The sequence below is a fragment of the Pinus tabuliformis genome, chromosome 4_2, assembly GCF_031772625.1.
Source record: "Pinus tabuliformis cultivar Carrire ecotype Pingquan chromosome 4_2, CPIR1, whole genome shotgun sequence".
NCBI classification, from domain to species: domain Eukaryota; kingdom Viridiplantae; phylum Streptophyta; class Pinopsida; order Pinales; family Pinaceae; genus Pinus; species Pinus tabuliformis.
In genome coordinates, this window is record NC_142304.1 from 1080831721 (window position 1) to 1080975899 (window position 144179).

The following is a 144179-nucleotide window of genomic DNA, read 5'->3' on the forward strand; positions in this document are numbered from 1 at the left end:
CTGCCAATCTCCCCTCTTTCACATTTCATAAAGGAAGAAATCATAATAGCTGTATTCGTTTATTGCTAAGGCGTTGTCACACCTTAGGTGGATAGGATCATCCTAAATAGGCATTTTTCCCCACAACAAAATTGGCGACTCCACTGGGGAGGAACTTGTTTATTCATTTCATTTGTGTTTCCGTCATTTGTTTACTTCATAGACTTGACAGGAATTATTGAACTGCATCTTTCCCGGATGCAAAGTAAAATGTTGCTACTTTGATCCAGTTGTTGGACTTGTCTATGATCTAAACTAGATCCACAAATGATTTGATGATCCTTGTGATAGTCTTTAGTACCCTCTCAAAGCATCCATCTGTTTATACCTTGCTTGTGTTTCTGATTTGGCCTGAAACAGTTGATTTTTGAGCATTTTGTGACCCAGAAACCAAGAGAAACGAGAGTTTCTCTCTTCAGCGCAGGCACTGTGAAGGCAGTCTGCATTTCAACGCAGGTCCCGAAGGGGCTACCTGCGCTAAATGTCAAACTGACAGTGTTGGACCTGTGCTGAACCAGTGTGGCCTTGAGTAGCTGGGGTTCTTTGTCCTTTGTTGCCCTGTTTTGATCTCTGTTTTTGCAGCCTTTAACCAGCATAGGTACTAGCCTGATAACCCTTTCCTTTGCCTGAATTCTGCCCCATTTTTGTACAAAAAGATTGTGAATGTTTTTATGTGTTTGTGGCATCATTTACAGTCTTCCTTTGCATGAGTAAAGTAGTCTTTTTGTAGCCTTTGATTCAGATCTGATTGAGATTGATCTTAGAAGAGAGTTCATTGGTTGTTTGTTCAGATTGATCATAGTTTTACTTTTGCTTATTGGTTTGAGTTTGTCTTTTCAAAGTATCAAAAACGAGTCTTTATTTCGAAAATCGCAAAGTGATTGTAATCTCTTCTACCCTTGTTGATTTCGAAGAAAGAGAACTTGTTTATTTTGATCATTGTAAAAGCAAATTCAAAGTTGTGCAAAAAGCTTTCTTTGTAGGCGTTTATACTAAGAAAGTTGAAAACAAACACCTGCATTGTGCATTTTGCATTTGATAAGTTTGCATGTTGGATTTAGGGAAAGTGCATTAGAGTGTGTTGATTGCTCTTTGAGAAAAGATAGTCGCTCTCTTTTCCCTTAGTAGCTAGGATTTTCAAAGTTGAAAGATTGTAAAGCTTGCTTATCATCTTAGACTGCATTTAGGAATTTGTATCATACATCTCGTGGTGAACCTTGAAAGGCAAACTTTAAAAAGATCAACCCAAAATAAACTGAATGAACCTAACAACGCTTTGTAACATAACGCACAATAGAGTTCTAGGCTAGAGACGTGTTCTGGCATCGTTAAACATAGTGACTGTCGATCTCGAAGAAGGTGGGTGATTCCTCCTGAGAGTCGGTAGCGCTAATATGGATTGTGCTCCCACGTACCGTCGCGTATATATTGGGAGACCCCTATAGGCATATATCTTTTATCCTTAGGAAGCTGTGTCGGCCGCCCTACTGATCGCAATGCAGTGAACACAGCATTCACGAAGATCGACCACCCGTACCGTAAAACGTATTCTGTGGTTTTGCGAAAAGTTTGGCACACCCTCTGCCTAGATCTCCAGAGCAGTTTCTTTTGGCCTTTTTCAGACTCTATAACAGAAAAAGTCCATCCGAGCATTTGTCACTTCGGGCTTGTTAAAACATCGAAGGAGACTAGAGTCATCTTTAACTTTTTCTCGACTCTTTAAAACTGAAAAAGAAAGTTGTGTCTAAAGCGTCGTTAACAATTTATTTTAAACGGAACAATCACCCTTTATTCCTGCGTTGATCTTCGAAGTTAGTCTACCTTCATCACAAAGTTCTTGTAGAATCGCTAGGAAATCTTTTGGATAGACTAAATATGTCTGAACAACCGTCGACATCCAGGACTGTGTCATCCGACACAGCAGCGACAAAGCCTCCTGCTGCTACTCCAACGATGTTCGCTGGTATACCATCTGTCCCGAAAAATTGTCAACAACAAGCTGGAGTCTAATCAAAGACTGTTTCGACGAAATGGTTAGTTCCTATTTCTTCATCTGGATTATCATCTGGTATTTCTTATGTTGAAACTCAACAACTTGATCCAATGTGTCTTCAAAGGCCAATCTACCCTTTAAGCACTGGATTGCCACCATATGGAGGGCAGTATGCCTTTTCATTGTTCCCCCCTGGAGAACAACCATATGGGAGTTTACAACAAAGTTCAGGTCAAACTGGAATTACATCCAGCGGATGGGTACCAATACTGCCTCGGCAACCAAGGGTTGCATATTCAATGCAACCAGTCCACCCTGTGTCCAATGTTGCCACTATACCTGGTATGTTGATTGTGTCACAAGTACAAGCGCTACCTGTTATATGTCAACCCCAAGTTTCTCAGGTTGCCATACAACAGCCTCTTGTCTCGACAACTCAATCACAACCTCCAGTTAGTGCCTCCTTATCTGGAGCGACTCAGGCTTAAACAAGTACTATGACTCCTCACCTTGGTCAATCATCCAGCATTGGACAACAACAAATGTTCCAACAACCGGAGCTGGTTCAAACTCAACAACCGCAATTCCAGCAATCATATCAAGGACCCGAGCAACAAGTCTTTGTAAGTAATGGGCAACCGTATAATAACGGTTATGCCCATCAAACTTGTCAAAGTTGCCAACATCAAATACATTATGCTGGTATGCAAAGACCCACTGCTCAGATGATTCCATCTTATCCTGGGTATGCTCCGCCTAACCTGAATCAACAGTTGCCCTTTGTAGCAACTCTAGAATTACCAGATCTAAACCGGCTGACGAATGATCCAATTGCTTATGCCCCTTTATGGCCAGCGATTCCGCATAAACTTCCATCAGATATTCCTAAATTTAATGGAAATTTGGGTGAAGACCCATCGAATCATGTGATGACATTTCATCTGTGGTGTTCATCAAACACACTGAATGATGATTCGATAAGGCTTCGCCTTTTTCAGAGGACGTTAACCGGTCCAGCGGCAAAATGGTATATTGAATTGCCTAGAGCTTCGTTCAACAACTTCAGTACCTTAGCCACAACCTTTTTAACCCATTTTCAGTTACCGATAAGGTATGAGATGGGAACAGAACTCCTTACCAACTTCAAACAAAAAACGGCCACTCACATATCTGATCATATACATGAGTGGCGACGTCGTCGTAGGATGGTAAAAATGTACGTTCCCGATCGGCTATTAGCTGAATGGTTTATCAAGTCTTTACTTCCTACAATCACGGAAGATGTGGCAAAGGGGGGAGTCATAACGGAAGAGCAAGTCATCGCTCGTGCGCAATATCTGGACTTGGTCTATACTCAATCTGGCACGCTATACGAAAAAATACCTGACGCCCCTAGACCGGAATTCTCAATTCCTCCTCCTCCTAAATCAAACAATGACTCTCACACCGGCGATGGCGTGATTGGCACGACAAACACGAAATCAACAAAGGCTATATCTAAAAAGGCCCGTAAGATTTCCGGTCAAAATGAAAATGAGGAACTTCTTGCCTCGGAAGTAAGTGCCGTGTCAGACGACAAGGGCAAAAAACTGAAGCAACCAGGGGGCAAGAAGAAAAAGAAAGGGAGAAAAAGGAAACCCCCTACGGGGTGTCATATATGCGATGAGGATCATTGGACAGCAGATTGTCCATACAAAACTGAGCTTAAGAGATTCTTTAAGAGTTCGAAAACCTCAGCTGTGTTGACTGATCCGTTTCCAACCCCGGGAGCCGAACTGGTTGCTAATCAAAATGCTTCCCGATCCCAAGTGCTTATGTTGTCTGTATCAAAGCAGCAAAATGATGCTTTGACGAGGAATAAAGATTACAGGAATCCAAAGATGTCGAACAACAAGGCTAATAAACAACCTAGTAGTTCGACAACAACTTTGACCGAAGTTGTGCCACCCATCGTTCCTAAGCCAATGATAAAGTCGCAAAAGGGAGCAGTACACAAATCGACATTTAATCCTTGTGCGAAAATAGCATAGATAGAGGACCTGGCCCAATCGCCGTCCGCTATGTCGACACTTGAGGTACCGCAAAATTGCTTCTCCCAAGACCAAGCTTTATTATCAGCAATAGGTGGGATTGACCCAATGGATTCCAATCTTGTGGCCTTTGATCATAAAGGATATGACCCTCAGTTACCAGCACAACTAGCTTTCCTTATTCAAGTGAAATCCCTCAACAAAATTGTTCATCGAACAATTATTGATGAGGGGGCATCTACATGCATTATGTCGATGAGTCGCTGGAAAACTTTAGGATCTCCAACCTTGTCAAGGTCTGCGATGATGTTAAAAGCATTCGACGGAAGGACATATACCCCATATGTTATACTAAATAACTTGAAAGTTGAACTAGAAGGAAAAACGGTAGAAATAGATGTTGAAGTCATCGATGGGAATCTTGATTACAACATCCTACTAGGAAGACCATGGATATATGCCATGGAAGCTGTTGTGTCGACCTATTTTAGGAAGATTGCATTCCCCTCCCAAGGAGGAATTACAATCGTTGACCAACAAAATTTTCTCTCCAACAGTTCGCAAGTTACGGGAAGCATTCCAATGATCCATGGAAGGAATCATTCGCTCCAAAATATCGGAGTATGTCTCCTAAAAGACCCTGCCTTAATGGGTACTTTTGCCCTACCGCCTTCGAGTAATCTGGCGGAAGTGGCCACAGTGGAATATGAAACCTTCTACATCTAATGGATTTGGACGCCGAGGACGGTTCTAATCTCGTGTCAACCTCGTTAAAAAATGAAACAAGAAGTCATGAGGATAGTTCTTTTACTGTGTCAACCTCATTTAAAATAAAAATAAAAAAATGAAACAATCCCCTTTCCAAATATCAAAGGTAAACCTTCATTCCAACCACCAAGTTGAATGCAATGAAGCTTGGGGGGCATGCACCTCGATTTGCGTTATTATGTTGGGGGCATGCAAACTTATATCGAGCAGTTTTAGCACACAGTTCATGCTCGTTAAAAAATAAACGCAAGATCCGAGCAGTTTTAGCACATAGTTCATGCTCGTTAAAAAATAAACATAAGATTGAGCAGTGTTTTGGCGCATTCAAGCTCGTTAAAAAATGAACCCATCCCGGTAAGTATGTAACCTGATCAACCATAAAAGCCTTGGTCGTGTTTGTGTACCGTCACCTCCACTTTTCATTTGGCCGATCGTTTACCTCCATATGATTGTTTACCCATTTTGAGGAACAGCTGTGAAGAGTGATTTCACCTCGCCATCCTTGTGACACTGCCGTGATTGGAAAATTCCAAGCTGTACCTGGAATTAGCTGCTAACCCTGATCATCACTCGTTCCTCGAAAGATGAGTCATCTTTAAGCTCTTTTCTATTGACTCGTAAAATATGAAAAGATAGCCGAGTTTTGGCCTTCCAGCTCGTTAAACGACTGGAAGAGCTATCCCTCCTCTAGATTTTAATCTTTTTGGACCTGAGGGATTATTGCACAAAAAGATCGAGCGCTTGTTTTGTTCGGCTCGTTAAAAATACCGAAAACTCATCCCTTCTGTATTGTTTTATACTTTTTCAGACTTAAGGGATTAGATGACGAAAAAGGAATTGTGGAGTTGACTTTATGTGTCTTTTTAGACTCTCTAAAAATGAAAAGGACCGAGTTATCCTTGTCGTTAGACTCGTTAAAATTGTTAAATAGCGACAAACTTGTCTTTAGATGAGAACGAGTTTCCCTATCGCTAGGCTCGTTAAAACATAGCGATGGGCTTGCCCGAAGGGCAGGTTATAGAACAAGCATATATTATCCTCCTCAAGCTTGACAAAAATAAAGAGGTACTGGTCAGCAATGACTGGGTAAAAATTGGGAAAAAATCAAGAAAACTTTGATGGTAGCAGGTCGCTCTTGAACATGACACTTTTCCTCCGTACCACATTCGGGTTGGGTTGTTTCATTCACCGATCACATCACCATGGTCTCACCATACCATCCGTATTTGGGGTAATGCTACCAATCCATCGTATCAGTGTCGCCATATGTTCAAGAGAAGTCGTTCAGAAAGAGTCAACCGGGTCCCATCCACTGCCATACATTATCCTTCATCCATCCATGACCGCCACCCTGAATCATATGTCACAGATCGTTTTCACCTCCATTAAAATCATTAGCTCCGTTCCGTGTCACTGATGTGGGATTCATTAAGGCCCTCCTGTGACGGATCGCTTCTTGTCGACATCAGCTCATTATCCAAGAAGTTGATCTAGGAACAACCCCTTCAGTACTTTGAAGCTTACATGCCTCAATGGCAAGTTTCTCACTTTCGGCGACAGGTATACATCAATGACCTTCGACCAGAAGATTTTGCGTGGTGTTCGACGCCAAGTCCTTTATTCACACCATGTGAATTGTACTGCAGTACCTTGAGGGTCATTATCATTATCGGTGATTCCTCTCGCGCTTGTTAACGGTTTACATCATTGACCGGTAATCAAGCGATGTCTTTCCATGTTCGACTTCAGCGCAATTCTCACATGGATCGACTTGTACTTAGAGTGAAGATCGAACGAGTTTGAAGACCCCGGATCTAGTTTCATCCATCCGGGCTGCGATGTATATTCAGGAAAGATAAAGACATTTGACATGTACATCTTTGCAGCAGATGATCATCCTACTCAAAGGATGATAATTTCACCAAAATTATCAGTCTACCATCAGACGATCGTCTGTTCTATGTACAAAAATGAATTTATAAAGCTGAGCATGGGAATGCCCGCCTCAGCTAGATCCTGAAAGCAGAATGAATCATAATGTATTGTATTGTATTTTATTACAGGTCTCCTCCCAGCAGATGGATGAACTTCGGACCCTCCTGGATAAAGCATTTCACCCGATAAACGGCCTCATACTTTAGGGGGCAACTGTTATAGACATTTTTGTGCCTTGCATCAGTGAGCATGAAATGTCGATAATCAAGGGATCCAAAGTCCCTAAACATGTTGTTCCTACCCCTAGAGGAACAAGGCCAAGTAACCACAGCAATTCACAGAAGTTCTCCACCTGAAAACACTCAAAAACAAGCCAATTCTGGATCATTTCAACTGCTCCACTGAGCATCTGCACTGAATGTCAACTACTCCACTATCTACCTGCGTTGAATGTCAACTGCAACAAAGGCTACCTGCGCTGAGCGTAATTGGACAAGTGGCAGGCTCATTTCTCAAGGTGTCAATGCCCAGGAAGCTTCCAAAATGACACTTGTATCAGGGAATTCGACTGGTGATGAGTAAGAGGTTCCAAATCTCCAAGTGGAAGCAAGAACCTCCAAGTGGACTCAAGAACTGATAGAGGAAGAGGACACTAGTCAGATCTCAAGCTGACTCATCCTCTCTCCAAATAACTATATATAGATCTCTCCTCCATGGTGTTAGCGCTTGGAATTCACCTAGGCTGAGATAGACAAACTCTCAAGGCTACATCAAACCATTTCACCTCGTAGCTAGCCCTACGAGGTATGAGAAGGCTCTCTCGGGTCAGATTCGATAGATCTTTCAATATGATTAGGCTGACCAATTAATAATAAAGATTTTAGGCTAGTAAATTGATAAGGGGGTTGATTTAATGATTTTTGGGGTTTTTGGTGGCAATTGGTGGAAGTGCAATTCAAGGTGCGGGGATTGAGCACAGTTTTCACAGGGGGATCTAAGGGGCAAGGTAGGAATGAGTGCTGATGCCTTAATATGAGATGGATGATCAGATATGATATAGGAGAAGCTAAAGAGGGCAAACACACAATTCGAATCCTCTCTAGACAGTAGAAAACATTAAAATTGAACAAACTAAAAAGCTGAGCATGTCAAAACATGAATTCAAACTTTACCACTTCATCTGTCCAATTTAGAAGCATAAGAGAGATGTGAAACACATAAAAAAACTTACAAGAACATGTAGAGAACACACCATCAACAATCAGATCCACAAGAATCCTCAAAGATGTCTGTAAAACCCTGGCTTTCCTTGCCTTCAATTGCAGAAATAGATGCACAATATACAATAAAGCTTCCTTACACAAGAGTCCAACCATCAAAATGAGAAAGAGAAGGCATAATATAGAAGGTCAAACCTCTTCCCCCACCTCTAGGGGTCGAGCTCATCTTCCTAGGAGCTGTTACAACTAATTCTAAATCAGTCACTAGATAATAGGCCAGCACAACAACTTGCCTCTAAAAGTTGGGAAGCCTATCCATGCATTAAATATTAACTATTTACATCAAAGAAGCTTCTAGAAGAGTAAAGAAAGATAAATCCTATCAAAGTGCCATGAAAATATTACATTCATCCATCATCTACAAGTAAAAATGGTCAACCATAGTCAAAACAGTGTTTTTTGACCGAAAATGGCAATTCTGGCAAATCTGGAAGTTCTGGTCGCGCCCCTGGAAGTTCTGGTCGCGCCCCTTTACAGCTGTTTTTGAGTGAGTTCCACTGGTCCAAATCAGGTGCAAGATGGCTCATTGGAAAGCTTGGCCCGTCTACTTTCCATCCCAAGTGGACTTTCTGAATTTGGTGTTGATTTGACCCCTCAAAACCCATTTCTCCCAAGGTCACTTTCTGCAACTCAAAAAGTGGGCAGAAAGTCATTTTTTAGGTGTATTTTGAGCTTTTGGAGGCTCAAAACTCAAAATCAGGCTTCTCCCAAGTATTGGTAATTTTTCTTTTTGAATGCCCTTTCCAAAAATGCCAAGTTTGCAAAATTCCGAGCAGCCCTTCAAACTGGTCTCACCCGGGGTGAGACCAGTTCTTGGGAAAAACCTGTAATTTTACCAAAAATTTTCAAAATGCTCAAAAATCTTCAAAATTTTCACATTTTGGTGCTGGATCAAGGCTGATCAGTACCATGATGAGTGAGGGAGGCTTCAGCCAAGATACGGAGCGGATTTGTCCTTTTCCTCCTCTTCCGGGCCTCCGATAGCTTTCTTTGGAGAATTTTCATTCTCGCCTTGCAAACATGTAATCTTGCCCAGTAGTGTGTCTTCATGTTCCGGAGCAGCTCTTTGTCATGGTTTGCCTTGTCTAACAGTCCCTCCAAGTGCCAATTTGCTCGGATGAGCAATAACTCTCTATCCTTGGGCAGTGGGTCCCCAGGCCTCCTGCGGTTGATGACTCGGTCGAATCGAATCCTCCATAACTCATCCAACTCCTTCTCGGTCTCCAGCTGTTTGTTTCGCTGCTCTAAATAAGTGATAGTCCACTGAGCCATCTCAAGCTTCCGCTGCAACACAAGGTTCTCTTCCTCTCTCTGCCTAATGAGCTCATAGAAATCTGAAGAGGAAGGAGAATGAGCATCACGACCAGTGAAATCATCATGTGCCTCGCCAACTGCCTCATCCTCAACCATGGGCTGCTTGCCCTCTCGTACTGCCTGTGCCAATGAAGAAAGCGAGGCCACTTCCACCTGGTGTGGAGATAACACTCGCTGCTCTGATGATGAAGACGAGACCCCTTCCACTGGCTGTGGAGAAAGTACTCGTCGGGCTGCTGCAAATAAGGTCCTGTGACCTCTCTGATATGTGATCCGAGGAGAAAAAGCCATATGTCTAGGAATGCTGATCTCAGGCTGATGTGATGGCCCTCCCTCCTCATGAACTGCCTCCGGCCCTAAATGTGGCTGTGTGAAAACATCTCGGGAGATGAAATCCGCCCAAGGGATGCCCTGCTGGCTCAGCTGATGGGAAACTACTAGCTGAATAAGACCATGATGGCATAGGCTCCGAAGCTGCTGTACTGGGGTCTGTCTCTGAAAGGTAGTGGCCATCCTCTGAATGTCGTAAAATAAGTATGCCGAGATGTTCATCATCCTCACTCTGGTGAAGTGCATCATCATGCGGATATGACAAGAAAATACTCGTGAGAATCTCCCCTCGCATGTGAAGTAGTGCATAATGAGTCTCATGGTGTCTATATACTCTGCTCGGAGGAACTTGATAGGAAAGTTCCTTGACAAGTGATGCACATAGGCAGGCCTAACATATGGCTCATAGTATACCAGGTCCAGCCACTTGCGCCTTGGCCATACCTCACCCACATTGGGTATCCCGGTAGCATCTGTGATAGCCTCTGGAGAAAATACAAAATTCACCCCTGCAAGGGTGACCTGCCTGTCATGGAGATGGAGGACAAACAACCGGGCCAAGTCCTTGTGATGCTGGATGTGTGACAGCCTCTCACAAAACTGAAAACAAGCCATATGCTGAAAGCAAGATAGTGCCAACGGGCAAGCCTGCAACTCTGTCAATGATATAGGCTCCTCCCTCTTGTGGTGACCACCCTTGCCTCCCCTACGAGGCCTCTGCTGTGTATGAATCTCAGAAGATGATGATCGGTCATCACCTTGCTCATTAGTCTCAGTGGTTGACATGGTGTTATTGAGCAAGGTGGAAAAAACAAGTCAAATTGACCGCTGCCCTGCCTGCAAAATGCTGTGAAGTATGTTGTTTTCAAGGGGAAACATCATGAGGGATATGTTAGGGGAGGGAATTTACATGTAGGAAAGGGAAAAATATATACATAAACAGGGAATTCTGAAGGAAAACATCACATAATGCTAAACATGTCATTCCATCTTTCAACATTTGCAAATTAATACCTTATTTAGGGAAACTGTGATTTTTTAGCACCAAGGGAAAGGACAATAAAAATCATCATGATGGAGGGGAGGATGTCATAAGCATAGGGGGATAAGGCAGCATCATCTATGTACAAGTAACAGGCAGCTCATTTCAATTTGTTTTGAATGTCATTGAGGAGCATACTCTGTTTTTCATAATTTCAAAATGACCATTTGATGCTTTGGGAAACAGGGATTTAGGGTTTCTGATTGTAAGAGGAAGGGAAGGGGTTGTTGTGATCATTTTACAGTGGAAGGGAGAGGGGATTGTATCTTGGGAATGAAGGAAAATAGAGGATATTAGGGACTAGGTTTAGGGGGACAACGGAACCCTCAACAAAGTCTGCTGCCAATCAATTTTTGTAACAGCAATTCATTTAAAACAGAGGCAGCCTTATTTTTTGATTTGCCATGAGTAATTAAGGTTTCACTGTGTGATTTGATCATAGGGAGGGATATTCAATTGCCTAGGGAGTTTAACTGAAGGGACAAGCAATTGAATTAAGGTTTACATAGGGAATTAGGTAGGGGAAAAAACAGAGTTTTGAGGAGGGGAAAAAGATACCATGTTACTGCAAACCCTAACCACAGCAAGTCTGATTTCTTTGATGACTATGCAAATGAAATTTTGTCATGACCTTATTTGAGCTTTGAAGTCTTTGACATATACACAAGATGACATTTTCCTTTATTTTTCTAAGGCTATGCAAAATGGCAAATTTCACTGTTTTTACAATTTTTTGAGTGCATGCCTTGTCATCACTTTTTTTTTATTTGTTTTTTATAATGTTTCTTTTCATTCTTTTGCTGTACATTTACATAGGCATTTTGCTGTGTTACTAGTGCTTAGGGTTTGATCATTATACATGGGGAAAAGGTAGGGTTTATAGGGTTTGAAAGGACTAGGGTTTGCAAATGATTTAGGGGTAGGATTTGTATAAGATTGGGGGTAGGGTTTGAGTATTGTTTGCAAATGAGATTAATGATAATGACATTTTAACACCTGTGATTAATCATGGGAAAATGAATGGAAGGGAATAAGGAATAAAACACCTTGAATAACAAACAAAACTACCAAAGCATATGCTTGCAAAAACCTCAAGCCAATTTAACCTATTCTTACATTGACTTCTTGCATGAATTTTATGACCATAATCCACCTTTGAAATCATGACACATTTCAAAACGATGTGATGGAGGCATACCTTCAAACCCACGAGCAAAATTTGGTGAAATTCGGGAGTTTGGGTGAGTTTCTGGGCAGACAGAAGTTCTGGTCGCGCGCACCTTCAGACTGGTCGCGCCCCTGTAACTGGTCGTGCCAGTGTATTTTTAACACTGTGCGTTGGGCTGTAACTAGTCGCGCGCACCCAGATGGTCGCGCACCTCCTCAGAATGGTCGCGCACCACTCCAAGTGCTGGAACTTGCAGAAAATTGCCATGAATTGCCTCCTTTGCCTCTAGCACGAAATTTTGACTTTCATTTGCATAATAAGAGTGATTTGAGAGGGAAATTAGCTTTTTATAGGGTCACTTAAAAAAAAAAAAAAAATTAACTTTAGAACCCACTTTCTAATGTTTCCAACTTGCTTTTCTTTTTTAACACTGTTTAGAGTCTTTTTGTCCTGAAATGAGCTCTCTTGATGCGTTTGACTCCATTCTTTTTGCAGTTTGACCGCCTGATGAACTGTAGCGAAGGAACCAGGGTTATTGCCGGCAATTTTACAAATTTTTGAGAATTTCTTTATTTTTTCAAATTTCCACATGGCCTTGGACTTAAAAACAGGGTTTTTAAACCCAAGGCATAAAATGAGCTATAGCTGAAGAAAATGATAATGAAACGTATGTACAAGACTCCTTCCGGCTTGTTGGGCACCTACTGACCATGACTCATGACCTTGAAATGATTTTGACTCAAAACCCTAGACCTAAGACCATGGGACCTCAAGACAAAAACAAGAACAAGCCTGACTCAATTACATTGTTGTATGACCTGATCCAGCAAAGCCAAGAAGGGAACAAAGACCAGCTCCTCCATTCAGTGTTATGGCATGCCTAGCGGGATGCAAAAATGACACTGATGAGACACCTATAAATGCATATGCAAAGAGTTATTGATCACTGATGGAGGGCTCAAGACCGACACTAACATTGGCTCCAATGGGGATGGTAGCTCCTTGGAGGTGCCAAGAACCTCAGACCTCTTGGGAGAGCAGACCAGTGCTTTATTCATTGGGCAATGGAGTCAACTAATAGAAAAAATAACCAACTCAAAAAGAATTTATTTGACTTGACTATAAACTGAAAACTTTGAAAGGACTATGACTCAAACAAACTGACTTTTTGCAGAAAATAAACAAACTGAAATCCCACACCAACCAATCTTCATGCTTGGAATTATAGCCTTCACTTCGGGCCCCAAACCAAGAATGAAAGATCGATTCACGCTTGCTGTAGTAAAGTAAAATGATATGTACAATGAAGATGATTTAGAGCAGTATTGTTCAAACATGATATCTCTTGAGAAGCCGGCCATTCACCGACCCACCGGGACATTCATCGCCATTCAACTCCTTAAGAAGGAAAGCATTAGGACCACGATATGCATCAATCTTAAAAGGACCTTTCCACAGATTATCAAACTTACCGTGTTTACCTTTGTCCTCGTTTCGAGCATCCCATCTCAAAACAACATCTTCTAGCTGAAAATTTTCTGATTTTGCCTTCTTATCATAAATCTTCTTGATACGTTCTTGCAGCTTCAAAGAGTTTTGGAGGACTTCTTCCCTTGTCTGCTGTAGGTGGACCATTTGACTGATTCTCCGTTGCATTGGATCCATGTCTTCTCCCGTTTCTTGGATTAACTTTGCGACCGGTACACTAAGTGATGTAGGAAAAACTGCATCAACCCCATAAACAATCTCAAATGGCGACATTCCTATTGATCTCTTTTGGCTCACCCGATCAGCCCACAGTGCATTGACCAACTTCTTGTGCCAACTTTTCTTGTTGATCTCCAGCATCTTTTTGATAATGTTTACTAGTGATTTATTTGATGATTCGGCCATCCCATTACCTTGCGGATGATAAGCGGTGGAGTGACCCAAACTGATATTGTACTTATAACAAAAATCCACCATCTTATTTTACTTGAAAGCAGCTGCATTATCCGTGATCAATTTGAATGGACAGCCAAAACGGGACAAGATATTAGTTTCAAGAAAGTAGATAATTACCGAGTCTGTGGCCTGCCGAGTAGGAATTGCTTCTATCCACTTGGTGAAGTAGTCGGTAGCAGTCAAAATCCATCTATGCTGCCCGGATGAAGCTGGGTGTATTTCACCAATGAAATCAAGGCCCCGCTGCTGAAAAGGTGCACTAATTTCCACCGGCTTGAGTGGCAATGGCTGCAATCTTTGTTTCCCTTGAAATATTTGGCACTCATGGCAGCTCTTCACCGCTTTGTATACATCAGAAAAAAGGGATGGCCAATAGAAACCAGCTCTCAAAATCTTGTTGGCTGTAGTTTTCCAAAATAAATGACCTCCACAATCACCTTTATGGAAGTCTTCTACCGTTGCTTTCGCTTCTTCTTCAACCAAACAATTCAGTAGGATGCCTCCGGGATCTTTCCAATACAATGTTGATTTCATGATGCAAAACTTAGCGGCCTTCAATTTCAAAGTCCTTTCTTTGTTCTTTGACATTCCAGGAGGCGCGGACACATTCTGAAGTACATACACTATATCAGCATACCAAGGAGAATTAATGAAAATGTCTGATACCTGAACCGCTGAATTTTCTCCTTCACCATCGGACAAGGCTGCAATCAAGTTGATGTCAAGCGCATGTAGGTTTGTTTCAGCCATTAGTTTAGCAAGTCCTTGTCCTTTAACCAGCTTGGTTGGCTTGATTTCAACATCATACTCCAAGAGAGCAGCAATCCACTTGCCTCTCCTACCTTCCGGCTCTGTTTGTACCAAGACATCCTTTACCGCTGCACTAGGAACATAAGCTAAGACATGAGAATGAAGAATATAAACCCGGAAATCTTTCAATGCCTTAATCAGGGCCAGCGCTTGTTTCTCAATGATGTTATATTTTAATGCCCCATCTCTAATGATCCGGCTAAAAAATGCAATTGGCCTTTCAACACCCTCTCTTTTTTGCATCAAAACTGCTGCTAGTGTATGCTCGGAAGCGAAAGAAAACAATATGAAATCCTGAGTATAATCAGGGCTGATTAAGGTCGGGGCTGAAGACAAGATTACCTTGATTAAATTGAAGGATTTGACTGCCTCCTCAGTCCATTTGATCTTGCTGTCCTTCCGAAGCATGTTGGTCATTTCTCTTAAGTGCTCTGCAAGATTAGGAATGAAGCGACGCAGAAAATTCAATTTACCGTTAAAAGATTGTATCTCCTTCTTATTTCGGGGCTGTTCTAACTGCTGAATTGCCTCCACTCTTGCGGGATCAATACGTATACCATCTTTGGAAATGATATGTCCCAACAATTTACCTTCACTCATGGCGAAGAGACTCTTTTTTGGATTTAAAGAGATGCCATATTTTCTGCATTTTTGAAAAACTTTCGTCAAATGAAAAAGATGCTCCTCATCGGATTTAGAAAATACCGTTAAGTCATCAAGATAAACAACTAAAAATATGTCCTTTTCATTTGCAAAAGCCATGTCCATAGCTCGCTGAAATGTTGCACCTGCATTCTTTAAACCAAAAGGCATTTTAGCATAATGAAATGTTCCCCAAGGTGTAGTGAAGGCTGTCTTATCACGGTCATCCTCATGGACTAGGATCTGATTGTAGCCGGAGTATCCATCCAACAATGACATCTTGGAGGCACCTACTACTCGCTGCAATATGTGATCCATCTTTGGCAGCGGATAGTTATCTTTGAGAGATACCTTGTTCAAATTTCTAAAATCTATGCATAACCGAATCTCACCGGTTTTCTTCCTTACTGGCACTAGATTAGAAATCCAATCTGAAAAGCGAACGGGAACTATAATTCCGGATTGATAAAGTCTATTTACCTCTTTTTCAATCAAGGGCAGCAACTTGGGATTGATCCTCCGCAACTTCTGCCGAAAAGGTTTCTGATTTTGTTTGATTGGAATAGTGTGTTGGATTATGCTTGTATCATAAGTCTTTAGATCTGAATAATCCCAAGCGAATACATTAGTAAATGATGACAGCAATCTAATGTATTGATTCTTTACCTTGGGTGGCAAGGCCTTCGATAATTTCACCATCTTTGGATGTTCCACTGTCCCAAGGTTGACATCTTCCACACCTTCTTCGGTTGGCATCAAAGTTGGCTTGCGAGCCACATCGTCTTGATCAAAAAGCTCTTCTAAAGGAATCAGCCCCTTTGGAATATGATTGTCTTTCAGCTGCAAAACATCCATTTGATTTATTCCTTCAGGCTCCATGTCAATTGAGATTTCTTCAAACTTACCTTCTCCATGCAAGAAGTCTTTGATTTCCTCATCATCCTGAAAGACTTGCCAATTCCTTTGGTTGTCCGGGATTGTGGGGCGGTGTTTTACATAGATTTCAAACTTGTTACTCGAATTCATTGGTATCTTTAAATTTCTTGCTGCCTTAGCCAAAGCATCGGCAACTCCATTTTGTATCCGTGGTATGCATGTCAAAGTGTGCTCTGAAAACCGCTTCAAAATATCCAAAACATCATTGCGATAAGCCCTCATACGAGGATGTTTAGCTTGAAATTCCCCCTTTACTTGTTTGATCACTAACTCGGAGTCGCCATAAATTGCTATCTTTTTTGCTTTTAATTTCCGGAGGATTTTCAAACCAGCTATAAGGGCCTCATATTCAGCTTCATTATTTGAACAATCAAAAGCCAATTTATAAGAGCAAACTTGTACCTTACTTGGAACTTTTTTAGAGACTGAAAATGGGTTGCGGATCCATACGCCAATGCCTGCTCCATCGCTGCCCACTGCCCCGTCAAAATCCATGGTCCAAAGACCATCTTCATCATCATCCAAGGGCTGTACTTGTGATGTTGTTTCAATCATGACTTGCTGTCCATTTATCTCAGCAATTGACTTTATGACAGCAGCCTTTTCTTTGCTTTCCGTTCTCAATACTTCTCTAACATCTTCAGCAATGCCTGGGATATCTTCTATCTGAACTAATTGACTATTTACTTCATTAAAACTATCAGCAAATAAAACATAGGACTCTAGATCTGTCTATACATAGTTTACAGGATGATTTACCGGTTTTTCCTTGCTTGTAATCATATACTTCATCTTTTGCTCTCGATAGACTTTCCTCATTTGTCCAAACACCGGAATAGTGGCATATGAAAAGTCCAGTTGTAAAGTGCCTTTGAGTTTTGATCCCCATGACCTTGAAAGAAGCATGCCAAACCTTGGCGGAATGTCCGCTACTACCACATCCATCAAGAGATTCTTTGCGGGAATTTGATCCAAGCTAACAACTAAATCTTTAATCAGACCGATGCATCTAACTCGGCTGGAATCAAATGAGTATAGATCATGGTAGTTACGAGTTATATCAAGTCCCAACTTCTCCATTATTGCCTTGGCATTAAATTGTGTGATGCTCCCGAATCGAACATAGCATTATGAAGCACATAATCATGAATTCTCAAGCTGATATAGAATGGTGGGACATCGCTTTCCGGTGACTCACCATTGAGAGCTGGCCCAAAGATCAATTCCGGCTGATCATCCTCCACATTAATCGCATCTAACATTGGATCAGTATTGAACATCTTAGAAATTTGTGCTCTGTAAGTAGTGTTCTTCATGACTTCAGTAAGTGGAATGGACAATTTCAATTTTGAGACTTCATTCTCAATGCTGAACGCTTGACTTCTTTCACTTTCTTTGGCCGGATTATCTCTTTTTTCTTCTCTATCTTTAGGTACATTTGATGGCTGATCCATCTTGTTTGCTGGAGATGTTGGGGCTGATGAAGAATCCATGATTTCTTTACCTTTTCTTTGCGGAACAGCAGCACCATTCTTTGCCGCATTTTCTGCCTTCTTTTGAAGTGGATGTATAGGTACTGTTCGGTTTCTCAGCTGTCTCTCTTTGCCTTGTTGAGCTGATAAGGCATGTAGATAACCTCTTTGATATTCCTCAGACTCATCTTGAAGTGCCACATCATTAGATAGAATGTAATGCTCATCTTGAGGTGCATAAGCATTACTTACCAGCTCATCTTCTTCCATGATGAAAGTCGGCATATCATCGGGAGTGAAAAAATGATTTTCTTCACCGGGACCTTCACCCTCATCTTCAGATTCTTGAGTGACATAGTTTTGCTGAAATGGGGGTTAGATCGGTTGCTGTACTGCCGCCTCTTGTCCTCGTGGCTCCCGTTGTTTTATCCTATATTGGGGCTGTTGTTGTTGGCCTCTAAAGTTCGGATTTCGAACTTGCGGTTCCGGTTTGCCAAGACTGAGATTTTGGAGTGCCTTTGAAATATCTTCAACTTTCCGAAGAACTTGAGAAGCAGATGGAATATCCTCCTTGATGGTGACCTTCTTTTCCGCTTTCATTCTTGCTCGTTTATCATTCAGATTAGCCTCTACACTTACCGCAATTTTTTTCATTTCCTCCAAAGGAGGATCTCGGTCCCGTAGCGAGTAGGCCATTTCCGGATCGAAACCATCCGGGAACTTCAGCAAGGTAGATTTTCGAGATGGCTTAAGATCATCTGGTATAGCATTATACACTGCATTAAATCTTATGATGTAGTCTTGAACGGACTCACCCGGATTTCTCTTAAGGTTGTTATATTCGGCATTGATTTGCAGCGGATCCTTTCTGATTTCCCATCTGTCCAATAATTGTGTTTGAAGTGCTTCCAAAGAGACAATACTATTTGCTCTCAACCCTCTGAACCATTTCCGGACCTCTCCTCCAAAAGTCTGAACGAACAACCTCATGGTAACATCTTCCTCATCCAATTCATACAAATCAAAAAAGGTAGTCATCCGGTCAACATGCTGCTGAGCTAGGACACTCTGTGGAGTGCCATCAAACATTGGTATCTTGCTCTGGTAGTTAGCTGCCATGTCATGAAGGTTTGCAGGGAGAACAAGGGGAGCAAATTGGGCAGCCATGACTCTAGGCGGGGGAGGTGGAGGAGTAGAAGGAGTATGAGGAGGAGGAGGTGGAAGTATAATAACAGGGGTTGTGATAAGGGGAAGGGATGTTGGCGGAGATAAAGGTGATGATGGAGTTTGAGGTGTAGATGGAGGTGAACCAACAGGGGTATCGGGAAGTGTAACTATAGGTGAAATAGGTGAAATATAGATGAAAGGAGGGAAAGAAGCTCGATGAGCCGTGAGGGAAGTTTGAAGATTTTCAGCTTGATCAATAGTAGACCCAATATGATCAGATATGTTTTCAATAAAATCAACAAGAGTTGAAGCATGTATACTACTTTGAAGATGCCACAAAATATAAGATTCAACCACTTTGTTATGCCTTTCGAGGTCAATCACAGCTGCAAAGTCAGGATCAAGAACCAAAGTATCGAGTGCACTTTCATATTTAGATTTAAACAATGACAATTCAAAATCCTCGTCGAAATCAAGATCTTCAAAATATTTAATTACAGCAGGCGATGAGTTAGATCTAACAATCAATTTTGAATCAGAAGCCAGCTTGTAAATACAAATAAACGAGGAAAGAAAAAAAAAAACACTCAGCCAAATGGAAACTCTTAGCTTATCATCTGAAGCTTAGAGTCCATAATGATACTGGGATAAAGATGTCACTGAAGCGCTATGTTCACAAATCCCACGGAGATAGACTGAAGCAGCGTTTATCTACTAACGCTGATGTAAAACAAGAGCGTTTTCGAAGGCTTCTGGCGTAACTTCAGGCTCCGTCTAAGACTTATGAAACAACACACTCAATGAGCAAAGATTTAGATGTTCTTCCCCAGTATGGTCGCCAATATGTTAGCGCTTGGAATTCACCCAAGCTGAGATAGACAAACTCTCAAGGCTACATCAAACCATTTCACCTCGTAGCTAGCCCTACGAGGTATGAGAAGGCTCTCTCGGGTCAGATTCGATAGATCTTTCAATATGATTAGGCTGACCAATTAATAATAAAGATTTTAGGCTAGTAAATTGATAAGGGGGTTGATTTAATGATTTTTGGGGTTTTTGGTGGCAATTGGTGGAAGTGCAATTCAAGGTGCGGGGATTGAGCACAGTTTTCACAGGGGGATCTAAGGGGCAAGGTAGGAATGAGTGTTGATGCCTTAATCTGAGATGGATGATCAGAGATGATAGAGTAGAAGCTAAAGAGGGCAAACACACAATTCGAATCCTCTCTAGACAGTAGAAAACATTAAAATTGAACAAACTAAAAAGCTGAGCATGTCAAAACATGAATTCAAACTTTACCACTTCATCTGTCCAATTTAGAAGCATAAGAGAGATGTGAAACACATAAACAAACTTACAAGAACATGTATAGAACACACCATCAACAATCAGATCCACAAGAATCCTCAAAGATGTCTGTAAAACCCTGGCTTTCCTTGCCTTCAATTGCAGAAATAGATGCACAATATACAATAAAGCTTCCTTACACAAGAGTCCAACCATCAAAATGAGAAAGAGAAGGCATAATATAGAAGGTCAAACCTCTTTCCCCACCTCTAGGGGTCGAGCTCAGCTTCCTAGGAGCTGTTACAACTAATTCTAAATCAGTCACTAGATAATAGGCCAGCACAACAACTTGCCTCTAAAAGTTAGGAAGCCTATCCATGCATTAAATATTAACTATTTACATCAAAGAAGCTTCTAGAAGAGTAAAGAAAGATAAAGCCTATCAAAGTGCCATGAAAATATTACATTCATCCATCATCTACAAGTAAAAATGGTCAACCATAGTCAAAACAGTGTTTTTTGACCGAAAATGGCAATTCTGGCAAATCTGGAAGTTCTGGTCGCGCCCCTTTACAACTGTTTTTGAGTGGGTTCCACTGGTCCAAATCAGGTGCAAGATGGCTCATTGGAAAGCTTGGCCTGTTTACTTTCCATCCCAAGTGGAATTTCTGAATTTGGTGTTGATTTGACCCCTCAAAAACCATTTCTCCCAAGGTCACTTTCTGCAACACAAAAAGTGGGCAGAAAGTCATTTTTTAGGTGTATTTTGAGCTTTTGGAGGCTCAAAACTCAAAATCAGGCTTCTCCCAAGTATTGGTAATTTTTATTTTTGAATGCCCTTTCCAAAAATGCCAAGTTTGCAAAATTCCGAGCAGCCCTTCAAACTGGTCTCACCCGGGGTGAGACCAGTTCTTGGGAAAAACCTGTAATTTTACCAAAAAATTTCAAAATGCTCAAAAATCTTCAAAATTTTCACATTTTGGTGCTGGATCAAGGCTGATCAGTACCATGATGAGTGAGGGAGGCTTCAGCCAAGATACGGAGCGGATTTGTCCTTTTCCTCCTCTTCCGGGCCTCCGATAGCTTTCTTTGGAGAATTTTCATTCTCGCCTTGCAAACATGTAATCTTGCCCAGTAGTGTGTCTTCATGTTCCGGAGCAGCTCTTTGTCACGGTTTGCCTTGTCTAACAGTCCCTCCAAGCGCCAATTTGCTCGGATGAGCAATAACTCTCTATCCTTGGGCAGTGGGTCCCCAGGCCTCCTGCGGTTGATGACTCGGTCGAATCGAATCCTCCATAACTCATCCAACTCCTTCTCGGTCTCCAGCTGTTTGTTTCGCTGCTCTAAATAAGTGATAGTCCACTGAGCCATCTCAAGCTTCCGCTGCAACACAAGGTTCTCTTCCTCTCTCTGCCTAATGAGCTCATAGAAATCTGAAGAGGAAGGAGAATGAGCATCACGACCAGTGAAATCATCATGTGCCTCGCCAACTGCCTCATCCTCAACCATGGGCTGCTTGCCCTCTCGTACTGCCTGTGCCAATGAAGAAAGCGAGGCCCCTTCCACCTGGTGTGGAGATAACACTCGCTGCTCTGATGATGAAGACGAGACCCCTTCCACTGGCTGTGGAGAAAGTACTCGTCGGGCTGCTGCAAATAAGGTCCTGTGACCTCTCTGATATGTGATCCGAGGAGAAAAAGCCATATGTCTAGGAATGCTGATCTCAGGCTGATGTGATGGCCCTCCCTCCTCATGAACTGCCTCCGGCCCTGAATGTGGCTGTGTGAAAACATCTCGGGAGATGAAATCCGCCCAAGGGATGCCCTGCTGGCTCAGCTGATGGGAAACTACTAGCTGAATAAGACCATGATGGCATAGGCTCCGAAGCTGCTGTACTGGGGTCTGTCTCCGAAAGGTAGTGGCCATCCTCTGAATGTCGTGAAATAAGTATGCCGAGATGTTCATCATCCTCACTCTGGTGAAGTGCATCATCATGCGGATATGACAAGAAAATACTCGTGAGAATCTCCCCTCGCATGTGAAGTAGTGCATAATGAGTCTCATGGTGTCTATATACTCTGCTCGGAGGAACTTGATAGGAAAGTTCCTTGACAAGTGATGCACATAGGCAGGCCTAACATATGGCTCATAGTATACCAGGTCCAGCCACTTGCGCCTTGGCCATACCTCACCCACATTGGGTATCCCGGTAGCATCTGTGATAGCCTCTGGAGAAAATACAAAATTCACCCCTGCAAGGGTGACCTGCCTGTCATGGAGATGGAGGACAAACAACCGGGCCAAGTCCTTGTGATGCTGGATGTGTGACAGCCTCTCACAAAACTGAAAACAAGCCATATGCTGAAAGCAAGATAGTGCCAACGGGCAAGCCTGCAACTCTGTCAATGATATAGGCTCCTCCCTCTTGTGGTGACCACCCTTGCCTCCCCTACGAGGCCTCTGCTGTGTATGAATCTCAGAAGATGATGATCGGTCATCACCTTGCTCATTAGTCTCAGTGGTTGACATGGTGTTATTGAGCAAGGTGGAAAAAACAAGTCAAATTGACCGCTGCCCTGTCTGCAAAATGCTGTGAAGTATGTTGTTTTCAAGGGGAAACATCATGAGGGATATGTTAGGGGAGGGAATTTACATGTAGGAAAGGGAAAAATATATACATAAACAGGGAATTCTGAAGGAAAACATCACATAATGCTAAACATGTCATTCCATCTTTCAACATTTGCAAATTAATACCTTATTTAGGGAAACTGTGATTTTTTAGCACCAAGGGAAAGGACAATAAAAATCATCATGATGGAGGGGAGGATGTCATAAGCATAGGGGGATAAGGCAGCATCATCTATGTACAAGTAACAGGCAGCTCATTTCAATTTGTTTTGAATGTCATTGAGGAGCATACTCTGTTTTTCATAATTTCAAAATGACCATTTGATGCTTTGGGAAATAGGGATTTAGGGTTTCTGATTGTAAGAGGAAGGGAAGGGGTTGTTGTGATCATTTTACAGTGGAAGGGAGAGGGGATTGTATCTTGGGAATGAGGGAAAATAGAGGATATTAGGGACTAGGTTTAGGGGGACAACGGAACCCTCAACAAAGTCTGCTGCCAATCAATTTTTGTAACAGCAATTCATTTAAAACAGAGGCAGCCTTATTTTTTGATTTGCCATGAGTAATTAAGGTTTCACTGTGTGATTTGATCATAGGGAGGGATATTCAATTGCCTAGGGAGTTTAACTGAAGGGACAAGCAATTGAATTAAGGTTTACATAGGGAATTAGGTAGGGGAAAAAACAGAGTTTTGAGGAGGGGAAAAAGATACCATGTTACTGCAAACCCTAACCACAGCAAGTCTGATTTCTTTGATGACTATGCAAATGAAATTTTGTCATGACCTTATTTGAGCTTTGAAGTCTTTGACATATACACAAGATGACATTTTCCTTTATTTTTCTAAGGCTATGCAAAATGGCAAATTTCACTGTTTTTACAATTTTTTGAGTGCATGCCTCGTCATCACTTTTTTTTTATTTGTTTTTTATAATGTTTCTTTTCATTCTTTTGCTGTACATTTACATAGGCATTTTGTTGTGTTACTAGTGCTTAGGGTTTGATCATTATACATGGGGAAAAGGTAGGGTTTATAGGGTTTGAAAGGACTAGGGTTTGAAAATGATTTAGGGGTAGGATTTGTATAAGGTTGGGGGTAGGGTTTGAGTATTGTTTGCAAATGAGATTAATGATAATGACATTTTAACACCTGTGATTAATCATGGGAAAATGAATGGAAGGGAATAAGGAATAAAACACCTTGAATAACAAACAAAACTACCAAAGCATATGCTTGCAAAAACCTCAAGCCAATTTAACCTATTCTTACATTGACTTCTTGCATGAATTTTATGACCATAATCCACCTTTGAAATCATGACACATTTCAAAACGATGTGATGGAGGCATACCTTCAAACCCACGAGCAAAATTTGGTGAAATTCGGGAGTTTGGGTGAGTTTCTGGGCAGACAGAAGTTCTGGTCGCGCGCACCTTCAGACTGGTTGCGCCCCTGTAACTGGTCGCGCCAGTGTATTTTTAACACTGTGCGTTGGGCTGTAACTGGTCGCGCGCACCCAGATGGTCGCGCACCTCCTCAGAATGGTCACGCACCACTCCAAGTGCTGGAACTTGCAGAAAATTGCCACGAATTGCCTCCTTTGCCTCTAGCACGAAATTTTGACTTTCATTTGCATAATAAGAGTGATTTGAGAGGGAAATTAGCTTTTTATAGGGTCACTTAAAAAAAAAAAAAATAACTTTAGAACCCACTTTCTAATGTTTCCAACTTGCTTTGCTTTTTTAACACTGTTTAGAGTCTTTTTGTCCTGAAATGAGCTCTCTTGATGCGTTTGACTCCATTCTTTTTGCAGTTTGACCGCCTGATGAACTGTAGCGAAGGAACCAGGGTTATTGCCGGCAATTTTACAAATTTTTGAGAATTTCTTTATTTTTTCAAATTTTCACATGGCCTTGGACTTAAAAACAGGGTTTTTAAACCCAAGGCATAAAATGAGCTATAGCTGAAGAAAATGATAATGAAACATATGTACAAGACTCCTTCCGGCTTGCTGGGCACCTACTGACCATGACTCATGACCTTGAAATGATTTTGACTCAAAACCCTAGACCTAAGACCATGGGACCTCAAGACAAAAACAAGAACAAGCCTGACTCAATTACATTGTTGTATGACCTGATCCAGCAAAGCCAAGAAGGGAACAAAGACCAGCTCCTCCATTCAGTGTTATGGCATGCCTAGCGGGATGCAAAACTGACACTGATGAGACACCTATAAATGCATATGCAAAGAGTTATTGATCACTGATGGAGGGCTCAAGATCGACACTAACACATGGGATCTAGGGGCTGGAATTTTGTGAATGTAAAGAATTGTTGTTGGTTTGTGGTTGGATACATTGGGTGTTTATGCTTTGAAGGGAGCTGAAGAGGGAATTCCATTCTGCTAGGAAGGAGATGCTGGATTGGAGCCCCATGGGTTGTATCTCTTCCTGAACCCTGTTACTTTCAATAAAGCTATCTTGATTCTTTCCTATATGCTGGTGTACTCTGTATGATTGCATTAGTGTATTTGATTTACTTCTAATCCTGAATCATTTATGAATATGTACATTTGTCTTTGTATTGTGTTCTTCTCTTGTCGCAAGTAGCTGTTCTCTTGTCACAGGTAGCTGTTCTCTTGTGACCTCGTGGGATTCAAGTAGCTGTTCTCTTGAGCAAGCGAGGAGGCGAGTAGCTGAAGACACACAAAGGGGAAGAGGATCTAGATCGAGGGACAACCGGAAGACGACGGTAAGTCTGCCAATCTCCCCCTCTTTCACATTTCATAAAGGAAGAAATCATAATAGCTGTATTCGTTTGTTGCTAAGGCGCTGTCACACCTTAGGTGGATAGGATCGTCCTAAATAGGAATTTTTCCCCACAACAGCTGCTAACGCACGTTCCACATTACGAGCTACCTTGCAAGCCTCTGACCATGTGTGAGGGTGGTGTAGTTGGACGTGGGCTTGTATGGCCTCTTTAAGACCACTGATAAAACATTCCATGTAGAACGCATCTGAGAGATCCCTAGTGCGGAAAGCTAAGGCTTCAAAGGCTGTAATATATTCATCCATTGTGCCAGTCTCTCAGATCTTAGTGAGACGACCCAAGAAAGAAGATTCCTGGTCAAAGCGCTCTGTAAGAGCTTTTTCGAAGGCGGCCCAAGTCAGAAAACTTCCATTGCAATGTTGATGCCATTCCCACCATTGCCATCTTTCATTGTCCAAGTACATGCTCCCCACCATATGTTGAGTCTCATTATCTAAGATTTTATTCAGATTGAAATACTACTCCATTTGTGCTATCCATGCGGCCAGGTGAGAACCATCAAATTTATGCATATCCAACTGGGGAGGTCGCGGACGGGATTGTTGGTGGGTGCCCCAGAGGTGAAGAGAGTGGTTAGACTCACCCTCACGGTGTCCATTGCCAATATACGCCTCCTTGCGGGCTTCCTCCTTGCCCTTAAAGAGTGTGTTAGTTAGTCTGTCAATCTGAGCTTGGAGGGCTTGCAAGGATTGTTCAAGTTTGTCGATCTTCTCATTGGCCATAGCTTGCGCTCTAGTTTCTACCATGAACCGATCCGATGTACTTGAAATTTGGGACCGCCTGAATTTTTTTCACTAACACTTGAATGGTACCACCTTGCTCAGCTCGTTGCCCTAATTCTTATGGGCTAGATCATGCCCCGGTATAGGAACCCCACACAACTACTAAGATCTGGTGGATCTGAGAGATCTGAATGGCTGATTGGATAGCTCTGAGTGGCAGCACCGATTGTTGCTGCGAATCTGATGGATCAGAAAGGCTGGTCTGCTAACTCGGAACTGTGGGACTAATGTCTGTTGCTGCTGCAACCCCACTTTCCAAATCTGATCTGGCAGAGATTATGCGTGATCCTGAGGAATCTATGGTCTCGAGGAGTGTCAGGTGATACAGATTTCAATATACATAAGGGTCTGACAGTAGTACTTGGCCCAATGTTTCAGGGCTCTAACTAAGGAGGATCAACCGTACCCTTAGCCGTACAACCTGACTACCCTATCGTATGGGCGAGTAATCTCTCCGAGTGCTGTTCTCAGTGTACTGTAGCAACAAGGCGGCCGACGGTTTATCTATGGCAAGGTTTCAAAGGAGCTAGGGGGCTTCCGATATACCCAGAGAGTACTTGGAAGACAGTCCGTGCGCAGTTCTGTCTAATGCGCTACTACTCGAAGGAGTACCCACAAGGGTTACAAGGGAGTCCAACAAGCGTGACCACCTCTTGTATTTCATACATGCATGCCTCCCCAAATCCGCAGGTTTATGCGCTCAACGACAAATCCCGTGGTTTAAAGACGCCGGAAAACGTCTCTAGCCAAAAAAAAAATTGCTAAGAAATGGAGATCCCACCGGCCCTGGAAAAAGCTCTGATACCACTTTTTATTCTCTTAACTTGCAAGACGATACCGGAATATAGAATATGCGAAGAAATATACCCAGAACATAGAATAGTGAGAAACAACAGCAAGTATTTTATTATTCAGAAAGCAATGTTCACTTGCCTCTTCGAGGGGGCAACCTCCAATAGAGCAGAGCTCGATTACAAAATAAGACACGATGCTCCTCGCAGGGAGTCTCTATCCTTTATATATGACTCATACATGCAATACCATGGATCAATACCATGGTTCTTATTAATACCATCTATCTAATACCATGGCCCATTTGCAACTAACTGTGGTCCCATCATTAATTGCGGGTTAACCACTTACAATTATTAATATGGGCTTTATTGACTCCTTACTTAACTATAACTATGACTCGATCCTACTACATAAATAAGGGGGTTAGGGTGGGACCCTAACAGGATTAGTTCCAAGAAACGAGCCTCTTCCTCCAAAGTTTCAGGAAGTAGATCGATTGCGAGCTTGAGAGATGAAATTTCACACTGGATCGGTAAGACAGCTTCCAGACCATACACCAACTGAAAGGGCGTAAATCCGATCACATTTCTCACTGATGTCCTATATGCCCATAGACCTGAGTACAAGATTAAATGCCAATTCCGTTTGTGGACTCCAATCATCCTTTGCAGCAGGCACTTCAGGACTTTGTTGATGGACTCAACTTATCCGTTAGCTTGCGGATAATATGGAGTAAAACTATCGTGGGACAGTCCTAATTTGGCAGTTAATTCAAACATCATGTGATTGCGAAAGTACGATCCATGATCTGTGACTATAGCTTGTGGAACACCAAATCTAGAGACTACATGATTGAAAAAGAAAAGAGCAGTTGTTTCGCCGCTGTTGTTTAATGTAGGCATTGCCTCGGCCCATTTTGTAAAATAGTCGACAATGACTATGATATACCCATGCCCCCCGACCAAGGTGGGGTTACATGTCATGAAATATATGCCCCATTTTGTGAATGGCCCAACAATGACTACTGGATGCAGCGGTGCAGGTGGTAATCTGGTTTTGCGATCGAAAATATGACAAGCATGGCAGCTTCTAACTGCAATTATGCAATATTTGAATATAGTCGGCCAAAAGTAACATGCTCGTAAGATCTTTTGTACAGTAGCGTAACCAGATAGATGCCCCCCATATGCACCTGAATGACAGTCATTCAAGGCTTTTTTGGCCTCCTCATGCGTGAGGCACCTTCGCAGAACTGTATCGACACTACGATGGTAAAGTGTATCACCGACGATCATGTAGTCTTTTCCTTAGTATCGAATGCGTCGCTGTTCAGAGCGAGAGGTGTTAGGCCTAAAGGTTTGGGTTTGGAGATAGATCAGTATATCTTTGTACCATGGATCGCTTGACGATATCAGAAACAAAGTTTCATCCACAATTGATGCTTTAAATGTTAAATCATTCGACGACGATGGGAGATCACAAAGTAACTCGACGAAGACTAGAGATCTCTTTGATTTGGATTTGGTGAACTCCATATCAAACTCTTGCAAAATGGCTATTCATTTGGAATATTTGCCCCCTAATAATTGACGTGACAGAATGTAGGTCATAGGGTTGCAATTTGACAAAATGGTAGTTTTGTGAAAGATTATATAGTGTTGAAATCTATGTACTACTTGAATAGCCACTAAAGCTAGCTTTTCAACATAGGAGTACTTGGCTTCTGTATCATTTAAGTTGCGGCTTAAATAATACACAGTATTTTCTATTCCATTGTATTCTTGTACTAAAACCATGGCTATGGTTGCATCTGTAGCGACGAGAGACAGGTTAAAGTCTTTTTGATAATTAGGAGCATACATTAATGATGCTTTTACTAGGGAACCTTTTAAAGCATCAAAGGAAGCTTGCGTCACCTGATCCCAGTTGAAGGGTAATTCCTTTTTCAAAAGACATGTATAACCTTTAGCAAGCTCAACATAATTTGGGATGAACCTCCTTAGAAAGTTTTCTTTCCCTTGGATTTTCTCAATCTGAAGCAAATTTGAAGGTGGAGGCATGTCGATGATTGCCTGCACCTTACGTGGGTCAAGTCGAATTCCATCCTTAGAAACTACGAAACGAAGTAATCAACCAGAACCAACACAAAACACACACTTGTGTGGATTGAGTCGTATCTTGTAGTGTTGGAAATGTAGAAATATAGCTCTCAAATGCTGCAGATGGTCAGTCCACTTTTGCAAATGAGTCAGTAGATCGTCGAGATACGATTGAATGATGTGCTTGATGTCATGGACGGCGTAGTTCATTGCCCTTTGAAAAGTTTCCCCTGTGTTTTTCAAACCGAAATGTAGTTTACGGTACGTGAATGTGCCCCACGGACATATGAATCCAGTCTTCGACTGGTCCTGTGGGCAGATATTGATTTGGTTGTATCCGGAAAATCCATCCATGAATGAAAAGATTTCACATCCAGCACATTCATCAATTATCTGGTCGATGAAGGGTGTAGGGTAGTTGTCCTTTGGACATGCTTGATTTACATCCCTATAATCGATGCACACTCTGATTGTTCCTTGCTTTTTCATCACAAGAACAATATTCGATACCCAATCAGTGAGAGGAACAGGGTAAATGAAACCAGCATGCAAAAGTTTTTCAACTTCTGCTTTTATGGCAGTGGCTTTCTTCGGGTATACCAGTCGAAGCCTTTGTCGTATTGGTTTGACATCTGGATACATCTTGATTTCATTTTCAACGATGTTTGAGTCAATGCCTGGAATTTCTTCGTGTGACCATGCAAAGACATCTCTAAATTTGCAAAAGAGAGCGTAATATATTTCCAGTTCTGAAGGAGAACAAGATTTGACAACATGAATATTCTCTACAACATTAGGTTTGGTCAAGATATTGATGGCGATAGTTTCCTCTATATTGGACAGGTTTCGCTCGGAATCCACTGTATTTACAGTATTTGATAGAAAATAAAAAACTGAAGGATGATTAAGGTCAGTGGAATAATCTTCGTTGTTATCTTGAAGATGGGAACAATGGTGGTAATCTTCCCATGGTGCCTCTCCTATCATCATTGACTTAATGATTCCTTCGTCTGTAGAGTGTATACGAGACCAAGGATTGGAAGAGGTGCCATATTCTAGAGACCTATCTATCCAAACACTTGCTAAGTGTTAATTTGGATTTGCTGCCCAGGCCCAGAAAATTGATTACTACAAAATTTCTATGGGGTTTGAGGGCAACAACTCGTGATGATCCATAGTATCAAAATGGTCAGAGTTCTTCTTAATCTTTGATGATGTAGAATATATCATATGACAGGTTTCCACTGTGGCCACTTCCGCCATATTACTTGGAGGTGGGAGGTAAAAAGTACCCATTAAGGCGAGGTCTTTTAGGAGATCTACTCTGACATTTTGAAGTGATTGAGAGCTTGCATGGATCATTGGAATGATTCCAGTATCTTGTGAACTGTTGGGGAAAAAGGTTAGTTGGTCAATGATTGTAATTCCATATTGGAAGGGAAATGCAATCTTTCTAAAATATGTTGACACAACAGTAGCCATAGCATAAATCTAGGGTCTGCCCAGTAGGATATTGTAGTCTAGGTTTCCATCGATGACCTCAACTTCAATTTCTATTGCCTTGTCCCCCATCTCAACTTGCAAGTTACTTAATATCCCGTACGGCCTGTATGTTCTTCCATCAAATGCTTTTAATGTCGTTGATGATCGAGACAAAGATGGTGAACCTAAAGTTTTCCAACAGCTCATTGACATTATACAAGTAGATGCCCCCTCATCAATTTTTGTTTGATGAATAGTTTTGTTGAGGGCTTTTACTTGTATAAGGAAAGCAAGTTGGGCCGGTAACTAAGGTTTGTATCCTTTATGGTTAAAGGCCACAAGATTGGAATTTGTTGGGTCAATCCCACCTATTGCTGATAACAAAGCCTGCTTTTGGGAGGGACAACTTTGCAGTACTTCAAGCATCGACATAGAAGATGGCGATTGTGCCAGATCCTCCACTATATTATAATTCTGTGCTGCTCGGGCATGAGGATTAAACGTCGATTTATGTACTACTCCCTTTGGTGGCTTTATAGTTAATTCAGGAATGATGGGCAGCACAACTTCTGACGAAGTTGTTGTCGAACTACTGGGTTGATCTGTAGCCTTGTTGTTCGACATCTGTGGATTCCCATAATCTTTAGTCCTTGTCAATATCAAAGCGTCATTTTGCTATTTCGAGATGGATAACATAAGCACTTGGGATGGTGAAGCATGATTGATAGCAACCAGATTAGTTTCTAGGTTCAGAAACGGATCAGTCAATACCACTGAGGTATTTGAAGTCTTCAAAAACTTTGCAACCTCAGCTCTGTGTGGACAATCTTTTGTCCAATGGTACTCATTACATATGAGGCATGGTTGACTAGGTTTCTTTTTCTCAGCAGGATTTTCAAAATCTTTTTCAGGAGTCAAATATTATTATTTCTTCTTTTTGTTTTTCCCTTTCTTCTTGTCCCCTAGTTGCTTTGGTTCTTTGCCCTTGTCAGATGACACAGCATTAACCTCCGAGGAAAGAAGTTTGTCATTTTCTTTTTTATTGGCAACTGCAAGGGCCTTACCTGATGGAGCCTTTGCGGTTTGTGTACTTGATGTACCAATCACACCATCGCCGGCATGAGAGTCCCTGTTTGATTTAGGAGGGGGAGGAACGGAAAATTCTGGTCTAGGAGCATCGAGAATTTTGTCGTAGAGCATGCTGGACTAAGTATAGATCAAGTCTAAATATTGTGCATGATAAATGACTTGCTCTTCAGTGATAACTCCTCCCTTCACCACATCTTCAGTAACAGAAGGTAATAATGACTTAATAAACCACTCATCTAGAAGCTAATTAGGAACATATGTCTTTACCATTCGATCACGACGCCGCCACTCGTGAATATGATCAGATATGTGAGTGGCTGTTGTCTGCTTAAAGTTGGTAAGGAGTTTCATTCTCATTTCTTACCTTATGGGTAACTGAAAGTGGGTTAGAAAGGTAGTGGCAAGGGCGTTGAAGTTATCGAATGAAGCTCTAGGAAATTCAATGTACCATTTCGCTGCCGAACCAGTTAGCATTCGCTGAAAAAGGTGAAGCCTAATCGAATCATCATTGATGGTGTTAGATGAACGCCACAAATGAAAAGTAATTACGTGATTCGATGGATCTTCACCCGGATTTCCATTGAATTTAGGAATATTATAGGGAAGTTTATGAGGAGTCGCCGGCCACCAAGGGGCATAAGAAATTGGATCATTCGTCAGCCGGTTTAGATCTGGTAATTCTAGAGTTGCTACAAAAGGAAACTGTTGATTCAGGTTTGGCGAAGAATACCTAGGATAAGATGGGATCGCCTTAGCAATAGGTCTTTGCATACCATCATAATGTATATGATGCTGGTAACTTTAATAAGGTTGATGGACATAACTAGTATAGTATGGTTGTTGATAACCGTTTTGAAAATGTGGTTGCCCATTGCCTACAAAGCCTTGTTGTTCAGGTCCTCGGTAAGCTTGTTGGAATTGCGATTGTTGATATTGTATCGGCCATGGTTGTTGGACCATTTTCTGTTGCCCAATACTGGATGATTGACCAAGATGTGGAGTGATAGTACCCATTTGAGCCTGAGTCGTTCCAGTAAGGAAACACTAACCTGAGGTTGTGATTGAGCCGTAGAGACAAGAGGTTGTTGTATTTCAACTTGAGAGACTTGAGGTTGACATACAACAGGATGTGCTTGTACTTGCGACACAGTCACAATAGCAGGGGTAGTGGGAATATTCGACAGAGGTTGAGTTAGTTGCATTTAATATACAACTCTTGGCTGTTGATGTAGTATTGGTACCCAACCATTGGATGTAATTCCAGTTTGACCTAAATTTTGTTGTGAACTCTCATATGGTTGTTCTCCAGGAGGGAACAATGAAAAAGCACACTACCCTCCATATGGCAGAAATACAGTGCTCAAAGGATAGATTGGTCTTTGAAGACTGGGTTGTCCAAATTGAAATTGGTATGCAGGATCAATTTGCTGAGTTTCAACATAAGAAATGCCAGATAGGATTTCGGATGAACAAATAGGAACAGACCAGGTTGTCGAAACAATCCCTATGTGGACTCCATCTAGTGATTGATAACTAGTTGGGACAGATGGTATACCAGCAAACATCGTAGGAGTGGCAGCAGGAAGCTCTGCTGCGGTTGTATCAGATGACGCAATCCTAGATGTTGATGGTTGTTCAGACATATTTAGTCTATCCAAAATATTTCCTAGCGATTCGACAAGAACTTGCAATGAAGGATGATTAAAAGAACTAACTTCGGGAATAGAAGGATATAAGTGGATCTCAGTTCCAAAATGCAATGGAGTACTGGATGGAAGATCCTCTACTATCTCCTCTATGGCAATTAGTCCAGGTGGAAGAGGTAGACCGTCAGGTTCGTAAAATATTTCTGGAGCTGAAGAAGGTATAGCTTCTGTAGTGACAGATACTAGAGGGGTGACACCTTTTGAATTTTGGAACTCAACTTCCAGATGTTCAGGTAAGTGAACTTCAGTTTCTGGATCAGCTCTTGTTGGAATTTGTTTAGGTATGGAAGTGCCTACCATTACACTAGGATCAGTTCTAATGTCCTCTTGTAACTGTGGAACTTATTCTGTAAAGGCAGATGTACCAGAAATAACCAGAGTAACTGTAGTATATGATGATGTTGAAACGCAAGTTTCAAATAAACCAGGAGAATTGGACTCAGTTAAACGAGACCGTTTTGCCTAGAATGGTTTCGTTTCCAGAGTCAAAGACGGTTGAATCACTAGTCTCCGCGAACGACGGGGTTTGATTGAATTTCTTCCACGATTGCGGATTACTTGATCAACTCAAAATTCAAAAGCGGAAAAATGTTATTCCGAATTAAATAAATTTTAATGACGCTTTGACACAACTTTGCTTTTCCAATTTTTAAGAGTCGAGAAAAAGCTAAAGATGACTCTAGTCCCCTTCAATTTTTAATGAGCCTGAAGAGATAAGTGCTCAGATGGACCTTTTCCTTTATGGAGTCGAAAGGAACGAAAGTGACTACTCTCGAAATCTAGACAAAGGGATTACCAAACCAATCGCAAAACTGCAAACTACACCTTGGTGGTAAATTAAAGAGAAATTACCAAGGACTTATGTACGGCAGTCAATCTTCCCAAATGTTGTGTTCAGTGCATTGTGATTGATAGGGTGGCAGACATAGCTTCCTATGGATAAAGGATATCAGCCTATTGTGGTCTCCCAATATATACTCGACGGTACGGGGAGCACAAGTCCGTACTAGAACTTGTCATATCAAAGAGGAGGAATCACCCAACCTTCGATGAAAATGATAGTTACCAGGTTTTACAACGCTGGGACACATCTCTAGCCTAGATTTCTAGATGTGTTGCGCTAGGTTCCAAAGAGTTTTTATGTTCATTGAGATTTATTTAAGAGTTGATCTTGTTTAGAAGTTTGCCTTTCAAGGTTCACCGCGTGACGTAGATGTAAAATTCCTAAATATGCAATCTAAAATGATAAACAGTCGTTTATTTTCTTTTAGCAATGAAAATCCTAGCTACTAAGGAAAGCAGATTATGATTCTTTCAACAGAAAGAAAAGAGCACACACTAAATGCACTTTTCCTAAATCATTTTCCGCATACAGTCTAAATGCAAATGCAAATGCATGTATTTTTTTTTTTGTTTCCTTAATGTGAGAATGCCAAAAAGGAAAACTATGCACAGATCTAAACTATTTTCTTCAAAGTGACACTTCGACAATTTCTTTTCAAAATGAAAGGAAGACTAAAATGACCCTTTTCGATTTCAAATATAAAACCGCTTTCGACACTTCAAATATTAACAATTCAAATCAAATACAATGGCAAAAGTACAATTGACTATCTAGAGGAGGAAGACTTTACGACACTCTTCTTTTTTACCCAAAATGACAGTTACGACACATTTTGCATAAAAAAGATAGTTCAATTTAAGCTACTTTTGACGAAGGACTGTAAATGATGGACAAATACATAAAAAAATTTACTAATCCTAATCAATGGAGGCTGAACAACGTAAAGGAAAGAGGCTTCAGCAATGAGGTTGATGAGCCCCAAATTTTGGTAACAATTTGGGCTCATTTGGCCTACTTACCTTGCTCAACCTTTCAAATTTTATCACTTATGCATCATTTCTTAGTATATTCGTGTTATTTGAAGGAAGAAGGGCAGGAATTATATCTATGTGGCTAATACATGATGATTTCAGGTTTTTTTGGCATTAAAAAGAGCAGAGACCACGCAAATGGAGACAAGGAGACAGCCAAGGTGACATTGCGGGTTTATAGGGAGGTTGTCCACAGCCTTGAATGACCTCCCTCGTGATCTCCACCCCAACTCCGAGCTCCAACAGCTATCACCACTGAGCTAGAAGGCAGCCAACGGATTCTACAGGAACAACAGTTTACTTTTAGTTGGACAGCCAAGCTCCACTAATTGAGGAGGCCAGCTTGGCCCTCATCGTGTATAAATATTAAGGTTGTAGCCTTCGATGAGACTCTTGAACTTTTGTTATAGATTTTCGATTACGAGCTGTAGCTCTGTTTTTGCTCTTTGTAAGCCAATTTTTGCATGTTGTTAGACTCATGATTATGATCTTTTAATAAAAGGCAGGGAGATTTGGATTCGATTCTGAGTCCTTAGGGGAGCTATAGCTCTTAGGTTAGGGCCCAACCTGAGAGCAATAGACCTCCTTTCCTTGTATTGTTACTTGTCTTTCTTTTATCATTGCATTTCTTTCCTTTACATGCACTTGAAAAATACAGTTTGCTGAGTTGACTGTTTCGGTTTGGTTATATAGGTTAGTTTCATGAATGCAGTTGTTTTAGTAGTTCAGAATTAGCGTAGGGAGATTGACGTTACGTTGAAGTTCAAAAAAGGTTGAATGCATGCTCACTTTCACCTCTGTTTGGGGACCGGAAGTGTAGACCGTGCCAACTGCCAAACAACACTGTTTTAACATATGCATGCAAGTATTGATGTAATGTTTTCGATTGAAGAATTGTCCATGCGATTATATCTTGAGTAATGTGTTAGACCCCTATACTATTAGTATAACCCCTTATTTTATTAGTAGAACCCACTTATTATATTGATGTACCCATGTAATGCCCATATTGTTACTATTACACCCCATAGAAGCCCACTATTGTTATTATTGTGCCCTTACATTATTATTGTTATGTAGGCTCTCATTATGTTATGAGCCCTTAGACTCCTATATATAGAAAGGAGGTCTTTTCATTTGTATCATCCAAGAATTGTTCATTTATGTAATGTAAAGGAGGTTTCCCCCTCGAAGAGGCTGAATTCTAAGGCGTGGATCTCTCTTTTCTATCTTTTTTTGAGCTGGTTTCATAACATTTGGTATCAGAGCTTTGGATTCTAGGGTTTCGCCGCTCCAAAAAGGTCATCGTGGAATTTTCGCTATAACTTTTTTTCTGTGACGTTTCAGAAGTCGCAAAAAAAACCCATTTGAGAAGAATTGGCGCTGAACCTTGGGTCCGAATTTCAGATCTTTTTGCGCGATATTTTCGGAGATATGATCTGCGGACGTTGGTCTTTTTGCAGACTCCTGAATTACACTCAAAACAGGTGACCTGGGGAAAATCGTCATAACTTTCTTTCTGAGCATCGGATTGAAATTTTGTAAGAAGATACAGAAAGAGGACGGACTGTAGTTTCTGTTTATATATTTTTCAGAGTCAAAGGATGAAACAGTGACACGTGGCACTTCATACAAGTTTGCTCTACTGAACTAGTCTATAATCAGGTCACTGCGGGAGATTGTGCATAACTTTTTCTTGGAGAATCCAATTTGGATCAGACTTGTGGCATTGGAAAGAAGAAATAGAGGGCTACTACAGGTCACAAGTTCAGAACTTAAAGATCCGAAAGTACAGAGTTACAGTCGTTTCAAGGTAGATCTCCTAAAATCAAGAAAAAGCAAGATGAGGAAGTTTGATGGCAAGGATCCGGTAAATTGGATACTTCAGATGGAACAATATTTTGATATACATGGTGTACAACTGTTACAAAAGGTATGTATTGCATCTTCATATTTAGAACCAGATCAATTTTTATGGTACAAAGGGCTTTGTTCTCGTAAAAAACTTGTTACGTGGTCAATTTTCACAGAGGAAATGATAGCACATTATGAGGATATAAAGAGCAACACCTTCTTTAGAGCAACACCACAACAATTGGAAAGAGTAAAAGGGCTTTGTGACATAATGGAAAGCAAAACTATGGAAACCGGGAAGCATACCCCTCACAACTATAAAGATGGAAGTGTTGTTTCTCCCAGCCTTCCACAACCTACAAGGGTTACACCACAACAATTGGAAGAAAAAAGAGAAAAAGGGCTTTGTTACAATTGTGATAGCAAATGCACTAAAGGTCATAGGTGTGCTGAGAAGAAATTATTTTACATAGAATATGAAGAGGAGGAAGAAAAGGATCAAGAAACATCAAAAGAAGAGGATATACGTCAGGACACCACCCCAGAGAAAGAAGAAATGAATCAGACCATATCTTGTAAATCATTGGCAAGAATTACCACTCCTCAAACTCTCAAGATAGAAGGACATATCAAGAAGAAAAAGGTGCAAGAAGTGAAAGATCACATCGAGAAAGAAGAAATGAATCCAACCATATCTTGTAATTCAATGGATGAAATTACCACTCCTCAAACTATCAAGATAGAAGGACACATCAAGAAGAAAAATGTTCAAGAAGTGAAAGATCACACCGAGCATCAAGAAATGAATCCGACCATATCTTGTAAAGGACTCGAAGAAATTACCACTCCTCAAAAGATAGAAGGACATATCAAGAAGAAAAAGGTTCAAGTAGAGAAAGATCATATCGAGCATCAACAACAAGTTCTCCAACTTTTAAAGGATAACACCACTTCGGTGCAAAATCAAATGAAACAACAAGTAGATCAACATTGTAGTGAAAAATGTTTTGATTGGGTATTTTTACTGCTACATCTCAAGCAAGCTATTTACGAGAAGGAAATGTTGGCAATACTACATGCACTTAAAAAATGGCGACCTTACCGAATTGGAAGACTCTTCAAGGATGAGGATATCAAAGCATTGTTTTGTGCTATTTCTATTATCCAACCAGATTGGATAAAAGAAGCAAAGGATGAATGGAAGAAGGACGAAGAAGCATGGCCACTTATTCAAAAGTTGCAAAAGATCCCAATATTGCTAGAAATTGAAGAGGAAGGGAAAATCGTATTGGAACCTGGAGCAATCACAGAAATAAGAACCCGACAGCTACGAAATCAATCAACTTCAGAGTATCTCATCAAGTGGAAGAACTTACCTACTGAAGATTCCACATGGGAGGACAAGAATTTTATACAGAAGCATCAAGAACTACTCAAGCGTTGAGGACAACACTTTTTGAAGGAGAGGGGGATGTTAGACCCCTATACTATTAGTATAACCCCTTATTTTATTAGTAGAACCCACTTATTATATTGATGTACCCATGTAATGCCCATATTGTTACTATTACACCCCATAGAAGCCCACTATTGTTATTATTGTGCCCTTACATTATTATTGTTATGTAGGCTCTCATTATGTTATGAGCCCTTAGACTCCTATATATAGAAAGGAGGTCTTTTCATTTGTATCATCCAAGAATTGTTCATTTATGTAATGTAAAGGAGGTTGCCCCCTCGAAGAGGCTGAATTCTAAGGCGTGGATCTCTCTTTTCTATCTTTTTTTGAGCTGGTTTCATAACATAATGACTCTTTGGTTCAGCAGCATGCACGAATTCCCTTCAACTTACATTGCTGTTCTTTGATTCCTAATAAAACAGTTAGAATAGGTTGGTGAACTTTCGTTTACATGCAAGATAAGGGTGATTTGTTTCCTTTACACTGCGCAACACCAGTTCATCATGTTCTTATCCTTTTGAACCGTGCCTAAGCCACCTACTCATCCTCTGTTCAGCTCATTTGCCTCCCAACCCTTCTACTGTCCACGTTGCTCAATCTTCTTGACCTTCCACTACTCTACCCTTCTATCGACCAACCAGCTCTATCCACTCTCTCTCCATCTCATCTCTCTATCCATAGGTCATCTCAAGCTCCTCTTTCATCTTACCCATCCATCCATACAGCTCCTTCACTCCTCCATCACCCAAAACTCCGACTGTAGGACATCCTGTAGAAGTTAACAGACTTCCTGTAGAAATCCCGAGTTTCCTGTAGGATCCCCTGCAGACATCCTGTAGAAGCCTACAAACACAGTTTCCAAGCACCTGAACGTTGTGAGATTCTGTGGAATGATGTTAGAGATCCTTTGGAACCTCTCAGAGTCCTCCTGACCTTTCCCAAGCCTTCCTCCCCTTCGAACTACCCCTGCACAGTCAAGACCCAGTAAGAAGCATAATCATAATAACTCCACCCACTTGAGAAAAAATACAAAAACATGTTCTCTTCAATGGAAGTAGTTTAAAGTCATGCATCTCATCTCACTAGAAGTAATGGCATCATTTCTAGAAGTTGCATTCTCACCATTGCATCATAAGGATTAAGCTAGTCAGATTAGGGTTTACTAGGGTTTCCATGTTTGGTTGGCTTTTAGTTCATTCTTGCAAAGTAGGTTAATTTCCATTGAGATAGCCTTCGTTCATCATTTAGAAAGCTTCTTCTGAGAACATATAGAAGTTGGCTTGAGCCCTAGCGGACTTGTGCCAGCTAACCAAGTGACAGCTACGGCAAGAGCTAGTACTTGTGCATACAGCACCGTCACTTCCAAGTTTGTTACGAACTACCGGGTTGATAAAATTAGAGAAGGAAGCTCCAGGAGTTGTAGCATTATTGCTACAATACTGGAGCCCACCATATTTTTGGCGCCGTTGTCGGGGATGCGTCAGAGTATTAGTAATTTTTGCTTTTCTTCTATTTTCCTACTCTCTCATTCTGCCAAGTAGTTTATTTCATTTCCATTCTGCAAAAGTAGCATAGACATTTCCTGCTTTCAAAGGTTAGCATTTCAATTCCGCTATTTCAATTTTGCAAGCATAGATTAGCCTTTCAATTCTACAAGCGTAGACTAGCATTTCCATTCCTGCAATTCCATTTGAGCAAAGTAGATTAGTCCTTTCCTGCTTTCATTTCAATTCTGCATTTTTATTTCAGCAAGATAGTTAGTTGTAGATCAATCTGTTTCAGTTTTGCAGGTACCAAAGAAAAAACAAAAGCAATCAAAAAAGTCTTTCCATTTCATGCCTCGTAAGAACCGATATAAATCAGGCAAATTCCTACCCAACACCCCCACCACATCACTGAGTCACCCTTCTCTCTTCTTCGGTGACAGTGATCCAGAAGAACCTATAGGTGAACCTCCTGAGATATACGAAGATCCTATAGTAGAAGAAGAATTAGAGACCATCCCATCTGAAGCTATGGCTGACAATAGAAGAGAAGATGAGAGAATAGAAGGTGCCTTCCCCATCCGAGAAACCAATGGAGACATGAAAATAAAAAACATTAGTCCCTCCGCTCTACCTCACTTCCATGGACTGACTACTGAAGATCCTGATACCTTCCTGTTTGAATTTGTTGTCCTTTGTAGAACCTATGACTATACTGAAGATGAGCAGAAGTTGAAACTCTTCCCTTCCACTCTTAAGGATGCAGCATTAAGCTGGTTCATGGGCTTACCTGGGAATAGTATCACCACTTGGGCTCAGATGCAGCAAGCTTTCAATACCAAGTACCGGGACTACTGTAGGTCCAAGGAAACCAAGGGAGAAATCTTTCGGATGACCATGGGAAATGATGAGTCCTTAGAGGATTATGAGGAGAGGTTCCAACTTAGCTATAAGCGGGCCAGGTGCACACTTGACCCTGAATCCCTCAAGTTGGTCCTGCTCCGAGGAGTCCCTGAAGACCTTTTAGATACCCTTCACATGTTAGCTGGGGGAGATATTTACCAACTGCCTCATGAGGACATCAAGATTGTGTTCAAAAACCACTCCAGGGAAGCCCGGAAATGAGGTAGAGGAAACCTCCTCTCAGCTGGTATCCCTTTCTCCAAGCATGAGTTTGCAAATCAATTAGAAGATCTTAAGAGTGAGGTGAGACAGACCATTGCCATGCAACTGGACACATTCAGGATCCAGCAGAAGAAGGAAGAAGCTGAGAGGGCCTTGGCTATCTTCTGCCCTAGATGTACAAGGAGACACCCTAAGAACGAATGCCCATTGCATTCGGTTGAAGTGTGCTTCGTTTGTGAGGAGGACCATCCCACAAATCAATGCCCAACCTTACCTGGATTTAAAGCTATGTACCAAGGGACAGAAGCTCCCACTGAACCTCTCTATTTCCTCAACCAAAGGAGGCCAAAGGGACCTAGACCTTACTAGCAAGGGGCACCTCAAGCTTATTACAGCCCCAACCAATCGACTCCTATGCCTTCCTAGGGTCCCCCTACTCATCCTTCCTGGTCTATGCCTCCTCCATGGTCTTATCCACCTTAGTACCCTACTCAGCCCACTACTCATTCTTATCATTCACATGCCCAGCCACAGCCTCAGTGGAATGCACCTCAGTCGGGGTGGAGGCCCCAGTACAACACTCCTCCTGCCATTTTGCCTCCACCACCAGTTCAACCTCAACCATTACCTCCTGCTCCTCCAAGGCAACCTCAAATGCCTGCTCAACCGAACCTGAACCCCAACAATAGACAGGCCCAGTAGGTATACACTGGGGAAACATCATGCCCTACCTATGCTGTGGAGATCCAGGAGATCAATCTTCAATCTGGAAAGACTCTTCCAGATCGCCAACCTCCTCCCCCAGAGGACGAAGAGGAAAAACAGGAAAGTGAACCAAAGGCTATTCCACCCTTTCCTGAGAGACTAACAGCCTCCACACAACCCAACCCAAAGGAGGATGAGCTTCTGGGAGAGCTAAAGTAGTTGCGTGTGAAAATTCCACTTCTCCAAGCCATCAAGGATGTGCCAATATACAACAAACTGGTTAAGGAAAAGTGTTTTAAACACCCAGGTAGGCGAAAGAGAGATGCTTCAACCATCAATGTCTTAGGACAACTGTCTGACCTTATGTTAGGACAAGTCATCTGCCCAAAGTACCTAGATCCTGGGAGTCTTGTAGTAGATGTCCACATCAATGGCACCATCATACCTCACACCTTGATTGATCTGGGGGCTGCCATTAATGTGATGACCAGGGATACCATGCTCAAACTCAATCTTCAGGGTTCCTTGAGGAAGACCTTGACAGTACTGCAACTAGAAGATCGCTCCACTGTGACTCCCGAAGGGATTGTGGAGGATGTCTTGGTCTCTGTCGACTCTTGGGAATGCCCTGCAGATTTCTTGGTTCTGTAACCCAAGGCAAAGCTTACTGGATATCCTCTTATTTTGGGAAGGCCTTGGTTAGCCACTGCAGATGCTTACATAATTTGCCGTGCAGGAAACATGACCATCAAAAACGGTCCTATGTCCAAGTAGCTAGTCCTATATCCTCCTGCCCAACCCTCCTTAGAGCATGACTTACCACTGTGGTTGGAGGAAGGAGAAGAGGATGAGGTGTACTCAGCACCTTTGTGCACCCTAGATACCACTAGAAGAGACCCCCCAACCGAGGATGACTTGATTGAGACTTTGATCCAGAATCCACCTTCCAGTGCACTATCCTTAGAGAAATTGGTGGAGGACGCCCAATCCAGCACCTTAGTGGACCTTTGTGCCACCAATCCTGTCACTCCCAGAGTCAAGAATGTGGAGTTCAGCCCTGAGAGAACGTTAAAGATTAGCTCCTCCCTATCTCCTTCCCAGGAAAAGGAGCTGTGTATCCTGTTGGCTAGTCACCTAGATGCTTTTGCTTGGAGCTATAAGGAGATGAGAGGAGTCCATCCCTCGGTCTGTACCCATCACATATACATCAAAGAGGGTTGTAAACCGGCTAGGCAACCTCAGAGGAGAATGAATCCAGCCCTTAAGGACATTGTCAAGGAAGAATTGCAAAAACTGTTGGATGCCGGATTCATTTACCCCATCTCAGATAGTGAATGGGTGTCCCCTCTGGTGTTGGTTCCCAAGAAAAATGGGAAGTGGAGAATCTATGTGGACTACCGAGAACTGAACAAAGCTACCAAGAAAGACCATTTCCCTCTACCTTTCATAGATCAAGTGTTGGATGGACTGGCAGGAAAGAAGTTCTTCTATTTCCTAGATGGGTTTAGCGGGTACAACCAAATCCAAATCAGCCCGGAAGACAAAGATAAGACCACCTTCACTTGTCCTTGGGGTACCTTTGCCTACCGAGTCCTTCCCTTTGGGCTATGCAATGCTCCTGCTACCTTCCAGAGAGCTGTCTTGAGCATCTTCTCGGAGTTGGTCCATGATGCGGTGGAAATCTATATGGATGACTTCACTCCTTATGGGTCCAACTTCCAGGAAGCATTGTCAAATCTAGGAAAGGTCCTAACCAAATGCATTGAGATGAACCTGTCCCTTAGTCCTGAAAAATGTGAGTTCCTGATGACTGAAGGGATTGTGCTAGGCCATACCATTTCTTGCCAAGGGTTACAAGTGGATGCTAACAAAATTGCTCTCATCAAGAAGGTTCCACCTCCCCAAAAGGTAAGGGATGTCCGGAGTTTCTTAGGATTAGCAGGGTATTACTGGAGATTCATTAAAGACTTCAGCAAGTTAGCCTCGCCATTGTTTAGTCTATTGGAAAAAGATGTGGAATTTAAATGGACTGACGATTGTCAGAGGGCATTGAATGAATTAAAGGACAAGTTGGTGTCAGCCCCAATCTTGAGAGGCCCGAACTGGGCCCTACCTTTCCACATCCACACTGATGCCTCGAACAAAGCCATAGGGGTAGCTTTAGGACAAGTTGAACAGAAACTTCCATATGCCATTTACTTTGTTAGCAAAAACTTGTCCAAAGCCGAGCTGAATTACACTGTAACCGAGAAGGAATTCTTGGCTGTGGTCCATGCATTGAACAAGTTCCGACATTATATTACTGGCTATCAAACCTTTGTACATATGAATCATGCTGCAATTAGATATTTAATGAATAAACCAGATGTGAATGCTCGTATTACTAGATGGTTACTTTTGTTGCAGCAGTTTGATTTGACCATTGTTGACAAACCAGGTAAAGAAAATGTTGTTGCTGAATTTTTATCTAGATTGGATTTGTCTGCAGATGAGGATGGGACAGTGGATGACCAGATGCCCGATGAACATCTGTTTGCTATCTCAATACTCTCTCCATGGTTTGCTGATATAGCAAACTACCTTGTTTCAGCATAGTTCCCTCCACACCTATCTTCAAGAGAGAAGCGCAGAATCATCAGAAAAAGTGCCTCATTTACTTGGATCGGGGGCAATCTGCTAAAGCTTGGCCCTGATCAGATCTTAAGGCGTTGTGTAAGGGAGGAGGAAGTCTTTGATATCCTCCTCACCTGTCATGATGGGCCTTGTGGAGGAAATTTTTCAGCAAAGAGGACTGCCTTCAAAATCCTGCAAGCAGGCTACTATTGGCCCACACTTCATGAAGATGTCAGAAGATATATCAGCCAATGTGACCGATGCCAAAGAATGGGGAAACCGACTCCAAGAAATGAGATGCCTCTCCAACCTCAAGTGACTCTTGAGCCATTTGAGAAGTGGGGTATGGATTTTGTGGGTCCAATCAACCCTCCTTCGAGGCAAAGGTCTTACATCATTGTGTGCACTGACTACCTGACAAAGTGGGCAGAGACTAAAGCAATCAAGGCAGCAACAGAAGAAAAGGTGGCTGAGTTCTTAAGGGATAACATCTTCTACAAATTTGGCTACCCAAGAGAGCTGGTCACCGATCAAGGGAGCCAGTTCACATCCAACTTGATTGAAGACCTACTAGCTCACCAAAAAATCAAGCATAGGACTTCCACCCCCTATCATCCATAGGCAAATGGGAAAGTGGAAGTCACCAACAGAGCTTTGGAAGGGATTTTGACTAAGGTGGTGAGCAACAGTAGAAAAGATTGGGCAGATCGCCTGGTTGAGGCCACATGGGCTTACAACACCACCTGGAAGACCACCACCAACTTCACACCTTATGAGCTGGTCTATGGGAAGAAAGCTTTGTTGTCCATTGAGTTTGAATACAACACTTTGAGGATGGCAGCTCAGCTAGATCTAGATTTCAGCCATGCACAACAAGAAAGGTTATTGCAGCTGAATGGACTGGACGAGCACTGGATGCAGGCCCTCCTTCACTCAGAAGTGGTTCAACTTCAGAGAAAGGTGTGGCATGACAAACATCTCCATGACAAGCAATTCCAGCCGGGAGATTGGGCCTTGTTGTATGACTCCAGATACAAAGATTTCAAGGGGAAGCTTAGAACCAGATGGCTAGGACCATATGCAGTGGAAACATGCCATGACAATGGATCTGTTCTTATTCGAACCATTGATGAAGAAGCCATCCCCATGCTTGTCAATGGGCATCGCTTGAAGATCTACAGGAAGCCTCTCTCAAGACAAGAGTTCATCAAAACTATGGAGAAATCAGTGTTGGTCATAGATAGGGGTTCTGCCTCTGCTTTGGGCATACCCTGAAAGATCTAAAAAAAAAATAATAATAATAATAATAATAATAAAGATCCTTGGGTGAAAACCTTTCTGAGGCTCCCAAGGCAGGTGGTAGGGGTGAAAACCTCATTGAGGCGCCCCTATTGTCTTTAAAAAAAAAAGGAGATTTGAAAAAGATCCTTGAGTGAAAACCTCTCTGAGGCGCTTAAGGCAGATGGCAAGGGTGAAAACCTCATTGAGGCGCCCCTGCTATTTTTCAAAAAAAAAAAAAAGGGAAAAGAGAAAAGAAGACAATAAGCAAGAAGATAGGGACATCAAGTTTATGCATGCAGGTTGCAGGTGTTCTATGAAGGAGAGGAGGTCTTAATGCAAAGCCAAAGATCCTTATCATGCTGCCAGGAGACCTCACCAGCACCTCCTCCAAGAATACTCATGTTCTCCAAGGTATGTTCACAATTTCATCATGGCTTGAGCCTTCTACAGGAAGATGCAGACTTTCTACAGGAAGGTGCAGACTTTCTATAGGAAACGCAAACTTTCTACAGGAAGTTCTGTATTTCTACAGGAAACTTCCTGTAGAAGTTCAGGACGGGCCAGAATTCATTTTATGAGGAGATCTAACGACCAAGGATCGGTTTGGACGCATGCAAGCCACTGTTGGCACCCTTATACACTGCTGTCACCTCTTTCTACCATCCCTGTCGACATTCAATGAAGTTACCTGCACCATCAAAGCAGATCATTGAGTTATCAAGAGAAAAGCAATTTTTGGGATGAAAAAAACGCTGAGATGTCATACCATATCCATCCCAGCCATCCATGAGCTCTGTGAGCGTGATCGTGCGGCCATTGCCTTCGTCGTGCAGCATGCACCCGAGGAGGAAGAAACTATTACAGGACATCCTGTAGGAGTCCCGTAACAGTTAAGCCCGCTAGAGTGCACACCATATACAATGAAGACGCGGGCGCATGCAGCTAAAGCCTCAAATCCATCGTCAGCGACCTGTGAATACAAACCTCAGGGCCTGTGCAAATCCACCAGCAGCAAATAAATCCACTCATCGTCGTCCAAGAGCCTGAACAATCGTGTTGCGGCCGCACAGGTAAGTGTCTCGACCCTTTCTTCTGACGAATTGCATGAATTTTACTTTGAAAATGTTTGCAAAGTGTGAAATGGATGGGTTGAGCGGTTGTATGGTCAATCGATTGGCCACGTCGACTAGTCAGCTGGTCGAACCGGATGTGTGAATGGTGGCCGTGGAAAAAACGGGTAGTGGACACGTGAGAACCGTCCACTCGGGGAGAAACGAGTTCTAACGAGAATGGTGGCGGCGGATCTGCGGGGAATGATGCAGCAGTAAGGGAACTTGCAGACGAATGATGGAATGACGTCATCCAACGGTCCGGCAGGGACAACTCAACCCCGCGCCACGGATTCTGCCGATTCAAATCTAATCGGCTCGATTGCCACCCCATGCATTTATCATTCACCGTTTGAGACTCGAGTGATCATCCGGATCCCTCTGCAGCTCGATACTCCGAGTCTTTGGCCATCAGAACGCATGTGAAGCAACCCCAAGAGCGCAGACCCACTGCAGTATCTCCCGGAAATCGCGCGCTGCTCCTACAGGAAAGTTGTTTCTACAGGAAATCGGGTTCCTTACGTCAAAAAGGTGGCGAATTAAAAAGGTAAGCCTGAACTCTCCATGCAATTGGTTTTTGAAGGTGGCAGAATCATTGTCTACAGTCTGGTCGTCGAAAATTGTTGCAAGTATTGTATGCCGTGCATGAACTGTCGTCCTACAGGATGTCAGTGTAATTAGCTGTGTTAAGGTTCTCAAGGGATAAGCTTTGTGAATTATGTGCATGATAGAGGCGTAGTCCTACGCTCTGTCCCAGTAGACCAAATTTCTTCCGTATTTGCCACCTCCAGCTAACGCAGCAATTTTTCACCATGCCGGGTGGGTTCATCATAAGGGAGCTCACTGATTCAGCGAAGTTAAGAGAAAATCCTGAGGTGGTGGAGCTCTTCACACGAGCCCAATGGATATCCTTCTGTGACAAATTGCAGGGATATGATGACGAAGTGGCAAAAGATTTTTTGCAAGCTCTGAGGCCGAAATCTAAAACGTTGGCCACCGTTAACTTCAGGGGTCTAAGCCTCAAACTCACCCCTCAATTCATCAGCCGAGTTACGGAGCTCCCAATGGGATTACCATGGGATAAAGAAGAAAGGAAATTGAGCCAACAAGCTAAGAAAGAGTTCTTTCCCCCAGAGGAGGGATTCTCAGAAGACAAAAATGGGGTTCGTAGGACCAGTTTACTGCCACCATGGAATGAAGTGAGCCTGCAAATTATGAAGTACATCACCTGCGAAGGTTGTTTTAGCATTGTATACGGGTATCACTTTCGGTTACTCACTGAATTAAGGCAACAGATGGAGCTACCTGTAGAAAACAATCTTAGTCTCCCTCACTTTCTACTACAGTCTCTGATTGAGTGTGCAACCAAGTTGAAAGAAGGCATACCAGACCAGGTAGCCCACCATGGACTGATCAAACTCCTTGTGGAGGATGTGCTCCACACATACAAGGTTCCTCTCTCATGGGAAGCCTTCAGAAATTTGACAAAGGACGAGGACATAAAGATGTTAACCGAAGAGCTCGGTTCTTCTAGCAGTGAGGAGAAAGAGTCAGTGCCCACAGTAAAGAAGGAAAAAGGCCAAAAGACCCCGACCACAGAGCAGAAGAAAAAGCAAGAGAAGAAACAAGAGAAAAAGGGTGACAAGGAGAAAGAGGACACACCCATCTTGATAGCAAGAGAGAAAAGGTTGCAAGGCAGAGTGGACAAGGTTGAGAAGGTCCACATCAGCAAAAGTGCCTCGACAGCGACCGCAACCAAATCAAAAAGCAAAACTCATGCAGCAAATCAAACCAAGGTGGTGACACCTTTTTCTACAGGAAAGTTGAAACCGGCTTCTACAGGAAGCCCGAAATTGACTAAAACAGGGTCTTCTACAGGAAGCCCCGAAAAAGTGAAACCCAAGGAGAAGAAAGCTGACATTCTAGCAAGGGAGGCAGCAGCTGTGCTAGCCGCCCTCAGCACACCTCCTAAGCCAAAGGAGAAGAGAAAGAGGGAGACCCCTCTATATTTTAAAGCTCGAAGGAGTGTGAGAATAAAGACGGGCAAGCCACAGCCTCCGTCCAGCAGCCCGATCATCATTGAAGATGCCCCTACTTCGCCCAAGGAAAGGTCCCCCTCGAGGATATCAGTCACCTATGAGAGGGGGAGCCCGAAGAAAACTACGTGGCAAGAAAAGTTAGACCAATTGACTGAAAAAGCTCAGCTACGGGATGCTAAAAATGCTCTACAGGAAACCTTAGCCAAGCTTAAAGAAACTGATAAAATGGAAGAAGAAGCACCCTTATCACCACCAAGGGAGGGTGAAGTAGAGCTACCAAAGGAAGTGGAAAAAGAGCATATACCAGAGCCCAGCCCTCAGCCAAGTCTGAGTTCATATTACAACTTTTTAAAGGCTGGCAAAATTATACCTCAGAAATTTACTGTGCCACTGTTTTTTGCCTTAGAGGAAGAAAGAGTCCGTACACACACGTGGATGAAGATAGCCAAGTCAAAGGGTGTGGCGGACATAGGACCTTTACAGGAGCAGCTCAAGGAGGTCAGAAGTGAATTGTCCATGGCCAAACATGTGGCAAATTGCCAACGCGTGTTTCTACAGGAAGAAAACCAAAAGCTGAGATTGCAGCTACAGGAGCTGAGGGCAGGGACAGGTACATCCTCCAAGGACACCACAGAGGAACAGCAAGGCAAAAAGGAACTGAACACCGGTCTTGGAGAACCAACCACACTTCTACAGGAAGCAGAACAACAAGCACAAATTGAGGTGCAAGCTCTCAGAGAACCGCTGCAGCAGAAAGATGCACAATTGGCCTGCATGGCCAACTGGGCCATGGATGCTATCCAATGCAGGCAGCCAGCAAAATCCTATGGCTTGTACTTGAAAGACCAATGGCTGCAATTCCAGATCAATACCTTGGTGCAAAGAGGTATCTCTCAGCACCAAGACCCACAACAATTCACTGAAGTTTGCAGCACTAGCTCATCAGAGGATAGGGCCAAATTAGCGGAGTTCTATCTCCATAATCTAGCCCTGCCTAATGAAGTTTCATGGGATCCCAATAAGGCCTTGGGAGATATGCAATTAATGGCCTTTGCCTCATGGCTGAACCATGAGGACAAAAGGGCAGCAGAAGCCAAAGCAATCATGAACCGAGAGCTAAACGAGCCATTTCTCATCAGACCAAAACCAGGAGATCCAGTTACACTAATCTCGGCACACCAACATTTGTCCACTGACCCTCAAGCTTCATTAAGGTATATGGATCATCAGGCCCAAGCCATAGCTCATTTTGAGGACATGGAGAGACTGCTAGGTGACAATGTTGTCCAAGCATACACACGAAGATGGAATACATTGGCACACAGTCTGAAAATCCGTGAGTACCATACCCCAACTTGGATGAGGGAAGCTCTGGTACAGGCAACCCTCTATAAGAAATCCATGCAAAACCTCCAGGCCAGCTGGATTGGCCTTAAACTCAGCCCACCACTGCTGTTAGGACTGATGGAAGGCAGCACAGAGACAGATGATAATGAACAGTGGGAAGAGATAAACAGAAGGGCTGGGTTTCATATCAGCAAGGAGGACACTACTACAGAGGCTTGGGATGTAAGGGTGGCAGTAAAGGCAATGAAGGATGAAGAGTTGGACTAGTTGCTCAAGGATGAGCAAATATTTTAGCTGGGGGGTGATGATGAGCCCCAAATTTTGGTAACAATTTGGGCTCATTTGGCCTACTTACCTTGCTCAACCCTTCATTTTTATCACTTATGCATCATTTCTTAGTATATTCGTGTTATTTGTAGGAAGAAGGGCAGGCATTATATCTATGTGGCTAATACATGATGATTTCAGGTTTTTTTGGCATTAAAGAGAGCAAAGATCACGCAAATGGAGACAAGGAGACAGCCAAGGTGGCATTGCGGGTTTATAGGGAGGTTGTCCACAGCCTTGAATGACCTCCCTCGTGATCTCCACCCCAACTTCGAGCTCCAACAGCTATCACCACCGAGCTAGAAGGCAGCCAACGGATTCTACAGGAACAGCAGTTTACTTTTAGTTGGACAGCCAAGCTCCACTAATTGAGGAGGCCAGCTTGGCCCTCATCATGTATAAATATTAAGGCTGTAGCCTTCGATGAGACTCTTGAACTTTTGTTATAGATTTTGGATTACGAGCTGTACCTCTGTTTTTGCTCTTTGTAAGCCAATTTTGGCATGTTGTTAGACTCATGATTATGATCTTTTAATAAAAGGCAGGCAGATTTGGATTCGATTCTGAGTCCTTAGGGGAGCTATAGCTCTCAGGTTAGGGCCCAACCTGAGAGCAATAGACATCCTTTCCTTGTATTGTTACTTGTCTTTCTTTTATCATTGCATTTCTTTCCTTTACATGCACTTGAAAAATACAGTTTGCTGAGTTGACTGTTTCGGTTTGGTTATATAGGTTAGTTTCATGAATGCAGTTGTTTCAGTAGTTCAGAATTAGCGTAGGGAGATTGAAGTTACGTTGAAGTTCAAAAAAGGTTGAATGCATGCTCACTTTCACCTGTGTTTGGGGACCGGAAGTGTAGACCGTGCCAACTGCCAAACAACATTGTTTTAACATATGCATGCAAGTATTGATGTAATGTTTTCGATTGAAGAATTTTCCATGCGATTATATCTTGAGTAATGACTCTTTGGTTCAGCATCATTCACGAATTCCCTTCAACTTACATTGTTGTTCTTTGATTCCTAATAAAACAGTTAGAATAGGTTGGTGAACTTTCGTTTACATGCAATATAAGGGTGATTTGTTTCCTTTACACTGCGCAGCACCACTTCATCGTGTTCTTATCCTTCTGAACCATGCCTAAGCCACCTACTCATCCTCTGTTTAGCTCATTTGCCTCCCAACCCTTCTACTGTCCACGTTGCTCAATCTTCTTGACCTTCCACTACTCTACCCTTCTATCGACCAACCAGCTCTATCCACTCTCTCTCCATCTCATCTCTCTGTCCATAGGTCATCTCAAGCTCCTCTTTCATCTTACCCATCCATCAATACAGCTCCTTCACTCCTCCATCACCCAAAACTCCGACTGTAGGACATCCTGTAGAAGTTAACAGACTTCCTGTAGAAATCCCGAGTTTCCTGTAGGATCCCCTGCAGACATCCTGTAGAAGCCTGCAAACACGGTTGCCAAGCACCTGAACATTGTGAGCTTCTGTGGAATGATGTTAGGGATCCTCTGGAACCTCTCAGAGTCCTCCTGACCTTTCCCAAGCCTTCCTCCCCTTCGAACTACCCCTGCACAGTCAAGACCCAGTAAGAAGCACAATCATAATAACTCCACCCACTTGAGCAAAAATACAAAAACATGTTCTCTTCAATGGAAGTAGTTTAAAGTCATGCATCTCATCTCACTAGAAGTAATGGCATCATTTCTAGAAGTTGCATTCTCACCATTGCATCATAAGGATTAAGCTAGTTAGATTAGGGTTTACTAGGGTTTCCATGTTTGGTTGGCTTTCAGTTCATTCTTGCAAAGTAGGTTAATTTCCTTTGAGATAGCCTTCGTTCATCATTTAGCAAGCTTCTTCTGAGAACATATAGAAGTTGGCTTGAGCCCTAGTGGACTTGTGCCAGCTGACCAAGTGACAGCTGCGGCAAGAGCTAGTACTTGTGCATACAGCACCGTCACTTCCAAGTTTGTTACAAACTACCGGGTTGATAAAATTAGAGAAGGAAGCTCCAGGAGTTGTAGCATTATTGCTACAATACTGGAGCCCACCAGAGGTACTGATCATAAGCAGCAAAACAACTGAATAGAGCTAAAAACAAGGACCAAATTTCAAAGAGAGAAATAATATCACTCAGTCATTGCACCTGTCCTTTAGGGAAACAGGGATGCATCTCACCTGCTACACATGGGAGGTGCGATGCATATAGGCTTCTAGTTATAGACAATGCGATGGGCCAGGGAGCGAAACTGAGTTGGGTTTTTGCTCAAAATTTGCAGCTAAGTTCATTGATTTAGGCTCAGCTATGATAGATAGTAAAAACAAAGTACAGGGATATGATCTTAAGAGGTTATCGAGCTACCAAAAGGGTGTTTAGGATGCTTGTAAGTTAGATGTTCAGTTCATAAACCAACCCGGAGATTGACTGAAGCAGTATTCATCTACTTTGTAATTGCAAAGCAAGAGCAGTTCGAAGGCTATCTGGCTAACTTCAGGCTCTATCTATAGTTTATAAAGCAAACAACAATAACAAACAAACAAACTATTCGCTCCCCAGTGGAGTCGCCATTTTGTTTCCGAGAAAACTAGTGTCTTTTCGATCTCCTAGTCGCACTAAGATGGGTAGCTATCTTAGAAACAAACAATCAAAGCAATTTGGGATTTCCTTTATGTATGATAGATAAGAGAGAAGCAAGGAGGACCAACCTAGATCTTCCACTTGGCTCCTTGCTTGATTTGTCTCCCCCTTGATAGAGCTTGCAACTCCTCTCCTACTTGTCCCGCTTTAGAGAATACCCGTAGAGACAAAGTAACAAAACACCATCAAAGCATCTCGATCTATAATATCATAAACAATGCAAAACCAAAAATACATTGACCATACAATTGCATTCACAAATAACAAGATTCACAAATACACGGTTATATGGAGGAAAACTAAAAGAACTTTATTAATAGTAGAAGAGAGGATTACAACCCAGCTGTTTGATCCAGCATCATCCTCCCAGCATCAAAGCCCTCTTCACCTCATGAAAAGAAAGATCACCCAACAATACAATACTTCTCAAAGATAAACTAACAACACTTCTTTACAAATTACAAAGTTTCAGCCTCTAGATCTCTTAGATGAGGGATCCATTTATAGATATTTGCAGAGGTGTGAGTTAGCTCTGGGTTATTTATTAGTGTCATTCCACTGATAGTTATTGGTTCCACTTGGAGATTTCATTGATCTCTTACTCATCCCTGGGCGAATTCAGAGAGGTAAGTGTCATAGAGGAAGTTTCTGGAAGATTCCATGAGCATCCACTTAGCAAACTGCTTTAGACATTTCTCCATTCTCTCTCATCACACCCCACAGAAGGCCTCTTCAGTATGCATTGCACCTGGCTAGTGTAGGAGTCAGTATCCATCACACTTTGACCAAGGAGTAGTCAGTATGGTCCAGTTTTGGCCAGTTCTGAGTGGTTTTTCAAGTGGAACTTCTGGGAAATGATGTAATCAGTTGACCATGATCCTTTAGGGTATGAAACAACACTTTTATGGGTTAAAGAGCCCTTGGTTTATCGACATATGTGATTTGGGTTGCAGTGCCCAAATATGTCTATAACAAGCACATGAAAATATTCAGGGCTTCCAAAAATTCTAAAATGAGATACGTCAGGTTTCTTACCAGTGAACATTTCTTCGGGGGTCTTGGAACCCAATGCTTAATGGGGGCATCAGTTTTGTACATATACGATGGTGTTGGCAGCTTCGACCCATAGAAACTTTAGAAGTCTTTGATCATGGATCATAGCACAGACAACTTCCACAATTGTACGGTTCTTCCTTTACGCCACACCATTCTGTTCATGAGTGTATGGTGTAGTAGTCTCCCTGTTAATACCAGCCTCTTTACAAAAGTCATGAAACTCGTTAGATTCATATTCAGTCCCATTATCAGTCCTTAAGATCTTGATCTTCTTTACGGTTTGATTCTCAATCAAGGCTTTGAAGTGTCGAAACTAGGAGAACACTTCATCCTTTTTTTTTAAGAAGTCTATCCAAGTCTTGCGAGAATAGTCATATGTAAAAGCGAGGTAATATGAATATCCTCCCAAGGAGTTCACAGGAATTATACCAGATATGTCTGCATGAACTAACTGTAATATATCAGAGGTCTTGCTTTGGATTAAGGGGAATGGTCCCCTTTTTAGCTTTCCTTCAACGCATCTGGGACATACACCTTCTTGCTCTAATCTGAACTCGGGCATCCCGATCACCATTTTTCTTACATCAAGTAGAGCTTTATAATGAAGGTGAACAAACCTCCGATGCCATAGTTCGGACTGAAGAGATGTGTCACAAGACATGACACCTAGCGAACTTCCTCCGACTTGATATAATGAATCAAATCGAAACCCAAGAGTGAAGGCATCTTTAATATTGTTTTTCCATGCACGTACCTTGCAATCACTAAAAGCCACCTTGTAGCCTTTGTCTTCCATTGAAAAAATGGACACCAGGTTCTTTTTGAGATCAGGTACATATAATACATCTTGTAGGTGGATTGTATTACCTTGATTCAATTAAGAGAGACATTGCCTACACCTTTCACAGGATATTTCATATTATCTCCAAGGACAATTTCCAGGTTGGTTTCTTTCTCTATCATATTATGGAAAACTTCTTTGTAACCAGTGAAGTGTCTTGAGGCACCACTATCAATAAGCCAATTTCCCAATGAGTCTGAAGGAGCAGAGGTAGATAGAGCAGCTGGTAGATAATATTCATCCCGCTTATTGTCAACAATGTTAGATTCATACCTGGAATTTCTTTCCTTCTTGAATGGTTGTATTCTTCCTTGATTCTAGCACTCCTTTTGCCTCGACCGTTAGACCTGCTATTTCTTTGATTGCCTTGAGAGGGATTTTGATCATCATCCCGTGTGAGTTCCTTTTATCAGGACACTCCCTTGCATAATGACCTAGTTTATTGCAATGATAACATCGTCCTTATCCACCCTTTGGTCCAGTCTTCCTTTTGGAATGGTTTCTTCTTTTAACATGAGAAGAAAACATAACGGGATGACCTTTAAGTGTGGGCATTTCCTGTTCTTCCATTCTTGCTTCTTCTTGAATGAATCTAGCGTTTAATTCATCAAATCCAGGAATTACATTATTGTTGAGGAGAGTAGTCCTGAATATATACCATTCAGATGGTAGTTCTCCAAGAGTTGTGAGTGTCATTTCCCTGTCAGGAATTACTTCCCCAATAGATAGGAGATAGTTCTTGATCTCGGTGATTCTTAAGAAATATGCTTACATATTTTCATCTTTTCCCTTCTTAATTTCCTTCAGCTTATTTCTAAGAAATAAAACTTGATTTGCATCATTAAATTTAAATAAACTCACCAGTCTATTGTAGATTTCCTTGGATGTGTTCAGCTCAGAAACATAGGCCACCAAGCACTTGTTGATAGAGTCCTGGATGATATTCCTTGCTTTGACTTCTTCAGATTTCCAATTGTTCCTGGCAACAGCGGGTGCATTTGATGGAGGCTCAACAATATTTCCTCTCACATGGTCCAACACTCCCTGATCTTCTAAAGTCAGATCGAGAGACATCTTCCATCCGTGATAGTCAGAGTTCTCACGAAGCTTGTCTTCGGCTGGGAAGAATGTTGAGGACCCCATAGTTCTTTTAGGATAGCCTTGACAATCTTCTCTTCGGTGATTTCTCTTGCTCTTGCTTAGGCTTTGTCTTCACCTCAGTGTAGATACCATGTTAATTTATGGTATGTTCTGTGCTTAGAGCATTTTACTTATTTTTCTTATTACTATCCACAGATTAGCAATCACATGTACATTAAGTAAAGTGCAGATAGAACATTAAATGATTGACAGAAAATAAGCCAAGACAAGAGACACAAGGTGTGCTGACTAGCTAGGGAAAACCCCAATATGGGGAAACACTTTGATCAAATCTTCTTTTATCTTCAATAATTCAATAGAGAGAAATAGTACAAAAATCTGATTTACATCAGTGGCAGCAAACCCTAGATCAACCCTAAACTAGGGCAATCGATATCTGTCAAACCGGTGGTCGGATCTCCTTGATTCCTTCACCAAAAAATGTGGCCTCCCAAGGAGAGTCAGGTTCACCTACTGTGCAGTCCAGAGAAAGAGAGAATAATGGTCAATGCTGGTCAAACTTTTGATCTGCAGTTTCAGCCCTAAAATCTACGTCCTTCTTTCCACACGTGTGAGAGAAGAGTATTTTCTGCACAGGAGAGAGAAGAGACTCTTTTCTACACCGGAGAGAGAGAGAGAGAGATGTGATGAAAGTGAAGTGTGAAAATGAGGAGAATGCTCCTTGTATTTATATGCAAAACGTTGGGGTTGAATAGATGCGACTGTTGGGCTTCTGAGCCTACATAACTTGTTGGTTGACTTTGATAATTAGTCCATAATCAAAATAAATTCATACCTCCATAAATACTTATTGGAATTGGATGATATTTAGATCAATCCTACACCTCTCGATGAGAGGAATCTGGTAAAAATATTATCATCCATGAATAAGGTGACCCACATGAAGTTTGGCCCTAGTTGCCAATTTTAACAATAGAGGTGTCGGATCTTGCTCCACAAGATCTGAGGCTAGTCAGATGGAGTGAACTCATGCCTCGTGGAGGAGGAGGCCAGAAGATGCATTTCCCTCCACATTTTTTTAGTTGGTTGCATTGCCAGCTGATTGTTGTGGATGACTTTGCCTACGTAGGTATAGATTTTAGATGGGATCTAGATCTACCTCTACCACCGGGTGAACAGTGGACTGATGCAAATAAGACTTATTTTTGGATTTTTCAAGTTTTATGAGTTTCTTTTATATTAAAGTGTATCTGAGATTTAACTTGTGATAAATGTGCAGATGTTGGACTAGAAATGCCTCTTGGCATGTCTCCAATAGCACAATGAGTAGCACGTAAAATAGAGGATGCTCCATATGAGGAAGGAGCAGATCCCATGGTGGAGATGGAACACAACTTGAAGTGATCACCCACGCGATTCTAGAATATGTGACTATAGACGATGTGCCATTTCAATACCAGGGGCATACAATCAAGGTTTTTTTGAGACTTTGTTGGTTATTAGGCCGAGTGATTAGAACTGTCTCATGTTATTGCAAGCATCATGTGGGCGAATAGACTTTCTAGTTGTTTTTTGCACTATTGTAGGATTTGAAAGCCATGTGTCTCTGAACACTTTATTTTTCGAGATTTTGATGGAAAAAATATGACAAACATGATCTCTCTCTCTCTCTCTCTCTCTCTCTCTCTCTATATATATATATATATATATATATATATATATATATATGCATGTTTTATTTTCTACTTATGTGTCCATGTACCATGATGATATGATCAGTTTTATAAATTACGCATATGTCTATCAAGAACATAATTTTCTAATGCATATGTTAATATATTAAAGTTACATGGAATGTGTTGATATGTGATAAAATCATAATTTCTTTCTAGTAATCGAACACATAGATACATACGCAAAATTTGTGGATTTCTTATTAAGTAATGATTATTCAATTGTAACACAATGAGTTGTCAATCTAATTTAACAGCTAAATTTCTAATGCCAAGAGAAACTGCTTTTGATAACAATTCAATGACTGTATTGTATTTGACAATGTTATTAGTTGACCGTCCTAGGAAAATACCTTGTAATTTGATCAACTCGCCATCAGGGGCAAAGAGTGGCCAAGCTGCGGAAGACAAGTTCCATGTGCTACGACAAGCACCATCAGTAAAACCAACATAATGGTTTGACGACATCTACAAACTGAGTGGAACACAAGGTAAGCAGAAAAAAAATGTTTGCAAAGCAAACAATCACACAAAAAAATAAAAACCACACACCAATGAATTCACACACTAATATACACAAGTAATTGCATGGAACTCATGCATAATACATTTTTAGATACAACTCATTGCGGGGCTCTGACAATGCATCTCCTTTGTAGTCAACAAGATCATAGGTGCCTTTTTGCAACACAAGTTTTGCAATATATGGCCCATGCCACATAGGTTTGAACTTCCTAGCTCCCAACTTGTCATTAGCTTGATCATATAGGAGGATCAAGTCACCTTCAAAAAAAATTCATGGAGAAATAGTTTGATCAAAATGGGCTTTAACTCGTTTTTTTTTGTGCTTTAATCACCGTTGCAACAATATGACGGGTCTCATCAAGCCTCTCGAGGTAAAGTAACCTCTCCTCTTCAAGCGAGGTATTGAGGAGTATTTTGATAGCTAATTTCAATGAAGGGATTTCACACTCAATCAAGAGTGTCACCTCTAAATCATAAACCACCTGGAATGGAATGAAACCAGTAGCTTTCTTAGCCGAAGTCCAGCAAGCCCAAAGAGCCGAGAATAGCATGAGATGCCAATACTTTTTATGCTTCCCAATGTTCCGTTGAAGCATAGTAATAAAAACTTTGTTAATTTCTTCGACTTGGCCATTGGCCTGTGGATAGTAAGGAGTTGAGATATCATGGAGAAGACCCAACTGAGAAGTCAGCTCTGCCATCATGTATTGACAAAAATTTGATCCATGGTTAGTGAAAATGGCTCGCGGGATGCCAAAACGGGCTATGACATGGTTAAAGAGGAACTAAGCAGCAATGATACCATCATCATTATATGTGGGCATTGCCTCGACCCATTTAGTGAAGTAGTCAGCAGCAACAATGATATACCCATGCCCCCGACTGAGAGAGGGTTACATGTCATGAAACCTATTCCTCCTTTAGCAAATGATCAATGGTAATGACTGGGTGTACGGGTGTTGGTGGGGCTCATTGCTTGCAGTTATAAATTTGACATTCATGGCACTTCTGAACAACCAGAAGACAATCCTTGAAAATGGAAGGCCAGAAATAACCGGCGTGGAGGATCTTCTAAGAAGTGGCATAGCCTGACATGTTACCAACACATGCCTGTTATAGCACCATTTGCCACTCTTGGTAGATCTGATGCTCTGATTATGGCCTAGGGAAACCCCTCCTTCCAAACTTGGTCGAAAATATAAAAAACAATGTTTTATTCGCTATACGCTACTTTTCCATGTGATAAAAGCGTGTACACGTGGGTTAGCATATATCCAACCTGCGTACATATGTTAAAACACTTAAAAAAATTAAATTTCCTTAATTTTAGGCGAATTTCATGGGTTTTACCTATTACGAACCTCCTATTGCTCGTGGCCCAACTGTTTCCCAACTAAAAAAACTAATTTGGAGAATTATAAATAAACCTCCATGGGAAGGCCTTAAGGGAGAAGATATGAGATATTGATACTATAGTGAGATTATCCCTGTCTCCTGCACTCCGCAAAGCTTCAAGAATCCGTTGTTTCCTTGTTGGAGATATCCTTCATCTTTCTTGAAGATATCCTTGTATTGGCGATGGAGGAAGATTGCAGAGGCTGGGAAAGGACGGTTCTGCTTGGAGCTGGAGAAGGACTCAGGTCGTATTTCTCCACTTGTAGCTAACTTCAATAAAGGAATGTTGTTATTTTTTCGATTTTAAATGTGTTTATGCATCTATTTATATTTTAATTCATTTATGAATATTACATTGATGCGTAATTGTTCATTCATTTATATGATTTAAAGTTAATATCATGAACATGCTTTACGTTTCTACTGTTGTATGTGTTTCATTTGAATAATTTTTAGGTTTCGAAGATATCAAGAGAAGTTGATGGTTTGCACCCTACAGGATCTACTCAAACGTAGGAATCTCGAGTAAGGACACTCTTACACAGTTCAGTAGAATAAGCATTTAGGTTGATTGCTTGAGCATTTCGTGTTGCGGTTTACCCTCCGCTCTGTTGTGGTTCTCAACCCAAGACCCTAGGGTGGTCTCATCCACAATAGAGTTGGTGACTCCGCTGGGGATAACATTCTTGTTATTCCTGGTTTGGGTTGTTTATTCTCAATCAGGGTTCAATTTCTTGATTGCTTGCTTTTGCAGTGTTGTTTGATCCATTAGTGTCCCAGGCATAAAGTTTGATCTTCTTGATCAGACTTTGATTTTTGTTTTTTTCCTAATTAAGCTTTGTATACGCTATTTTTTTAGGTTATAGTCATGTATACGCGCAGGTTTTCTTCAAGACGACTCATGTATATGTGAGTTTCTTGTATTATAAAGCATTTGCACTCTTCTGTGTCTTTACACAGTCGCATATGCAAATTTTTGAATTGTTTTTTCAAATATTTTTGCCCAGTTAGGTATACTTCTTGGTGTTTTATGTTGTTGTATGGTCATTTGCTGTCTGGAGAACTCATTTTTCCTGCAAGCTTTCTTTTTCAAAATCTCCTTCTCATTAAAAAGTCTTGTTTGTCCTAGGATTGCTTCTTAATAAAGTTTGTAGTTTGTGTGTTGGGTTCAAGGCTTTGTTTTGGAGTTCTTGGATGCTCTAGTTTTCCAAAACAAGAAGTTGATTTTGATTCTGTTTTCAGCTCATATTTCAAGTTCCCTTGCTTTGATTTTCCTTGTTTTATCGCCTTGTTGCTTTTCATGCTTTTTTGAGAGTCTTTTGGCAAGTTTGAAAGTATTTCTTTCTTAACATTTTGTTGGTTTGCCGAAATATTTTTCTGTTGTTCGGATCAGTTTGTGCAAGTTTGTAGTCTTTCTTCATTTATTCATGAGTTTTATAACTTGCGAGATTGGAAGACTCCTTGTACTTATTTCTTGATCTTTTGAATTTTAGTAGTACTTTTGTGACCTCAAAAAGTTGCTTTTGTTTCCTTAAAAGAAAAAACACAAAAACATTGCTTTTTGTTTTTCTTTTTCCAAGCTTTTGGTTTACGGTTTCTTTTGTTTTGTTGTTAAGAAGCGAATTGTGATATTTTGCAATTTGTTCTGCTTTCTTTGAAGAGAGATTTGTTTTTAATTTTTTTCCGTCTTTATTTTCAAGTTGGCTTATTGTCTCTATAAAGAAACTCATTTTATTGTGAGTGTTATTTAGGATCTTGCATCATCATTTTGACTTGCATTAGGTTAGTTTGCATTTTAAGCATTCTTAGTCTTTTTAGATTTTGGGTGTGTGTGGATTGTTTCAGAAAAGAAAAGAAAAATATTTTGCTTATATATAGGTTTTCATAGAACCCAAGTAGAAATCACTCTTCATCGAAGAAAATGACTGCATCCATATAGTTAGTTTTCTATTGGTTTCTTTTTGCGTCATAAAAAATCATCAGTTTCACTCTCGTAATTCCCCCTAATTTAAAGAATAGTTATATAAAATCAAGAGATCTAATAAAATGAACTAGAACTTTTATTGGTGTCATTAATAAACACCACCAAGTTTAGGTTCATTAGAGCCTTAGAATAGGTGAGTGGAGAGTTAAGCATGAGGGAGAGTGAAGACAAGGAAGAGAGATACCCCCTCTCCTACTTGTTGGATCCCACCTCACGACTGTTCCGCCTAGCTTTTGATATGAGTTGGTATACATAGTTGCCTTTCCTAGGGATCACATAGGTGGTTGCGGAGTGGAATCCCGTGGAACCTGAGGCTGAAGTTGCATCATGTTCAACAATACTTCTGGAGGGTACGCTTGTGAATATTGGGTGCTTGCACCGACAAAGTTTGTTCTTTGGAGGTTAGTATAACTGCTTTTGATACCTTCGCTAGTAGGTCTGGGGCATAATTACCCGAGACTATTTTCGGAAGGCCCTTGATTTTGACTTCCTTATATTTTGGTGTCCGGTCCTAATCACTTGGAGGAGAAATACTTAAAAGTTGTTTGATTGCTTGTATCTTTAGGGACTTTTAGAGAGTGCTCTTTGCTCCTAGTTGGCCTAGCTTTACAATTTTTTGAGTATTTAAGTATATCTCCTTCAAATAATTCAAAGTGGCTGATCGGCCAGCTCATCGGTCTAGGAGACTTCGTGGGCCGTCACCTACGAGTCCCGAGCCTTCTCCTTGAAAGTGTGGGAGCAATCTTGCTAGTGGTTTTCAACCGGTGGTAGTAGGCACATCAGAGATTGATCCTCCGGTTGGAGTTATTGATTCATAAGATAGACCTGGTACAAGTAGAGAGTTAGAGAGGAACACTCTAGTTCTTTCTCGAGTCATCTTCCATTCGGAAGACAATATTGATTTTGAAGAGCTTTCTTAGTCTACTACACTCCCAATTCTCCTCTTCCTCCTAATTATCTAGACGTTTTATTATATGTTAGGACTCCGACCAATAGGCCTTCGAGACCAGGTCTATATCGATATTTTCCTTCGATGACCACTGCTGGAAGCATGACATCCACAACAAGTGCTACGAATATGTAAACTCTTGTATCCATACAAGGAGGAGGAACCATTTCTATACGTTCCGTTACTCCTAGCATTGTTATATTTGGTTCTACTTCCATTCCATCTTCAAGTGGAAGTTCTCAAGTTGTTGCCTCTGGAATTGGCTTTTTCTTGCCGACCAACACGATCCCTCAGGTTCATTTAAGTATTCCATCAGCTTCCTCCACGTCCATGGAAAGTGGATCAACTTCTTTTCAGGGTTTCCCATTTAGGGGTGGTCATATACCACATTCCAATACAACTTTTGGATCGATGCCTTTTTCCTCTATGGGTCAAAGTTATAATCTGTTTCAAAGTTTGACAAACCTTGCGGTTAGTGGTTTAGGAGCCAAGAATCAATTTTATTTCAGCCAACAAGGGAATATTTCATATTCTTCTATCATTTATTTCCAGAACTTTTCTCCCTATGTTAACGCATGGAACCCTTACCAAGGGCTCTCTGCTCCTTTTAACACTTCTCTTGGGGGAATCTTTACTAGTTATGGAGGTTTTTCGGCAAGAGTTGGTCAAAATATGGTTTTTTCTGGACCACAATGAACTCCTTATGGTTTAGTTGGGTCTACAAGTTACTTCAGGCAACCTGGTGCCTTCACAATTCTAGGCCATGCTTTTAAGAATGTTGGGAGCTCCGCCCACACCAGGTGGAATCCTCAGGGTCTGCCACGATTCCATTTTCTAGCAACGTTAAACTTGCCAAATCTCTCTAAATTGACTAATGATCTGATTAGGTATAACCCAGGTTGGCCTCTGGTCCTAAACAAACTTCCCTCAGATATACCAAAATTCGAGAGGAAGACTAGTGAAGATCCGGGTGACCACGTAACCACTTTCCACTTATGGTGTTCGTCCAACTCCCTGATAGATGATTCAATCAGGTTGAGATTATTTCAACATACCCTAACTGGAAATGCGGCTAGGTGGTACATAGAACTTCTAGGGGGTACCTTCACTTCTTCCGACGATTTGACTACTATATTTTTGAACCATTTTCAATTGCTTGTCTGATATGATGCTCGAATTGAGCTTCTGGCTAATTTCCAACAGGATCAGGCAACTCACATTTTGAATCATATCAAGGAATGAAGGAGAAGGAAGAGGCTCATTAAAGCCGATATTCCACAATAATTCCTTCTTGAATGGTTTCTTAAATCATTATAGCCTAAGATCTCTAGGACGTGTCCCTCTCCGATGTTTTCACCAAAGAGCAGGCTACTTTCAGAGCCCAACAGTTGGAACTTATATATTCTAAGTCTCGGGTTCTTCAAAAAATTCTACCTGACACTACTAGATCCAAGGTGGATATAGCGAAACCGAAGCTAGGTCCCCATGCCAATAGGCTAGTTAGATCAATTGTTACCAACACGGCTAACCCGCTGAATCAATTGCAAAAGTTGCCTTTACAAATTGCTTCTTCTATGTAGGAATCACCATTTGTATCTACACCTTCCCAACCGACGTCTATAAACAACATCCAAACTTCTAAACCCAAAGGAAACCAACAATCCGATGGGAAGAAGAAAGGACGAGGTAGGAAAAAGATCCAGGATGGGAAGGGCAATTGAAACAAACCCAACAATGATGCCGGAGGGGGTAGGAAAGAGTCCAAGAAAAAGGTAAAATTTCCATGAAATTTATGCAATGGGGATCATTTGACTCATCTCTACCCTAAGATCCAACACACTCAATGCTTGTTAGTGTAGCAAGGGTCCTCTAGCTCCTAGGTTGTCCTCACTAACCTCTTTCCCCAAGGGCAACAATTATTTGCTGGTGCAAAATCTAATGTTGGTACCCCCGCAGGGGGCAACCAAGAAGGGGATAATTCGTCAAATGTCTATCTGATGAGTTTGCATATCGACTTCGTTGCGCGATCGCATGATTACAGTGAATCAAAATCATCTAAGGCTAAGTCTGCTTCCGATGCCTCAGAGCTGCTCCATATTGATAGGTCCTTTGTTGAGTCTATACCTTGGATGCCGAAAGGCTTTGCAAAGCAATTGACCATTAACCCTAATGATAGGGCAGCCCAAAACTACTTGATTGTAGAAGATCTAGCTCAAAGTCCTTGTGCTATGTCAGCGTTAGAGGTACTCTAGTCGTGCCCTGCTCAGAGGAGTGCATTACTCTTGACAATCGAAGCAGTAGATCCAAAAAATTCTCTTGTGCTCACTTTTGATATGTCGAATGTGAAAAAGAGACTTCCCCATCATATGGATTTTCAGATAAAGTATACATATCAAAATACCAACATCTTTCAAACCGTTATCGATGAGGGAGCTTCCACATGTGTGATGTCCATGTCATGTTGGAAGGCCATTGGATCGCCTCAAGCTGTTCCCTCATCAACTCTATTGATGGCATTTGATGGACATTCTCATAGGCCGCACGAGATTATTCTAGACTTTCCCATCTATGTTGGGGTAAAGGTCGTAAATATTGAGGTAGAAATAGTTGATGTGAATCTAGATTACAACCTCCTCTTAGGAAGGAATTTCTATTTACAAGATGGATTCCATAGTTTCATCATTATTTCGCATCCTTTGTTTTCCTCATGAGGGGAGGATTGTAAAAGCTGATCAGATGGACTATTCTCCAGGTGAATCCCACACATCTTCTGATTCTATTGTTTCATTAGTGGACAATCCCAAGCAACCCATAGAGGATATAAGAGTTGTGATGTACTCTTCTTTAATGGGTATTTTTTATCTTCCTTCTCCTATAGGTAGAATCAATGCTATTTCATCCTCCAAGAGACCTTCTCGAAGAGAGTTCTTTCGAAATCATTATTTTTCAGACCCTTGGCCTTTACCTTCGTCTAACACCACATTAGATGGAGGGAAGGTAGGTGGAATGGCATGTCCTATGTGTGCAGCATAAATTTCTTATTATTCTATTGCTAACTCTACAGACTCCCATCCTACTCCCTTCTCATGAGAGGAGTTAGATAGAGATGTGGCTTCAGCTTGGGCCCTCAATTCAACTTCCGCAAAATATTGCTTAGATACAGTCTTGCCATCTAAGGAAGAAATCCTAGAAGCAATGATGGGTGTTGATAGACCATGGGATGATCTACATCATCATTCATATTTCCTCCCTCATTTGCAAGAAATTGAGTCAAGTTTGTCCAGTCCTTCTACTAGTGATGTTCATACAGTTTTAAACCCTTTGGCCCCAGCATAGTTTTCTACCGAAGGTAACATGTCTGTTATCTCACAAACTGTATTGGTGAACATCTCTAGGAATCCTAACATAATCGAAAATGTATTCATTGGAGCTGACTGTTCCCCTGAAGAAATTCAAATTTATACTGATCTCTTCAAAGAGTTTCATGATGTGTTCGCTTGGTCTTATGAGGAAATGCCTAGAATAGATCCATCTATTGTCCAGCATGAGATCAAGACATACGAAAATTCTAAACCTATTCGTAAAAAATTTCGACCAATTAATCCTAGAAAAGTAGCAGCTATCAAAGCTGAAGTCGAAAAGCTGCTAAAGGAGGGTTTCATATACCCCGTTCCTCTAACAGAGTGGGTCTCTAATCTAGTCCTCGTAGAAAAAAAGCAAGGAACGATTTGAGTATGTATTGACTTTAGGGACCAAAATAAGGCTTGTCTGAAAGACAATTACCCCACGCCCTTTATTGATAAAATTATTGATGAATGTGTGGGTAATGAATTTTTTTTTATTCATGGATGGATTCTCTGGTTATAATCAAATTACTATCTGTCCAGAAGATTAGCACAAGACAACCTTTATTTGTCCTTAGGGTATGTTTGCGTACAAAAAGATGCCTTTTGGCCTCAAAAATGCTAGAGCCACTTTTCAGCGGGCCATGTATTATGCTTTTCACGACATCAAGCACGTTATTGAAGCATATCTGGATGATTTAGCTACTTGTTCTCGAAAAAGAATTGATCATCCTGAGCACCTTTGGTTGATTTTTTAGCGGTGTCATTTTTATAAAATCTGTTTGAATCCAAATAAGTGCATTTTCACGGTCACATCCTGTCGGTTGTTAGGATTCATCGTGTCAACATAGGGGATTCATGTTGATCCCTTCAAGGTTGAGGCAATACTTCAGTTGCCTCCCTCATCTTCCATACATCAACTTCAAAGTCTTCAAGGAAAAACAAATTTATTGAGGAGATTTATAGCCAATTATTCCGAGATCACAAAAGGAGTTATGTGTTTTCTTAAGAAAGGGGTCCCATTTTAATGGGATGATTTCACGCAACGATCTTTTGATGCTTTGAAAATAGCATTAACCTTTGCTCCATTGTTGAGTCCACCTGATTATATCATAGATTTCCTCTTGTATTTCGTTGCAGAAAAATCAACCATTGGTATGGTTCTGGTTCAGGAAGATGATGCCTTATGTGAGCATGTGATATACTATCTAAGTCGAGGCTTGGTAGGTCCCGAGCTGCACTATTCTCCCATCGATAAATTAGCTTTGGCAGCTATCCATGCTATCTAATGGCTTTGGCATTACATTCTACTTCGAAAAATGTTCATCTTAGTAGCCATCAATCCATTTCAGTTTTTTCTCAGTAGGCGAGTGATTGGGGGCAAATATAATAGATGGATTTCCATTTTGCAAGAATTCGATCTTGAATTCATGTCAGCTAAATCTAAGAAATATTTAGTATTTGTAGAGTTGATATTAGAGCTGCCTTATGAGGAAGAAATTATTCACGAAGAAAGTTTTCCTGGTGAACACTTATTTCTTCTTTCTTCACAAGATCCTTGGTATGGGGATATCATTATATATCTCCAGACTTTGAAGTTCCCGCCCGCTTTTTCCAAAGATGAGCGTAGAAATTTGCGTCACGTCGCTAAGAATTATGTTATTATAGGTGACACATTGTATTGTCACGGGATTGATTCAATCCTTAGGCATCATTTAACCTTGGAAGAAGCCGAGTTAGTTCTTAATGATTGCCATGGTGGAGCTTGTGGCGATCATCTATCTGGGCTTGCAATAGCCCAAAAATATTTGTGAGCAGGCTATGTTTGGCCTTCGATATTCAAAGATTGTATTGAAGCAGTCAAAATATGACGTCCTTGTCAAGTGTATACTCGGAAAATGTGTCCGCTTTTCCCTGTTATCACCGGTGGTCCTTCCACGAAGTGGGGCATTGATTTTACTACTTGTAACCCGTCTTCAGCAGGAAATCACAATTATATTATAGTGGCCGTAGGCTACTTTACAAAGTGGGCTGAGGCCATGCCTACTTTTAAGAATGAAAATGAAATAATGGTCTTGTTTTTCTTCAATCATGTTATTTCCTGGTTTGGTATCCCTAAAGAGATTGTCACTAATCATGGCAGTCATTTCCAAAATCCATTGATGTTTGAATTGGCTCTCAAGTTGGGTTTTCGGTGGGAGCATTCATCTTCGTATTATCCTTAGGCCAATGGGTAGGTTGAATCCGTGAACAAATCCCTTAAGATCATCTTGCAAAGGATGATTAACAAATCTAGATCCAATTGGCACATCCTATTGTATCCATCACTTTGGGCATACCGAACATCAGTTAAGACTGGCATTGGCTTACTCCTTTTCAACTGGTTTACGGGTTGGAATCTATCTTCCCTATTGAATGTGAAATTCCTTCCCTTAAACTAGTTGTTGAACTTCTTCTCGAGACTTCTAGTCTCGAGGAGCACCTCATTCATTTGGAGCATCTTGATGAGTAGCATTGAGATGTCGCCACAATAAACGAAGCCCATAAAAAGAGGGTAAAAACTCAATACGATAAAGTTGTCCATCCTAGAAATTTTTTTGAAGGTGACCTTGTCCTGGTCTACGATCAAGACAAAGATGCCTTAGGGGCAGGCAAGTTTAAGTCTATGTGGTACGGTCTCTTTATAGTCAAGCGAGTTTTGAAAAATGGAGCTTATGGATTAATTGACTTTGAAGGAAATAAGTTAGTGGAGCCCAGAAATGGGCTCTACCTTAAGAAGTACTTTTATTAAGCTTCGGCCGAGCGCTTACTTGTTTGTATATATTGTATGTTTGTACATATCTATCTATCAGTTTTAGTGATGTTGATATTTTTGATCTGCTTTGGAAAGTATTCATGGACGATTCAATATATTTAGGATTCGCCGATGGTGTGAGTAGGCATACCCAGAACCTTGCTTCCGCGGCTTGGGTGATTTATTATCCATATGGCCAGTTGATGGTTTCGAGAGGAGTATGTATCAATCCTACTTCGAATAATATTGCCGAATATAATGCCATTATTAATTTGTTATCTGAAGCAATATCTCTTGATATTGATTCATCAATGGTTTATTTATACTCACAACTGGTGGTATCTCAGCTGAATAACATTTATCGGGTACGAGATCCCTATTTGTATCGTCAATTTCTGAGAGTACGATTGTTGCAACGGTCATTTATTTATGTCACATATGTTCACATTCCACGATCAAAAAATTCCTTAGCTGGTTCTATTGCTAATCAAGCATTGGAATGGCATATAAATCATTCATCAAATTAAAAAACATAAAAAATAATCGAAGTATCATTTGTATATATGATCATCATAAAATATCATGTATATAGATAGACTGTTTATGTCCAAAATAATATACAAAAATCGGGATGAAATGCCATACAAAATTTGGGCTTATGCCCATCATCATATCTAATCATAAAAAGATCTGATCATCTATTTGGCTAGCTCAGGATGAACAACTAAAAAATAAAAAACTACATTGGCCACACGTCAGAAGAGTCTCACCCAGTCTCGTGGTACTCCTACCATGCGACGCTGCATCTCCTCATGTAAGTCATCTATGCTTATCATGGGTACTTGCTGAGTCAGTCTCACCAAGTTCCTATGAACTACATGGAGAACTCTCTCCGTCTCAGTTGCAGCCCCTTCGGCATCTCTTCCACAACGCCTATGTCGGGGAAATCCATCAGGTCTCACTGGCCCCACATCTGAAACATGATCATATATTTTGTAAGTTTCTTGTCTCATAAAAATATTTTTAAGTTCATTTATATTAAAAATCCAAAAGAAAGTCTTAAGAAATTTAAAAAATAAAAAATTGTTACCTATGGTGCCCCATGCTACATCTGGTGGTAATACTAAATCTGGATCTCCTTGGAAATCCATTCCGGCGTAGGGGTAGTCATCCACTGTGATGACCTGTTGATCCCACTATGCGAAAACCTCATTGTCAAAAGTCATCTTGGGGACATCACCAACCCCTAGGAATTTCATCAGGTCAGCCCATCTTCCCATCCGCGGATCCCTCAGGCTGTTGATGGTCAATATCACCTTAGGTTGAAGCCCAGGTACCTTCTCAAAGAAGAACGAGCATAATATTGTGCCATATCCAAAATTCTTTGTCTGACCCTTCTGAATGGAAGTAAGTTGGTTCTTGATGTTGGTTAGTAGGGGTGTACACCAATCAAACATAGTAGTGAGGCATTCCACTGCTAGGCTCATGCATACTCATGAGGCATGATGTAAAGCATCAAAACCATTTACCCTAGTGATGGTAAATAGTAGCATCTTCAAGGATAATCTCTCTACGTGCTTGATTGGAATCTGACTTCCAATCTTTTTAGGATGACTAGGATAGTATATGTGGAAGTAGTCTTCAACACTGAGACTACATCTTGGCCTCCTAGTAGAATGCACTATCTCTCCCCTTCGAGAAAGACCGGTAATGAAATAAATATCTTCGATCTCGATCCTTAGGGGCATCTGATCGATCATGAATGCATCATCCTCTACACTCCAGTAATGAATCAACAACTCAAGCAATCATGTGTTTTCTTTCATATTTGGCATTTTAAAGAATTTTAGCAAGCCATAGCCTCTCAAAGCATCCAAAGCATTTTGATCCTCCATTACTTGGTTATCAATGGAACTATGCTCCCTTTCTCTCCAAGTGATTGTCATCTTGCCCAAAAAGATGTTTCAAATCAATAGATTTATGTTTTAAATTTTTTACTCATGCACACGTGGGTTCCCTCTTTACACAGTCATGTGTAGGGCCCTCATATACACAGGTTACCTGTATTCAACCCGCGTGTACACAAAGTTGAAATTTTTAACATATTTTCCTATGGTCAAATTTTGAAAAAAATATCTAAAAAGTATCACAATTGATTAAAAGCATGATAAAAGGGTTACCTGGAAGTTTTGGAGTGATTTGAATGATTGAATTGGATGGAGGAAGGTTGTTTGAGTTTGTCTCCACAACTCCTTGCTCAAAACACAAATGACAAAAATGTGAGTCCAAAAGTCCTTATATAGGTTGCAAAATGAAAATTATTTTTTCAAAAGTTGATTTTTATCTTATGGACTTTTTGACCTTTTGGCTTGGAGTGTTGGGAATGGGTTGTCTTTACAGGAAATTTTGGAGACTTCTTCGAGAAAGTGTTTTGGTCCCATGACCGCAAATTCATCATGGCAGGTATCATTTTCTTACTGGCATATAGGTTAGGGAATACCACTTTCCATTGCATTTTGCATACTAGCCTCCATATTGTGATATGTTTGCCATAGGGTTGACCCCATCGTGTCTTGGTTCACAAACCATTTTCACTCGCTAACTTTAAAATCATGATGCGATGGTAGAGCCAACATTTACATGGACATCTTAGTTAGATCCTCGCTAACATTTGTTGCCATGCTACTATATTGAGTAGGCTCGAGAGTCCTCTTTAGTCTCGTCATGACTTGTGCATTGAAGACTCATTCTCGTTCTTTTGTGCCATTTTCTGGCCTTATACCCTAGAGGTTCCTTTGTGTTGAGTTGTACTGTTACATTGCATATTGACTATTTTCACCTTTTGGCCTTGAGACAGCTTCAATTGGACTCGTGTTTAAGCCACTTTTTGACCATGTCTTCTGCAAAAGCAACCTTGCAATCACTTAGCCTTTGCAACTTGATGCACCCTTTTACCCATGGAAAGAGCATTCCTTTGAGTGTCCATGACTAGTTTCGCCACCTTGCATTAAGCATAGGGATGTTTCCCTCCCTGGAACTAGAGCATTTGTTTTTTTGACACTCGTTCTTTCCACTGTACTATAAAATTATTTTATTCTTTTTCAAGCTTCATATAAAAGAAAAAGACAAAAAAATTAAATATTCCAAAAAGAGCGGGAACGGGAAATTATTTCCATATTTGATGGAAGGTAGAGTCAGTTGTGTCACCCTTGAACAAAGCACTCAAAATTAAGTCTTTCCTCCATTGGGATGGGCTTTAGTTTGACTTAGGAGAGCCTTAACCTTGTTATTGAGTTAGTACTCCTCTGATTGGTTACCTCTTCCAATCATATGGAGATTTTTCTTATGCCTCCTACATGACGAACTTTTACAAAGTTATCATACGCTGCCATGGTGTCAAAATTGAGTAGTGATTTTGTTCAAAGGAATTAAACCCAAGTCGGCCTCTCTGCGCTGTATCTTGATGTATTTTTCAGTCAGCCATCCCTAGTTGTCAGCATCATGTTTGTTATCACATTAGCTATATTGGTCCTTTCCTCGTGCCGATTTGAGAAGGTCTCCATTGACTTCTGGATGGCATATCTTTCTCTTATCGACTACGACAAATTGCTCTGAGCGCAGATTTAGAGCTGCACGCTGGCCCTATTTTCATTTTTGATAGGTCACCTTATGCTCAGCATCGATCAGTATCATGGGTCTTTGACTGAGTGGTTTCTCTTGTGTTCAACATCATCTTTCATTATCACACATTGGGATTTGTGTAGTGCTATGGTTTCCATTTGACCCTATTGGTGGATTCCTTGCCTCTGTGTTAGCTTTCATTATTGGTTGGTTCAAAGGGTTTCTATTGTGCGCTAGCTACGTCTGTGTACACTGTAAACGTGCTTCAGTTGGGTTACTACATCTTTGTTCGTCTGATTCCTTCCACATTATTGGCCTACGGGTTACACTTGCACTAGATTGATGAAGGATGCATTAATGCCTTCCTTCTAGTGGATCTTTTCCCATCGAATTCAGCTCATTGCTCTGGGAAAGAGATCTAGAGTCCATTTGGAAGTACCTTAGGGTTTGTAGTCATCAATGGTAGGTTCCTTCACTATCGACAGTGGGAAAACATCATTATCTCCTGATTGATAGATTCTTCCAAGTGTTCGACTACAACTCATTTATTCACACTTATTAGATTGTATTGGGTACCTTGACTCTCATCATCATTATCGATGAGTAGCCTTGCGTTTGTTAACAATGTACATTAATGACCGGTAATCAAACAATTTCTCACACGGTCGATGAAGACCTTGGGTTTGCACCAGCATGTCTTGGTTCACTTGTCAGTTGCTCTTATTTCTGCTAGTTGACATCATCCACCTTATATATTGTAGTTCATTACAGTGATATCTTATATGTTCGCACCCGAGTTGTAGTATAGTACCATTTATTCCATCATTTTCACTTCGTACTATTTGGATCAGTTTCTTAACTTCAGTGATCAGCTCTTTATGTGTGATATTCAGACATGTACTTTCTTGATTATGATTAGATGATCCATTATGTATTTTCAATTCCTTCATACTTGTATGCATATTGGATCTACTTTTGTACTTGAAATGCGGACATGCTTTACTATTTCTGAGCATGGGTATGCCTGCCTTAGACAACAGTTTCTTTCTGATCTCTTTCACTGACTTGGTTGGCTAAATTCTGGTGAACACCTCCTCAGTCTCGACATGATTCCTTCTATACACTTAATACATTCCAGCCATCATGTGCCCTTCTCACCTCATATATTAAGGGGAACTTTTTATAGCACCATTTACCACTCTTGGTAGATCTGATGCTCTGATTATGGCCTAGGGCAACCCTTCCTTCCAGACTTGGTCCAAACTGTTGGGTCCCTATAATACTAGTGATTACCCCATTACTATTGTATTTATACCCCTTATTTATATTTTTGTGCCCCTATTACCCCCATATTGTTATTTCTGTGCCACATAGAATCCCTCTATTGTTGTTTTTGTGGCTTTATATTATTATTGTTAGGTCGGCTGGATTATATTGTGCCTCCTTAGACTCCTATATATAGAAAGGAGGTTTTGTCATTTGTATCATCCAAGAATTGTTCATTTATGTAATGTAAAGGAGGTTTCCCCCTCGAAGAGGCTGAATTCTAAGGCGTGGATTTATCTTTTCTATCTTTTCTTGAGCTGGTTTCATAACATTTGGTAGCAGAGCTTTGGATTCTAGGGTTTCGCTGCTCCAAACAGGTCATCGTGGAATTTTCGCTATAACGTTTTTTCTGTGACGTTTCAGAAGTTGCAAAAAAAACTCATTTGAGAAGAAATCGCGTTGAACCCTGGGTCCAAATTTCAGAGCTTTTTGCACGATATTTGCGAAGATATGATCTGAAGAATTTGGTCTTTTTGCAGACTCCTGAATTACATTCAAAACAGGTGACTTGGGGAAAATCGTCATAACTTGCTCTCTGGGGATCGGATTGAAATTTTATAAGAAGGTACAGAAAGAGGATGGACTGTAGTTTCTTTTTTGTGTGTTTCAAATTCAAAGGTTGAAACAGTGACTCGTGGCACATCGTACAAGTTCGCTCTACTGAACCAGTCTAAAAGCAAGTCACTGTGGGAGATTTCACATAACTCTTCCTTGGAGAATCCAATTTGGCTCAGACTTGTGGCATTGGAATGAGAATGCAGAAGGCTACTACAGGTAGCAATTTCAGAAGTGGATGATCCGAAATTACAGAGATACATCAAATTCAATATCAGGCTTCTATAAAGTGAAAAAAGGTGTGTAGTTTTTTTTTAATTTTTGTGTAACCTTGGTTTAACGGAATTCAAAGGGCATAGTAAAGCATTATTATCAGTAACTGATGCCCCGAGGAAAGAAAATGCAAACACCTAGTAAGGAACCTGAAAGCTCTAGCATGACTCATCAAGAAGAGGAAGAAATGCTACATGATATATCAAAATTACAAGAACAAGTGCAACAAATGTCACGCTCACAAAAGCTAACAGAAGCTAAGATAAGTGGCGTGGAATCTAAGATAAAGGGAATGGAAGCTAAGATGGATGATTCGAAGACAGATTTGAAGAGAGACATGGTAGATTTGAAGATAGATTTGAAGACAGACATGGAAGAATTGAAGAAGTTGCTACAAGAAAGGGTCACTAATGGTGAAAAGGTAGTAAAGGAAACTCATGATGAGAACAAAATAAATGTTAATCATGATTCCATAGACGCTAATGTTGGATTGAAGAATCACCATATTCCAAAAATCGATATGAGGAAGTTTTATGGCAAGGATCCCGCTAAATGGATATTACAGATGGAGCAATTCTTCGATCTCAATAATGTGCAAAACGCACAAAAGGTATGTATGGCAACTGTATATTTGGAACCAAATCAGTTTGTATGGTATCAATGGCTTTGCTCTCGTAAACAATTTATCACTTGGGCAATTTTTACGGAAGAATTGATAGCACATTATGAAGATACAAAAAGCAACACTTTTTTTAGCCAATTGATAAGTCTCAAACAAAAGGGTTCAGTAATGGAGCACATTGAGGAGTTCCAAAAATTGAACATAAGGGTAAAAGATATTCCAGAGGAGCATAGGATTGATGTGTTCATAGGGTATTTAAAGGATAATATCCAACATGATGTTCGCCTTTGGGAACCTGATTCATTAGAGAAGGCATTCAGGTTAGCAAGAAAAATGGAAAGCAAAATTATGGCAACCAGGAAGCATACCACTCACAACTATAAAGACGGAAGTGTTGTTGCCCCTAGTCTTCCACAACCTATAAGGTTGACACCACAAAAATTGGAAGAAAAAAGAGCAAAAGGGCTTTGTTACAGTTGTGATAGAAAATACACTAAAGGTCATAAGTGTGCTGAGAAGAAATTATTCTACATAGATTGTGAAGAGGAAGAAGAAAAGGAGCAAGAAAGGTCAAAAGAAGAAGATATACTCCAGGAACAAAGCCTAGATGAAGAAAAAATAAATCCGACCATATCTTGTAATGCATTGGTGGGAATTACCACTCCTCAAACCATCAAGATAGAAGGACAAATCAAGAAGAAAAAGGTAATAGTGTTGATTGATTCAGGAAGCACCCACAATTTTATTCATTGTAGGGTAGCAAAAGAATTGAATTGCTTCCTATATCCAGCACCAGAGTGTCAAGTGATGATTGAAAACGGAGGAACAATAAATTGCGCTGGAAAGTGCCATAATATCAAGCTATCCATGGGAGAATATGTATTGACTAGCCCAATTCTTTCCATTCCAATGGGAGGTGCAGATGTTGTACTAGGAGTCCAATGGCTACAATCCTTGGGTACAATAGCTTTTAATTTTCAAGAACTTTTCATCAAATTTTCTATGGAAGGAAAGGAAGTTGAATTAAGGGGTATTGCAGGGAAACCAGGAAAGATAATCAGCGCTCATGGTATGACAAAGCTTCTAAAAAAGGAGCAAAGAGGTGTAACTGCACAATTATGCTCGCTAGATGTTTCCACATTGGAATCATCTATTTCTCCAGATCTCCAAAAAGTCCTGGACAATCATTCCAAGGTATTTGAGACTCCCAAGGGTCTCCCACCTATGCGTGATCATGATCATGCTATTCATCTAATTCTAGGAAGTGTTCCTCCAAACATCAGGCCGTACAGATATCCCTATGTCCAAAAAAGTGAAATTGAACGTATGGTTGCAGAAATGCTAGAGGCTGGTATAATTCAACCGAGTCAAAGTTCTTTCTCAGCTCCAGTAGTATTGGTGCACAAGAAGGATGGATCATGGCGCATGTGTCCAGATTATAGGGAGCTCAACAAGCTCACTATTAAAGATAAGTTCCCCATTCCTGTTATTGATGAATTACTGGATGAATTGCATGGATCAATTTACTTCACCAAGTTGGATCTTTGTTCGGGATATCATCAAATCAGAATGAAGATTGAAGACATTCTAAAAACGGCATTTAGAACTCATGAGGGTCATTATGAATTTTTGGTCATGCATTTTGGCCTTACCAATGCACCTTCAACATTTCAAGGTTTGATGAATTCAATTTTCAAACCATTCCTTAGAAAATTTGTGTTAGTATTTTTTGATGATTTACTAATCTACAGCAAGTCTTGGAAGGATCATGTTGAACATGTTGACAGGGTGCTACAACTATTGGAGGAGAAACAATTATATGCAAAAAGATCCAAATGTTTCTTTGGAGTCCAGGAGGTGGAATATTTGGGTCATATTGTATCTCATGAAGGAGTTAAGGTAGACCATAGCAAAATTAAAGCCATTAAGGAATGGAAAATCCCCACATCCATAAAGCATCTGCGAGGATTTCTTGGGTTGACAGGGTATTATCGCAAGTTTGTTAAGAATTATGGAAGAATAGCAGCACCTCTAACAACATTATTGAAGAAAGATTCATTTTCATGGACTCTGGAAGCAACAAAGGCCTTTGAACATCTTAAAGAGGCAATGTGCCAAGCACCGGTCTTAGCTACATCGGACTTCACAAAAACCTTTATTGTGGAATGTGATGCTTCAGGAAATGGAATTGGTGCTGTTCTAATGCAAGATGAAAGACCCATTGCTTTTGAAAGTCGTCCAATCAAGGGAAAGTTTTTAAGCAAAGCTATTTATGAGAAGGGAACGTTGGCAATACTCCATGCACTTAAGAAATGGCGACCCTACCTAATGGGAAGACACTTCAAGGTAAAAACGGATCATGATAGCCTTAAATACTTTTTAGAACAAAGATTATCCTCTGAAGAGAAACAAAAGTGGGTCACAAAGATGTTGGGTTATGACTTTGAAATCATCTACAAAAAAGGGAAGCAAAATGTGGTGGCAAATGCACTCTCAAGAAAGGATGAGGATGTGGAAGCATTGTTGTGTGCCATTTCTATTATCCAAGCCTAGCCTGAGGTGTGCATTGAAGTTTGGTGCTTGAAATGTAAGGGCGACGGGCACAATAAGGACCATTGTCCACTTTATCAGAACTATCTTATTTGGGGGGGGCCTGTCCCCCTGAAGCCGAATAATACCATTAGGCCGAGCGCACCAGCAGCGTCATGGTGCGCTATCTGTCAAGGTACAGGACCGCATGCAATAGACAATTGTCATCTACTACAGAAGTTTGTACAAACCCCTCATCAATTGTTTTGCAATTTCTGCAAATATGTAGGTCATGATGAGCGCCATTGTCAAAGTTATGAACTAATTATGGATAGGACCCCTACCTACCGAATGCAGTTGTTATCACCAAAATAAGAGTTTACATTTTTCCTAATCATGGTCTTAGATAAGTGTCAAGTCATCCTATGTTTTAATGGGTAGGTGATAGGTTAGGAGTCTCATAGGTCTCATTTTCATATCCAAATAAAATATAACCTTATTCCATGTCTCATAAGTCTCACTTTCGGTTTAGAAACTCATATCTTAAACCATTTTGAAAAAAAATTGGAATTAGCCCCGAAACCACGTTTTCGTAGCGCAGACAGTGTAAAATGTTTGTTTTGCGCTACGAAAACGCTGCTCTTTTCGTAGCACTTTTCCCTGCGCGCTACAAAAGCGCAGATTCGTAGGCAATCTTGTCAAAACATCAATCCGTTAAGATTCCATTAAATTTTCATTATTAGGTGTCAGCTAGGAGTCATTTCTTAAGCATGCCGCCATCCAAAACTCATCATTTCGAATTTAGGGGTCATCATGATAAGAAATTTCAAATTCGAAAGGGCTGGCTAGTTTCTTTTTATAGTTTGCATGCAAACCCTCAAACAAATTGTTTTTCGAATGGTAAGCTTATGGTAATTTCTTACCAAGGTTTCTCTCATCCATAATTCAAGCAAGGCTAACCACCATAAGCAAGTGAGGCTGATCAACAGAATTTCAAGCGAGGTTGGTTTGTTACAGGAATTCAGAAGCAAAGATGACAAAAGAGAAGAAAAGTCACAAGTCTGGTCATTGTTTAAGAACAGAACCTGAAAGCACCGAGGTCTTAGTCAGAGATAAATCAGTTGTAGAAGCCTTCAAGAAAGCAAGATGTTGGAAGTTTTGTAAAAAATTGCAGGGAGGACATACTCAGGTGACAAAGGAGTTTGCACTACATTTCACTGGCACAAACACAAAGGTTGGAATCCTAAACTTGCAAATTTCTCCAGAGATCATAGCTTTGGTGACAGAGATTCCTAGGGGGCAAGATGTATGGTTCAAAAACTTCAGATTTGACATGGAACCATGTAAAGTGTTCCTAAAGCCAGAGTTTGCAAAAACAGACTTAACCAAGGCAATTCCAAGGAACTATGTCAAAGACACCTATGCCAACTTGCTCTTCAACATTCAACGTTATTTTACCTGTGAGGGCAGATATCATAAGGTTTATTCATATCATTTTAAACTCCTGTTGCATTTTACTGGTATGATTTCTTTAGATTTGCCTTTCTTCCTGTATCGAAGTATAGCTAAGATGGCAGATAAAGTGCAAATGAAATCTCAAGGACATGAAACTTCCTTGTTTCATCATGGTCTAATTAAACTGATAGTTTTACATGAACTTAAAAGGATCAACAGAGAATGGTCTTCATTTTTGTTTCTATGTGGTTTTGGAGGGGAAAATCAAGATACAAGCATTAGCCCTAAGGTTAAAGAAACTCCATCAGCAGAAACCAGCAAGTCTGTAATGTCCAGGGCAAAGAGATTTGTTAAGTTGAAACCTAGAAAGCAGGTGAAAGAGCAAGTGAGCAAAACATCAGTGGTTATTCCTGAGACTCCTAAATCCACAAAGGAAAAGATAGTTGAAGTTAAAGAAAGGACACAAGAACAGTCAGCTACCAAACCAGTTCAAAGGAGATTGACTAGAAGTCAAATTGCTAAGGAGAAGGGTAAATCAGTGATCTCGGGAGAAAGTCCAAGCTTGAAGGGTAATTTAAATGATATTTTAAAAGCCATTGATATTGCAGAATCCCCTTTGGTGCAGGCAGATGTCATAGAGTTTGATAAAGGAAAGTTGAAGAAGATGAAATCCTCTAAGAAACTGAAATTTGAGGATGATGTTACAGCATTTGTGTTCAAGCCCAGAAAGCCCTTAACCAGGCAATCTAAAAAGATACAAGAGTCCAATGTTGAGTTAGGGAAAATAGAAGAAGCTCCCGTTGTTCAGGAAGAGTTGATAGACCTTTCATCACCAATACCTGAAGGTGACAAAAACAGAGTTTTTCCCACTCAAACAGGAAAAACCAGTTACGAAGAAATGGAAGGAAGGTTAAGAGCAGCTAATAATGAAATTGCTAGACTAAGGATGAGAGCAAGAAGGCATGCTACTGAGAAGACAGATTTCAAAAGGATAAAGGCCCTCTAGGAAGTTGAAAAGGTTTCCAAACCAGAAATAGTCAGCAGTGAAGCTCAATACTTCACTTGGACTGTTCCTGCAATCAAAGAAGCCAGATTTGTAAGGAGGATGAATGCTCAGTTGAGAGCTACTAACAGGAGATTGAAGAGATAGATTGAAGACCTAGAAATACAGTTAACAAAATCTGAAGAAAAGGCTACAACAATAATGAAACAGGGTGATGAAAAAGGGCAGTGAAGGATATATCTTAAAACAGTTTTGAGAAGGTCATCTGTGAAGAAGAACATCTTATAAGGGTAAGTTGTTTTGATTTTTGGTGATCATATCAGTCTTTATGAAATTTTGGAAATTCCCAAACTGCAGATTTTTGAAAACTGTATTGGAAAAAGAGCATACACAGCAGTTTCGTAGCGTGCTACGAAACTGCTGAAGGTGACCTTTTAGCACTTTATAGATGCATTTCGAAGGTAAGGTTTGATAAATTCCAAGTTTTGATGTTGCTAGTAGACATATGAGGATCATAGATGAAGTTTTCAGATGGCAGTGATGCAGAAAGCAAGGTTCCAAGAAGTATTCCATAAGTGATATAAAAGTTGTGCTACGAAAACAGACTATTTTCGTAGCACAGTCATGTTTCATCCTCTTTTCCATATGTTCGAGGTTCCCTTTTTGCACAGGTGGAAAATGAAGTTTTAATGGATTACTAATACATGCCACATATACACCAGCAAAACTGCTCGAAGATAAGCATAAAGGATCAAGGGTTTTAAAGGGAGGAACTCTGTCTCCTTGTTTTCAGGACAGTTAGGTCATGACTCAACAGGGTTTGCAACAATACTGGAGACATCATAAAGCTCGAAGACATGGATTAGCAGCTGATTAAAGAATGTATTTAAGTCATAGATAAGGTTGTTGAAAGCATGTTTTAGGAGTTTCATTCCTATTTGTATTAGGACTCTTAAAGACAGCTAGTTGTCAAGTTGTAATTAAGTAGTTTGTTTTATGAATAGATAGGTGTCAATGATAGGAATTTGAATTTTCCTAAAGAAGGATCATAGAATCCAAGGTTGTAAAAACTCTATATAAAGCATGATAATTGAATTCCTCGGGGTTGGTAATTTCATTAGCAAAAGAAAGTTGTGTTATTGTAAGAAACTGTGGTTTTCCAAACTTAATACAGCGATCAATTTGACTACTCAAGATTCACAAGGGGTTTATGTGTTTGATGTTCTTATGGCCTTTTTCAATTACTTATTTGCAGTGGTATGAGCTTGTGATACTTAGAATTCATTGGAAAATGCTCTAACTTCCTTCACATGCTTGTAAACTGTGTTGATTCACTGTGTTACTGTTTTACTTATAAACCTAAACTCCAAGTGCCTTGACTTCCATGTTTTGCTGATCATGTTGTTTTGTTGAAGACTATCTTGACTCCATAGCCCAATAGATGTTTGCTAATCTTTGATTCAACCAGTTATACATTTGTCCATTTTTGTTCCTAGAGTTAGCCATCTAATCATTAATCAAAAATCTTAAACCTATTGAGAGAGCCCTCTCAGGTTGAGGAGGCTAAGCCTCAACCAAAAGATTGGTTTGAAAGAGTTACTCAGAGTCTACTTGATCAGCAGCCTATCAGGGTCATATTTTGTGATAACAACAGGTATAAACTTGGTCTCAGGATCAAGGCGCGGTTGTGGTGCATTGAGGATTCCAAGGCCATGGTAGAGGAAGAGGAGGAGGGGCGAAGCCGAACATTTTGCATGTGACTGTCAGAACCCAATGCATCCATAGTGTCAATATTGCAGACAGTTCGACCATGTGATAGAAGATTGCTCGATCCTTATAGCAAAGATGCAAGAAAAGAAGACACAGCCCCAGCAGCCTATGCAAAATATCTAGATGATGAGGGTGGAACCGCACGAAGAAGATCACAATGTTAATATAGTAACACATAGTGGTATGGCCACCTGTGAAGATAAGGGAAAGCATCTAGAGACCGAAGGATCGGTGTGCAAGGCTACCGAAAAGGAAGTCGAGTTTGACCTCAACTTGGCTAAAGAGACTTTTATGGAGGCTAAAAAGAATTTTGTTGAAGCTTCTACGTCCGGCAGTCAAGAGAAAGCAGCTAGGAATAGCGAAGTGCAAGATGTGGATCCTTCGTTTTTAGCCACTTTCCTAAAGACCTGTATGAAGTTGTTGAGCGATAAGAAGGCAGTAGAAGGGCTACAGGAACTGATTGAAAATTGTCCAAATAAGATTAAGGTTCTTTCAGAACAACACACTGTAAGAAAGCTAGGTAAGCATAAAAAGTGAACAGGACGCGAGATGAGGCTGACCACGCAGATAGGAGAATATGAAATGGACAAAGTAATCCTAGATTTGGGATCTAATGCAAATGTACTGCCTAAACAGACCTGGGAAAGGATGGGGAGAATTGTTGATCTAAGATCTTTTGCTTATAGATGTATTAAATAATTACATGAACAAATTGCAGCTTAACCATAGAAACTTAATGTGCACATGAAAGAAAAGAGGTAACACATAAAGGCATGAAAAGAAGACAAGAGACATGATAACGGACTTCGTCCAATTTGGACTACATCTCCAAGCCCTGCTCGATCAATGGGGAGGCCTTCATTCATTAAGTGGCATAAAAGAGAAAGAAGTACAATCAGCATTTACATAAGGAGTCTTATACCTCCAATCTGGAAAATGGCTAAAAAATGGAGAGCTATGTTGCAGAAACTGACATCACCGTTGAGTTCTTGTTGCTGAGAGGTGCAAAATCGATATAAAACTTGCCCAATTCTGACACTAGACCAAATTGACCCTTTGAAAAATATGCTCAGGCAAGGTTTCGCCCCCTACCGCAGGCCGCTTAGGGTTCTGCCTTCATGCAATAAAATAATATAGTTCTCAGAATCCATGCCCGCTCCCCCCTAGTCGCAGTGTTCAGAAAGGTTTATATACCATTTGGTTGGCGGACCTCCCAACGGAGTCCTTTGGTGCAATGGCAAAGATGGTATAGTGGTTGAGGAGGGGCCAGGGGATCAAATCCCGCCCCTCTCCGTTTTATCATAGTGTAGTTGTATTTGTTGTACCGAGCGGCGGGTCCGTCGGAGTGGTGGCCCATCTCCCCATTCTCTGTAGTTGTTTACGTTTAATAAATGAAGTGGAGTGGAGGGTCAGTGGGGTTGACAGCCCGCCCCCAACACTTATATATAAATATATTGTTTTGTTGTGGCGGTTCCCGGGGCAACGGGGTCATGGCCATCCACCCCTTTTTTTAATATTATTTTGTAGTGGGCTCCACCAGGGGTGGTGGGGATCATGGCCTGCCGCCCTTTTTTTAAACTTATAAACCCACCTTAGAAAAGTTCTCGAACCTTAGGGTTATTGGATGAATTAATCATCCTACAAATTTGCCCACAAAACTGGCTGATTCCAGTGTCAGGTTTCTACCAAATTGCGCCTTCCTTAAGCCTGCCACATGTGCAAGTCAACCTTAAACTTTGAATGCTTCTATATTCCTCATACGAACTCGGATTGGAGTGTCGTTCACACCGTTGGAATCAGGGCAATGAGAACTTCGATCTGGTGTCAAATTCATCAACTTTCTGCCACTTTGAATTTTGACTTTTTTACCATGCCACTAGTATTTGGAGATCACCTAGATCAATCCTCCCCATTGAGGAGATTTTGGACCGCAAAAAGCTTTATTAGTCAATTGGCAAGTGATGGAATTGTTCCCTCACCCTTTCCTTTTCCAGCCATTTTTCCTTGCTAAGGTGCATCCCTTTGAAACTAACTCGAAGGTACTCCACATCCCCCCATTGTGAAGTCCTGGTTCTTTTGTCAAGGATGATATCTTCAAGCAACTCGTCAAGATACTCTAGTGCAAAGTCATCAACTGTAGGAACTGGTCCCACCTCTTCAATGTCCATAATCAATGGTGTCTCATAAAGCTTTAAGTTTTCTACATTCACTATGGAGTACATTTGCATATATGCCGACAAATCGATACGGAAATCATTGTCTCCAATATTCTCCAAGATGGTGAATGGACCATATCGAATTGGTCGCAATTTCTTCCCTTCTTCATTCATTATGTCCTTGCTGATATGGAACCACACTTTGTCGCCCACTTGAAAATGATGGTCGACTCGGTGTTTTTCATGCCGAGCCTTGTATCACGCTTGACTTTTTTCCAACTGCTCCTGTACTACTTGGTGAATCAATTGGATCTGTTGAATGAACCACTATGCTTTGTCCCTATCATCATGTCCACTAGAGTCATCTTCCTTTGCAATGACCATATCAAAAGGATATTTGGGAAGGTAGCCAAAACATGTCTCAAATGGTGAATAATGTGTAGATGAGTGCACTACTTGATTGTAGGAATGTTGCACATATGGAAGATGCTCATCCCACAACTTAGAATATTTTCCACAATAGCCTCTCAACAAGTGTACCACAGTGTCGTGCTTCTTTTCAACTTGGTGTTCGTCAGCTTCCACAAGTTGGTCCAAAACTCTCCAAGAAAGCGAGAGTCTCAATCTGAAAAATCGATGTGGGCAACCCAAAATGGACCCGACCATGTTGAAAGAAAAGATAAGCAACTTGCTCTGCAGTGATCTGCTTTTTACAAGGCATTAAAATACACATCTTACTAAAACGGTCAATGACAACATGCAAATAGTCGTGACCTTTTCTAGACAAAGGCAAACCTCCCACAAAATCCATTGACACACTTTCCCATGGACGACTCGGAATAGGGGCTAGTGTGTAGAACCTGATTTTTCTATTAGAGGGCTTTGAAACATAACACATCACACATCCCTTTACATAGCAAGTCACAATGTTCTTCATATGAGGCCAAAAGAAAACTCTTTGTAAATGACACGAAGTTTTTTCAACACTAAAATGACCAAACACAAGGGAGGTGTGTGCCTCCCTCATTACATGTACCCTTTCTCCTGTGGGTATGCACAATTTTCGAAGGTGATATAACAGTTTCCCCTGCAAGTGATAGTTGTCCAACTGTGAACCATGGGTTAGTTTTTCATAAATCTCCTTAAAGTCATCATCATTAGCATATTGTTCAGCATAACTTTTAAAAGATAACGAAGCATTATGCAAAATAACAGAAGCAGAAATAGGAGGGCAAGATAGCATATCTAACACTTTGTTGCTATTTCCCTTCTGATATTTTATTACTAGATGAAATTGTTGAAGAAAACCCATCCACCTGACATGACAAGCTTGCTACAACTTGGTTTTTGACTGAAGATATTGCAAGGGTTGATGATCCATGCAGATGATGGTATCCTTGCCGATCAGGTAGTGTTTCCACTTTTTCACACTCTGGACCGAGGCATAATTCTTTGTCATAAGTGGGATAGTTTATCACATCCTGAGATAATTTCTCTGAATAGTAACATATCGACTTCTTTTGCTGCATCAATATAGGTCCCATGGCATATCCACTGGCATCTGTCTCGATCTCGAATGGGTGCTGGAGAACTGGTAAGGCCAAGACCAATGCAGTGGTGATATTTTCTTTCAATGCTTCAAAGGACTTTTTTTGCTTTCCTCCCCATTGAAAGATTTGCTTTACGCTTGTCAGTGTGTGTACAGGTGATGCAATAATAGAGAAATTGGAAATAAATCTCCTCCAATACTGCACTGCTCCCAGAAAGTTGTGAACCTCAGTTACACTAGTAGGCTTAGGCCAATTTACAATTGCTTCAACTTTAGAAGGATCAATTTTTAACTGACCATGACCAACAATATGACCTAGGTAAACCAAAGAGGTTTTCCCAAACTGACACTTTAAAAATTTTACAAAGTTTTTCTTTTTTCAGTACATCAAGCACTTGCTTTACATGGCATACATGTTCATTCCAATTTCTACTAAAGACAAGAATATCATCTAGATATACAAGAACAAATTCATCAATGAAAGGCCTAAAAAGATCATTCATGAACCTCATGAAAGTGGTTGGAGTGTTGCAAAGTCCGAATGGCATCACTATCCATTCAAACAACCCTGTTTGGTCTTGAATGCAGTTTTCCACACATCCTGGTCTGCAATTTGGACCTGGTGATAACCACTACGCAAATCCAATTTGGTGAAATAGATAAAATTATTTAATTGATCTAGCAAATCATCAATGCGAGGAAGAGGGTAACGATTTTTCACCGTGATTTTTTTTAGCGATCAGTAATCTACGCACATCCTCCATGTGCCATCTTTCTTTGGCACTAAGACAATCAGTGAGCCGCACGGAGAAGTGCTTGGTCTGATGACCCCTTGGTTCAATAGCTCCTACACCTGCTTTTTGATCTCCTCCATCTCAATAGTCGACATCCTGTACATGCCAATGTTTGGTAAAGGAGCATCATGTTGCAAATGGATCTCATGTTGGATTTCCCTCTTCGGAGTTAATCCCCTTGGTTCCTTAAACATCTCATCATAGTTAGAAATTAATTCACATAATTCCTTCTTATGCACCGGATCATAGCCATATGCATGCATCCTTTGCTGGAATTCACCAACCTCTTCATTCTTCCTTCTTACAACCATATGCATGCATCCTTTGCTAGAATTCCCCAACCTCTTCATTTGTCCTACACTTACAAGGTTGGAATTGATTCTAGCTTGATGAGCCCTTACAATATATTCTACCCCATCTTTTGTGATTTGGTATTTGTTTTCATGACGGAAGAAAAATACTTTTCTATCATATAAGTATGGACTCCCTAACACCATGCCACAGATATCCAATGGTATAACATCAAGTTCTACCTCAACCACTAACTTAGAAGCAATCACAAATTTAACCTTGCACTGCTTAGTTACATTCAATTTCTCTTTATCATGTATCCATCCAAGCGGATAAGGTTTCGGATGCGGTTTGGTTTTTAAGCCTAGCTTGTTTACCAAGGACTCTGAAATTAAATTTGCTTGGGATCTGGTATCAAATTTAGTTTCCACTTTTGTATGATTTATGACAACTCTAATATGAAATAACTCAATTCTCTTTCGTTCATTAGGAAGAAACTCATCTGTTGAACTAGTGCTTTCATGTGATTCAGAATTAACATGAGGTGTAAGAGTACCTTTTGTTCCTGCTTCCTTGATTAATGCTTCATCTCCGGAATCGGATCCAAGGCCTTGCTGCACAGTTGCCGCTGTCTTCTGCTTGCCCTTTCCTCCATACTTCTTTGGTCTCTTTTCCGAGTACAATTTCCAACAATGATCATCGTCATGACCTTCCTTTTTGCAGTGAGTGCAATAAGGATTTTCCCCTTCATCTTTCTTGGTTGATGCCATCCTCTTTTCCTTTCCCTTTCCCTTTCCTTTCCCTTTGGATTTTCCATTTGGAGGTTTGAAAGGTGGTTCTTGGAATGATCATATCTTTCATTCTTGCCCCTGTTTTCAAGATGGATGGCCTTTACACTAGCCGAGTCAATAGTAGTTGGTTCAAAAAATAATAATGAATGTCTAAGGTAACTATCTGATGATCCAATATACTTAGTTACTACTTCGGGTGAGTCAAGTGCAATACCCAAATTAAGTGCTTGTTTTCTAAACTCCTCGGTAAAGCTTTGAACATCCTGACCTCTACATTGCCTTAAGTATTGCTAGTCCATTAAGGCTTTTTGCTTATAACCCAAGGGATAAAATTGTTCCTTTAATGCAGAAATAAAACTGGACCGTGAGGAAAGAATATTACCCAAACTGTTATTGCTTCGAAATTTTCTCTCCCACCAAATGAGAGCGGTGCCACTCAGCCGAAGAGAATCCAACTGGATCTTTGACTCATCCTCTTCAATCTGCTAATCTTGCAGTAGATTTCAATCTACCTAATCCAATTATTAAGATTTTTTCCATTACTTTCACTGTTATACATGGGAAGATCAAATTTGACATCTAATTTAAAGAAAGGTTTCTTAGATGCATCCCTTGAATTCCTATGATGATGGTGATGAGAGGAAGAAGAAATTTCACTCGTGGAAGGAGAAGGAGGGGCTTCTTCTCCACCATTTCCATGTACCGAACCTTGTTCTTCTGGATTTTTCTCCTCTGCTTTCTCCAGCCTTGAAAACAGTTGATCGACCTTTTCTGCCATTGTATAGAAGGTTTTGTGATAATTTTGCTCCTCCTCATAACGAGTCTCGTCATCTTCCATGTTCCTCCTTCGATGTGCACGCCCTGCTTCGGGATCGAAAGACTTTAGTTTCCCTTCGCCTCTTCGAAGCCTATTTCTTATTAGCATACAAACATGCAATTCACATCTAGAAAGCCCTGCTTTGATACCACTTGATCCAAGATCTTTTGCTTATAGATGTATTAAAGAATTACATGAACAAATTTCAGCTTAACCATAAAAACTTAATGTGCACATGAAAGAAGAGAGGAAACACATAAAGGCATGAAAAGAAGACAAGAGACTTGATAACGGAGTTCATCCAATTTGGACTACGTCTCCGGGCCTTGCTCGATCAATGGGGAGGCCTTCATTCATTAAGTGGCATAAAAGAGAAAGAAGTACAATCAGCATTTACATAAGGAGTCTTATACCTCCAATATGGAAAATGGTTGAAAAATGGCGAGCTATGTTGTAGAAACTGACATCAAGGTTGCGCCTTCCTGCAATAAAATAATATAGTTCTTGGAATTCCTACCCACTCCCCCCCCCACCCCCCGGTCGCACTATTCAGAAAGGTTTATATACCATTTGCTTGGTGGAGCTCCCAACAAAGTCCATTGGCAGACCTCCCAACGAAGTCTGTTGGCGGACCTCCCAACGGAGTCTGTTGGCGAACCTCCCAACGGAGTCTGCTGGCGCAATGGAAAAGATGGTATAGTGGTTGAGGAGGGGTCGGGGGATCAAATCCCACCCCTCCCCATTTTATCATAGTGTAGTTGTATTTGCTATACCGGGTAGTGGGTCCACCGAAGCAGTGGCCCGTCTCCCCATTCTTCATCGTTGTTTACGTTTAGTAAATGAAGTGGAGTGGAGGGGCGGTGGGGTTGACAACCCGCCCCCAAACACTTATATATAAATATACTATTTTGTTGTGGCAGTTCCAGGGGCGGCAAGGTCATGGCCACCCGCCCCTTTTTTTAATATTAATTTGTTGTGGGCTCCACTAGGGGCGACAGGGGTCATGGCCTGCAGCCCTTTTTTTAAACTTATAAACCCACCTTAGAAAATTTCTCAAACCTTAGGGTTATTGGACAAATTAATCGTCCTACAAATTTTCCCAGAAAATTGGCCGCATTCTGATGTTGGGTTTCTGCCAAATTGTGCCCTCCTTAAGCCTACCACATGTGCAAGTCAACCTTAAACTTTGATTGCTTCTATCTTCCTCATACGAACTCGAATTGGAGTGTCGTTCGCACTGTTTGAACCACGACGACAAGCACTTCGATTTGGTGTCAAGTTCATCAACTTTCTGCCACTTTGAATTTTGAGTTTTTTACCATGCCACTGGTATCTAGAGATCCACCTAGATCACTTGCGTTGCAATGGTCTCCTATACAACTACGCATTGCCAATCTACAGAATATTATTCCGATGGGGCGCTTATATGGTGTAACGGTGGATATTGAAGGAGAAAGTGCACTGGCTAATTTTGAAATAATTGAAATAGTGGACAACAACAATCCATACCCTGCGTTACTAGGAATTGATTGGGTCTTTTACATGGATGCGGGGATTAATCTGAAAAAGTGGGAGATGACCTTTGAGAGGAATTTGCTCAGGGTTATTATACCACTAGATCCTACTGAAGGAGCGTGCTATACTGAACCTGTTCGTGACTTTGTGGAGGATGATGATGATCTCGACTAAATATACAAGATCATGGCGCGAGACAAAGATTGGATCAACCCTACTGTAGATCGACGGATCGCATGGGATCGAGATAGCTCGTGTACCTCAGATTCAAATGAAGAGCTCGAACACTAGAAGAATCGATTGCATGAAGTATCTATGTTGTGCTGCAATATGATGACCAAATCCCTACAGTGTGTATCTACGAAGGTAAGAAAACTTCTGCATTATGATGGTTTGAATTATGTTAATCTATTTTTGGACGAGTTTGAATGGGAGGTTCCCGAGGAACATCGATTCCAGGCACTAGAATTGGAATTGTGCGCTATGCTTGCCCGATGGTGGGGTATGCACAAGGAAATTTTCACTGACTGGTAGGAATATAAAAGGATGATGAAACTAAGGTTTGGATATGATAATACCCGGATGACTGAGAAGTATAGTGGGAAGGATGATCTGAATGAACATGTGGCGTGGGGGACTAAAGCTTGGGGAGAAGTACCACAGCTAGAGTGGGTGCATATCTTTTGTCACACCTTAGATACAATTCCAATGCATTGGTACCTAGCAACAGAGCTACTGCACGGAACAGCTGAATGGGATATCTTGAGGGAAAGCTTCTTATTAACCTTCAGTTTTGAGGATGGGTTCGAATGTATTGATGAAGCGCTACAAGAGATTAAGGCCACTATTTTTAGAACTGAAGAGCCTGTGCAATGGGTATAGCCAAACTGGAGTACACAATTGTGCCACACACTAGAATGCTAAATTGTGATGGCCAAAGAAGAACAAGATGATCCAATAAAATCAACATTCTAGAAACTGAAGGTCAACGCGAGGTTAAAGGACCTCAAACAGAGAACCATGACGTAACAAAGCCACTGAAAACTCGACAAGTAAATATTGGATCCGATGCGGATCCTAAGTTCGCGAAGATAGGAGACTATTGAGATGAAGACACTATCGATAAGGTGGTTGAACTGTTACGTGAAAACTAGGATCTATTCCCAATGAGGTTCTCGGATCTGAAGGGTATTGTAGGAGACTTGGGTGTAATGAAAATTACTTTGAAACCTGACACAAAGCCTATCAAGTAGAGACCTTATTGGCTTAATCTGAAATATAAAGAAAAAGTTCACAAAGAGCTTGATAAGATGTTGGAGGATGGAATTATTGAACCAGTTGAAGAATCTGATTGGGTGAGCCCCATGGTGGTTCAGGAAAAGAAGCAGCAGGGTGAAATTAGGATATGCGTAGATCTGAGAAAGTTGAATATTGCATGTCTGCATGATCCGTTTCCAACACCATTTATAGATGAAGTGTTAGAGAATGTTGGAGGACAGGAGGCATATTCATTCACTAATGGATTCTCACGGTACCATCAGATTAAGATAGCGCCGAAGGATCGCAGCAAGACAACCTTCGCGATAGAGTGGGGTTGCTTTTAGTATACAATAATTCCATTCGAGCTTAAGAATGTGCCCACAATCTTCTCTAGGGTAGTAATCGCAACGTTTAAGGAGTTTATTCATAAATTCTTGGAGGTATATTTTGATGACTGGACTGTGTTTGGATTGGTAAAGTGCCATGTTGCAAGTCTGTGCCTCATGCTGGATACATGTCGCAGATACCAGATCGCGTTGAACTTGAAGAAATGTATATTCTATGTGCCTTTTGGAATTTTTCTACGCCATGTAGTATGAAATCACGGACTGATGGTGGACCCTGCGAAGATAGTTGTGATTGTGAATTTGAAGCTCCCAAGAATGTTAAGCAGTTGAAGCAACGCTGGGCCACATAGGCTACTATAGGAAGTTTATCAAGTCTTATGCCTAGATAACTGCGCCGATGGAGAAACTGTTAAAGAAGGATGCAACTCATTAGGGGAATTTTGAGGTCTAAAATGGGCCTCCTAAGGAAATTATAAAATAATAATGGAAATAATAAAATAAGATTAGATTATATCATCAAATTTTATCGGGAAAAAACAAAAAACTATTTTTTCAACTCGTATTTTCAACTTATCTACCTATGGGTTTACTTAAATTTCGAGACAAAACATTCATTGGATGCAAAAATTGATTCCTCATCCAAGGAGTACCCATGTTGCATAATTTCGATTGACCCTACTACACGAAAAATGAGAAATACCTGAAAAGCGTGATTGCAATCACATTTTTTCATGTATTTCTCATTTTTCATGTAGCAGGGCCCATCGAAAGTATGCAACATGGGTACTCTTTGAATGAGGAATTAAATTTTTCATCTAACGAGTACTTCCGCTCAAAATTTGAGTAAAACCTTAGGGATATAAGTTGAAAATACAAGTTGAAAATTTAGTTTTATTATTTTATTATTTTTTATTCCTTTTACTTTTTTACTCCAAAAATGGTGAATCATCCCCCATGGTTGACATCATCATATAGAAACCTATTGGTTCTTATAAAGTTTATTTTGGTTGTACATTTTGCTTAGGAGGCCCATTTTAGACCTCAAAAACCCCCTAATGTTTTGTTGGGATGAGCAGTGTCAACAGAATCTCGATGTGTTAAAGGACAAGATGGTGACTGCAACCATCTTAGTATTTCCGGATTGGCAGAAAGAATTCCATGTGCATGTGGATGCCTCATTTATTGCGTTGGGTGTGGTATTAACCCAGCCGAGCGAGGGTGATATCGATCACCCAATAGCCTTTGCCAGTAGGAAACTGTCAAAAGCCAAAGAGAACTATTCCACTACAAAGCGCGAAGGGTTGGCGATGGTCTATGCGTTTCGACATTATTTGTTGGGGGGGAAGATCACTCCGCTCTCAAGTACCTGGTCAAAAAGCCTGTGTTGGGGGGGAAGATCTGTAGATGGTTGTTTCTATTCCAAGAATATGATTTTGAAGTGATTATGAAGCCCGGACGGTTGAATGCAGGACCAGATCATCTATCTAAGATTGAGATAGGTGAAGAGCCAACCAATTTGGAAGAAGGATTTCCGGATGCGTCACTCTTTGTTGTGCACATTGCAGATGATCATTTTGCAGATATAATTCAGTTTCTGACTACTAGAACAGCTCCGGAAGGATATTCTACTCAACAGAAGAAGGAACTGGTGGTTCACGCTGTTGATTTTTCTGTTATAGCGGGACATTTGTATAAGATGGGAACAGATGAAATATTGCGTTGATATGTTCCGGAGTTTGAGCGCACTAGTATCCTTGCCGAGGCACATGGAGGAGTGGCGAGAGGACACTATGCAAGTAGAACGACCATGCTGAATATTCTCCGCGCAGAGTTATGGTGGCCGATAGTACATAAAGGTTCTAAAGCATTTTGTAAAGCATGCGATACTTGTCAAAGCATGGGCAAGCCTTCGCGAAGATATGAACTACCCTTGAACCCTCAAGTTTCGTTACAAGTATTTGACAAATGGGCAATTGACTTTGTAGGTCCGATACAACCACTAGGAAGGAAGACAGGTGCATGGTATATTATTACTGCGACGGAGTACTTAACCAGATGGGCAGAAGCGCAGTCGATGAAAGATTGTACTACTGCTACCATTGCGAAGTTCCTGTTTGAATATGTCTTAACATGGTTTGGGTGCCCTAAGGTATTGATGAGTGATAGGGGTACACATTTCTTGAATGAAACAATCAGCGCGATGCTCGAAGAATTCCAGGTGTACCATCAAAAGAGTATGCCCTATCATCCCCAAGCCAATGGTACAGTGGAAGCATTCAATAAGATTCTAGAGAATGCATTGACAAAGGTTTGTATCATGAAAAGGAATGATTGGGACGTGCGCACACCAGCAGTCTATGGGCCTATCGGACGACGTGCAACAAGTAGACATGCCAAACCCCATTTAGGTTGGTCTATGGAATCGAGGTGGTGATGCCTATGGAATATATTTTTCCAAGCTTTGACAGAGATGATGGATCATAAGACCTTGGAGGAACGGCTTACGCAGTTGAAGGAGCTTGAAGAAGACTGGTTTCTTGCAGAGTTTCACTAGCAAGTAAAAAAGGAACGCGAGAAGGCCTCGCATGATAGGCATATTAAGTTGCACACTTTCAAGGTGAATGATTTGGTTCTGCTCTATGATAGTAAGTTCACAAAATTTCTCGGAAAATTCCAAATGCACTGGCTAGGCCCATATGTTGTTAAAGAAATCACGAATGGTGGCGCAGTTCAGCTCGCGAAGCTGAATGGAAAAATATTTTCGGGAAGGGTGAATGGATGTCGGTTGAAGTTGTATATACAGGGGATCCTACCCCTACGTAATGACTATATGGTAGCAAGACAGTCTTAGAGCTCCAGGTAGTTGCAAGGGAGAGCGCTACTATAAACTACACTGCCCAATGAAGAGGAAAATGCAGTAAGGAGGCTGCACAACGGACACAAGCGGTACGCCAAAAGAAGCTGCGATGGACGAGCTGCGCCATGGGGGTTGGTGCTGCGCAGCCGGGTCAAAAACTAGCCGTTAAATTCACTGTTCATGCTTGGATATAAAAAATCCCGTTAGGAGGAGTGGGTAGGCGAAATTCATGCATTTATGATCAGAAAATGGAGGGAACAGTCGGATTTGAATTCGAAATCACCTATAAATGTGGCATGTTGGTCTGCTTTAGAACACTTTGTCTTCTAAGAAACGCGTATGAGCCCTATTATTTTCAATTTATGAATAGAAAAGTTTGGGAGGATTTAGTTTCAAGCCCAGCATTTGTGAAACTACCCAAGTGGAACCAAAAGCTTATTCTTGAACAAATGTCTGAGCCAGTAAGTTCTGAAGTTGATGTCTCTCAAGTGAAAGCCCCGCAAGTTGCATCAATGGAAGCCATTCCATCTGTATCTATGGTGCCACGATCACCTAGGCTGAAGCAATCTGCTACTAAGGAGAAGCAGAATAAACCACAACCTGTACAGGTGAGGCAGTCACCGAGGAAGAACCCCACGGAGGTTCGACAAAAAGAGAGAAAAGACAAGGCGAAGCAGTCAAAGGAACCCGTGGATTTGGACACATAAGAACTCCGTAGTGGAGTTGAAGAATTGAATGTTGATGAGGGAAAGTTTATCACTAGGCTCACGGCGTGTATCCCTCAGCGAAAAGGGAAAGCGAAGGTCACCAAGGACCCGAATTCGGGAAAGTTCATGGTCTCTATGCTGCTACTACCGAACGAAGCAGTATTTGAAGGCGCGCTCTTAACGCATATCCCTATATTAAAACTTGAGGATTGGGATCTCTCTGATCATGAAAAATTTCCGCATTTGGCAACTAATAAGTACATGACAAAGATTTACTTTGAAGAGACGGGGGTCACAAAGTTGGAACCAATGAAATGGGTAAAAGGGGTGGAGCAGGCCGGATCGCTGCATATGCTGTATGTGCCACATTTTCACCGGTTGATTATCAATACCGTATGTGTGCGCCAATTTCTTGCACTAGTGCACGATGGGTGTTTATGGTTAGGCAAACCCATCCCCATAACCGACATGTTGAATCATAGAATTATGAAGTTTCACTATAAAGAGGTGGATCTAGCTAAGGAATTTGGAGGAAAAAGCAAGGAGAAAGAACTTGCCGATAAAATGAAAACTAAGTATGCACTGGTCAAGAAGTTGCACGGATACTCTATTCGCTTTATTGCAGACCCAGCGGTGTGGTTTGCCACTCAGATTTTGGCTAGGAAGATCATACGAAAATGTCTCGCAGACGAGGTTCCGGTGCTAGTAATTTCGTTGGCTGCACAGTGTGCAAAGGGGGTGCAGTACAATTGGGCACAATACCTTTGCAAGGAATTCTTAGCGAATTTCCGTGAAGCACCAGAAGAAAGCAAGGCATTTCACTATGCCTGGCTCCTATTACTGATTGTACTAGTTGCATGACGATTACTGGAGGATAGTTAGTTCCCTCTGCAGGATGAGGAACTACCAGAGGCAGCGAAGTTCACCTCATTGTGGGTGACAGAGGATCCAGAGAGGATCACAGAGTCAAAATTCTTCCGGATACTGGTCAAGATGGACCTCCGCACAGTGATAAGTTAGAGGCCAAGGTTGTCTCCAACCTTGTTTGAGCAATTGTGGGCCTTCGCGGAATTTAAGGTTGATTTTCATAATGTATCCATCCATGCAAGAAGAGACCCTAAGAAGATATGGCACAACTTACCATATCTAGTAACGGAGACTAATGTACATGATATTGTGGGGATGTGGCCAATGGAGTCGAGAGAACCCACATATCTTGGCACAGGTACTAGCAAAGGCGAAGAAAGCTCTTCTGCACAGATGACAGCTGCGTAGAAACGAAAAGAAGAAGCACAAGCCACAGCGTAGGATTTAGCCGAGCAAAAGAAGAAAGAAGTTGCTACTAAGACATTTGCCGACAAAGAGTGTGCTGCAAAACAGGCCACAGTAAAAGTCGAAGCATCAGCTTCCCAGCATACTAAAGAGCAGGAACAGTTCAGGAAGGAAGGAGGTGGGGGTGACGAGAAGAGAACTCCCTTCAAATTGTAGAAGAGGACCAAGGAGATGACTTCTGGGCCTAAGAAGAAGCAAAAATCAAACAAACAGGCCCATGTAGATCCAATGGTCCTCACTTAAGGGGACTTGGATGAGATCGGCGATAAAGTCAGAGACACAACGATAGAGTTGTGGGATCAATTTGAGTAGCAGTGCATGCAGACGTTGGGGAGCATCCAGAAGGATCTGCGTGAGTTGTGGATACAAGCAGGCAGAATTCAGGCGAGTGTGGGACAAGTGAGCGTGAGCGTAATGGAACCAGAATGGACTCTGGACCTTAGAGTCATTTCCTTGCCAGAAGGAACATTGTGTGTAGAGTCAGAGGAAGATAACTCCCAACTTGGAAAGATCAAAGAAGTGGGTATGAATTTAGCCGTGCTGCCACTTCAGACCCTCCATGCACTTCATCAGGGGGTCTCAGATGAGCTTCGTATTAGAGAACAGCACGCGCTATCTTCGTTAGTGAAGTGAAAACGAAGAATGAACAGATCTTCGCTGAAAAGTCTCAGGCTCTTAAGGAAAAAGAAGAGCTAGCAACACGAAGCCAAAGCCTAGAAGCAACAATTGCACAAGTGTGTAAATCAGTACTAGAGCTATACATTCGAGAGGATGCGGCAGCTTCAGCAAAGGTTCAGAAATTGGCTGTTGTAGTGCGATAGTCTAAGGAATAGGTAGGCTGAGTTACTTTCGATTTTCAGATGAATATCTCGAAACTGCAATTGAAGTTGCAACCGACTACTCTACTAGAGGTCAGGGAGTAGCAAGGTGCATCCATCAGAGAACACATGTCTACCTTAGATAATGCAGTAACGGGCTGCAATTGTCTCTTTGAAAATGAAATCGAGTTATGGACCATTTTGCAGGCGAACTCAAACCTGCAGATATTGGGTACAGAGATCAGAGAGGCACAACATACAGTCGATGAGATCAGGGTGAATGCGTGCACTTTGGCGCCAGTCCAACGCTTCGCGCGCTTACAGGAAATAAAGGTGTTGCAAGCATTGGTTGAGGACCTGCAATGCAAAGAACAAGTTTTGAAGGCTAAGATTCAACCATGGACAGAGGAAGAGAGCCAGGTTACTCTGGTTATCCAAGAAAAGTTGAATACTTTCCAGCAGACACAGAGGACCATGCGCCTCGCGATGGAGGGACCAACTACAGAGAAGTTGGTCGAAGAAGTGCAGCAAGCTGCCATCCAGGGCACAACAGACCTTGAAGTCTTGAAGATGGAGTTTAGTGAGATCCGCCATAAATTGGAGAAGCCAGTTGAGTGACTCGAGGGCGAGTCACCATATTTGTGTTGGGGGGTTGTTGGGATGGGGTCCCTGGGATCAAATTTTGTCAGTAAAGTCAATTTTTGCAATAGTTTTGTTAAAGAATGTAAAGTTTTCGCGAAACGTGGAAGTGGAGTGGGAAGCTAAGTAAGAGTCAAAGGGGCATTAGTCCCTTGTATGGGTAAGTGATAGGCCGATTTTGAGACTCACCCATGGTCCGTAGGCCATGGTATTGTAATTAAAAGCAGTTGCGCTAAGCGTTCCTCCATGTAGTCGCAATCTTCCATCTCAGTTACTACTGTGATCCTTAAGCTGGGCACTATATAGTCCATTGACATCACTGCTTCTTATCCATATACTAGTCTAAAGGGTTTTTTCCCTATCAATTTATTACAAGTTGTCCTATATTCCCATAGAACCACTGGTATGTGCACATCCCAATCATTCCTATTAACATTGCAAATCTTCATTAAGGCATTCTCTAATATTTTGTTAAAAGCTTCAATGGTGCCATTCGCCTGATGATGATACAACGAACTCTTCTGTTGGTGCATTTGAAACTATTTTGTCAACGCCTTAATTGTGTCATTCAAGAAGTGTGAACCTCAGTCACCCATCAGGATCTTTGGGCATCCAAATCATTACAAAATATACTTGAATATAAACTTCGCAACAATTTTCGCGTTGCAATCCTTCACGGGTTGTGCCTCGGCCTATCTGATCAAGTAATTTGTTGCAGTGATAATATAACGTGCACCCATCTTATTCCCTAGTGGATTAATTGGTCCAGCTAAGTCAATAGCCCATTTATCAAATGCTTGTAGTGTGACTTGCGGATTTAAGGGAAATTCATCCCTTCGCGATGGTCTTCCAATCCTTTGACACACATCACATGCACTGCAATACTCCTTAGAATCTTTATGTATCGTAGGCCACCATAATCCTACTCACAAAATCTTCTGCGCAGTTTCCTTACCATTATAGTGTCCTCCTGCGAAACCACCATGTGCTTCAGCCAAAATACTGTGTCGTTCATACTCAGGTACATATCAGCGCAGAACTTCATCTGGTCCCATCTTATATAAGTGTCCTGCAATCACTGAAAAATATGCAGCCCTGACTACTAGTTCCTTCTTTTGTTGTGTTGTGTATCCTTCAGGAGCTACGCCAGTAGACAGAAAATAAATAATGTCCACAAAATGTTCATCAACAACTCTGAAAGCAAAGAGATATGCATCACGTAACCCTTCATCAATAAGCGGGTTCTTCGCTGTTCTCGGTCCTAGAGAGGTGATCAGGTCCAACATTCAACCTTCCTAGCTTAACTATCACCTCAAAATGATACTCCTGGAAGAGAAGCAACCATCTACATATCTTCCCCCCTAACACAGGCTTATTTACCAGGTATTTTAATGCAGAATGATTCGTGTACATCTTAAAGTGCGCACCTAGCAGATAATGCCTGAATTTTTGTAGCGCCATGGGTAATCCTTCTCGTTTTGTGGTTGAATAGTTTCGCTCCGCCTTATATAGTTTCCTACTTGAAAAGGCAATCGGATGGTCAATATCTCATTCACCTGGTTGAGTTAAAACAACTCCCAACATTATATAAGATTCATCCACGTGCACATGAGATTATTTCTTCGAATCCGGGAAGACTAGGATTGGCACAGTAACCAGATTCTCCTTAAGAATTTCCAAGCTCTTCTGAAAGTTTTCATCCCAGCAAAACGTAGCATCCTTCTTCAACAACTGCTCCATTAGTGCAGTGATCTGTGCATATGCCTTTATAAACTTCATGTAATACCCTGTATGACCCAAAGTTGCACATAGCTATTTTACATTCCTAGGTGGATCTAGATTGATAATTATAGCGATCTTGGCAGGGTCGACCATCAATCCCTGCTTGCATACGACATGTCCCAATAGGATTCCACAAGGTACACAGAAAATAAATTTCTTCAAATTCAAGGAAATTTGATACTTCCTACATGTATCCAACATTAGGTGCAGACTAGAAACATGTTTCTTAACTAACCCAAATATTGTCCAATCATCGAAGTAGACCTCTAAAGACTTGTGAATAAATTCCTTGAATGTTGTGAAGACCACCCTTGAAAATATTGTAGGAGAATTTTTCAATCCGAAAGGCATAATTGTATATTGGAATGAACCCCACTCTGTAGAGAAGGTAGTCTTTCTTCTATCCTCCAGCATAATCTTAATTTGGTGATATCTTGAAAATCCATCTGTGAATGAATAAGCCTCCTGTCCTCCAACATTTTTGAAAACTTCATCTGTAAAAGGCATATGAAAGTGGTCATGTACACATGCATCATTTAACTTCCGCAGATCTACGCAAATCCTTATATCACCCTTTGTTTTCTTTTTCTGGACTACCATCAGACTAACCCATTCTGACTCTTCTACAAGCTCAATTATACCTGCTGCAAGCATCTTGTCCATCTCTTCTCTTACCTTTTCCTTGTCTTTTGGGTTCAGTCGATATGGGTGCTGCTTAACCGGTTTCACATCTAACTTTAAATTGATCTTCATCACACCCAAATCACCTACTATACCCTTTCAATTCAAATAACTTTATTGGAAATAAGTCCTAATATTCATGTAGTAATTCAGCAACCCTCCCTATCGTGTCTTATTGGGATGGGGTCCCTGGGGTCAAATTTTGTCAGTAAAGTCAAGTTTTGCAATAGTTTTGTTAAAGAATGTAAAGTCTTCGCGAAATGTGGAAGTGGAGCGCGAAGCTAAGTAAGATTCGAAGGGGAATTACTCCCTTGTATGGGTAAGTGATAGATCAGTTTTGAGACTCACCCATGGTCTGTGGGACATGGTATTGTAATGAAAAGGCTATATATAGTTGAGTCTTAGGGAGTGTTAGGAGATAACTTTTGATAGAGAATCATTGTAAGGTCAAGGTGCTAAGAGAGGAAAAGTCGGTTTCCTGTACTTAGGTGAAAGCAGAAATATCCTGCAGCTGAGTGTGCAGAGACCTTGGTAAGTCCGCAGTTGAGTGCATGGGCCCCTGCAGCTGAGTGCACGGAGATAAGAAGTTTGCATCTGAACATTACATCTTAATAAAGACTGGTTTTTGAGCAATTTTTTTTATCTGTGCCTTATTTATTTACTTCTATTTAAGTTTATGTATCTTCACTCTGTGATCTGTTTTATATGAAGTAAAGCTTAATTTCTACGCGAAAAGGATAGATCTGTAATATTTATGCATATTAAGTATAATTAACCACCTTCGTGGAGATTGGGAAATCATTAGCTAGAACTGTTGTAGTTAACTAATCGGAAAGGGTAGATCTGCGCAAGGGCAAATCCAAGCTATAAGAACATTGGGAAGACCATCACACAGGCCTCTGGATGCACAAACTTGGTTTTAGCATCCCCCAATACTATTTCGAGTGAGACTGCAACCTATGCTATGCAGGTTGTTGCCTAAAGGGCCAACAGTTAGGGTTTTGTTGGTTGGCGTGAATAACTCTGAACTTGGGTCAAGCCCCCTTAAGCCAACATGTCTTCATCCCAATAGTCACCAATATGCGTGAACTTTGGTTCTACTTCTAAGCCAATATTCACTTGTTTTGTCTTTACCGGCTATGATATATTAGGGATCTTGGCATCAGATCCTGCAACTTTGCACTGTCCCTATGACTTGGGAATATTGATATTTCATGGATCCTCATCGCCTTCTTTCGTAGTAACATTGTAGCATTTCAATGCATGTCGTAGCTGCGCGCTCCAGTCAGGCTGCATCCAAATTATAGGTTCTATTGGCATTCGGAAGATCGTTGCCTTAATCACCTGAAGCACCCCATCAATGCATTTGAACCCATCTTCAAAGTTGAATGTCAGCATAAAACTCTCCTTCATTTCGTCCCAATCAACAGACCCATGTCACAGCTCTGTTTCCAAATACCAATTCACCAGTATAATGTCTAAAGTATGAATAAAGATATGTACCCATTCTGGTTGAGGTACCTCACCACAAGCCTTAGTCCATCGCACTAGATGTTCGCGTGGGTCATCCTTACCTGTGTACTTTTCACTAAGCCATGTTGTTGCGGAGCCAAATCTTAGTTTCATCAGTCTGTGATATTCCTTCCAATCAGTAATATTATCCTTGTGGGTTCCCCACCATCTTGCAGGCGTAGCTCTTAAAGCCAAATCTAGAGCCTAGAACCTGTGCTCCTCTGGTACATCTCTTTCAAAATGGTCAAGAAAAATATTGAAATCATCTAGCCCATCATAATAAGGTAATTTACGTACCTCAGTTGATATACAGTGTAGAGACTTTGTAAGCCTATTGCATCGTAGTGTAGAGACCTCATGCAACTTATTCTTCTAGTTTTTAATTCTTCATCTGAGTCTGGTTGGCACGAATTATCCTTCTCCCACCTGATCCATCCATTTGTAGTGGGATTAATCTAGTCTGTGTCTCATGCAATGAGCTTATATATGTGATCAATGTCTTCGTCATCATAGTCATCACGGACTGGCTTTTTGTATCGCGCACCTTCAGCTGGATCCAATGGAACAACCACTCTAAGGTCGTTCTTTTCAAACACCATGCTTTGCTTCTTCAAATAACTAATAGCATTCATGTCGAAAGCCCAATCAATCTTGAGAAATGTTGGGTATGGGTTACTGTCATTGACTATTTCAATAACTTCAAAATCTGCGATCAAACTGGCTCCCTCAATATCTATAGGTACTCCATGCAGGCGACCCATCGAAATTACCTTTTGTTGGTTTTCCATGCGTAGCTGGATTGGCGACCACTACAACTCAAGTTTCCCCACACGTTCCCAAGTCTATTTTGGTAGTACATTAGCATCAGATCCTAATTCTAGAATTATCTGGTCCATGTCAAAATCACCAATTTGTGTTGTCAACCGCATTTCCTTACTGGTCTTGTTCACCTTATTTACTGTGCATTCTTCTGGTAACGGCTTGTCCTTGCTAGCACAATTATCTATTAGTTCTTGTAGTCCTTCAACTACCTTCTGATCCCTCAACAACTTCATGCATGTCTGTAAAAATGATTTCAGCATCGTGGGATCAGAGTTCTCCGTCACAGTACTTTCTTTAGATTTCCCTTGTCGTGGGACTATTGGTATTTGAGTTTTAGATGTAGAAGCACCTGGATCCATAAAAAAAATTCTTGCCTCCATAAACGTCCCATTTTCTCTTTGTAAGTCAAATCCAATACTCTTCTTGCCAGCCCTGCGAACCCATGTATCTGATTTTCCTTCTACCTTGTCTTCACCAGTGGCTATACCACTTCGTGTGACTATATTGACACTAGGATTGTCTTCGCACGGTTCGGATCTCATCATCTGAATGTTCTGCATGGGTTTTTGGTTCTTATTTTCCTGCATCTTTTCTATTAATATAGGACACTCTTCTATAACATGATCAAATTGCTTACAATATTGACAAGAAGGATGAGTTGGATTCTGACAGTCGCACGCAAAATGTCCTGGTTCTCCACAGTTGTAGTAGATGATCTAGCCCCGACCTCTTCCAGTGCCTCCTCCTCGTCCTCTTCCATATCCTTGGAATCCTTCACGAGCCGCAGGTGAGCCTTGATCGTTCTACGCGCGGGTTTCAACCTGCATCCTATACATTAGGGTTTTGTCTATCATCAAGTCATAGCTTCAACAATCTCTTTCATCGTGGCCAACCGATTTACAAAACTTGAAAAATAGTTTCTTTGGTGACTGTACAAACTTTTGCAACAGATAAAAAATTTCCATCGTATGCATTCCTGACACTTGGAAGATACTACACCACACACTTTAACTAACGCTTGATCTAGTAGAAGACTCTGGTTTTAGTGGGTTGGGACCTCCCACAACTATATAGTCCCGGTACACAGGGCACTGATCCTTATAGTGGCCTACAGCCTTTCACTTTGTGCACCAAACTTCAGGGTGTAGTCCCAACTAAACCTCCTTTCCCTTCTTCAAATCCTGCAATTCCATATGCAGGTTTCCTAACTGTGAATGGATCTGTTGAACTCCTATATTCGTATCCTGGATCGGCGAAGCCTCCATCTTCATTGCGATCTCTAATGCTTCAACCTGAGATCCGATCTTCTATTGAGACAAAGGAAATCTTAAGTGTGGTAATAGCAAAGCTATGTACCATTCCTTATGTTGTTCATCTAAAATCTAAAGATTAGCTTGTCTCAGTGAGCACTTCAACCTCTAGCCCATACCCCAAGCAGACTTGTTAGTTTTCTTCTTGATCTCATTTATTTCAGTAACACACTGAGCTTTTGATTTTGGCTTTCTAAATTCTGTGTTCAGCGCAGTCTTTTTCTCAGCCAACGTAACATTCGGATTGGTTGTACTAAATTTGATATACCGTGTAAGCGCTTTATCTTGCAGCATTGTAACTAGTTGTGCTTTCTTCATGTCATTATCATTGATCTGTTGCACCTTCCAAATAGATTCTTCTATGAACCAAAACTTATCAGGATCCTCTAATCCCTGGCCCTTGAATACAGGCATTTTCATTGTATTCGCCATACTGAAAAATGAAGGTGGAGGTGGAGGTGGAGGTGGAGGTGGAGGCGTAGGTGTATGAGGTGGTGATGAAGGTGGAGATGGAGTGGATGGATGCAGAATCCTAGAAGTTCCCTGACCTTCTGTCTGTGGCGCACCTCCAGGTGTGTTAGCATTGATCCTTTCTCCTTCATTGTTTGATTCTCCCATTAATGGACTATACGCGCCCTCAGTATATTTTTCCCGGTCAGATCTGAATCTTTTTCCACTTTGAGTAGATCTGGTATGACCTCTCTTAAACATCAATTCAACGGCATAACACCCTTTTCACACAACAACATTTTAATCCAATTTTTTAGCAACCTTAGGTACTTACCTCTCGAACCCTTAAAGAATCGGCGTTTAGCTTCTCTATAAGACACAGATGTGTCAATTGCAATTTCAGCGATGAAACCACCCAAAATACTATCAATCCAATAGTCAACAGCCCCTGCAAGATTATAATCAGACTCTTCAAGACGCTTGATTAGTTTAGGAGTCCACATAATAGGATCGTCATGTTTCCAAGTAGGTTCGATGTCCACTAACTTTGAAAGCCACTCGTGCAGTTCTTTAAGGAATGATATGAAAAAGATCTCGTGCTCTTCTGTATAGAGATATATCTAGAACCAAGTTTTTGCATCTAGAAGGCTATGTGATGTAGCAGCGAGGCATTTCCTTAATCTAGGGCCTGATCCGACCTTCGCAAACCCTTATCTTCAGAATCACATATTTAAATCGATTTCTACTTAAATAGATGTACGAACTTCACCTAAGTGTTCTAACATGCATAAGTTAACATAAAAAAGTAGATTTGAACCTTCACAATGTATTTAAGACAATATCACAAAGATTTGAATCATAACTGAGCATAAAACACAAAACATATAAAAATACAAAGAATGCACAGATTTGCTTCAAATATGCATTATTACTTCAGATCTTCTAACCCTGCGTACACAGCTAGAGGGGATCGCGCACTCAGCTACAGACTTAGCAAGGTATCCGCACACTCAACTACAGGAGATTTCCTCTTCTCCAGAATGCATAATTACAGACTCAAACTCTTATTCATCAACTATCCATAAGCTTTGAACTTAGAACTACCTAATGACTCCTAGAGGACTCCCTTTTATATCGTTTATATTACATTACCATGGTCCATGAACCATGGTTAGATTTCATTGTTTATTCAAAATAGAACATACCTTTACAAAATAAGGGGCTTTGACCTTCCTAAAATCCCCCTTGACTCTTAACTTTTTGCGCGCTCTGCTCCTCGAAATGCGGAGACTTTACATTCTTACATCAAAATTGACTCAAAACTTAAACAAATTAGACTTGGGGGTTCCCATCCCAACATGGATGGGACAAATTTTTTTATTTACTAGGATGTCTTAGGTCTCCATTCCAAGTGGAATCACTCAAAAATACCCATGTTAACTCATGCTAAAAAATAGCAGAAAATTACTAGTCTAAAAACTAGAAATTCGAGAACTAGTGAGCTAGTAAATCTATCAAACGCCTAACCTAATCAAGTGAAAATGAAATGGGGTAAATTTTGTTGTTAAATATAATGTTTTTTTTATCTAATGCAAGTGGAATTAGCTTGATTGAAGCTTGTTAGCATGTTCTAAAAAATAGCAGAAATTTATTGTTATTTGCCACAAGGGACTTCCAGAAATTTAGATTTGGGAATAAGTAAACTAATCTAAGTAGTTCAATGACTACTATGACCTTCCAAAGTTGTTCCAAGGATGAAATGATGCTTGTGATCATGCAAAATTGTGGACCTACCTATGGTTTTGTGCATGGATTTCGCACATGGTCTTGGGCATGATGTTTTTCTGTCCATGGTATTTTTGTAGATCTAGTCAAGGGAACTACGGTTATGTTCTAATCCAGGGTTAATGGATTGGGGTTTATGGATGCTTTGAGATGTATATATATGTATTGTAACATTGAAATGAACATAATGAAAAATCAATATGGTAGTCACGGTTTTGGGATCTAGGGGAAAATCTCTGTGTATATATGTTTTATGTTTTATGCTCAAGCCATTGTTTATTTTTTGTTTTTAGAATTCGTATGCAGATAATTTATCTACAAGGTTAAAACCTACATTTGGTATCAGAGTTGTTTTGGCTTCAAGGGGACGCCTTTGTTGCTGAAGGTTTTTTGCTCAGGCCTATGGTAGACCTTATTCAGTGGCATATTTGCGGGATCAATTCTTGTGGTGAAAGAAGATGGCGAGCAGTGGAAAGATAGAGATCGAGAAATTTAATGGTAAAAGTTTTGATTTGTGGAAACTAGAGATGGAGGATCTGCTAGTGGATAAAGATTAGTGGATCGCATTAGATCTGGGTACTAAACCAACAACAATGTCAGCTGAAGGCTGGGCGAAGCTGGATCGAAAGGAAAAGAGCATAATACGATTGTGTGTCTCAGATTCAGTATTTTGAATGTATCAGGTGAAGCTTCGGCGAAGGCTTTGTGGGACAATTTAGGGACTTTGTACCAATCTAAGTCTTTGGTGAATAAACTGTTCCTACGGAAAAAGTTGTATAACCTGAGGATGAAAGATAGAGACTTCTTGACAGAGCATCTGAACACATTTAATACTATGGTAAGCCAGTTATTAACTATTGATATTAAAATTTCATATGAATATAAGTGCATATGTTTGTTGTGTTCTTTACCAGATTCGTGGGATACTCTGGTTGTTGCAATAGGTAGCAATGCAACTGCCTTGAAGTTTGATGAAATAGTCTCATCCTTGCTATCGGAGGAGATGAGACGAAAAAATATGGAGGGCCAAAATGGTGATGCCCTGTCTATATGAGGACGGTCCTAAAATAGAAACAAAAATAAGTCCTCGAGTGGGAGATCTAAATCTCCAGGAAAACTTTTAAAGTTGTGCCATAAATGCAGAAAGGAAGGGCACTTCAAAAGGGACTGTAAATGTAAAGCTCCTGAGAAATGAAAGGGATCTGAAGATACTCCTTCTGTAGAGGCGAAAACCACATCAAATGAAGGTGGGGATGTGTACTTGGCATCTTTTTCAAGTACACAGGTAGATCATGAGGCATGGTTGATTGACTTAGGTGCATCCTTTCACCTCACTCCCCATTGAGAGTGGTTCTGCGAGTATGAGAAATATGATGGTGGTGATGTCTTCTTAGGGGATGATAGGAAGGCTAGAATCGTTGGTCGCGGAAAATTCAAGTTGAAGTTGCAAGGTGGAAGAATTAGAACACTTTCGGGTATTCTACATATTCCTGCATTGGCCAGAAATCTGATTTTTGTAAGCAAACTAGATGATGCACGTGTAAAAATAGTGTTTGAGAAAGATACCTGCAAGATGGTTTGGGGAGCACTGGTATTGATGCGGGGAATTTGGATTGGAACTCTATACAAGCTTTAAGGTAGCATTGTTATTGATGGGTGTAACAATTATGTGGTTCCTGAAAGTGGAGCAGGAAATCTAGTGGTCTTTGGAGAAAAGATCATGCTATGGCATCAAAGGCTTGGACATAATGGAGAGAAAGACCCTCGAATACTTCATCATAATGGTATGATAGAAGGTATGTCTAATTTCTCTCTGGATTTTGATTTACGTGAAAATTGTGTATATAGGAAGCAGAATCGGGTGAGTTTCCCCTCTGGTGGTAAGAGGGCAAAACAGATATTAGAACTTGTGCATAGTGATGTGTTTGGACCTGTGTCGGTTCCATCACTAGGAAAGTCTGTGTATTATGTATCATTTTTAGATGACTTATCAAGGAATACATGGATATATTTCCTCAAGAAGAAATCTAAAGTCTTTGATGGGTTTAAAGAATTTAAGGCTCTGGTTGAAAACTAGACAGAGGAGAAGATAAAGGTGTTGAGGACAGATAATGGTGGAGAGTTTTGTAAGAATGAATTTGAAGAGTTCTGTTAGAAATGTGGTATAGCAAGGCAGAAGACTACTCCATACACACCTAAGCAAAATGGAGTTGCAGAAATAATGAACAAGATGTTGATGGAAAAGGCAAGAAGCATGCTCAGTGGTGTGGGGTTAGGACAGGAATCATGGGCAAAGGCAGTGGAGACTACATGTTACCTAGTCAACAGATCACCTTCATCAGCGTTGGAGGATAAGACTCCACAAGAGGTATGGATTGATAAGAAACCTTCTCTTTCACATCTACGGGTATTTGGATGTGATGCATATGTACATTTTCAAAAGGAGAAAAGAACAAAGTTGGATAGTAAATTTGAAAAGTGAATATTTATTGGGTATAAGGATGGTTTAAAAGGTTATAAGATTTGGAACCCATAAATAAGGAAGGTTGTGTACAGTCAAGATGTGGTGTTTAGAAAGGTGAAAGATGTTATTAAACATGAAGTCCCACCAAAGGAACCTAAGAAGATAGAGTTTGAGCTAAAGGAGGAAGAATTAAACTCTGCAGCAGAAGATGAAGAGCCACAAACTCTGACATGAGAAGATCAGTTCAAGAAATAAGGTATCCAGAAAGGTATAGTCCATCTGATTTCTATTAAAAAATTTATTTATCTGTTACTGATTATGATCCCAGCACTGTGAGGGAAGAAGTAGATTCAGAGGATGGAAAACTCTGGAAAGATGCCATGGTTGATGAAATGGCATCTTTGCACAAAAATAAGGCTTGGGATTTGGTGGATTTGCCGGTTGTAAGGAAACCCATTGGCAGTAAATGGGTGTTCAAGAAGAAGATGAATGCAAAAGGAAAGGTGGAGAAATACAAAGCTCGGTTGGTAGCAAAAGGTTATTCCCATGTGCTGGGAATTGATTTTGGTGATATTTTTTCTCTTGTTGCCAAGTTAGCTTCTATTAGATTACTTTTATCTGTTGCTACTACTTTTGATTTTGAGGTAGATCAGATGGATGTGAAGACAATATTTCTTCATGGGGATCTGGAAGAAGAGATCTACATGAATCAACCTGAATGCTTTGCAATGAAGGGTAAGAAAGAACTGGTATGCAAGTTAAAAGAGTCTTTGTATGGGTTAAAATAGTCACCAAGGATGTGGTATCAGAAATTGGATACATTTATACGGGGACTTGGCTTCACCAGAAGCAAAGCATATCACTATGTGTATTTTACATTAATTGGTGACTGTGTTATTTATCTGGTCTTGTATGTGGATGATATGTTGTTGGTTGGAAATGAAAAAGAAATTATCCAGGATTTGAAGACCCAATTGTCCTCCAAATTCGACATGGAAGATCTTGGCGCTATAAACTATATTTTGGGCATGGAAATTAAATGAGATCGGGCAAAAGAGGAAGCTCTAGTTAAACCAGAGGAAGTATGTCGAGACAATACTACAAAGGTTTAATATGCAGGATAGTAAAATAGTGAAGGTTCATATTCCTGTAGGTGTAAATTCTATTGAACAGTGTCCCAAGACACAAGAAGAGGAAGAGGACATGTCTCATGCTCCATATGCAAGTGCAGCCAGTAGCCTGATGTATGCAATGGTTTGTACTAGACCAGACATTGCACATGTAGTGGGAGAATTGAGCAAGTTTATGTCAAAACCAAGGAAGGAGCATTGGACAGCAGTGACGCGGGTTTTTAGGTATTTCCGTGACACTAGTGATTATGGTTTGTGCTACCAAGGAAGACCAGGATTGGTCAGAGTTTTGGACATCCGTGGATTTGTTGATGTAGACGAGGCCGGAGATCTAGATTAGAAAAGATCTACAAGTGGGTATGTGTTTAACCTATTTGGAGGTGCAGTCAGTTGGATGAATAAGAGAGTTTGTAGTGGAACTTTCAACTACAAAGGCATAATACATGGTAGCCACTCATGCAAGAAAGGAAGAAGTTTGGTTGCAAAGATTGTGTTCAAGTATGGGGTTAGCACAGCGAGCTATAAGGATATACTGTGACAGCCAAAGTGCAATTTTCTTGGCAAAGAACCTTGCTTATCATTCAAAGACAAAGAACATTAATGTTCAATATCACTTTGTGACGGATATGGTTGAGGACAAAAAGGTGTTGCTGGTAAAGGTGGACACTTTGAAGAATACTACAAATGCATTGATAAAATTTATGAGCACTGAGAAGTTCTCTTGGTGTAGAGAAACAATGGGCGTTGTAGGGATCGATCAATGACTAAGCTCCCATGTGGCCCCTTGTGGAAAGAAAACAAGTGGGAGAATGTTGGGTTGCGTTATATTCTTTCCATGACTACCCCACACGTGGACCTAGCTATGGTTTTGTGCGTGGATTTCGCACATGGTTTTGGGCATGATGTTTTTTTGTCCATGGTATTTTTGTAGATCCGGTCAAGGGAACTACGGTTATGTTCTAATTCAAGGTTAATGGATTGGGATTTATGGATGCTTTGACATGTATATATATGTATTGTAACATTGAAAGGAACATAATGAAAAATCAATCTGGTAGTCCCGATTTTGGGATCCATGGGAAAATCTCTGTGTATATATGTTTTATGTTTTATGCTCTTGCCATTGTTTATTTTATGTTTTTATAATTTGTATGCAAATAATTTAGGTACAAGGTTAAAACCTACAAAAATAACTTAATTCAACCATATAACCCAATCCTACAACAAGAAATCATTAATATTAAATGCATAAATAGAAAAAGACAAGAACGAAAACACATGAGTGAGGAGGCGGAGAGATGGCGCAAAACAGAGCTACGGTTTATCAATGGGAGAAAAATTTCTTAGGAACGGTTGCCAGGTCTCTTTCGTAGGAAGGCTTGTAGAATGAGCCAGGAACTCTAGGTCAAAGACAAGTCCGGCTGCCAGGTCTCTTTCGCAGGAAGGCTTGCAGGATGAGCCAGGAACTCCAGGTCGAAGACGGGTCCGGCTGCCTGGTAAAGTTTCGGAAAAATGTTGTCTGCCTAGGCTCCGTATCCAAGAGGACAGAGGCGCGGGTCTGCAACTATTGTTTGGGTCGCAGCGGGCTCCCTGGGACACTGCACTACGGTCGGGGTTGGAGTCTCTGTGGTGGGCGATGACATCCCACAGTTCTGCTCATCGATCCCCGGTGACCCTTTTCGTTAGGTATTTGAACATTACGACAGCCTCTGTTCGGTCGAATAAACAGAACGATGCTCGGAGGGCTCTCTTTGGGTTTGTGGGCGCAAGCATGGACACCGTAAAACTGGTACTATCCTCTTGTCTCTCGTGCTCATTGGATACCAACTTTTTATCCTGTGTGTTTTTCCGAGCCCTGCTTTGGCTCTACCGGCTTGCATGTTGTTCTTTGTTTTTACTCTGTTGGGCTTGGCACTAGATATTACATTCGCCCACCCTATCTGGCCCCCTATGGCTCACAGACCCCCTTCCAGAATGTAGTTTCCAGGAAAGCAGGGGGAGAATGACTCCCAAAACCTGGTTTTGTCTTGCCGATTTCAAATTTTTATAAAATCCCCTGTAGGGAGTTCTTTTTTAATTTGGGTAAATTCAGTAGATAAAGTGCAGCAATTGAAACTCAGTATCATGCAACAGGATGGATACCCTGTCCAATTGCAGAGTCTGATATTCGAAGGCAGAGATTTACAGGACAACAGGGGTTTGAAGGATTACCACATCCAACCAGCATCCTCCATAACTCTCAACCTGAGATTAAGGGGCGGTGTGGGATCAGCCAACAAATCTTCAAATGCGGGAAGAGGCTATGGGGGTAGTACTTCGAAAAACTCAGAAGCCACATTGAAGCAAATGAATGGAGATCCCTCCTTTAAGAACATACTGCAAGGGAAAAGAACAACCACATAACCAAAAAAACAGGTTGGTACATCCCCTAGCCCATATATTGTGGAGCTCCTGAAATCACCATAGATAATTCAGAAATAGATGAGCATTGTTCTACTTTTGAATCGCAAGCAATTATTTGTCGTTTTAATTGTTTCTGGCCAAAACCTATGGAGTTATTTCATTGGATTTTGACCAACTGGTCCCTAGAATGTGAAATTCACCTCTGCTCAAAGGGGTTTTTCATTGTAAAATTTCCTACAACAGAGACCAGGGACAGTATTATACAGGAGGGTCCATGGTTTTGGGGATCGATGGGTCTTTTCATCACACCATGGTTCCCTGCATTTGATGCAAACACCATGGTGGTCACCAGAATGCCAGTGTGGATCCGACTGCACAACCTCCCCCTCCATTTTTGGGAGGAGCGAGTACTTTCAGGAATTGGGAACATCATTGGGAAATATATCAAAACTAATGCCCAAAGATTGGAAGAAATGATTGACACACATGCCTGGATATGTGTGGAAGTAGATCTCAACAAAGGATTACTAGACTGCATTCAGCTGATACACAAGCAGATGAATTGGACTCAAACACTAGACTATGAGAACACAACATTCAGATGTAGAATCTGCAAACAAACAGATCATCTACAAAATATGTGCCTAAAAGGCAAGAAAGACACTGGTAGAAAGAAGAAGAATGGGAAGCAACCCAAAGGATGGAACTTCTCTCCACCCCGCCAGGCCGAGGAGGAAGATGAATCAGAGGAGGAATCTATGCCCACCAAGAAAACCTAGACAACACAGGGCCCAGAAAACCAAGGGGAAATCCCTAAGGACCTTAATGAAATGCAAGAAAACCAGGAAGAAACAACAAACAACATAGAAGATATGGATACAAGTGGGTATAAACGTACCCATTCAACAGATAACTCAAACTCAGACAAGGATAATGCAAGGCTTGGCTTTCAACTTGCACTTGTCTCTGATACACCATCCCAAGGGGAATGGCGAAGTGTGGAAAAAAAAAGAAGGGTAGAAAAGCCTAGCTTATCTCCTTATTGTATATTAGTTTGTTTTGCTTATTTCTTCTTATCATCTGTCACTGACTCAATGATTCTTGGTTCTCAGTAAAATCAACATGTAATTTTGTTTTAACTAATAAAATTACGCCTTTTTCCTTGGAAAAGAAAAAGACAAGAACAAGAGATGCATGTGAATAAGAAGTGAAAGGAAGAAAAGTAAATGCTACAAAAGGGCTCTGAGGCTCCTAGGATGGCCAAGCCCAATGAAACTCAAAGTCCTATAAAGGAGACCGAGATTTAGAAGTTGAACATGGCACCAATCTTCATTATTTCCATCAATACAATTACATCCATGCAAGAAATGACAGTGGAGCTACAAAAAATATGAGTTCTCTCCACATGAAGACTAATAAAAAATCAACCCCTAGAGGAAAATTCGACCTGGTACTTATAAAAAATGATTAGGATTCATTCCCCATGAACATAGGAAGCTTTCCCCTCCAAAATCCCTTAATTAGTGGTTCTGGTTCCCAACACTAGGAATCTGCATTAAATGATAGGGAACACATCCCTAGATTTTCTCAATCGTTGGAGCTCTAGAATTTGTGCAGTAATTTCATAATATCTTGTTGAATTATTATTCAATATTGATCCTCCTGTAGTAGGGAGGAAGTCCCTAAATTATCTCCTCCTCGAAATCTCCATTATCTGCCCAATATTCTCACAATATTCCACAAAAATAAATAATATTTGGCATAAATATGCAATTATCCATAAACCTTCCTAACGAACATATTAAAGTTAAAAAATGTTATCTAATGCAAAAAGAGAGGTTTAATGTGTTGAAGGGTGGTCAGATGGACCTTAATTTATGTCTAATTTGGAGGCCCGTCATACCCCCCTGCTAAAAGTGTTGCTCATACTCTGAGCAACTTAGTGACCTCATTATGCCTCATTCATGGCCTTGGTGGCCTCCCTGATTTGTTTTATAGTTGTTCAACACTTTCCTGTAGCAACTTTCTGCCTTCCTGTAGCAGGGCATATTCTTCTTTTAGATGTTTAGTCATGGCTCACTAGGTGCTTGGATTCTTCTGAGAGGCTTGGGGATCCTTTCTTTTGGATTGGAGGGAGATTATCTCTTCAGTTTGCTTCTTATTCTCCTTTTATCCTTTGTTCTGAATTTTTTTAGGCACTTTATCTCATGTTTCAACATTTTATATTTCTTTTCCACCCTCTTCTTCTTCTACAGATCCATCCCCGACTATCTCTTTAAGTCCAGAAAATATTCTCTCTCAATGTCAACAACATTTGTCCATGTCTTCCCAAGGTTTGTGCAAGGGAACCATGTTGCCAATTGTCAATTTCATAGAACTCATCATTTCAGCATATGGAAAAAGGAGTGCTTCTTGTTGATGAGAGAGGGGAATAATGGTATGCCAATCTCAAAACAAGTTTATTCTCCCATCATAATGCTCAACCTTACAAGAAAACTCCACAATTCATTTTTTTTATGGTTTTGCTACAAGATGTTTAGTGGAGGAGTTTTGCAAAAATTCACAAAATTTTTGTTTGAAGGAGGTGATATATCAAGTACTTACCCCTTATTTTAAGACTTCTTCAAAGTTCTAGGGTTTTGTGGCCAATAATCCTCAATATAGGGCCCATTTTTCCTCTTGGGACAATCCTATAGCAGACAGATTGTCTCCTGTAGCAGCCCGGTTTTTCCTGTAGCAGCTCCATTTCCTCCTATAGAAAAGCAATTTGTGCCTTGATATTCTTAGTTATGGTTGCTATATTGGTTGACCTCCTCACAAGTGTCAAAAATTGATTCCCTTCCATTAAATCCTGCACCCATTTCTCGTAGTGCTCCTTCTTAGGATTTTATATTTTTCCTGTTTCTGTGTATATCTTCTCTGCCCTTCATGGTATTTTACTATTGTTGTTGCTATGTGTGTAGGTCCTTTGTTGTTGCCCAAGGTGCTACTACTACTAGTGGAGAGTCCTTCTTGGAGTGGTAGAGTGCCTCATGAGTTGGTATCACCCCCTCTACTTGATGGGAAAGGAAAAAAAAGATAGGATTATGGCTTGTTGTAATGGTTGCACAGGCTGCTATAGGAGGAGGTTTTCTTCCTGTAGCAAGTCCTTCCTTCTCTTTCAAGGTCTTTTAACTATATGGGAGTGATGATAAATGATGTAAAGGGTTTGGAGGATGATGCTAGGGCTCAAAGGGAGTAGTGTAGGTTTGTGAAAATGGAGAGGATGTGCTCTGTGTGTTTTTTTCAAGAAATTTTTAGGGTGAGCCAGAGTGTAGGGTTTGTTCTTGAAAAATATTAATTTTTTCTTATGAAATGGAATGGATGAATGATGGGTAGATAGTGGATATGAAGTGGATGGAAAACTTTGACTTCTTTGGTGACTTGGCCTTTGCACAAATTTCCTCTTTTAATTGTTGTCCCCATTCCTCATAATCATCACCCTTCCTAATTTGGATTTTCCACATTGCATGAGTGAGGGAGTTAGCTGCAATTAACTAGTTGAGGGTGGTTGAGACTGTTGACCCATCCTTAGCTTATAAAACCTCACCTCTCATGCATTGACAACAAATTTCTAACTATAATATGCTCAAGAGAAGAGGTAAAGAATATTGCATACATGTACCTACCTGATGGTTGTTGGAGAGGCATGCATGTTGCTGTTGAGTTGATGATTGATCCATGGTCCTCTAGAGGTGATAATTTCCTTTGTTTTCTTCTGCACAGGTCTTCATAGCTTGATGATTCTTTGACTGATAAGTTTGTTGTGTGTAAGTTTATTTCCAGTGCCCAATCTACTGCTGGTGGAGTTGATGGACGTCAACCCATATTCTAAACCTTTATCTTTTAGTTATATTGAACAATCTATCTTAGTCAAATCTGGCCTTCTTGGAGTGTTGGGCTTGGCCATGGGTGATGTTCACCTTCCCCACACTTTTCAAAATTGTCATACACCCTTCCAACACTTCATCTCACCATTATTTTCCTCCAAAACCCCTCAACCAACTTCCTATAGCAGTTCAGGACATCCTATAGCAGTTTCCTGTAGCAGACTTGTTTTGCCCATATCTCCCAAATGGTATACTGGATTGACCTGAAATTTTCTGAGCATGTTGCCATCATCCTTATGCACCTCCCCATAAACAAATCTTGGCCAATGGATGCACAAATCTCAAGAAAAATTAAAAATGGTTGTAGGTGATGGAGGTCAATTTCTCAAAAATTGTGCACTGGAATTTGCTGAAATTGCTTGAGCATGTTACCATCATCCATATGCATCTCCCCATGAAACAGCTTTGCAAATGGATGCACGGATATCGAGAAAATTTAAAAATGGTTGTAGGTGATGGAGGTCAATTTCTTGAAAAGTGTGCACCAGAATTTGTTGAAATTGCTTGGGCATGTTACTATCATCCATATGCATCTCCCCCTGAAACAACTTGGAAAATGGATGCATGGTTTTCAAGATATGACAAAAATAATTTTATGCTCTATGTATTTTTGTTTCCTGTAGCAAAATAGAGTCTTCCTGTAGCATGTTAGGACAACAAGGAAATGAGTGGTAAAAGCTTGGGAATGATGAGTGGATGGTGGAAATAGATGAGGGTGATGGATTGGCATGGCCTTGGTCCTTCTGGAGCATCTGAGAAAAGGAGGAGAAAGTCCAAGTTTGACTTCCTTTGACTAGGCTTTTGATCAACTTTTCTTTTGGTGGCTAACTTGTTTTTGTTGCTTGCAGAGGTTGGAGAGCACCTGCATTCATGAGAGAGAGATACATGGAGCAAAGATTTTTTGTTTTTTTTGTTTTTTTTCCATTTTTTTCTTCTAGGCCTACTCGCTACCTCAATGAGGTTTTCAACTAGTAGATTTGTCTAGGCTCCTCAAAGGAGGTTTTCACCTAAGATATTTTCTTTTTCTCTTCGTTTTTTTTCCAACCTATTGACTGCCTCATGCAGGTTTTCAATTAATGAGCCAATCTCAAGTGCCTCAAAGAAGGTTTTCACCTGAGATTTTATTCTTTCCTCTTATTTTTCATTTTTTTATTTCTTTTCCTATCCTACTTTACCTTGAAAAACAAAATCTATTTCAAGCATAAGAATACTTCCATTGGATCCATGTGCACATCAAGATGACAGATAAACTGATGTGTAGGCTTGAAATGTATTCTTTGACATCTACCTAAATATGAGATACCAACTTCTTTGACTGAGATGAGATCAAGAATTGTTGAGGAAGATTGTGTGGTTGCAAGTCACTGATTGTCTGGAACCATATTTCAATATAGTTTTTATGCCCCTGGTTCACTTGTTGATTTGGATCATCTTGGATGTCTTCTTCTTCCATGAAATTCAGATCTTCTTCTTTTTGTTGATTATTCTCTTGAACACATAGAGGATCTGATGGTAAACATAAGGGAACCTTCTCAATCTCTGATTCTGATGTTTGCTTTTCGTCAAGTGCAGCCCATGATTCTTTGGTCTTCTTATTTGAATTTTCTTTTTCTGCATGTTGTCCTTCAATGGAATGAAGTGAATCCCTTTTTTGAAATGCGTTTCCTGAGCTAAGATGAATACAATTGAGATCAAGAGGATATATTTGGAAGTGTTGTACCTCACAGTTGTAAGTGGGCTAAGCTACTTCCTTGTGTGGGTTTGGAAATGGTGGTACAAGTAATTGAGTGGGAGTGGATATTTGAGATGGATGTGGTTGTGGTGGAGGTGGATGGTAGGGATAACATGGAGTTGGGTATGGAGGATATTGAGGATATTGTGGATGGCTCCCATAAGTTCCTTTCCAACCTTGTTGCCAATATTGGTTTTGGGGTTGAGATGGCCAAGGTTGCCAAGGAAAGGGTGTGTTCCAATTACTTTGAGATGGATGTGCATAAGATTGAAATTGTGAATTAGGCTCTTGCATCATATCAGGTTGAATAGGCTGCCATGGTCCTCTTGGAGCTACATAACATAGTTGCATTGGCAATTGACTTGCTCCATTGTCCTCTTGGTAAACTTCCTTCAACCTTGGTAATGAGGGGCAATATTTAACATCATGTGATTCTGCATGGACAACACAAATATCAACATCTTATTTTTTCTCATTTTGTATTCTTAACATTTCTACTTGTTCACTTAGATTGCTAAGAATTTTTGTTTTAAAGTTATCAAGCAAATTTCCAAGTTTAGCTTGACTTACCGATCTTGATGTTGATTGACTTACTCTTGCCCTTCCTCTTGATATGTGTTTTCATGTTTCACAAATTTCTTCAAATGATAATTGGTATACATCACCTCTACTCATGAGATCAAGGAGATCAATCCATTCATCCCTAATTGTTCTAAGTAAGAGGGTTTTTAGTGTGTCTAGACTTAAATGATGTAATTTTTCCCTCTTAACATTATACATGAACCTCTCTATTAGATCCTCTAGACTCTCATCTTATTTTTTATTCATTCTAAATATTTCTTATTTAAGATCATGATCTTTATATTTTTCTAGAAATATCTTTTGCATGTCATTCCATGATCTTATTGAATTATTCCATAAACTCATGAACCATTTAAGAGCTCTATCCTTCAATGTCACCGGAAACAATCTCAATTTTTGAGTGTTTAATAAGTAATCATAAGATCTATAAACAATTTCAAATTCAAAGAGAAACGTTTCAAGATCTTCTGACCTCATACCATGAAAGTTTGGAAGAAAAGATGGAGGGATGTTCTTCATATGCACAGTGATATCAATATATTGAATGGGAAATCCAATAGGATCTTCTTCATTGTCATCATCTCCATCCATTTATTCTATCTTCTCTGCCATATCTTCTTCTTCTACCTGCAAAAGTGGATGATGGTGTGGCTCTTACTACACCACGTGATCAAATGGGGGGGTTGGTGTTGGAGAATTGTTTTTTGAATAAGAATGTTAATGCAATGCTATTTTTTGTTCTTGAAATGAAAAATGCCTAATGAATTTTTTTGTCTTTTTTTCAGAAAGTAAAAATAAATAAATCAATTAGGGAAGAAAACAATGCATACTTTTACACCTCCCCGGCAACGGCACCAAAACGTGATAAGTCTTAGTATTGCAGCAAGAATGTTGCAACTCCCAAGGCTACCAACTTTAATTATCAACTCAGGGTTCGTACAAACTTAAGAGGTATTGGCACTATGTGTGCAGCATACATTGTGTCATTCCTTCGTTGTCATGATGTAATGGAGTTAATGTAACGAAATCAAATCCTAAACTAATTGCAAAAAATGAGATGTTCGAAATGGAAACCTTAACCTCTTGCAAGAAATAAAAAAGAAGGAAGGAAAAACTATTCTAATTTCATAAAGTAAAGGTCATTAACTATCCTAAGTGGTATTTATTCCTCCTCAACCATTGATTTAGAGCCTAGGAGTCATTATTCAACCCTAAGGGACAAAAACCAATCTTTTTGAGCAAATATGAGCAAGTATATGCATGTTGGAAGAGTGCTACAAGAAACTACACGATGCTACAAGATGTTATAGGAAATTATAATTCACCGAATGACCAAGAAAATCAATTCCAAACTGAATGAGACAATTTTTTTTATTGAATAGGATGTCTTAGGTATCCATTGCAAGTGGCATCACTCAAAAATACCCATGCTAATCCATGCTAAAAAATAGCAAAAAATTACTAGTCTAAAATCTAGAAAATCGAGAACTAGTGAGCTAGTAAATCTATCAAACGCCTAACCTAATCAAGTGAAAATGAAATGGAGTAAATTTTGTTATTAACTATAAAAAAAAAAAAAATTATCTAATGCAAGTGGAATCAACTCAATTGAGGCTCATTAGCATGTTCTAAAAAATAGCAGAAATTTACTGTTATTTTCCACAAGGGACTTCCGGAAATTCAGATTTGGGAATAAGAAAACTAATCTAAGTAGATCAATGATTACTATGACCTTCCAAAGTTGTTCCAATGATGAAATAATTATTTTGATCCTACAAAATAACTTACTTCAACCATTTAACCCAATCCTAGAATAAGAAATCATTAATATTAAATGCAGAAATAGAAAAAGACAAAAACAAGAGATGCATGTGAATAAGAAGTGAAAGGAAGAAAAGTAAATGATACAAAATGGCTCTGAGCCTCCTGGGATGGACAAGCCCAAGGAAACTCAAAGTCCTATGAAGGATACCAAGATTTAAAAGCTGAACATGGCACCAATCTTCATTATTTCCATCGATACAATTACATCCCTACAAGAAATGACAGTGGAGCTGCAAAATTACGAGTTCTCTCCACAAGAAGACTAAGAAAAAATCAACCCCTAGAGGAAAATTCAACTTGATTCTTATACAAAATGATTAGGAATCATTCCCCATGAAAGGAGGAAGTTTTCCCCTCCAAAATCCCTCAATTAGTAGATTTGGTTCCCAACATTAGGAATCTGCATTAAATGACAGGGCACACATCCCTAGATTTTCTCAATCATTGGAGCTCCAGAATTTGTACAGTAATTTTAGAATATCTTGTTGATTTATTATCAAATATTGATCCTCTTGTAGTAGGGAGCAAGTCCCTAAATTATCTCCTCCTCCAAATCTCCATAATTTGCCCAATATTCTCACAATATTCCATAAAAATAAATAATATTAGGCACAAATATGCAATTATCCGTAAACCTCCCCAGTGAACATATTAAAGTTAAAAATGTGTTATCTAATGCAAAAAAAGATGTTTAATGTGTTGAAGGATGGTCAAATGGGCCTTAATTTATGTCTAATTTGGAGGCCCATCAAATGGTATGCTAGAATTATTAAGGGGAGTGGGAAAGGAGAGCAAAAAGTTCTCGTCTTCTATGAGAGACAAAGAGTCATTTATTGCGATGGAGACGATGATAAGAATATTTGAGGTCGGGGTAGAAGGGTGATAATAAGTGAAATCATATCAAAGCTCTCCATGTAGAGTCTTGCATTCATCATCGTACCATTTGTTCATGGGGCAAGATCCAACTTTTGGGGAGATGGAAGTGGAACGAGTGGAGTGGGGGAAGGATTTGAGTGTTGCTTTCCAAATGGTAGGTGAAAGATGGGTGTATTTAGTGGAAGAAGAATCAATAAAGGAGAATTGGGTCTCTGATGGGAGCATATTGCATAGGGTAGAGGAGAATATGTCAGGGTCTCCATCATTAAATTGAAAGGTGGCTCGAGGTGGGCCCCGAGGGGAAGGATGGGGTGGAAGGGGAGGGTCAAACCAATGAGAGAAGGAAAGAAGTGCACGATCAACAAGGGGGGTGGGGGAGACCGAGATATGGAAAATAAAATGGAGCAAGTTTTGGCTAGCAAGGACATAATCAACTACACTCGCACCCCCGCCATAAGGCTGACATGTGAAAAAGTGAGAGTCTTAGAAACAGGAGAGACCATTTAAAATAAATGACTCCTATGATTCCCCCTACTACAATAGATGCTTACCATAAAATGTAGTGGGCCCCAAAACATCATTTGACATCTGAAGACCTAATGAATCTGGATCTATCCCCTGGGTACAAAACACATCATCTGATCAATCGTGGAGAGGTACCTGGAGATCTCTAGTACGAGCATTGAAATCACCTAGTAGGATGAATTCCCCAAAAGTAGAGTATTGGGTGATGTCGATGTACAAGTCTATAAAGGGGTCCCCATTTGAGCCATTATGGATGGAAAATGATGAAGAGGCTAGGGGAAAGTAACAAAATGCAATGTAGATGTCCCTCGGACGAGAGATTCCGATGCTAATCTGAATCTACATGAACCTCACAAACTCATCTTTGGCTACCAAAGAAACCCTGTTCTGGAATGAGTCACTAGCCAAACAAGCATCTCCACCTGATCTGACCCCTCCTGAGCTCCTCGTCTCCTTCCTACAAACAAGGATCGCATGAGTCTCGGTCATGAAGAGCATGTTCACAGATTTGAAAGCGTCATACAAGAGTCTCGACAATGACCAGAAAGATCCATTACCATTCCAACAATAGATAGAAATGCTTATACCATGTCGTCTCCCCAGGCGGGCCCGTCATTTGGAACCTCTAGTTCGAGGTTCCCACCTAGGTGGGAAGGAGTTCTCAATGATTGCTCGAAGATTCCTGATAACTTCCCATTTCCCTGCCTATCGTGCTTCCATAACTTGTTATCTGGATTGTTTAATTTCCACAACCTGTGCTCGAGTGAGGTCCTCATCCAAGAAAATCCTGTTGGGAAGAGAAAACAACTTCCTCTTAGCCCTGAGAGCGTGGAGTCGATCGGATGTAGTCTGAAACATGAGGAAGAGAGTTGACTTGTAGCTTAGCCAGGCTCTGTCCAGAGCTATATCAGGGAGGCTAAGGATATCCCGAAGGAACCTAGCCCCCACTTCCATAGGATCTGGAGAGGGGTGAGGTAAGGGGAGACCTCTCACCTTGAGATTCAATTCTCTCACCTATCTAATGCGTTCTTCCACAAGTTTTGCTTGCACCACCTCCTCAATTGTTGCAAGAGGGGTAGGATTTTTATCCTTTTCCCGAGCCACATGTGCCCAAGAATTGATGTGTGTCTCAGTTTCTTATTTGAAGGTGGCCTGTTGGGATAGGATTTCTTCCTTCTTTCTTTTAAGGTCGAGAATTTCTGCATGCAACGTTTCATTTGGAGGATGGAGACTTTCTTGCTCTTTGATTTCATAATAGAGGGTGTGTATTTCTTAACAGAGCTTGTTGTTTGTAGTTTCCAGAAATTCCATTTTCTGCAACATTTGTTTTACCTAGGCTTTCCAGAATGAGAAATCTGACTCCTTGGTTTTTTCATGGACCCTAGTTTCAAGTTGTACCCCCTGAACCTTAGCCACTATTACTGCAGGTTCAAGCGAAGCTGGGAGCTCTGATAGGATTTCAAGGAATTGGTTGACATCCATGTCTAAGTCCATTTCAGGTCCTATAAAAATATTGAACATATAGGAACCTTTATTTTAGTTTTTATACAGTTGATTCATGTTATTTGTCAAACACTTAGCGTGCATCCCAAAAACACATTGCAGATTTCTTCCTTTCCTAGTCTGCACCTCTGCTATTGTTGTTCCTAGTTTGCAGGAAAAAAAAAAAAAATAATAATAATAATAATAAATAAATAAATATAAATATAAATATAAATAAATAAAAATAATAGTAATAATAATAATAAATAAATAAATATTTTAGTTCGTGACACCTTAGTAACATGGCTCTGTTGCAGTTTCAGAAGGTTCGATCTCATCCACGTTCCCACAAAATAGTTTAATTTCCAATTCTGCTAACAGAATCTTCTTGAGTCGCCTTCCGCTACATGCTCGGTGCTTGTCATGGTCACTAAACAGGAATCCGCCTATGCTTGATTTGTCGTATGGGCTCATAGTTCATCCGCAATTTTTCATATGGAGAGAATAAATAACATGTCCTGCTTTGGAGAGAGAATAATTGGCCTGTACAATCATAATATCTATTCAAAACATTTTCATTTGCATGTTTCCACAACAGATAAAATTTATTTGATCCATGCTTCATGCATATATAGATGGAAAATTATCACCAGATATAGACTAAATTTAAATATGAGAATAATGAAACTTTTTTTCCAAATAAGATTGTTTGAACACTAATAATCACATTGGAGATTGATTTCCTTGGAAGATCGAGAATCCAACAGTTGAGCAGAGAGAGTTTGAGCGAGAGGGGGAGCAGAGAGAGTTTGAGCGAGAGTGGAAGCAAAGACAGTGAGTCCAGAGGAAATTTTCCAGTTCCGAAGAGGAAACAGCAAGTGGCGGAGCTATTCCACCAAGAAGTTGCCAAGGACTGTGGAGGAGCTTCAATCTAGCAATTCGATTTAGCTGAGAGGGAGGTTAATTCATCTTCTAGAGGTCGGGATAATTTTCCAGAGGCCGGAGAGTCACTTCCAGCGACAGAGACATGTAGGACGGGTTGATCAGAGGTTGAGATAAGACACATGTGTGAGGGAAGTGCAGTGACCACTTAGACACCCTGTGCAATGGTTTGGACAACTAAATTTTTTATCTAATAATTTTTCCATATTTTCTTGCTGAGGATTGTTAGTTTTTGACATACAGATTGTACTCAGATTATTCACTGTTGCATAATAATAAAACCTCATCTGTTGCACCAGTTTTCCCACATTGGATTTTTCTGGGGACAATTGTCCAAAAATAACTAAATCAATTTTATTGTGTGTGCGCTAGCATTTTTTCAGTTTCCAACATTTTATTTTCCACACATTTTATGGTGAAAATTGCAGTTGTTATTTTATTTTTTATTTGTCGTAGAAGATAAACTGCACTTTTTTAATCACTTAGAAGAATAATTTGCAGATGTCGCAATAGATTACAAATTTCACAAGCTAATTTCTCCTGTAAAGACTGAGTTGTTCTCCTCTGGCCTTCTATCACTTCTTCCACTACTTCTATATTATTCTCATGTTCTTTGGTTTTGATTGTTAAATGCCTCAACGCTTTTAGCTACAGCTTTCCCAAATTCTTTAATAACATTATTGAAGTCCTGATTCCTGAATGGCATCCTTGAATTTCTATTTCAGATGATTTGTCATGTTACAGCAAATAAGCGCTCCTCCTTGGACTCTCTGTAAGTGGCCAAGGGTGGAAGAGGAGAAACGGCAAGGATTGATGAAAAAGAGCAGGGTGGGTGGACATTGCTGAAGACGAGGGATGGTGACAATGCAAACAGAAGAAAGGAGAATGTTGAGAAGAGTTGCACAATGAGAAGAGAAGAAAAGTCTTATGATTTCTTTCAAGCCACTATTCAATAACTACCCAATTAGTTGAAGAGATGAATTGCTTACACCAGAGAAATAATCGTTGATCCTTGATGTCATTTGTTCAATCCTGAAAATGTAGCCACGCGAGGTTTGAAATATCGATAAAATCATTTCCAACACAGCTTTAGCTAAAACAATACTATTCAAACATGTCTTCCTGCAGAAGCACAGATATGATTTATTTACTTTCATGGACATGTTCCATCCTTCCCTTTTATTTCAATTTATTCTCTATTCCTTTTGAACATTGTCTTGACAGCCTGAGTTGTGGTGTGACCTGGTACGTAATTGGATTGTTGATTACAGGGGAAAGACTACTCTTATTTGTTCAAATCCATCATTTCTTCTATTCAAATGTCTTCAAAAGTTAACTGTAAACCTACATTAGCTCTTTGATCCACATATGTTTTGTATATATGGGCCACGTTCAGTAAGCTAATGTATTCAAATGACTGCCCTAGGAATTTTGTTCTAGCTACAATCCTTTGTAGCTGAAAGTTTTTTGGGAAAAATTGCCCATTGAGTGCTTAGATAATTGACTGTAAGTAATCTATGCCTACAGCTCTCCCGGTGGCATGTTTCATTAGAAGAGATAAACGGTGAAACACTGTCAACATTTTCGCTATATTATTTCCCATGCTTTCAGTTAGAATTTTACCTGGTTTCTCTGAAGTTCTTCTTCCTTCGGCCTGGGCTGGCAGCAACAGAGAGTGGGAACACTCTTGAGGGTGTGTTCATGAGAGTAGTTATTTTTACGAGTCCTCTTTACTGTTCCTGTTTTTCTAGAATTATTCTCTCCCGTGATCAACATTCTTGGCTAGGTGCTCTCTTTAATGTTGAAGTAGTGGTGCTCCCTTCAGCCTCGGCTAGCAGCGACAGAGAGAGGGTGCACTTTCTAGGGTGATTTTCACGAGGGTAGCTTTTTTAATGAACATTCTTTACCATTTATGTTTTGCTACGAGTTATTCCCGTGATGAGCATGCTTGGCTAGGTGGTCACTTTAATTTTGAGGTAGTGGAGTTCTTTAATGCTGATGATTACACTAGATGTTGGGCACATTACTCCATGGAAATGACAGATTTACAATGGTTGTTATGCCCAAGATTCCATGTGGTTAGATGGATTAGTGGAGTGATTTATGTCATTAATGAGTAATAGTGTGGTGCATTTATGAAGGGGGTTACCCTTTCCCATAATGGGGCACACTTGTTGAAGTTAACATGGCCAAGTTCAACTCGCCCCTTAGGATTAGTAACTACCTATTATAACTCCCCCACTCTTCTTAGTCTATGAAGGAGAAGTGGGTGCATCAGCTTAGTAGTGTATTAGTTGTTGTAATCTTCTTTAATAATAGACGAATGATATTCTGTTGGATATTGTGCTTGTTGTCCTAAATTTCTACACTGCAGATTTATGTAGAATATTTCCTAGCCATCTGTGGTTTTGAATCAACTCATAGAATGCAGTGTTTGTACTCCTAAATTTACCAACTATTTTTTTAGTTGATGCAGATCTAAAAGTTTAATAGGTGGTTCCTAGTCTTTCATGTCGCAGTTTAGGTTGTAATTCCATGAGTGCAGATCTGAAGTATGAGTTCAAAATTTAACATGTTATCATAGCAAAGAATCTAAAATTTTCTAGGGTTTCTTTTGTAGGTTGTAATTCTTTGAGTGCATATTTGAAATATGAGTTCAAAATTTAACATTTTATCATAGCAGAGAATCTGAAATTTTATAGGGTTTATGTAGATGGAAAGGGTTGCTACTATGAGAGCAGTTGTTGAAGGATTTTGATGAGTGTGATACCCTTGCGCCATTGATTGAAACGATTTTAAATTGTGAGAGATTGTAGGGTGTGATGCTCTAGTTGCTCCAGTGATTGGAGTGTTGTTTTTTGCCCTAGAGAGGTGATCCACACATGTGATATGTTGTTGATCTGATTTTCTTTTTTTGGCTGATCTGATACTTTTGAAGAGTGATGCCATACCTCGTCAATGATGGCCTGAAGTGTAAGGATGTGGTTAATGGTTTGGTACTTAGGCCAGAATCTAGCATGTTCTCTAGCTTTGAGTTGCCTCCTGTCAAGCTCCCTTGAAAGCATTAGGTGAAGGGCTATAGCATAAAGTTTAGAGAATGTGTGGCTTGTTACCTACCAAAGTGGGTAATCCTATAGGAGAAAAAATTTCTCCCATTTTTTTACATGCATTTGGCCAACCAGCAGCCCTTGACAACCACCACTAGCTGATGACATGCCATTATTCATCTCTACCACTTGCATCTATGATATATTTCTCACCCATGCAGCAAGAGCACATGGACAAAGGTGGCCTTCCAATAAAAAATTACTTTATTCATTTTGCAATTGGGTGCTTATTCTTGTTTGCAAAGTTGGGCATTTTATATGTATTATGGGTTGACTTGGACGGAGGGGATTTGACCGTGATCTTGTTCCCTCACCTTAAATGGGGGGTTATTCTTCAACCCTAGTCCAGTGGGACCTCCCCTAGAGGCCCAATGGGTATAGGAGGGGCACTACTTAGGAAACTTTGATTGATACAACGTGGTTCCATCTATCCCATTCCACACTTACCACTTTCCATCATGTATTACAAGCCTTTGTCTCACATCCACTCTTCAAGTTCAACTAACCATTGGTTTTCTAAGATTGGCACTCATACATCCATATACTTGGGCAGGGGTTGGGAATTCTCTTTGGGAGGTTGATGCAACTAAAAGTAAAGGAAAAAAACATATAATAGCCACAAAACAAAATAAGAAGAAAGAATATCAAAATGTAAAAGATGGTCGGGACATAAAAATTAGCATGTGGGAAAAAGCCTAACATGAGATCTATCTCACTCATTATGGCCATCACCTGGTTCGTGGGTCAATGTTTTCCCATTACATCATAAAAATAAATGCTTGCATGTCCCAACCTTGATGGGCAATGAAATAACCTATCATTGAGGGGTAAAACGATTGTTATACATCATTTAAAGAAAGCTTTAACCCTTTGAGTTGTGAACAGTAATACAAGGAAAAATCAAACAAAAGTAAAGGGCGCATAAGAGGGATAGAAAAACAAAGGTCGAGTCGGTAACTCATGCATTCATGATTTCTCCCTCCGCACATCTATACACTCCCGTGTGGTCCCCAATCAAACTTATGTGCCATTAAAACTAATCAGTTCAACCAAATCACCTCAAATTTCACTGTCAAACATAGATCATCATGATAGAGACATCATTGACAGACAACATCATCTGTAAACATAAATCATCATATCAAACCCTAGTTTGTATACACAACTTCCACAAGGAATATCGACGTATGTACACACTTACCATGCACAACACCACGTACAGATTTGTACATACTGGAAATTATTTTGCAGAATATATACATGACCCTACAGAGATGGATCTGCATATGTACGCGACTATTCACAAAAAAAAACTGCGTACAAATCTGAAAAACTTTCACTGCAAACACAATTTCACTTTCCACAACCTCTATTGTCAATACTACAAACATTTGAATAAATCATTTAGATCACAATATCATAGTTTCATCAATATTTGCTACTTAGACATTTCCAACAAGTAAATCAATCAAGCATGTATATCAACATATTTCAGATCGTTCATATATGAGTCTTCTCCTTGCTCCCTTGTGCACACCTATTTCAGATCAAATCATTCATAGACAACCTAATACTTGCACACACACCACCTTGATCTCCATATCTTTATATAGCTTTAGCCTTAATCAATACCTTAGGCCAATCCCTTAGTAATGTCGTTGGTATTCTTTGACGGGATCAAATAACCATTGTCGCAACCATTGCTATGGGCCAATACTATGGTAAAGAACCCTGGTATCCAAAATACCATGGTGCATATTCTATACGTGACTTTGACCTGTAAGACGTTCGTATGTACATGACCCTTCTTCATTGGAACTGCGTATACTTTCACAAACTTCTCCTTTCACATCCATCTATCACTACACTCTCAGTCCTTTGTCCATATCACTTGTAGCATCTGTATCAATCTGCATAATTATCATGTTATCACAATATTGACATCTTTATCAAGTAGGTTGCCTTCAAGGACAACACATTAGCCATAAAGCCAACATAAGTATCTTGGTTGGATGCATTACTTCTTAGAATTAGAAGTATGGAAAAAGCAGGGACAAGCTTGAGAAGTTTGTACACTTCAGGGACAAGATTGAGAAGTTTTTACACTTCAAGGATAAGCTTGAGAAGTTTGTATACTTCAAGAACACGTTGGAGTGGTTGAGAATGTTTTCCTCGATTAGAGGAAGTGTTAATGATGTAGCATCAAGAGGCGTACATTCTCCCTAGGTCAGGATATATGCAGTCAAATTATTAACCAGGGGCCACAAAATATGGCTAGGGAGAATGGCCCAGAGAGCATCAAGGCCTAAAGTGCTCCTAGGTGGGTGGGTGAGTGCCTTTAACATCGAGCAGGAGAGTTTTCATTCAATCAACATGTAGGAATGGTAAAACCCAAGGTTTCACCATAGGTCATATGTGTTGACCATGTTCCAACTGACAACTTGGATAATAGGTGAATTTCTCCAGGTGATGACTTGTTGAGCATGATGCTAATGCAGGATGCTTTCCATGGGTAGTGGATTAACACATCAACATAGTGAGCTCATACAACCTTTCCATAGAAGAATTTTTTCAACAAGAGAACATCTAAAGAAGTCATTATGAATACCTACCTAGCTAAGAGGGAGCGTTGAATTTTGTAGCTATGGTCGATCTTCATAATTAATATTTTAGCCCTTGAAATATATGTAATGACTAATATAAGACATGTTCTTCATATCAACTTCAAAAGAGAAAATTTTGAATTTTGAATTTTTGGCTCCAAATTTGTCAAGTCGACCCTCCTTCAATTCAAGTCGGCCCTAGTTGAAGTGGCACCCAATTGGCCATCCAAAACACTATATATACATCACTTGACCTCCTCCACAAGACAAAATTCAAACCTTATAAGACAAGATATATTTTGCACATTTAAGTGAAGGAGACAAGATGCAGAAAGTCGAGTTTTTGAAGCAGACATAGAAAGTCGAGTTTCTAAAGCAGACATATAAAACCGAGTTTCTGAAGCAGACGCAGAAAGTTGAGTTTCTAAAGCATACATAATTGAAAGCTAAGTTTCTGAAGCAGATGCAGAAGGCCAAGTTTCCTAGCAGTTTTTGGGCAACAGGTCGAAAGTTTCTAGGCATAGAAGAAGGCTGAATTTCAGCTTACGCAGATTAGGCAAGGCCAATTTTGTTGGGCATATTGGAGTCTTGACAAGGGGACAGTTTGACTAGGTTTGACCAAAGTTGTATTGTTCGTTAGTTTGACCTTTGTATTTGACTAGAAGAACTAGGTGTCTCTTATTGAAATGAGGAAATTCTCTAAGGAAAAGGTTGTTAGGTTTTTCCCCCAAGTGTGTTTTCCCAAGGTAAATCTTGTGTTATCTTTGTGCATAGTGATCTTTATTGTCCTATTGTTTTTGGTTGAATTTCTAAAGTGTAATTGCTTAATGATAAACTGGAAGTGCTAAAATAATATCCACATCAATGGAAGTAATTATCAGTTTTCATAAATTAGTGTGTGTATCTATTATACTTGAAAAATTAACATAACACAGGTAATAGTTTGTCGCCCCTGCGTTTTTGATGTAGATTTTGCAAACTGTCCAAAAGGACAACAATTCGTTTTCACTTATCTCTAAAACTGTGCACTCGATCAAGAAATTAATAGTATATTCAGTTAGAATATTCTTAGTAGACTAAAATTTGTAGGTTACGTGCTATATATCAAGTGATTTGGCTACTAGTAATTTGTTGTTAGAAATTTTCTCCATTTTTAGTGTTTATTAATAGCAGGACAACAAGAAAGTAGAGAACACCTTCACCCATTTGACTCCATTAAAGGCACTAATCATATATCCAAAGTAGTGGGGAATGTTTGGGGAAACCTCCCTTAGTCATTTAATAGGTGTTGAGCTTAAAGAGTAGGGAAAGGGCCGAGGCGATCCTCCCCCTAAGTGTGTCAGTCTAGTAAGGCTGCCAGGACCTTGGTATCCTTGCTAATTGGATTGAAAACACCCTTAACATTAAGTATGGTCCACTATGATGAATTTATGGTTTTAGTTACCTAATTATTATTTATTTACACTTGATCTTGAGGAGGTTTTGTTAGGTGGTCCACATTACAACAATAGAGGCTTCTAGAGGTGATTTCCCAACCTCTTGGGCAAAGCAATGGAGACAATACTACTCGGTTCAAAGAGAAAGATTAACTTTGATAATGCAACGTTGCCTACCCAATGCATAACATTAGACTATGTGATCTCTCCACATGATGCTTGACACCCCGAGGGACCCCTGGATGCATAAACGATGAGCCCATGATGCTTAGTGTTGGATATATTGATCATGTGCCTAATGGACCATTTTACCGCTCAAACTAGCAGGGGGTCCTATAGGGTCACTTGCTAGGTCAAGAGAAACAATGAAGCTTATGCCCATTGTCACCACAGTTAAAGCTTCCTACTCTTTATGGACTTTCACCGATGGGAGGAGCCCTGGTATATCGAGAATCTCCTGTGAAGGATAGATTGAAGATGGATATGAAGTGATTTTAATGACCCTTTCCTAGGGGAGACTCAAGAATGGGACTTGCTTACTTCTGAAGAAAGGTACAAACTTTTCAAGGAAAAGGGGATGAGGATTTAAGTGCTTGGTTTAAGGAAAAGACCTCAAAGCATTATTTTAAAGCCTTTTGAAAATTCATTTTCAAAATTAGTCTCAGAGAGGAGAAGAAGATCAAGCAAGCAAAGGAAGGAAAGCAAGTAAAGAAAGGACAAGGAAAGGAAAGCAAAGCAAAGATCAAGCAAGGAAATAATGGCTCAAGCAACTTTAGCAGGAATACTTGCAGGTAATAGACTGCATGTATGATTTCCTAGCTATTTTTGACATGCATGGTATGTGCATGTTGGTATTTTGTTCTCTTATTGTCGGTGGCATGGTGTTGTCGGGTTTTGACAATGGTTTTCAACCTTGCCTTGCCATTTTCGGATAGCCATGGTGTGATGGGATTGTTCTCGGTTTTGAGCTTGGAATTGTCAGATGGTTTCAAATTCGGGGCGGAGGTGGTCTCAAGAAAATTCTCAAAGGCCTAGGAATCCCTTGACCGGTATTGGCAGGATACACGGTAAACCCTCAGGGTGGAGACGGGAAAATTTCTCAAGGATGTTGAACGAACCCATAGGCATTCCAAGCTCGGTTTGGTTCTATGATCTCAGGACCGGTTTAGGTGAGATCATAGTATGGTGAGGGTGGAGGTGGTTAAAACTATGGATTCCTTGGTTGTTTCTGGATTGGTTTATCCGTGAGACCACACATGCATGCTTGGAATATGGCATGGGGGTGATTGGTTGAAATAAAGATTTGGTCCAGCCATGTCTGATCCAAAATGGTTTTGCCTCTGGACCAAAGTCTTCAAATTCAGATAAAGTTGAATCAAATCGAAGTGCTCGTCGATATGATTCCAACGGTGCGAACGGTGCATAAATCCGAGTCTAGATGAAGAAGTTAAAGCTAGTCGAAGTTTCAAGGCAAACTAGGGCAAAATGAGGAAAAGTCAAAGTCAAAGGTCAACGGTCAACACAGGGTGATGTCAGTAGGACACATGTCGTCCCAGGAATGCGCCATATGTCCAGGGTGATGTCATCAAGGTTGGTGATGTGTCGTGATTTGATTGGTTGATACAAGGCAATCCGATGCTGACACGTGGCAGCCCGGATTTGCCCAATGCTGGCATGAAATCCCAAAATTTTGGGATCAGGAGGATCGAACCCCTGACCTCCAGGAAATTCTAAGATTTCTCCAAATTATGCTCATCGGTTGAGCTATGTTACTGCTTGTTATGGAAGGTGCGGATATCACATTTATTGTGAACAGGATTTGACTGCCAGAAAAGGGTTGGATGGTTTGGGTCAACCCCACGACATTCGGACCCTTAACATTTATTGCTAACCGCCAGAATATATTGTTATCACAAGTGTCGAACCAATCCCACATTCACCGCAGGATTAAATGGTATATGGTATATATACCATATATATGTAACAATATAATCAACAGAGATATGGCAGAAGGGTCGGGTGGAGGTTTCGAACCACTGACCTTCCAAAATACTATATATACCAACGTCATAACACAAGTCTGGTAGCCAATAGAGCAAGCGGTGGAGCTTGGTATTCAAGCCGCCCAAACTGTATTTAAGTTTTATGGAGGTGCCAAACCCGCCATACCACAACGCGCATTCCGAAAGCGGTTTTGTATTGCAGAGAGTGGTTTTCTTGCAGGCAGAGGTGGTTTTGCAGGTACAAAGGTGGTTTTGGACCATTCCATGGGGTCTGGAGGTCACTGTGGCCAAATATGGTCGAGTTTATACTCATTTGACTCGAAATTTCGAGCTGGACGCAGTGGTGATGTCCATTTTCTTATTTGAGACTCTGTTTTCAAGCTCATACCTGTAACAGCATATTGAAGACAAAATAAAGAGGTCAGCACTGGAAGCGAAAGGACCAGGAGACGTAGCCAGAAAGTCTGGTGAACTCCTTTATTAAATTTGGTTGTGTTGATGTGTTTAAATGTGTTTTCAAATTGTTTATGTGTTTATGTTATTCGCAATCTTTTCGATCCGTTGCACTAAGTAACATAAGCGAATTCACACATAGTCTATAATACCTTTTTCATTAACGGATCAAGTGGTATCAGAGCAGCAAGGTTTTTAAGGTTTGACAAGTTTGTGTGAAGATTTGAATGCTTACTAGGTTAAGGCTTGGATGAGGTGAAGGTGAACTTGTTGAGGCGAATCCAGAGATTGGAAGGGTCTTTTCACAAAGAAGGATGGCATATAAAACTCCACTTGGGTCATAATCTCAATTCTTGGATAGTTTCATGACGATATGTGCAATGGTGGAAGAGATGTATCGTGAGTTTAAGAAGAACAAAGATGAAGGCACTTCATCACCTAAATCAAACAAAGGAGCAGAGGAACCTTTTCTTTTTATTCCTCCAGATAAAGAAGATAAAGGAAAGGGAGAAAAGCCTCCTCCATCTCCTCCACCATCACCATCATCGTCATCATCCTCTTCTTCTCATAAATCTAGTCCTTCTAAGAAGAAGAAAAAGAAATCCTCTTTGATCAAATTAGATGTAAAATTTGATTTGCTAATTAATGATGGAGAACTTAATGCTAAAAAGCTTGATAATTGGATAAGGCAAATTGATGTATATTGCAGGGTGCAGAAAGTTGATTCAGAAAGAAAGAAGATCCAGCTTTCTAGCCTTCGACTTGGAGGAACCGCACTTGTATGGTGGGAAGGCAAGACACAAGAAGATATCCAAAAGCATGGTAAAATCATTTCAACTTGGAATTAATTTGTTTCTTCTATTAAAAAAAAAATTATCCATTGGCTTATATGCAACAAGCAATGATGAGTTGGCAAACACTACGTCAATTAAAAGGTCAAAGTGTTCAAAGTTATACTCAGGAATTCCGTAAGAGAGCTTTAACATTAGGCATATCATTGGACTCACCAGAGACATTGTTGAAATACATAGGTGGTCTTCATAGTTATTTGAGGCATACCATACTTATGTTTAATCCAACTAGCTTAGATGATGTATCAGTTCAAGCAACTCATCTAGAATCTAGAGGTAAAAATGTAACCCCAGATGTTGGGAAATCATCAAAACCTATTGAAAGCAAGAATAAAGGCAAGAAGAAACTTAAGTGGAAGGAGAAGAAAACAAACACTGTGAAGAAGGATAAACCTTCACGTACTCATCGTAAGAAGGAAAGACACGATGAGGCACACTGTTGGTCTTTACATCCAGAATTGAAGCCTAAGAAGTTTGGGAGTAAAGAGCGAAAGAATGTTGTTGCTATTCAAAAGGACTTGGGATCAGATTCAGGTGACGAGACAACTGTTACAGCTACAGGTATAAAAAGGTAAAGATTCTAAAGCATCTACAAGTACTTCTTGGCATTCTGTTGATAATGATAATGATGAGAGGAAAAGAAATGAGCTATTTCACATAAGAGTCATTTCCAAGCATACTAAAATTGATACTTTATTTGATAGTGGTCACAAGTTAATTTGGTTTCTGGAGCAATTGTAAATAAGTTGGGCCTAGAAACAAAACCTCATAAAAAGCCATATCCATTAGGTTGGGTGCGTGATAAAACTAAGCTACAAGTTACAAAATAATGTAAACTTCGTTTTGTAATTGGATCAAAGTTTGTAGATGAGGTTGAGTTAGACATAGTCCCAATGGACATATGTGGAATTGTATTAGGAAGTCCATACTTGTACAATAGAAATGTTATCTTCTATCAAACTGAAAATAAGTATCAACTCACTAAGGATGGAATTGAATATATTGTAAGGGCTCATAAACTCAAAGATAACTTCTCTCTCATAAATTCTGGACAAATGAAAAGAATAGTAAATGCAAGTAAACAATTTTTACTTATGATTGTAAAAGCAAAGGATATTGATAAATCTAATGCTTTCCAAGGCTATAATCCTAAACAGAAAGCAGATCTAGTTAAAGTTGTTTCCAATTATGATATTTTGTTTCAAGAGCCTAAAGGGCTTCCACCCAAGCGAGAGATAGAACATGAGATTTATTTGCAGCAAGATGCTCCACTACCTAACATTGGAATGTACAGGTTATCAGCTCTAGAGAATGCAGAGATAAGGAAGTAGGTACAGGAGTTTCTCGATCAAGGGTTTATTCGACCAAGCACATCACCGTGCGGATCACCTATTGTGTTAGTGCGAAAGAAAGATGGTTCGTGGAGAATGTGCATTGATTTTAGAGCATTAAATAAAATCACAATAAAGAATCGTTATCCTCTTCCTTGTATTGATGATTTGTTAGATCAGTTAAAAGATGCAGTTTACTTCTCTAAATTGGACTTGCGAAGCGGCTACCATCAAATCAGAGTTGCAGAACAGGATGTGTGGAAGACTGCTTTCAAAACAAAGCAAGGACTCTATGAATGGATGGTTATGCCTTTTGGTTTAACTAACGCTCCAGCTACATTCATGCGAGTCATGAATGATGTATTTCGGCCATTCATTAATGATTTTGTAATAGTCTATTTAGATGATATTCTTGTTTTCAGTAGAACAAGGGATGAACATGTAAAGCATGTAAAGCAGATTTTAGATGTTTTGAAAAGAGAAAATCTCTATGTAAAACTGTCAAAATGTGAATTTGGCAGAACATATTTAAATTATTTGGGTTATATTTTAGGGGGTGGTGAATTGAAGATAGATCCCTCTAAGGTTGAATTCACTGTAAATTGGCCTAAGCCCAATACTGCTACAGAAGTTAGAAGTTTCTTAGGGGCAATGCAATATTGTAAAAAGTTTATTGCTAACTTTTCTTTGATTGCATCTCCTTTACATGCTTTGACAAGTGTGAAACAGGTGTTTCAGTGGGGAGGCAAACAGCAGAAAGCCTTCGACACATTGAAAGAAAGGATCAATACAGCGCCAGTACTAGCACTGCTAGATCTTCAACGTCCATTTGAGATCGAGAAAAAATGCAAGTGAATATGCCATGGGGGCAGTGTTGATGCAGCACGGAAAGCCTATATGATTTCATTCTGAGACATTCACATCAACAGTAGTTAACTATCCTACATATGATAAGGAATTATATGCATTAGTTCAGAGTGTTAAAAAATGGAAACATTAAATAATGGGTAAAGAAACAATCATACACACAGATCATTAACCACTTCAATATTTACACTCACAAACTAAATTGCAACAATCACGACATTACAGGTGGATGGGTTTTCTACAACAATTTCATCTTGTTATCAGATATAAGAAGGGCATACATAATAAGGTTGCAGACATGTTATCAAGACCAATCATAAATGCATCCACAATACTTAAGCATAATTCAGTAATTCATGAAAGTTACATTGAACAATATGCTCAAGACACAGCTTTTAAGGATGTATATGCAACTTTAAGTAGAAGAATTGGATTATTACATAAAGGACAAACTCTTATATCATTTGGGAAAGTTATGCATTCCACAAACTGAGAGAGTTAATATATTTCGAGAAGCAAATACTTCTCTCATATCAGGTCATTTTGGTGTAAGTAAAATAGTTGCACAATTACAAAGATTCTGCTATTGGCCACGAATCAATGAAACAGTTTCTAGATATATTAAAGGATGTATTATGTGTGCTACAAGTAAGCCAAGTAACAGAAAATTAGGCTTGTATACTCCATTGCCAATTCCTTCTCGTCCTTGGGAAAGTGTTTCCATGGATTTTGTTGGGGGGTTGCCAAAGTCTAGAAAGGGTCATGATTATTTGTATGTAGTTGTGGATAGGTTCAGTAAGATGTGTATTTTGACACCATGTAATAAACAGGTCACAACTAAACAAACTGCAAAGTTGTTCTTTCAAAATGTATGGGTTCATTTTGGGTTACCCACTTGTATTGTATTCAATCGAGATTCTCGATTTGTTGGGAAACTTTGGTCAAGTCTATGGGAGTTAATGGACACAAAGTTAAAGAAGAGCATGGAATTTCATCCACAAACAGATGGTCAGATAGAAGTGGTCAACAAGACAGTGATACAGTTGCTTCGAGGATATTGCAGCAAGCATCCCAAACTTTGGGATGAGCATTTGTGTTATGTGCAGCATGCGTATAACCATGCAAAACATTCTTCTACTCAGAGATCTCCTTTTGAGACTTGTTTTGATTTTATACCAAAGTCTCCCTTGGATTTTGTCTTTGGTAAAGACATATCAGTTGATGGACACAGTGATGTGGACAAAGCGACCAAGTTCATTGAACAAATCCAGGAAATTCACCAAGCAGTACAGGAACAGCTGGAAAGAAGTCAAGCAAAGTATAAGGCGCGACATGACAAGCATCGAGTTGAGCATAGTTTTCAAGTTGGTGATCAAGTCTGGTTGTACATCAGCAAAGGAATATTGCAAGGGGAAGGTAAAAATTTGAAACCAATTAGATATGGTCCTTACAAAATATTTGATAAAATTGGTGAAAATGATTTCCACCTAGATCTACCAGCTTATATGCAAATCTATTCCGTCGCAAATTTTGAAAACTTGCGATTGTATGAGCCTTCATTGATTGAAGATCCTGAAGAGCAAGGTCAGTGACCTTCCATTGAAGATCTTCTACCCGAGTATCTCAATGAGCTACAGGAGGACATAGTTCTTGACAGGACGATAAGGACTTCGTGACGGGGAAATGTTGAATATCTTTGAGTTGGACTCAAAGGTACAAATCCAAGTAAATCACGATGGATAGAGATTAGAAAATTGAAGGAAGTTTATCCTCACTTACTCAACAGCTAAAACCAACTATTGGTGGTCCAAAAACTTCCAGTGAGGAGGAGTGATCCAAAATGGATTCAATTTTGCCTCCAAACCAAAGTCTTCAAATTCAGATAAAAGTTGAATCAAATCAAAGTGCTCGTCGATACGATTCCAATGGTGTGAACGGCACATAAATCTGAGTCCGGATGAAGAAGTTAAATCTAGTCAAAGTTTCAAGGCAAACTAGGGAAAAATGAGGAAAAGTCAAAGTCAAAGTCAAAGTCAAATAGTCAAAGGTCAACGATAAACATAGGGTGATGTCAACATGACACATGTCGTCTCGAGGATGCGCCATATGTCTAGGGTGATGTCATCAAGGTTGGTGATATGTCATGATTTGATTGGTTGATACGGGCCAATCTAGTGCTGACAAGTGGCAACCCGGATTTGCCCAATGTTGGCATCAAATCCCAAAATTTTGGGGTCAGGGAGGATTGAACCCCTGAACTCCTAGAAAGGCTAAGATTTCGCCGAGTTATGCTCACCAGTTGAGCTATGTTATTGCTTGTTATGAAAGGTGCGGATATCACATTTATTGTGAACAGGATTTAACTGCCGGAAAATGGTGGACGGTCGGGGTCAACCCCACGACCGCCGGACCCTTAACATTTATTGCTAACAGTCGAAATATATTGTTATCACAAGTGTCGAACCAATCCCACATTCACTACAGGATTAAATGGTATATGGTATATATACCATATATATGTAACAATATAATCAACGAAGATATGGCGGAAGGGTCGGGTGAAGGTTTCGAACCGTCAACCTTCCAAAATACTATATATACCAACGCCTTAACACAAGTCTGGTAGCCAATAGACCAAGCAGTGGAGCTTGGTATTCAAGCTGCCCAAACTGTATTTAATTTTTATGGAGGTGCCGAACCTGCCATACCACAGCGCGCATTCCGAAAGCAGTTTTGTATTGCAGAGAGTGGTTTTCTTGCAGGCAGAGGCGATTTCGCAGGTACAGAGGTGGTTTTGGACCATTTCAGGGGGTCTGGAGGTCACTGTGGCCAAATATGGTCGAGTTTATACTCGTTTGACTCGAAATTTCAAGTTGGATGCAGTGGTGAGGTCCATTTTCTTATTTGAGACACTGTTTTCGAGCTCATACCTGTAACAGCATATTGAAGACAAAATAAAGAGGTCAACACTGGAAGCGAAAGGACCAGAAGACGTAGCCAAAAAGTCTGGTGAACTCCTTTATTAAATTTGGTTGTATTGATTTGTTTAAATGTGTTTTCAAATTGTTTATGTGTTTATGTTATTCGCAATCATTTTGATCCGTTGCATTAAGTAACATAAGCGAATTCACACATAGTCTATAATACCTTTTTCAGTAACGGATCAATGTCTATGGTCTAGTGGTACGTGGAAGTCCCCAACCTGGTTGGATCTTGCCTATGTTTAATGAAAGCTAAGTTCTCATGTTTTTTATTGGTAAATGTACTTGTTATTATGTGGCTTTAATGGTTGTTCTCTTATTGATTATTAATATGGTTATATGCTGGTTATAAGCATGGTTATGTGACAATTCTTAGTCATGGCTCTTTTCATGTTTTTACTTGTAACTAAAAGAATAATGGATGCAAGACCTAATAGATGTTAAGACATCTAATGTGATAAGGTGGTGACCCTTCTTGTTAAGTCCCAGATGAGTTTTCAGTATCCTATATTCAGACTTTCATTCATGACCTATAGGTTGCATATCTACCAAGTGTTTGATGGAATGTCAATCCTGGTTGGGGATGGTCAGGTCTAGTCCTGGTGTCAGTTTTTGGTTTACAAGCATTGTCCTTATGTATTTTATGAATTATGGAAGTCACATGGATTTATGGGCAAAGGCTTAACCCCAACCCTAGAAAATAGTCTTAAATTTCACAGTTGCTGGAACAGCATTGGCAGGAAAAGTCCACAGTCGCACTCATACAGGCTCATGGGAGCAACTGGGACCCATAGTCACATGGATGCCTTGGCAAGGGAGTGACTGGGGGTGAAACTCAGGGAAAATTTGAGTTGTCTTAGGGGATGGACTCCTGGAGGGGTTGGGATACTCCTGGAGGGTCTGTGGCACCTGAGGGAAGTCAGTAAGGTTTGTTATGTCGACTCCATTTCCTTAAGGTCACCTAGGAGGTTGAGTCTTGTCATAGTATCCCCTCATCTCATGTTTATCTCGAGTAATCCGCTAAAAGTGAGTAGATATGAGGGGAGGTGTCGTTAAACCAATCATACCTTTGGAGTCAGACACTAGTATACTAGTATAGGTTGATTGGGAACCAATTGTACTCCATGGCCAAACATCAACCATGATGTAAGGACTGAACCATGGCTCATCCTATGGACACATTCCCATCTACCGAGCCAGCTAGCTACCAGCCATGGTGCTCACTAGTTCTATAGGAGAGTGATCTAGATACGAGATGTATCAATGTTTATCATGCAACAATATTTTACCAAGAACATGGAGCAGATGAGACATGCAATAAAACTTTACCAAATAGATCAAGTATTATTGCCAACATTAATTTCTTAAACATTGATTCATTGATTTAGTGTACATTTCCCCAAAAGCAATATAGACTAGGTGTCATGAGGGAAAGAGGAGTGGGAAGAATGAAAAAAAATAAGAATTTTCTAATAGAAAAATTGTGATTTGCAAAGTTACCAAATCCATGAAATTCATAATGCATCTCATACCTCAAGCTTGAAGGCTTTGACATCCCCTTGGTTCCTCTTCATTCATAAATGTTTTTCTTTTCCTTCTTCCAAGATTCCTACAAAAGAAATGTCAATAATATGGTGACTCTTACTGCACCACAAAAACATTTAGGAAATCAATCAATGTATGTAAATGACCTACATTATGTACTCTAAAAACAATAAAAGAAAACAATCCCTTATGCATGCAAAAATATGAAGTTCAAACCAATGCAAGAAAAAATGTGCCTTTGGTAACTCCCTAACAACGACACTAAAAATGATGGGCATTTTATTTACCTTTCTAATTGCTCAAAAAGACAACCAAGAGCCTATGCCTTTAATTGTCAACCTAGGGTTCTTATGGAACATGCCAATTATCTTGCAATGTATATGCAGATCACACTTTATATTTTCATTGGTTTGATTTACAATTGTAGTATCAATGATCAATTTTGTGGAGGGAATATATACAACTCAAAAGCTTTGGCAAGGTTCTACATACTCTAGCATCCAAACCACACTTGTAATCAAACCCACAATTTGCAAGAAAGTAAAGAGCACACTTGTAGGAAAGTAAATTCATGCTTGTAGAAAAGTAAATTCACACTTGCAGAAAGTAAATCACATTGGAAGAAAGAAATGGTTGATCCTTGCCAAGATGATCCCTATCTCTACTCTGATCAACAAATGTAATCATCACATTGAGCACATTTATTCAACAACATGATTGTAACCCAATCCAAAATACAAATATTTAAAAATAAATAAAAGAAATTAAATTTCACAACGAGGAATTAAAGAATATATCTAAATTATACAACACTATGTTCTATTAGAGTGGGCCCTGCCTCCATAGAATATAGTGTTGATATTATTATATATCAACACTTGCTACATTGAAGACGTGAATTAATTAAATTAATCAAGTTAATCAAAAGAAATCAATGCAAAGGAAAATTACTACATTAAATTGCACAGTATGAAATTTATAAAATTGCAATTAAAAATAAAAGCTAAATGAATTATTTCATTATCATTCAGACATTGCTCTAAGTGTCCCCCCCCCCCACCACATTGATATCTTGTTGTGATCATAAATATCTGAATTATTTATAAAAATAAATTGTTACAACAGTGCTAACTAAATCCTTTAAATAGACAGATTTTCCCAACCAATGTGCCTTGGAGTTTTTCTCATTTAAGGCACATTTAGTTAAGTTATGTTAGATTGCTAACAAAAGAAGAATGCAAATATGGTGATCAAATAATTTATGCTAAAGTGGGAAAGTTTAGAAAACAATTATAAAAGTAAATATGGGTTTTTAGAAAGAAAAATAAAAAACGATTGTATCCTCCAAACCATGCTCATTTTTATAAATCTACCTACTTATTACTCAACTTGCCTCATTTTTCACAAAACCCACGTTTTAGAATTTTCATATTCGTCTTCATTTTTTCTGAAATGTGCATTGCAAGTTGACTACCTAAAAACTTTCAAAATTGCAACAACATAGTCAAAGTTGTAGTAACGTAGAACAATGTTGTGGAGTTGTCGCAATGTGTAACAATCAAAGTTGTAGCAACTGGAGTGTGACTGGAGTTGCAACAATGGATGTTGAAGTAATGGTAACAATGATCGGGAGTTGAAGTAGCAAGAATTGCAAGAACTGTAACTAGAACCCTATGACGACATTACAACCTGCACAACAACTTGTTTAGCGCATCATCTGTTCAAATTAACTAAAAGATAAATACAAATGTGATTTACTTCTAACGTTTAATCATAAATCCATGTAAAATACTAAAGAAATGCAATGGAAACATATTAATTCTAAATCCCACATAATAATGAATTGATATGAGGTCTAGGTAAGTTGAAAGAGGTTAGGGGAAGGATGGTATAAATAAGTACCATTTTTTAAACCCAACAGAGTAGTTGAACTATGCAAGTTGTCATTGTTTCAAAGTAAAGACGCCTTTAAATTACTTCTTTATTTTATCAATGAAATAGAAATATGCATGTAGAGGATAAACCATATTTGCAAGACTTGGAGAGAAGGTATATAGAGGTTCAATTCAACATTACATGGACAACCTAGCCACTACAAGACATATTTCCTTGGGTTTAACAACTATGGGGCAATCCATTTTTTGTAACAAGTTTCTTTTTTTGAATCTAGAGTACATCACTTGTGATAGTTGTTACTTAACTAAATTATGTGTAGACCATTAACACAAGCACTTCATCACTTTTAGTTGGCTATGTTGTCACAAGGTACTAATCCTGAACTTCACTTAGGTTTTGTGTCTTAACTGGATGACTACTTATTTATTTCTTGGAAGAATTAAACTTTGGTGAATGCCTGATATGTGACCATCTTCTTCATGTCTTCAGAGAATTGAACCTTGGTGAGTGTGTGACATGTGAAAATCTTCACTATGAACCATTACCCAATTGATTGTAGAAGAAGAAGAAGAAGAATATTGGATATGTGTTGTATTCTTTGCAGCTAGACTTAGTCACCTCATGGTATGGGTTTGAGGAGGACCCACCCACTTGGATATGGGGGCATGGGGGGTTGTGGGCACCCA